The sequence below is a fragment of the Xyrauchen texanus genome, chromosome 33 (assembly GCF_025860055.1).
Source record: "Xyrauchen texanus isolate HMW12.3.18 chromosome 33, RBS_HiC_50CHRs, whole genome shotgun sequence".
NCBI classification, from domain to species: Eukaryota; Metazoa; Chordata; class Actinopteri; order Cypriniformes; family Catostomidae; genus Xyrauchen; species Xyrauchen texanus.
Window position 1 is genome coordinate 24,376,702 of NC_068308.1, and position 106,097 is coordinate 24,482,798.

The 106,097-nt window shown below is 37.6% G+C and overlaps 2 protein-coding genes across 10 annotated transcripts; one reads left to right on the forward strand and one right to left on the reverse strand.

The window, feature by feature from the left end:
• Positions 1-978: 978 nt before the first annotated feature.
• On the reverse strand, positions 979-5,950 carry hexdc (hexosaminidase (glycosyl hydrolase family 20, catalytic domain) containing). 3 transcript variants are annotated; one of them, XM_052103005.1, is made up of 13 exons: positions 5,874-5,945; positions 5,541-5,636; positions 5,342-5,457; positions 5,176-5,263; positions 4,797-4,961; positions 4,479-4,662; positions 2,678-2,749; positions 2,363-2,561; positions 2,202-2,284; positions 1,969-2,041; positions 1,729-1,839; positions 1,540-1,629; positions 979-1,357 (listed from the first exon to the last, which is right to left on the reverse strand). In XM_052103005.1, exons 2-13 carry the CDS (start codon positions 5,622-5,624, stop codon positions 1,180-1,182), a joined length of 1,443 nt encoding a protein of 480 aa, XP_051958965.1. In that variant the 5' UTR covers positions 5,625-5,636; positions 5,874-5,945; the 3' UTR covers positions 979-1,179. The 3 variants fall into 3 exon arrangements, with proteins under 3 accessions (XP_051958965.1, XP_051958964.1, XP_051958963.1); XM_052103004.1 differs by having other exon boundaries at positions 5,787-5,935; XM_052103003.1 differs by having other exon boundaries at positions 981-1,357; positions 5,541-5,950.
• A 1,743-nt stretch (positions 5,951-7,693) lies between these two features.
• On the forward strand, positions 7,694-105,221 carry arhgap12b (Rho GTPase activating protein 12b). Of its 7 annotated transcripts, XM_052103314.1 has the most exons (20): positions 7,694-7,848; positions 9,836-9,871; positions 22,745-23,504; positions 83,795-84,055; positions 86,738-86,878; positions 86,965-87,045; positions 87,737-87,862; positions 90,744-90,815; positions 91,006-91,067; positions 91,522-91,603; positions 92,794-92,919; positions 94,945-95,046; positions 96,606-96,704; positions 96,798-96,897; positions 97,000-97,119; positions 97,431-97,529; positions 97,663-97,740; positions 98,011-98,145; positions 99,524-99,629; positions 103,001-105,221. In XM_052103314.1, the coding sequence occupies exons 3-20, from the start codon at positions 22,821-22,823 to the stop codon at positions 103,173-103,175; spliced, it is 2,649 nt and encodes an 882-aa protein (XP_051959274.1). In that variant the 5' UTR covers positions 7,694-7,848; positions 9,836-9,871; positions 22,745-22,820; the 3' UTR covers positions 103,176-105,221. The 7 variants fall into 7 exon arrangements, with proteins under 7 accessions (XP_051959274.1, XP_051959273.1, XP_051959277.1 ...); XM_052103313.1 differs by lacking the exon at positions 9,836-9,871; XM_052103315.1 differs by lacking the exons at positions 7,694-7,848; positions 9,836-9,871 and adding an exon at positions 21,999-22,017.
• Positions 105,222-106,097: the final 876 nt, after the last annotated feature.

Genomic DNA, 106,097 nt, shown 5'->3' on the forward strand with positions numbered 1-106,097 from the left:
ATGGTTGGGATGGTGTTCTTCAGCTTGCAACCCTCACCCTCTTACCTCCAAACAAAAAGATGTTCATAATGGCCAAGCAGTTCAATATTTGTTTCATTAGACCAGAGGACAAAAAGTACTTTATTTCTTCAAAAAGTAAGATCTTTATCTGCACGTGCACTTGCAAAAAGTAGTCTGGCTTATTTATGGCAGTTTTGGAGCAGTGGCTTCTTCATTGCTGAGCAGCCTTTCAGGTTATGTCGATGTAGGGCTTGTTTTACTGTGGATATAGATACTTGTCAACCCGTTTCCTCTAGGATCTTCACAAGGTCCTTTGCTGTTGTTTTGGGTTTGATTTTCACTTTTCGCACCAAACTACATTAATCTCTAGGAGACAGAATGCGTCTCCTTCCTGAGCTGTATGATGGCTGCGTGGTCCCATGGTGTTTATACTTGCGTACTATTGTTTGTACAGATGAACATAGTAGCTTCAGGCATTTGGACCAGATTGTGGAGTTCCAAAATTTGTCTTGTCTGATTTCTTTTTATTTTCCCATTATGTCAAGCAAAGAGTCACTGAGTTTGAAGGACGGCCTTAAAATATATCCACAGGTACAACTATAATTCAGTACACTTCCTATCAGAAGCTAATTAGATAATTGTCTAAAGGTTTGACATCATTTTCTGGAATTTTCCTGAAAATGTCTGACCCACTAGAATTGTGATATGGTAAATTAAAAGTGAATTATTCAGTCTGTAGACAATTGTTGGAAAAAGTACTCATGTAATGCACAAAGTAGATGTCCTAAATTACTTTTTCAAAACTATAGTTTCCCAATATGAAATCTGTGGAGTTAAAAAATGAATTTTAATGACTTCAACCCAAGTGTATGTCAAATTCTGACTTCAAATGCATATGTTGAAATTAACATTAACCAAGATTAATGAGTCCTTAAAAAGTATTTTTTATTGTTAGTTCATGTTAACTAATGTAGTTTACGGTTATTGAATGCAACCTTTTTGTAAATTGTTAATTTTGATGTTTCTTTGTTTCAGAAGAACCTATTAGTGGTTCACAACATCAAGCTGTTTTTGTTAGTTGTTTATTTCGGTTTATCATCTTACAGTGCAAAATCCATCTTGACCAACTTTCTTTGGTGTCATTCAAATGAAGCTTATTAACCAACTTTAAGATGTGTTTTAAGTGCAAAGTCCCATTTCATTTAAAACGGATTCCATATCTCTCAGTAGGTTCTGCAGAGGCTCCAGTACTGGGGTGACGTGTTGGTCCATCCATTCCTGAACTGTAGAGTCTGGATACAATAAACACATTTCTTGCCTCACGTCTTGTACATTGCACTCCACGACATCAAGAATCCTGTTGGATGAGAGGAAAAAACATGGATATTTCTTACTCTTGTATCTGGACTGGACTGCTGACAGAACGAGATCTTGAATTCAGGCTTGGTTAGTGGTCCTAAAAATACATTAGAGGATTTAGTATAAAAGGGAGTATAATAGGGATTTAGTATAATTATTTTTTTTTTTAAAAAGACTTACATTTTTGCTTGTGTCTTAATTTGTTGTGCAATAAGTGGGCTAATTATCCTCTTTTGTCTGTGGTAGGGTGTGAACCAGCCCCTTACAAACCTATTATGCAAAAATAAATTTGAGAGTTTAGTGAAAATCTAGTTAGAAGTTTGGTTTTACTATCTTTTAAATGCAATACTTAAATGGCTCTAAACTCACATATTGTTCTGAAAATGCCTCAGTTCTCCAGACTCCACATCAGACATCAGATTCACTATAAGTTTAGCAAGTTTTGCACCAGTGAAGGAGGAAGACGTTCTGGAAGACAATCTGGGACACAAAGGCCAAAAAATATGCTTTAAATGAGTCTATTTTAAAGTTACTCTTGGGTGTTTCTTTGTGCTACACTCACTCAATCCTTTTTTTTTTTCTTTTAGGACACAAGATTGAATAAAGTACCTCTCTGTGTCTCCTATTTCCACAGTGCCAAATGTCTCAACCACCTTCATTTGAGCCTCGTCAGTAAAGCCTCCTGTAATCAAAGAATGATTGTAGTGCATTTATCATCATTAATAATTATGAAACATTTAGCAACATATTCTGCAGGTTTATGGAATATGTTTCAAGTGGAATTACCCAATTTTTGACTAATTTAAAATAAATTATAAGGAGTTCAAATCAAAGAGACTGACCTTGCAGAAGAGTTTGTAAACATGATGCCAGAGAGGGCACACTCACAGGCATCAGCTCACACAAAACAGACAGGTGGTCATATCTTAAACAAAGAAACATACATGTTACATTGGCCAACAACCAGATTTACATTCTATTGATTTTCAGCATGTCACCTAACCTTTGCCATCCAGTAAGGGCAATTCCCTTTATCTCAATGCCAGCTGACAGGCTGGCTGCCACTTTGAACCATTGCAAATGGTTGTCCACATGTCTCTGAGTGTTGGTTATGCAGGTGTACACAGTGGTAGAGCCTTTAAAAGCGCTGGCGACCCACTGCTGTGACATACCAGCAGACTTATATTTTTCCATGAGCATAACTGGAAGAGGTAAATGTAAAAACTATATGTGGTTACTCATCTTAACCAAGCACTTGCATGACTGAATAATTCATAACATTTTCTAAATAACAGTATAGAACTGTGAGCCTACATACCAGTGTTACCTACATCCAGAGCAGGGCTGTAGTCCAACAACATTGGCTGCACTAATCCAACAAGACCACTCTCTAGAATAAGAGATATCATAAATAGGGATAGATATATATATATATATAAAAAATGAAACCAAAGTACAGTGGCAAGAAACAGTATGTGTACCCTTTGGAATTACCTGCTTTTATGTATAAATTGGTCTTAAAATCTGGTTTGATCTTGATCCAAGTTACAATAATGAACAAACACAATTTGTTTTAACTAATAACGCACAAACTATTTTATTGTTCTTGTACTTATTGAATGAATCATTGAAACACTCGAAACATAGGTTGGAATAATTAGGTGAAACCCTAGGCTATTGATGTCAACAAAAGCTAATTAGAGTCAGGAGTCACAAACCTGGCATCGAATTAATGAAACGCAATTGGAGGTGTGGGTTAGAGCTACTATGACTTAGAAAAAGCACTTAAACATTATGAGTTTGCACACTCACAAGAAGCATCTGCTGACATGGACCATGTTTTGCAATAAAGAGATCTCAAGACCCATGATCAAGAATTGTTGCTTTGTATTAATCTGGGAAGGGGTAAAAAAAAATTGTCTTGAACAGTTTAGATATTCATCTGTCCACATTGAGACACATTTTTCTATAAATGGAGATGATTTAGTACAGTGGCTACTCTCCTTAGAAGTGGCAGTCCAGCCAAGACTCAGAGGGCACAAAACAGAATGCTCAGTGTGGTAAAAAAAGAATCCTAGTTTGACAGCTGAAGACTTCAAGGAATGGTGTCTGTGAAAAAGGGCACTGCATACCAACATTATGAAAACATCATCACAACGGTGATGTACGGTGGAGGGAGCATCATGACTTGGGGCTGCTTTGGGGCTTGGACTGCTTGCCATCATCGAGGGAAAGTTAACTTCCAAGTTTATCAAGATATCCTACATGATAATGTCAGGTTGGCTGTGCACCAGCTGAAGCTCAGTAGAAGTTGGATGATGCAGCAGGACAATGACCATAAATATTGAAGTAAATTCACTACAGAATGGCCTCAAAAAAAGAAAATACACATTTAGAAGTGCCCAATCAGTGCCCAGAACTTAACCCCATAGAGAAGTTGTGAAATGACCTCAAGAGAGCCGTTCACACCAGACATCCTAAGAATGACCCAAAATTCCTTCCAAACATTGCGAAGGTCTAATCCACAGCTATCGGAAACGCTTGGATGAGGTTATTGCTTCCAAAGGAGGATGGACCAGTTATTAAATACAGGGTTCACTTACTTTTTCCATAGCACTGTGAATGTTTAATGGGATGTGTTCAATAAAGACATGAAAGATTATAATTGTTTGTGTGTCGTTAGATTAAACACATTGTGTTTGCCTATACCTATATATTATTAAACTTATAATAATATACCATTATTATATTAATATTTCTTATACATTTATAGTACTTAATATGGTATTAATACTTAGTATTTTACAAAAATGTGGGTCTATTTTCATTGTGCATGTGGGAAATTTAGTTAGACCTTTGTCCCACTGAAGATGACAAACGTAGACAGAGAAGTGGCAACAGAAAAAGTAGCAAGGGGAAGGAGGTGAAAGGTTCATTTAAGAAAGTAATATGGACAATGAAGACAAGTGCTTGTTGTCTTGTACCTTCTTTTAATTTCCAGGCCCCTCTGCAAAATAATCCTTTCTTCAAAAAATTAAGTGTGTAATTCAATCACTGTTGGGAATTATGCATGCATATTCATGTACCAAAAACTAGAAATGAATGTGTGAAGTGCTCACCTTTAATGGTCTCAGGGGTCATGGACCTGAGCATGTCATCCCACATGATCAATTTAAGGTTGACGAAACTCTCCTGAATGCCCTTTGCCACCTTAACAATATGACTGAGGAACAGCTGATGAACACTGTGACCTGGAGTGCTTAGACGATGTTTAGACTCCTCTCCAAGACCAAGCATGTACACCTATGTAAATGTAGTGTCAATTTATCATCAGACCTATTTAAAACAAGCACCACACTGTAGCAATGGCAGTTTAATATGTTTAGCTCTTTTCAGTAATTTATTGATGACTTCTTTTGTACAGGGATGAGCTGTACCTCATCTCCTCCTATGTGCAGACTGGTACTTTTAGGGTGGAGTTCCATGACTTGCCGTAGCATCTCTTGCACCAGCCAAACTCCTCGTTTGCGGTGTGGATTCAGTGTGCCCAGACAGTAGTCTACCTCCCGCAGCTCTCTAAAAGTCTTATGCTTTAGGACAAACTAATGGAGAATTATTAGATCTTTTTTAAAATATTAAAGAGCTTACATTTTTCCAATTCAATGGAGAATTTTAATTCGGTGGATAAATGGTTAATACCATCTTTTCATAATAAAGGAAATGTATGGTGATATTGAAAACATATGAATTGATATTAAACTTGCATATCTATGTACTTTTCTCAGTGTAAATTACAAATATCAATTCAATAGTTACTTCCAAATGTCCAAACGTCTGAACCAGTGGAATGATCTCCAGCCCTCGACTATTAGAAGCATCCTGAATAGATAGGATCTCTTCACGGCTGTATGGATAAGATGTATATTTATCAGTCAAACTTTCCAACAAAAATATATTTTTTTTTAACACCTCAATAACTAACCTGTATGGAGGTTGAGCCTTAGATTGAAGAACTTTCAGCTCTCCTTCATAGGGAAACATATCTTCATACTCAATGAGAATGCCATTGGCACCAAGATCAGCAAATAACTGGATCAACTGAGGGAACATAATCATAGTTACTTCCATAAAGCTTTACTTAGACTGTTATATTAAAATAACAAGAATATTAGAAGTTGTACCTCAAAAAGGTAGCTAATTCTAGGAGGTGCCCCTTTTAAGTCCAAATGGACTAACTTTGTTGTGTTGCTCAATGACATGTTCATAGCAGGTGCGGCCTAATAAGAAAAGCTAACAACGTCTTAGAGAAATTCGAATCCTTACCACATCTTTAAATGGCGAGGTTAACAACTGAGACCACATAATGTAGTAACACCCTGCAACATTTTATCTTTTGAGCAGTATTATTAATATAATTGACACATTACCCGTTATCTAATCTGATCGGCCTTTTTTCTTTTTACCAAAATACGCTCTTTCATTCAAACCCAACAAACAGTTTCATCATTAAAAACCTGTGTTTACGATCCTTTCCCGTACACTTCCACAAACCCGTTTAACTATCTCTGGAGAAGCACTTAGGGCAATGTAGTTTTTGGTCATTTTTATACCTACAGAAATCCTAACAAAGAACTACAAGAACATGTGTTTCCTCTCAGAACCGGAAGTTATGAAGGAATAGAAGTTCTCGGTGTTCTCTGCAGGGATGCTATTTTAGAATGAAATCGCATGTTTGTTAAATATATCAAATTAAACCATGCGTTGTTTAACCACCAGTTTAATAAAAACTATTAAACTATTTTGCAGAAGTTCTAATATATATACACTTTTTATTTTTCATATAATATTTTATTGAACCATTGTTGTCAATATCGCCAATTAAATTGTGTGCATTGAGGTTGACATATTACTGTTCAGATTAGACTGAAGCCAGCATATTAAATAAATATGCCCTTAAAAATGTCTTGTGTTATTTATATAAATATGGCGTATGACATTCTTCTTAATATTTATGCAAGATGGATTTTAATTTGGCAACATATTGACATACTGACAACAATGGTCCAATAAAATAGTATATGAAAAATAAAAAGTGTTGGAGTAAAATCATGGAAGATGTGAGTCATGAACTGTGGAATAAAATATTTAGAGGCTAATTATTTTCCACAGACTTGTTAACTTGTACAAGATTTGTTATTGATCACCATACATTTCAACCTGTCTATACAGTAAAATAACAATGTGGGCCAATGCTTGTAAGCCTGTGAAGTATCCAGTCAATGGACCAATCTGTTACGCACAGTTCAGTAGAATGTTTGATGGTTCACCCTAATGTAGTTATTGATATTAGTTTAGATGATCTTTTAGAGAAGGTCTGGAAGAAACTATTTCTATTTCACAATGTCTGTGGTCATAATAGCTTGTTAAATGTCTGATTCAAAGAGTTGAAATAATCCAGATAATATAATAATCGATTTACTGTAATTTATTATTTACTTTAAGTTATTCACTAAAATTAAAAGTAGTAAATAAAATAAATGTAGCTAATTAATGCACACTTAAAGGAATATTCATGGTTCAGTACAAGTGTAGCTCTGTCAACAGCATCAAAAAAATCAGAAATTGAGGTAACAGTTAGACACTTACAATAGAAGTAAATAGGGCCAATGCTTAAACGTTAAAATTTTAAATGTTTCAAGTGTATATCGACCAGACGTAAGCATTATGTGTGCTTGATTTTACTGTGATAAAATTGCTTAACATGAAGATGACCATGATGGATCATTGCCATGACGATGTAATGTCAAAAACCACAAAACAGCAAAATTATGATTTAAACAACTTTACAACTCAAATAATACAGAAGAGTTTTAACAGAAGAATTAATGTACCTAAGTGCTTTTGTAAAATTATATGCTTCACATTTCTGCCTTTAGCTGACCCTTTCAAAAAATTGTCCCATTCACTTCCATTGTAAGTGCCTCACTGTAACATCAATTTTTCCTTTTTTTTTTAAGAAAAGGAGGGACTAGTCGAAATAATTTTTATGGTAATTAATTGTATGACTCAAATGCTGTCGATTGATCTTAACTTGTATTCAACCCGGAATATTCTTTCAAAATGATATGTTTTGTTGACATGTTCATGCAGCAGTACGCAAACATCCCTGCACTGTTTTTTCTGAACAGCAGTGGAATCAAGAGCCTTGCAGTATCACAAGGGGGCCTGATGCAGCAACACAGGAGCATCAGTCCAAAAGAGGTGCACAAGGGGGCGGGAGCGCGCAGTGACGCGAGCGCGCACCCACAGACAGAGACCGATTGCGATTGGAAGCGAGGCGGTCAGATTATGTGTTGTGTTGTTAGTGCCGCGCAGTATCTTTTAACGCAAGTGCCGCGGACAGCAAGGACAGCACAGACCGGGAAAAGTTTATTTCAAAGATTCTCCAAGTAACGGGCATGGCCGCTCCCGGATCATCCTGAAACCTAGGTCAGTATGAGCTGATTTTGCGTTCATTTCTATGCTTCAGAGGCGCATTGTTGCAAATACAAAGAGTTGCATTGTTGGGACTTATTGTTGCACAGCGGTTTGGCTACACTGCGTCTAACCACTTCAACCACTTCAACCACGTAAGCCGCTTTTGGGATCTGTGGTTGGGGAAACCTGCTTTCGTGCTGCGGCAAAACACTCCCATTGGGCTTTTAAATTGCAGGCATGTGTGTTGCAACACGGAATTCCCTCGCATTGGGTCTCTAAGCACATTTTAATGAGTTGTGACATTATATATGTGGTTTAGACTTATACGTGTATGTATTTGTCTTTTCTAATTCGCTGTCATCAGTCAAAATAGAACGAACGGTTATTTATGAGGAGAATTTGTCTCGGCATGTTGTTCAATTTTCATTTCATTTTGCCAGTTTCCACTGCCACTTCATTTGATTCATCGAGCTGTAATGTACGTTTCTTGGGGAACAATGTGGTTGAATGATTCACAATAAGGTTGTATTTATTAACATAAACTACATTAGTTAACATGAACTGTCAATAATCTAACTGTACTTTTTAACCTATAAATAAACAAATACATCTATTATAAACTATTGTGTTTTGATAAGTTAATATTAACAAAAATTGATAAATGCTGTTAAAAATATTGTTCATTGTTAGTTCGGGATACCTAATGTATTTACTATCGTAAACTAATGAAGCCTTATTGTGTTAACAATAGAACAACACAAGTTGCATGGTCAGGGCACAGTTCCCCAGAAACCTCTGAGGCACTCCTCCAGTCCGAAAAAGAGCTGCCAGTTAGGTCACTTTGTGTTCACGGGCTGCTAAGTGGCTCAGTAGATTTGACAAACAACCTGTTTTCAAAGCACTACAGATTTATATCAGAGAGTCATTAAGATATTACAGCATGTGGTTTATTGTGGCAAAAGTTCTTTGTCAGTTTATCAATTCTGTGTTGATAACATTTTAATTGGATCTATTTTCAAACCAAAAATCAGTTCTTTGAAATGGGCAAAAGTCATGCCATAGCATGAGAGACATTGTCTCTTGCCTGATCTACTAGGTGAATGCTCAATCTGATAGATGCCATGGCATTTAGTGTGGCATTTAATGGCAAGTTCTTGTAGTGATCGGGTAACTGGACCCCATGTATTGTTTCTACAGCGATCAAATGATGCATAATCATTCTGGCGCTACATCTAAGCCATTCATTTTCTTTACACAGCATTAGCCAAACCTATTTTCTCTCATTTAACCAATTTAAAGAAGACAACTTGTTTTCACTACTTTCTTTACAAACCTCATGAAACTAGACTAGTCTTTCCAAAACAGATTTAATTTTGTGCAAACAAAGTAAAACCATTCTAACAGAAGATGACAATGTTTGTGAGTGTAATCCTGTCCAATCTCTGGATTCTCAAAAGCATGTGTGGGAATCAAAGTGTTTTCAGTCTGGGCCAGATGTTCTACTGTTACATTATTCAAATACTGTTTGGAAACCCCTGGATTATTTTCCCAGGTTTCAAATTTAGAATCAAAACAGGCAGGTGGCTGGTTTTTATGTGCAAACAAGATGTACCATAGATGCCCTGTAATGAACCCTGCCATTATGTTTTGCCCTTTTCTTGTAAACTTAGAACTGGCTGATTTGAAAGAAGGTCATGTTGGCCTTCAGTACTGCTAAATGTTATGTAATGTAAAAGGCCACCATGTAACAATGCTTAATTTGATCATGTCCAGAGTTCAAATGCCCCCAAGGAGCCTTATTTCTCTTGGGAAAAGTGAGATTTTATTTAACAGAGACATGTGTTTTCATACAAGGTCATGCTCCATAGCAGTGTTTGCGATATCACACAGAGTTCACTTTGATTAGCAGTTTATAACTGTTTTTTTCTATCTGGTAGCAAATCAAATTGATCTCTAGGCTTTTGGGAATTTATTTAGGTCTGGTGTGTTTACTTTACAGATGATAGGAGTATTGAACAGCTAGAGGTATGAAAAGGTAACTCAACGTGAGCTTGATCCATCAAAATGTAATCCATCTAATGCATTCCTGCTTTCTATAGTTCTTTTTTATACCTTCTATATTTTTTTAAATGGCTTTAGTGTCATATTTGTGGCTTATTAACTTTCAGTTTCAGTATGCTAACATAATCAGATTAACGGGTGCATATATGTTGGTCTGTTTTGTAATACCTTTTGAGACCAGACTGGGCTTCATTGTTAGTTGCTTGAATCCCAGGAAGTGAAACTTTAGCATTATACTTTCTCCTACTATGTATTAGCAATGGTTTAGTCAGATTGAATAGAAGTGACAACTACCCCTTCAAAGAGAAGTGGGATTTCTGTTGGCATGACATTCTCACTCATATTGCAGCATGTGTGCTTGGGAGCTAATAGTAAGTTCTTCAAGGTTTGGCCACAGTGACACCACGCTCGCACCCAGAGGAAACCTTCCATCTGCTCCTTGTTTATAGAAGCTCCACTTTAGTTAGCATTCAAGTCCCCGAATGGGAGACACATTTTAGACTAAAATCTTTCTGTGTACTACTTTTTTGACTGAATTAGTCTGTTTACTCATTTTAATTAAGACCTGCCTTACTCTTTAAAAAGAGTTGATAAGAGTTCCCTCATGCTGTTCTTTTGAGGTAATTTTGTTTTACTATCATAAGTGCAGGGTTGTAGTTTTGAATTAAGCATAGATTGTTAGTTTCGAGTTTGGGAGATGTCATAGGCGGAAATCTGAGGGTTGTCCCTACCTAAAATAACATTAAAATATGTGTATTGTAAATAATATAATGATATATTCTAAAAATAATTGTTTAAGAATTAAAATAATACAAATGCAAACGGGGCAACAACAAAAAACCCCTTGGTGTCCCCTTCAAAAATTGCTCTTGAGAATTGTTATGTTTATTGTCCCCCCCAACATTTTGATGAGCTTTTCACCCCTGGGAGATGTGCAAGCTTGAGGCAAGGATGTGACGGATACTGGTATAGAATGAGTCAGGGACAGTGAAAGTTGATTATTGGGAGTCCAGGATGCCCTAACTGGGGTGTGCTGTAAAATAAAATGTTTATGGTTCCTTATTATAAATGTTGTCTTCTCCTTTACTCATCACAAATCATTGAAGGGCTTAATTCCTCTAAAACACATGAAAAGAGACACTGATGTACTGTGATGTTACAGTGAGACAGATCCATTCTAACCATATTATCATTTGATAGAATCATCCTGTGTGTAAATATGAATGTAATTGGCAGAGGAGAGAGAGACTATGTTTAGCTCAGGGTTATGGCTCATGGTGTCTGGGGAGGATGGGGCATTTTAGGGGGAGAGATGCACAGGTTTGTTCCAAATGTTATTATTAGATTACAAATGAGAAAAAGTTTGTGCTCAGATATGTTTCAGTGCATACTGGGTTCTCTTGTTTTTGAATTATCTGTTGTAATTTATTAATAGCTGTTTCACAGCACACACAGTTTAGCCAGCCCTTCTTGTGGTTCCCTTATAGGACTTCCAGATGGGCTCTATTAGTTCAGTATGTTCTTAAGTTCCTTTTGACATGTGTCCCTATTTAACCTCCGTATTTTTCACATTATAATCTTCTCACTAGAATTGTAGTTACAGTAGCCTTTCAGTTTGAACCAGTCTGGCCATTCTGCATTGACCTCTCTCATCAACAAGGCATTTACGTCTGCCGCTCACTGGATGTTTTTGGTTTTTGGCATCAGTCTGAGTAAACTCTAGTGACTCTTGTGAAAATCCCAGGGGTTCAGCAGTTACAGGAATACTCAAACCTGCCTGTCTGGCACCAACAATCATGCCAGAGTCATAATATTTTTTTTTCCATTTCTGATGGTTAATGTGAACATTAACTGAAGCTCCTGACCTGTATCTGTGTGATTTTATGCATTGCACTGCTGCCACATGATTGGCTGATTACATTATTGCATGAACAAGTACACTGTAAACAATTTCAGTAATTTTAACAGTAAAATACTGTAAAATGCTACAGAAATAAAATGTTAATTGATTAACAAATATTAACTGTAACATATACAGTAAATGTTTTAATATATTGTAAATGACAATACAGTAGTTTTTACAATAAATTATGTAAAAATGTAATTATTTAAATGTAAAAAGTAAAATTTTCCTGTATAATTAATGGTTAAAAAGAACAAGAGAGTACATGTACTTTTTACAGTAAATTATTGTTAAAATTACAGTAAAAAACAGTAATCAGGCATTCCCACAATTCCCTGCATGACCCATTACGTTTCATTATAGTTTATGGGAATAGTTATGTTTCAGGATATCGACACACTTTTACTCAAACACATCTTTTAAAAAACAGTATATTTTAATGCTTTTATGACAGACTCACCTACATATATAAACTTATTCCAGCATGAATAGCTTGCACAGTAGCTCACCTGATAGTTCGTTGGATTTGGAGACGGAGGGCTGCTGTTCAAGTCCAGCCATGAACTCAAGGTCACACATGACATTACAGAGTCATAGAAGCTGCACGATATGAGGAGATGCTTTATTTCGCTTCTGCTATTTAAAACACATATGGTTAAATTTAGGCTTTGGGTTAGGCAAGGATTTATTTTTAACTTCTCATATATATTTTAAAATACTAATGGTAAAGTTTAGCCATGATTTTTTAAGGAAGTCTTTTTTTCAATGTCTCATTTATATTTTAAAACACTATTGAATGGGTTCAGGCATTATTAAAATCTCACACGTGTTACCATGATGGTGTTGAGTGTTTGTGTGAGTGATGCTGAGCACTGTCTCTTCATGTTTATTGGTCATTGATTCTGGAAGAGCCACTACTGATTAACTTCATATTATCATGTGCTCTTCTGTAGTTACTACAGTTATTAACAAATACCTTATAAAGTAAAAAACAGATTTTTACAGTTTCAGAAGGCATGTTTACAGATTTGTTTTTTACAGTGCCAGCATGTAAATTACAACCATTTTAAACTGTAAAATGTACAGGTTGTTCTGTAAAGTGGTTTACATTTTAACTGTATTTTTTCATAATTATTCTGGCAATCACTCCTGCCAGATTGTTTTTTTAAAAACAACAGGATTTGTTTTTACAGTGTAGGTTTACAGGTGTTCCTAATAAGGTGCTCAGTGAGTGTATATGCAATACAATATATTCAGTTTCCACACATTATATTTATTTAAAGAACACATGAAATGTGTGTGTGTGTGTGTGTGTATATATATATATATATATACACACAGGCACACTACTGGTCAAACTTTTGAAACACTTACTCAATTTCTTCATTTTAGAATAATTGTAAAGTTATCAAAACTATGAAATAACATAGTTATTTGTTATTTGAAACAGTGTTTGAAATGATGTGTGTTGTGAAAGGCGCTATACAAATAAAATTGACTTGACATGCATTGAGCTGGATTGATGCATTAATCAAATAACCAACGATGTGATGCCATCGATTCAACATGTAAACATAGATGTAAATTTTTTTTTAAGATTCAACTTTATTTTTACACACTCATGATATTCATCTATGTTTATAATCGTCAAATATGCTTCTCATGTTGGACATAGATGTGCACGGGGGTGATTGAAGCCTGAAGTAATGCTCTGCTCTATCCACGTGCGCTCATCAAACGGGCTTCCCTCTAAATGCGAGCTTCATGACAGGATAGCGCAGAGCGGCTTATATGTGCGATTCAATTAGGCTTTCCTCGATTTCGTGGTGCAAGCGACCCATTCGAATTATACATGAGAATTTTCTGTTTAAAAGTGTTACGGAGCAATTCAACCATGTCAAACAGCTAGACAGTCCCAACATTCTGAACAGCACTGATGGGGGAAAGAGAAAACGCCTGCCCTGCACCAGCATCAATTACATGACTAATCACATCTTCACATTAACACACTTACTAACATTTATCACAGTAAACTGTAACAGAATTTTTTAATTAATCTGTGGAAGTTGTTACCAAGAAAAATCACAGATAGCCCAACTCTCCTGTCAGAAACAAGTCGTGGGTATGTAAACATTTTGGATTCAAAGACTTGCTTGTCTGTTGTAGAGATGACAATTTGTCACTGTATTGTTTACCTCATTCCACAAGGCTATTTTTGTTCAACATCTGAAGTATTTTTTACTGTGGATGTCCCAATTATACTGAATTTGCACTTTTTAGAGTGCTCAATAAAATATTTCAATTATATTTTGGTTCCATTTGTGAGACAATAAACGTAATTGATTGGGTAAAAATAGATAATGGCGTAATATTGATTTCAGGCCTCTGAATGAAATCGCATTGCTGCAGACTCTGAGGTACCAGCAAAAATCGGATTGCTGGCTAAGAGAATCGATATAAGATCATTTCATGATGAAACTTGCAATTTACACCCCTAGGTGTCAGAGCGTCATATTTTTACACAGATTGAAACTAGCATTAAAAACAAAAAAGACATGGGAAAACAATGTAAAATTATGATTTTGCTATTGAGATGTATGACTAGCTCTGTCCGTGACTGTAGAACAGTGGAAGCTTTTCTTACAGGAGCGATCAGTCTAGTGTGTGTCTGGTTGCAGTATTTAGTTTCATACCGTTTTAGTAAACTCTATTGGCCCCTTCCACTCTGGCTATTTTGAGAGCTGCCTTATGTCACAACAAATCCACATCTAGAATTTGAGACTGCACTGCATGGCTTCACACTATCTGAGCAGATTGTTTAATATTTGTTGCTGTTTCTAAATGTTTAGTAGAACCTTTTGGCTTTTATCTTCTGATGATCGTTTGAGAAGATCATATGAATAAACTAGCTAAAATTAGGAAGAGTGTTGTGATTTAGGAAAGAGTATGAAAGGGACTTTCATGGTGTTTTGGGGTTAGACTCATTTAGTCACTCTTTTGACTATTGGCAAACCTGGGCTGCATTTTCCAAAAGCATTGTGAGCCTACAGTGGGTACGGAAAGTATTCAGACCCCCTTAAATTTTTCACTCTTTGTTATATTGCAGCCATTTGCTAAAATCATTTAAGTTCATTTTTTTTCCTCATTATTGTACACACAGCACCCCATATTGACAGAAAAACACAGAATTGTTGACATTTTTGCACATTTATTAAAAAAGAAAAACTGAAATATCACATGGTCCTAAGTATTCAGACCCTTTGTTCAGTATTTAGTAGAAGCACCCTTTTTCACATCTGGATTTGGGTATCCTCTGCCATTCCTCCTTGCAGATCCTCTCCAGTTCTGTCAGGTTGGATGGTAAACGTTGGTGGACAGCCATTTTCAGGTCTCTCCAGAGATGCTCAATTGGGTTTAAGTCAGGGCTCTGGCTGGGCCATTCAAGAACAGTCACGGAGTTGTTGTGAAGCCACTCCTTCGTTATTTTAGCGGTGTGCTTAGGGTCATTGTCTTGTTGGAAGGTGACCTTCGGTCCAGTCTGAGGTCCAGAGCACTCTGGAGAAGGTTTTCGTCCAGGATATCCCTGTACTTGGCCGCATTCATCTTTCCCTCGATTGCAACCAGTCGTCCTGTCCCTGCAGCTGAAAAAAAAACCCACAGCATGATGCTGCCTCCACCATGCTTCACTGTTGAGACTGTATTGGACAGGTGATGAGCAGTGCCTGGTTTTCTCCACACATACCGCTTAGAATTAAGGCCAAAAAGTTCTATCTTGGACTCATCAGACCAGAGAATCTTATTTATCACCATCTTGGAGTCCTTCAGGTGTTTTTTAGCAAACTCCATGCAGGCTTTCATGTGTCTTGCACTGAGGAGAGGCTTCCGTTGGACCACTCTGCCATAAAGCCCCGACTGGTGGATGGCTGCAGTTATGGTTGACTTACTACAACTTTCTCCCATCTCCCGACTGCATCTCTGGAGCTCAGCCACAGAGATCTTTGGGTTCTTCTTTACCTCTCTCACCAAGGCTCTTCTCCCCCGATAGCTCAGTTTGGCCGGACGGCCAGCTCTAGGAAGGGTTCTGGTCGTCCCAAACGTCTTCCATTTAAGGATTATGGAGGCCACTGTGCTCTTATGAACCTTAAGGGCAGCAGACATTTTTTTGTAACCTTGGCCAGATTTGTGCCTTGCCACAATTCTGTCTCTGAGCTCTTCAGGCAGTTCCTTTGACCTCATGATTCTCATTTGCTCTGACATGCACTGTGAGCTCTAAGGTCTTATATAGACAGGTGTGTGGCTTTCCTAATCAAGTCCAATCAGTATAATCAAACACAGCTGGACTCAATTGAAGGTGTAGAACCATCTCAAGGATGATCAGAAGAAATGGACAGCACCTGAGTTAAATATATGAGTGTCACAGCAAAGGGTCTGAATACTTAGGACCATGTGATATTTCAGTTTTTCTTTTTTAATAAATGTGCAAAAATGTCAACAATTCTGTGTTTTTCTGTCAATATGGGGTGCTGTGTGTACAATAATGAGGAAAAAAATGAACTTAAATGATTTTAGCAAATGGCTGCAATATAACAAAGAGTGAAAAATTTAAGGGGGTCTGAATAATTTCCGTACCCACTGTAAGTAGATCATAGACACCATTGGCGCCAGTGGTCTCTACGATCAACTTTAAACTTGTGATGTTTTTGGGAAACACTGGTCTCGTAGTGAAAACGTGACTATATACATTTTTGCAAAACTTGTTAAACGTGTCTCCAGGAACAATTCCCTGCAGTTTCCAGGAGGAATTAACACTAGAGGTGCTATATCAACTGTGTGTTTTATTCACTTTCACTCAAATCATGATTTAAATGGCTGATAATGACATTATAAATACTTATTTTTCTGTATTACTCAGACCATGCTATTTTAGGATATCGACACACTTTTACTCAAACACATCTTTTAAAAAACAATATATTTTAATGCTTTTATTACAGACTGACCTACATATATAAACTTATTCCATCATGAATAGCTTGCGCAGTAGCTCACCTGATAGTTCGTTGGATTTGGAGACGGAGGGCTGCTGTTCAAGTCCAGCCATGAACTCAAGGTCACACATGACATTACAGAGTCATAGAAGCTGCACGATATGAGGAGATGCTTTATTTCGCTTCTGCTCTTTAAAACACATATGGTTAAATTTAGGCTTTGGGTTAGGCAAGGATTTATTTTTAACTTCTCATATATATTTTGAAAATACTAATGGTAAAGTTTAGCCATGATTTGGTAAGGAAGTTTTTTTTCAATGTCTCATTTATATTTTAAAACACTATTGATAGGTTCAGGCAAAAGTGTTTGGTAAGGGAGGTATCTTTTCATTTATTTTTTTAATCTAAAATTCACATTAAAACCACATCTGAATATGACACAATTTTACTATCTTTTGGTGCACACAGCTGGACATTTAACTGAAAACCTGCAGCCAAACATGATATACAACAAGCTAGGGGTGTGCAATATTGACAAAAAATTATATCTCAATATTTTCTGGGATTTTGCTGATAACGATAAACAGACGATATTTTGCATCCTTCAAAAACATTTTTTTTGAAGAAGTCTTATATTGTACTAGTTCCCTCTCACAACATATTAATAGCATAACATGATAATATTGATTGTTAATTATTATTAATCGAAACAATATATTGAAGGAAAAGAGATCTTTTATTATTTTAAACTGAATCATTCAAGTAAGAACATTACAAAACACTGCTCTGCTGTAAGGTGAACTGTGCAGCATACAAGCAAGAAGCAAAAATATGACATTGTAATAAGTCACCAAATGCAAACTTCTATCAAACACAGCACAAGAACATTTTTGCATAAAGTCAAAGATGCCAAAAAAAAAAAAAAAAGCCCTGGCAGTGTGTATCTTGGTCTAAAGTCTTCAAAAGTTGTTTAAAACCATCACTCTCAACCACTTGAATTGGCACCATGTCCTTTGCGATGTAATTGGTGACAGCATTTATTATATCTTGCCATTTGTCGGTTTTTTTGTCGTAAGGAACTGTTTTGCTAAATGATTCTGCCAAAGTTTGTTGAGTGTGTTTTTTTGCTTTTACACTGTCAGCTGCAGGCGTGTTGTGTTCTGTTGACTGCACAAATTTTGCCATGTTCACATACATTTCAGGAGTCCAGGCTGCTATCGGCGTGAAGTCTTTTTTACTAGAGGTCAACCGATATAGGATTTTGCCGATACGATAAATAAGTTGCGAAGACAAGCCGATAACCAATTAATCGGCCAATATTTTTTTAAATTGATACTGAATGAAAAAACAACATTTAAAGTAGGGATGAGATGTTAGATGCAGACCTTTTTATTTACCACGGGAATTCACCACTGTTATTATAACCGGAGTTTACATTCCCCCCAGCACTAACGCTAAGGAAGCGCTCTGTAAAATGTATGGGGCTATGAGCGTACTGCAGAACGCTCACCCTGACGGACTGTTTATTGTCGCCGGAGATTTCAACCATGCAAATCTCAAGACAGTGCTCCCTAAATTCCATCAGTATGTGGACTTTGCAACGAGAGGGGTGAACAGGCTTGATCTTGTTTACACAAACATCCCAGGCGCGTACCAGGCGGAGCCCCGTCCCCACCTCGGCTACTCAGACCACATCTCTGTTATGCTAATTCCAGCATACAGACCGCTTGTCAGATGCACAAAACCGCTCCAGAACAGCAGCGACACGCGGCGCATGTGGCAGGGCATCCAGGCCATCACCAACTACAGGACAACATCAGTTGCCTGTGACAAAGATGCCTCCCTTCCAGATGGGCTGAACGAATTCTACGCTAGGTTTGAAGCACAGAACGACGTGGTGGCGAGGAAGACCACCCCTCCTCCCAACGACCAGGTGCTCTGTCTTACCACGGCTGATGTGAGGAAAACTCTATGTAGAGTCAACCCACGGAAGGCTGCTGGACCAGACAACATTCCTGGCAGAGTGCCCAGAGAATGTGTAGACCAGCTGGCAGATGTTCTTACCGACATCTTCAACATCTCTCTGAGCAGCGCCGTCATTCCAACGTGCTTCAAGGCCACCACCATCGTCCCCATGCCAAAGAAGTCTTCATTGTCCTGCCTCAACGACTACCGTCCCGGCGCACTCACACCCATCATCATGAAGTGCTTCGAGAGGCTCGTCATGAGGCACATTAAGACCCAGCTGCCCCCCTCACTAGAGCCACTGCAGAATGCGTATCGTCCAAATCGTTCAACAGACGACGCCATCGCCACCACCCTCCATCTGGCCTTCACCTACCTAGATAAAAAGGACTCATACGGTCGAATGCTGTTCATAGACTTCAGATCAGCATTCAACACAATCATTCCTCAGCACCTGATTTGAAAGCAGAACCTGTTGGGCCTGGTCACCTCCCTCTGCAACTGGATCCTGGACTTCCTGACTGGGAGACCTCAGTCAGTCTGGATCTGGAACAGCATCTTCACCACCACCACACTGAGCACTGGGGCCCCCCAGGGCTGTGTGGTCAGTCCACTGCCGTTCACTCTGCTGACTCAAGCTCGAACCACATCATTAAGTTCGCCGATGACATAACCGTGGTGGGTCTCATCAGCAAAAACGACGAGTCTGCATACAGAGAGTAGTTGCAGCGGCTAACGGACAGGTGTAGAGCCAACAACCTGTCTCTGAATGTGGACAAAACAAAAGAGATTGTTGTTGACTTTAGGAGATCACAGAGTGACCGCTCTCCGCTGAACATCGATGGCTGCTCTGTGGAGATCATCAAGAGCACCAAATTCCTTGGTGTTCACCTGGCGGAGAACCTCACCTGGTCCCTCAACACCAGCTCTATTACCAAGAAAGCCCAGCAGCGTCTCTACTTTCTTCGAAGGCTGAGGAATGCACATCTCCCACCCCCCGTCCTCACTAACATTCTATAGAGGGACTATTGAGAGCATCCTGGGCAGCTGCATCACTGCATGGTTTGGGACTTGCACCGTTTCGGACCGCAAAGCCCTGCAGAGGTTAGTGACGACAGCTGAGAAGATCATCGGGGTCTCTCTTCCCTCCATCAAAGACATTTACAAAAAACACTGCATCAGCAAAGCAACCAGCATTGTGGATGACCCCACACACCTCTCTAGGGTTGCAGCAGTATACCGGTTTCATGGTATACCACTGGCAGCGGGGGCGTGGTCAAGCGCCCGTCCGGGAGAGGAAAGCGGTAAGGGTGCTTACACCTGAGCTAAATTATGCCTAACACCTGTCTCTAATTCCAGTGAGCACGAGGAGAGCGGCATAAAAGCAGACACAGAGCCTCCAGTCGAGAGAGAACCCGACAAGCCAACCCAGTGTGCTTGTGTTGTATTGTGTGACATTTTGTAGACTGTTGTAAGAAAGACGGAAATTCAAGCCTTACCTTTGTGTTGAAGCCACAACGCAGCGGAGAAAATGTCTGAGAGAAGCTAGGCGAGGGGATCTGAGTGTGTGTATGTGTGTGTGTGTGTGTGTGTGTGTGTGTGTGTGTGTGTGTGTGTGTGTGTGTGTGTGTGTGTGTGTGAGTTAAAGCAGTGTTTCTCAACTGGTCTAGTCGGACTGGGTCGTGGACAGCAGGGAGAGAGCAATGCCATAGTCGTAGTCCATCAATAGACCGAGGTGATGCAGGCTGAGATCAGACATCTGGCTGGTAATTTCGGTGAGGTTTGGTTTGGTCCGGTCCATCCTAAATCCAAGGTTCAGACAATGTCATATAAAATTTCCCATGTCTTATGGTTGGAGTTGGCATCAGTTAATCCTCTGAAGAGACAACTTCAGAGGAGAGACAACTTCCTGTAGATTTTGTTGTTGACATCAACAACAAAAATAATGACACTTGATGCATGTCCTTGTACTGGAAAACCATGAACACAACTATTCAACATAAAAGGAAATGCAACCCAGGATACATTAAATACAGGTTATGTTTAATCTATGGCAGGTCGACACTTGATGTCCAATGTAAAATCTGTCCTGAAGCAAAACCAGTTGAGAACCACTGAGTTAAAGGTACAGACAAGAGCAGTCTGGTGCTGTCTTGCACCTACAGTATATGTTAACTGTTAATAATCATAGGACAATAATTTAAAAGCTCACACAGCTGATGTTATTTTTAATTTAGTAGTTCATTTAACATGCTATGCTAACATGGAAACTAACATGCTTTAGTTACCGTATACCGTGTGTAATACCGTATACCGTGATATTTTCTGAGACTGTTATCATACCGTGAAAATCTTGTACTGTTGCAACCCTACACCCCTCACACAAACTCTTCACCCTCCTGCCGTCTGGCAAGAGGTACTGAAGCATTCGGGCCCTCACGGCCAGACTGTGTAACAGCTTGTTCCCCCAAGCCCTCAGACTCCTCAATACTCAAAGACTGGACTGACACACACACATGTTCTGAGTTGCACTTTAATTATTGTCACTTTATACCTGGCTGCTATGTGCATAGAACACTGTCTCATAGTATGTTATGTTTACATTTGCCATTTTTAGAAACTGGTCGGCACTGCACTGTCTCTCACTGTGCCTATTGTCCTGTAAATGTTTTGGAATTTATTGTACTGTCCCATACTTTTTGCACACATTTGCACGTGCACTTTATATAGGTATGTTATTTAGTCTGTGTAGTCTCATGTGGTTCTGTGTTTGTCCTAAGTTGTTTTATGTATTACCATGGTCCTGGAGGAACGTTGTCTCATTTCATTGTGTAATGTATTAACTGTATATGGTGGAACGACAATAAAAACCACTTGACTTGACTCAAAACTCTGAATATGTTTAAAAGATTTTATGCCACAAACCTGGAAAATTTTGACAAATCAAGGGATTTGTTCTACTGCAAATGTCCTTATTGTAGCTGCCCCAGTACCTTGTAAACATGACTTTGTTTGCAGATTTATAAAAGCCTTTTTTGTTTTGCCTCTCGGAAGTTACATACAGTCAGCCAATCAGGTTAGAACATTGCCATTTTTGTGTGCAGTATTCATCAGGCACTTCGTAAACAGACTGTGGGCGTTGCCAGCTAAGGCTGAGACTAGAGACATGAGGGATTGTTGGCACTTTGCACCTTCTTGTACACAAGGGATGAAAGAACAAAGGAAGAGAGAGTGAATCAAGCCGTTCTTTGTATCTGACCCTAGGTTGTTTGTCATAATCCATCATTTCTAAGCTCCATTTGTGAGCATGACAGTGTATATTTAACCCAGGAATGCTTAAGGGGTATACGAAGGCAAAGAGATGTATGTTGACAGTGGAAGGCTTTGGCATCTGTTAGCAACACTCTGGAAAATGTCAGTCAGTTCAAGTTCTGTCATTGTCATTGTTTGTCTGTGTGTATGCGTTTGGAATGAGAAAGAGAGAGTGAGCACTGTTCCTTGAGACCTGTCATTGTAATTTGATCATTGGATTACTGATATGTTGGTTGCCATGGCATCCTCATGCATGATTGGGTTACCATGAGGCTGCCCTCAATGCTGGAATGGACAATAACACTTCTGCAGGAATATTTCACCCAAAAATGAAAATTCTGTTCATCATTTACTCACCCTCATATTGTTCCAATCCTGTCTGACTTTCTTTGTTCAGTGGAACTCAAAAGGATTTTTAGGCAGATGTTAGATATTAGGCAGATTGTTTGGGGGCGAGAGTCTTAACATCTTAGCTTAACATCTCCTTTTGATTTCCATGAAAGAAAGTAAGTTCTAGAAGTTAATGAGGGTGAGTTAATGATGACAGAGTTTTCAATTATGGGTGAACTATACCTTAATGTGCTTGTGTGTATGATAATGTTCTCATTTACTTTCCATCAGACCCTTTGTGTCTTTTCACACCCTGCTAACAATCACTCATTCTTCTCTCTTCCTGCAGAGTCATGTGGACACATAACGGCAAGAGATGTGGATCCAGACAGATTCAGTCTTCTGAATAACGCACAAACAAAGTCATGACGGAACGGGATGGGCGTTATGATCTGCCCATTGCTCCGGGGCAGGTTTATATTGAGGTGGAATATGATTATGAATACAAGGCTAAAGACAGACTCATCTCCATACGACAAGGAGAATGCTACATGTTGGTCCGTAAAACCAATGAGGACTGGTGGCAGGTTCGTCGGGAGGAGGGCACTAAGGCGTTTTACGTGCCTGCTCAGTATGTCCGGGAGGTCAGACGAGCCCTCATGCCACCGCCCAAACCTCACGCTAAACCTCCCAACGTCTTAGAAATCGGGCCGTGCCGATCATCAAACGAAAATCTCAACCAGCACGCTCCCTCGGAAAGGGCGAGCTTTGGGCGCCCACCTCCTTCGACAACTCCGTCCCCATTGCCAGGGCAACAGACTCCACCTTTGTTGTTGCGGGATACCAATCAGAACGCAGGGATGAAAAGCGTTGTTGCTGAGCTGGCTCTGCTTAACAACAATCATCATAACTTTCACCATGGCAACCCTTCACTGCCACAAGGACGGGCAGAATCTCCTCCAAGAGAGCAAGGTTGCCAGGGGAAACTCCCAGGAGGGTTGTTGGTGGACACGGATGGGAGCGTGTCACCAGGAAATGGGTTGGAAAAAATGAGAAATGACTCTGAATCTGGAGATGATCTCAGCAGCAGCTCTACCGAACACATGCAGGTAAGAATGAGTGACGTTCACCCTCTACTTCTTCCCCTCCCATGCTCTCAAGCATTTTTTCCTCTCCCTCTTAAACGTACTCGTGCTCTCTCATCATCATTTTCAGTGTTGTCATTCTACGCATTTCCAGCACTAATGTTTACAGAAATGTCTACATCCCTTGACCGCGGTTATCTCATTTTATAAAATACTGTTCCAACAATTACTACAAGGCTAATACAACCTTCCCTCAGTTTTAGCTCTGACATTTAAGGATCCTCTCCACTGTCAGATTAAATTGGAGGCTGTAGTGTTTTCACTCCTCCTTTTGGATCCATCGTTTTCTGTTATGTTACACTCATTTAGCAGGAGATTGTCTTTCCTCTTGTCTAGTGATGCACTGAAATGCAGGGTGCCAGAATGGTCTGAAATGGCCCTGAATGTGCTGTTATTCAAGAGAGCTATCGCTTCATTACTTTTGGGAATGTAGACTTTAATAGGCAACTAGGAAACGCAAATACCAACAGAATATTTTCATGCATTTTAAATTTCACCACAGTGTGCTTTCATAATCTCCTTTGAGTGTTTTTGTGCTGTTGTGATCTGTTGTGGAACACACATACAAACACTATACAGATATCAATTACATGTTTAATTACAGTCAATTTATATTTAAACATTAGCTACTGTTTACATCTTTTTGCATTAAATTCTGTATTTTCGTCATGTCAGTGTCTCTGTTACTTGATTTTAAAGCTAGGGTGTGTAATCCAGAGAGGCTTTGCAGTTAGCGAGCATAGAGCCCGCCCTCGCTTCATTTTTTTTACATTTTATGCATTTGGCAGACGCTTTTATCCAAAGCGACTTACAGTGCACTTATTACAGGGACAATCCCCCCGGAGCAACCTGTAGTTAAGCGCCTTGCTCAAGGACACAGTGGTGGTGACTGTGGGGATTGAACCAGCAACCTTCTGATTACCAGTTATGTGCTTTAGCCCACTACGCCACCACCACTCCTCTTCAGAGGTGCCTCCTCTTTCACACATGAACACACACACACACACACACAATTCTGCTTTTAGCACGCTCTTGATCCAGAAGTTTTTTCATTGTAGAAGTTTCTAACACGGTCTTTTCTTGTTTCCTTTTACTGGTGGTTCAGGAGGAACATAAGATAGCTGCGGTTCTCCTTCCATTCTCATGCTCGCTCTGTATAGCGTCAAGGAACCCGCGCTGATGACGTGTGATTGTCTGTGCGAACAAGTTGTGCGGTGGAATGCAAATATGGATTGACAGACAGGAAGGACATCCTATCATTACATTCGGACCGAATGAATGATTGGTCGATCATTTAAAAAATAAATAAAAATTATTTACATTTACACCAGCTAAATAATTGATTGCTATTAGGATGTGAAGAGACTTTCAACCAGTATAACAAAAACAATTTGCACACCCTAGCTTTAAAGTAACAGTTTTGTTCAAATGTTTGGCTTTTTTTCTCTTTTGGCAGAAAACTGAAAATGACATCCCTACTCTACTGTATTCTGCAATGGTCATAAGGTCTGATTAAGAAAGTGATTGAGGCCTTATTGAGATTACAACATGCACATTGGCCAAATTAATAGTTTAATGAAGAAATAAACCAAATGACACAAACACACACGGACAGCTGCCTGTAAACGTTCTCTGTGGCACCACCATCCACAGTCAGCCTTCATCCCTCTCGGAGGCTTGATTAGCCTGATAATGGACTGGGTGTGTAATATCATGATCCGCCCTCTGCCCTGTCACACTGTGCAACTATCTTCATCAAACAGAACTGCTTGAATGATAATTTTCAAACAGATCTCCTGAATACTCCCCCAAGGTGTCATTGGTTGGACAGTCAGATAGTCCCACCCCAGTGTCAGTGTTGCTGGGTCAGGCTGGCCGTAATGCTCAAACAAACAAAGCAATATTTTTGAGAGTGCTACAGAGTCAATGTGTTTACACTTTTTTGGGGGGAAAAAACAATGAATGTTTTACTTACAGTTGTCTCTGCATATTAAGCTGAGATAGGAGAAATAATTCTAATAATTCTTTTTGCATGCATTGTATTAAAGGGATGATCTGAGTTGCAAATTGATACATGAAATACATGAATTATGTTTATTCAGTGAATAAGAGGTATCAAGTGGCTCCTGGGGTTCATGAAAGTATGTACCAAGAAGTTTTTGTATGATTTAGATTGTTTTTTGGATCCTATGGTGCCTCGTGTGAAATTGGATGTTAAGTCTTTGTTGCTAGCCTCCTCCATCAGTTCCATCAATCCCCCATTTCTCTTGCCTCTGGGCAAAAAGAGGGTGCTGCTGGGGGAACAAAGGGGATTGTGGGAGAATAGAAAGTAGGTCGTATCTGACTGGATTGTGTTGTTGCCCCCTTTTTTATTTGTCTGAGTCAGTGCATTTGTGATTGAGATGGAAAGATGAACATTTGGTAATTTGGGTCCACTGGGTTGGACAGCCATCGGATTATCACCATGTGAAAGGACAATAGGCAAGTTTCTCTGTGGGAGTTTTAAACTTGTAGTTTATCATGTATGCTGATCTGATCTTAGGATGAGCTTTAATATGGGGGGATGAGGGGGTAACACTGGATTTGAGAAAATGTATAATTGATCAGCTAGATTCTAGAGTTCTAGCCACTTCCTGTTGCTTTCCAGTAATGAGAGAAATCACAATATTTCTCAAAATCAGGTTCCAGACTGTGGCTTAACCACTCACACATACACTTTTAAAGGAACATACAGTACATTGGGCCCTTGAGGGATTTGTCAGTGTCAAGCTCTGTCCATCAGGGTTAGCTGCTAATACTAAACCATGTGATTACTTAATCAGCCCTGTGACACCAACTATCCATTATATGACCCCTCAAAGCTATCATTTAGAAAGAATATTTGATTTACTTTGACTGTCTTTATAGTTTAAATGTATATTCTGTGTTAATTTTTAAGTTCTATCAACAGCATCTTTGGCATTCTGCCTGCCCACTTATTCAGCCATCTTGGTTCTGGAAGTATTTTTCCCATCATGTTTTCCATAGGGATTTATTAGACTACTTCATAAAAGAGTTCTAAGCCATGAACTAAACCAACCAGCTCTGAGGTGAATCACACTATTACAAACTTTGATTTCAAGCAAAAACATATAGTCAGGACCAGTGTTGGGCAGTAACGTGTTACTAGTAACGCATTACTGTAACACAGTTACTTTTGACAGTAACTAATACTGTAACGCATTACTTTTTAAATAAATTAACTCCGTTACCGTTACCATATGGTGCGTTGTCCGTTACTTTTTTAAATTAATTAATTTTGGCTGAAGTGTAGCCTACAGCCTAACATGTTTACAGCTGCGACTCATTGTAGGATTGGCGGATGCCAACCACTGTAAACACGCAGACGCACTGTGGGCGTGTTTCCGTTTATTCAAGTATGCGCGACAGTCATGGCGAGTCAAGGCGAGAGCAAGACGAGTTTTTCAAAGTGGAAATATGCTCATTATTTCACTTTAGTTGAGCATAAAGACAAAAATCTTTTAGTGAAATGTAAGCTGTGTCTTTCTGGTTCGAATGTCCTATCTACTGCTAAAAGTAGCAACTCCAATCTGTCGAAGCACCTCCAGAAACGACATGCCTCAACAAAGCTAGAAGCTAACCCGGTGTCAGTGGACACACTCAAAGTGAGTCAAGCCCCTCCAGCCAAACAACAGCGACTAGATTTTAACCGGACTGTTATTAGCCACAGCCAGGGACAGATCAACAAGGCTATTGCACGGTATGTTGTTGAAAACATGCAGCCTGTTTCTACTGTAAATATATGTCAATAATAGCAGTTTTTTGGTGCTGAGTTTCTCGAAATTGATTCTGAATAATTCAGATTGCTTTCATTTATTTATTTCAAAATGTTTTGTTATGTTGTACATTGTTAATAGTTTTCATACTTAAGCTGTGAAAGGAAAATTTTTAAGGGCTCAAAACAACAGCTATTATGATGCAGAAGCCACTTTAGTTTTTGATTCTGAACATATTATTCAGCTTGTTTTGTTATTTATTTCAGAAATCCTTGTGATATATTCAGTTTGTGCTGGTCTGACTGAAATAAAATAGTGTTTAAAAATTACTTTCTGTTTAAGTCAGTTTTGTGTTTGTATAGAGTAAGACCATAACGCATAAAAGGGTTAATTGGAACATTAATGAACGTTCTTTAAAAAAGTAACTAAAAAGTTACTTTTAACAGTAATGCATTACTTTTTGGTGTAAGTAATCAACAAAGTAATTGAGTTACTTTTTTAATGAAGTAACTAGTAACTGTAACTAGTTACTATTTCTTAGTAACTAGCACAACACTGGTCAGGACATTAATAATGTGAAAAATTACTATTACAATTTGAAAACAATTGTAATAGTAATGTCAATGTCAAAACTTAAAAGAGTTCTCATCAAAAAATCCTTCATGTGAAGCAATGACAGCTTTGCAGATTCTTGTCATTCTAGCTGTCAGTTTGTCCAGATACTCAGGTGACATTTCACCCCAGCCATAGATGTGGCTGTCTTGTTGGGCACTTCTCATGCACCTTACAGTCTAGCTGATCCCACAAAAGCTCATTGGAGTTAAGATAAGACAGCTGAGGACATGTGAGGCATCAATTTCTCAAACTAGAGACTCTGATGTACTTATCCTCTTGTTTAGTTGTACATCTGGCCTTCCACCTCTCTTTCTGTCCTTGTTAGAGCCAGTTGTCCTTTGTCTTTGAAGACTGTTGTGTAGACATTTATATGAAATCTTCAGTTCTCTGGCAATTTCAAGCATTGTATAGCTTCATTCCTCAAAACAATGATTGACTGATGAGTTTCTTGAGAATGCCATTTTTGACCTAATATTGACCATAAGACATGTTCTATTGCATACTGTGGCAACTCAAAAATAAACACAAAGACAATGTGAAGCTTCATTTAATGAACCAAATTAGCTTTCAACTGTGTTTGATATGATAGCAAGTGATTTTCAAGTACCAAATTAGCAATTTAGCATGATTTCTCAAGGATAAGGTGTTGGAGTGATGGCTACTGGAAATGGGGCCTGTCTAGATTTGATAAAAAAATACTTTCAAATAGTGATGGTGCTGTTTTACATAAGTAATGTCCTGACTATACTTTGTGATAAGCTGAAGGCCACTTTAGTGAGTAAAAGTACTAATTTCCTTCTGAAACAGCAAAATCTGTACATGAATCCAAACATTTGGCAGCCAGTGTGTGTGGAAAACATGTCTTGAGTGTTATACATTTGCATATTGCCTACCTTGTTTTACTGATAACAATGTTAAGGCCATGCTGAATGTGTTCCCCTGCTTGTGTAAGTAAGAGTCTGTGATACATTATTTATTTTGAGATTGTGTGGGTTTGTTTTTGTATGGGGATATGTTATGAATGTTAAAGGTCTTCAGAAGTCTTACATTTTATTGTAGAAACTCTGCAGCAACCCTGAACCCTGTTAAAGGTTTATAAGTTACAAATAATTTCCCTTATGGGAAAAATGTATGAGAAGTCAGGGCTCCGGACTGCAACTAAAATGGTCACAAATGCGACCAAAAATAATTGATTGAGACAATAATTTAACATCTAGTCACCATTGGCAACAATCGGGTTTTGTGTGATCATATGCGGTTTCTTCAGATATCATCTTGTGAGTTATTGAATACATTTTTAGAGGGTGCACCACTAGTATGTCTTGTGCTGCTTTTCATCTGCTCTGTTGTGATGAGCTCGCTGGTCACTCACTGCACACAACAACAAACCCAGCATGAGAGTGTTGTGAACAAATTACTCTTTTGAACCGGGTCTTTTTCATGAATCACCCAAACTCAGGAGCTCAGGTTAGCAGTTTGAATCAGATTCACTTCTAGGACTGCAGACATTACAAAAGAAGAGTCCCACGTGTTTTATTTATTTATTTATTTATTTATTTATGTATTCTTTATTTAACCAGGAATGTCCCATTGAGATACGGGCCCTCTTCTTCCAGGGAGTCCTGATCAAGATGGCTGCACCAACAATTTCACATAAAAAACACAATTATACATTTTAAACAACAATAAATAGTAAAAAAAATCATACAAGCCATACCATTCAAAAATTATGAAAAACAGCAGCATGATTCCTTCAGTACACATTTTAAAATACTTTTAAAACATGTAAAGATGTAAGTGATTCTAGACCAGGAGTCGGCAACCTTTTTGACATGGAGTGCCAATTTTTATTTTCCTGGTCAATTGCTGCTTATCATAAATGGCTTATTTTTCATTTCAAATAATATTATCAGCATAACAGTTTAACAGAAAATTTGTGCAAAATGATTATGATATGCTCATGATCCTCCATGTGAATTTTCACAAACCTGTCCTTTTGTACAAAATGAGTTAACACAGTTAATGTCACAAATGTGATTATTTGATAATTGATCATGAAATTGTGTGGAATCTTAAATATTTCTTATGTTATGAATGTATATTTTTCAAAATCACACCGAGTTAATCATAGCACGCAAGCAACAGTGAGAGATGACCAGGCTATTTTATTTATATTAAGTTTTTGCACCTGCATTCAAATCTACATCTTGATGTAATCCATCATCCATAGGTTTTTTTTATGTTTACTAGACTTTGGATGATGTTAATTTAAATTAATTATGGCACTATTTTTAAAAACTTACTCACCATGCAATATTTTTTCATATTTTATATATATATATATATATATATATATATATATACACTCACCTAAAGGATTATTAGGAACACCATACTAATACTGTGTTTGACCCCATTTCGCATTCAGAACTGCCTTAATTCTACATGGCATTGATTCAACAAGGTGCTGAAAGCATTCTTTAGAAATGTTGGCCCATATTAATAGGATAGCATCTTGCAGTTGATGGAGATTTGTGGGATGCACATCCAGGGCACGAAGCTCCCGTTCCACCATATCCCAAAGATGCTCTACTGGGTTGAGATCTGGTGACTCTGGGGGCCATTTTAGTACAGTGAACTCATTGTCATGTTCAAGAAACCAATTTGAAATGATTTGAGCTTTGTGACATGGTGCATTATCCTGCTGGAAGTAGCCATCAGATGATGGGTACATGGTGGCCATAAAGGGATGGACATGGTCAGAAACAATGCTCAGGTAGGCCGTGGCATTTAAATGATCCCAATTGGCACTAAGGGGCCTAAAGTGTGCCAAGAAAACATCCCCCACACCATTCCACCACCACCACCAGCCTGCACAGTGGTAACAAGGCATGATGGATCCATGTTCTCATTCTGTTTACGCCAAATTCTGACTCTACCATCTGAATTTCTCAACAGAAATCGAGACTCATCAGACCAGGCAACATTTTTCCAGTCTTCAACTGTTCAATTTTGGTGAGCTCTTGCAAATTGTAGCCTCTTTTTCCTATTTGTAGTGGAGATGAGTGGTACCCGGTGGGGTCTTCTACTGTTGTAGCCCATCCGCCTCAAGGTTGTGCATGTTGTGGCTTCACAAATGCTTTGCTGCATACCTCGATTGTAACGAGTGGTTATTTCAGGCAAAGTTGCTCTTCTATCAGCTTGAATCAGTCGGCCCATTCTCCTCTGACCTCTAGCATCAACAAGGCATTTTCGCCCACAGGACTGCCGCATACTGGATGTTTTTCCCTTTTCACACCATTCTTTGTAAACCCTAGAAATGGTTGTGCGTGAAAATCCCAGTAACTGAGCAGATTGTGAAATACTCAGACCGGCCCGTCTGGCACCAACAACCATGCCATGCTCAAAATTGCTTAAATCACCTTTCTTTCCCATTCTGACATTCAGTTTGGAGTTCAGGAGATTGTCTTGACCAGGACCACACCCCTAAATGCATTGAAGCAACTGCCATGTGATTGGTTGATTAGATAATTGCATTAATGAGAAATTGAACAGGTGTTCCTAATAATCCTTTAGGTGAGTGTATATATATATATATATATATGAGATGAAGCTTTTGACACTTAGGAAAATTGAGGGACTTTGTGTACACAACTACCTTGTTTACACAACTGTTACACAAGGTACAAAAATCAAGAAGGCAACACACTACTATATGCATACTGTACTTTATGTAAATATCTGTAATATAGATTCTGAAGGGCTAAATAAAGAAAGCTTATCTCTTGTATTTGTATAAATTATGAAAGGGGTGTGAACATTTGAGACAAAGGAGAATGCTAATGTGTCTTCTCCACTATATATACTGTTATTAAACCTCCGATTAATTGGCTATCAGCTGTCTTCCTTTTCTTAGGATTTCATTTCATGCCTCCCCTTTAAACAATCCAAGTGAATGTATTGACAGTTCAAAATGCATATTTTTGTGGATCAAAATAATCCACAAGACTCAAGTTGGCAAATAAAGTTAATCTGAACCCAAACGATTTGTATTTTCTGAAACAAAAAGCGTAAGCTCTTTGGTAAGGTCACGCATCGCGTGAAGAAAGCAGGAAGCACGTCATTGTTTACAAGAGAAACTTGCACAGACCAAGCAAAGTTCACAAACCAAAACAGTCCAAAACTATTTCAAAACAATATAAAATAAAAATAAATCATTTCCAAATAATAAAAAAAAACATTACTGCAGTAAATAACCATCCTTTATTTCAGTGCAATGCATTTGCATTATCTACTTGTGCTTTTTCTTTAGCAGAAATATATAGGCTATATGACTGTCACGAATTCAAGCCACACTAAGTGCGAGAGCGTTTACTGAGATTCACTGAGGTCAGTGGTACAGGTGATATCACAAAGCTTCACAAACTTATTTATGCAGGCAGTGATGAGCGAGTGAATTGAGTGCAGGTGCAATGAATTAGAAATCGGGTTATGAGGAGGAGCACTGAGGGAGGTCCAGAGCCTGAGGGAGGCGTGACAATGACAACGTTTTCACACATACATGAGTTCTTTGGAAAACAGCATGGGCACAGCCGATGAACTCCGATATCGACCCTTTGTTTCTTTCGATGGTCTGAAATCCTCAGGGGTAAAATGTTCACTGCACACCCTCCAATATTTGAGAGAATGTAGGGGTGTACTGATATCCAGGTTCAGCACGATAAGCCAGAGCTTCAATCGCTCATGATCATGTATAGGCTATTGATGAAACGTTTATATTTTTCCCTCCGTGGAAAAAATGTAGGAAATTAAATCCTAAAAATCTTAAATGTTTTTATTTTTGGGCGAACTATTCCTATAAAATTTCTGTTAAGGAGCCAATTGCTCCGAAGTAATTTTTTAGTCTGGAGCCCCGAATTAGATTTAAAAAAATAATAATTCTACCCCACTGTGACATTCTCCATCCTGACTTGGATGCCCCCTCGCCATTTTTGAACGATCCTGTGCTCTCAAAGGGTTGGGTTCCAAATTTATTTCCAGAATGGCCTAGAAGGTGGATTTAGAACTCCAATTTCTCACCTTTTTCTATGCCCCATCTTTATCTTTACCCCCCAAAAGCAGATTTGCACAAAAACACATACTTTCCTTCTCTCAATCTTTTTCTGTCCTCCCCCACCCCTTTTGCTGTTGTGGGGTTTAATTTGTTAGAAGCGTTTCCTTATTTCATTTTATGATGGGTTACATTTTTTTTTAAATAAGCCAACATAAGACATACACGCACGCTTGACTAGGGGATTAGTACCATGTCACCTTTCTAATAAAATATTCTGAATAGCTTTTATAACAGACAGCTGTACAAAAATGAATTCAGCCCCCTCAGTTGGGTGTGTTCCTTTGTGAGCAGTCATTGTCTGCAGTCTAGATTATACTTCAGCTTGTATAATGTGTTTCTATCTCTGTGATTTTGTGTGTACATGACGTCATTGATTATTTGAATTTAGACTTCTGTCTGCAAACTTATGCAACTGTGGTTTTAGGTTGAAGACATGTTACTATTGTAGCCTTACACATATGTCCCTGTTTTTTTCTATTATTCCTAAAATACAGACATCCTTGAGGCCTCTCGGATTATACACGCATGTTCTCACTAATTTGCACGTGTTTTGAAGACGCTATTATATTCTTTCAGAAATTCTTTGTTGTTCTCAACTGCATAATGTATTGAATCATTGATGCTTTTGTTAAGCTTACATTGTGACAAGCTCTGTTTGAACCCAGAAGAGTGTTTGAAGTGTGTGTGTGTGTGTGTGTTCTGCGTCGGTCCAAATCCTGTAGCTCCTTCCCTGCATTGACAGTAAAGGAGGCCCTGAGCATTCTTCTCATTCCTGTCCCAGCACACACACACACACCAGTTTCAGTGGACTAACCCAATAAAGGCCTGCCAATCCTGATGGGCAGAAAACAGCACAGCTCACCCTAATCTAATATTTACTGAAGAATCAAAGATCTCTCTCTCCCTGTCCTGCTGTCTGATGTTTTTCCTGTCTGTCTGTCTCTTTCTTTGTCCAAATATGGACCTTTGGCTGAAAGATTGCAGTGAACATGGTGTAAAATCGATGTGTGTGTTTGTGTGTGTGCGTGTTATGTGTGTGTGTGTGTGTGTGTGTGTGTGTGCGTGTTTTTGTGATTTACGAGGACAATTTTGTAAGTTACAAACTGGTAATTACAAGGTTATTATGCTATAAATGTGATTTTATGAGGACATTTCTAGTGTCCCCATAATTCAAATCGCTTAAAAATCATACTAAACAATGTTTTATTGAAAATGTAAAAATGCAGAAGGTTTTCTGTAAGGGTTAGGTTTAGGGGTTGTGTTAGGTTTAGAGGATAGAATCTATAGTTTATACAGTATAAAAGTCATTATGTCTATGGAAAGTCCTCATAATGATAGGTAGACCAACATGTGTGTGTGTGTGTGCGTGTGTGTGTTGGGGCGGGATAGGATCTCTATAAAGGTTCGGTACTCATACACTGTGTCTATGCATCTCTCTTACACATTCTTTCTCTCTGCTGTCCATGAGCACAGCTGAGATGCTGTTGGGACAGAATGTGTCCAGTGGGTGAGGTAAGTTTACAATCACACTCACGCAAGCACACTTTTACTATGTAAATGGGGACATTCCGTTGTAGACTTCTAGTGCTTTTATATTAAGCTAATTATAATGAATGTTAATTAGACTAACCCTAAAAGAAAACCGTTTTTATTATAAAACCATATAAACTTTATTTATTAATCATTTTTCAAAATTAGGGAGATTTGGTCAAATTTAGCTCACTTTTGGTGAAAATGTTGTCCTTAAACTATAGATAAGTATGTACACACACAGATGATTTAACTGGTTTCCTTGTAATCTGTCTTTGTCCTGCAGTAATGTATCTTCATGAGCATGTTTAGGATGTTAATTCACCATGTTAATTTGATTTTTACATGTCTGTATATTTGGCCTTAATTATTAAGGCCAAGACTTATTAATCCGTTATTAAATATTATATTGATTATTATATCCTTATTATCCAAGATTAATTATTAAATCAATTATTTTATCCTTATTCAGTTAAGGATAATCTACATGGAAGAATGGCACTCATATTTAAAACACAAATACTTCTTTCCATTTTGCATTTGATTGAAGTGTATTGGTTTGTGCGTGTGGTGTTTTGCTGGTGTAGTGAAATCATGGCAGTTGACTGCGGCGGTTTTCATTCGTTACTCATAAACAAATTCCAAATGTTTGGAATGGAATACTTGCATATTGCTGTACAGTAAACTACTGCCTGCTTTAAAAAAAATACATAGAAGAGCAAGTTAAAAGTTTTAAAAATGTTCATCATGTTATAAAGGCACAATTTTCCCCTCTTTACTATCTTTGCCACCCACTTTTTATCTCCCTAACTCATTTAAACCAATTCAGAGCAATTGCAAGACCTCCTGTAACATTTTGCTGTGAGAAAGACCAAATCGAACGCATGAAAGAAAGAGAGAGAGAGAGAGAAAAACAAAACAAAACTGTATGCCACTGACTGAACCTGTCCCTCACATGGCTTTATGACCTTTTGATGATGTAGGACATTATCATAGCACTGATAATGAGGAATGGCAAATTGAGGAATGGAAAAATCCCTCTGACAAAAGCACTCATGGTCTACGGGGCGTAGACCATGAGTGCTTTTGTCAGAGGGATTTTTCCATTCCTCAATTTTCTGAGCCAAATTTGCATCAGAAACAATAGTTAACCAATGGTGTAGAATGATCCAGAGTGATCTACCCACTGTCCACACACAAACAATCAACCTTCCCACAAATCAAAGTTTTACAGTGCTCTCGGTATAACTTACACATGGGTATGTAAACCGATAAACAGACTAAAAATTTACACATACTGTGTGGTCAGCAAAGGGGAATTCCCTGCAAGTACATTGATAAAAATTATTCACAATAGTATGAGGCACCGATTTCTTACCAAGTCGGATGAGTTATTAACCCACCAATGAGAGACGCTTCCCTCATGTCCTTGTAGTAGATCATGATGTGCCGTTTGTTCTGTTATTCCAAAACTGTATTTTTGGAGCTTTAACTCCTAACCCAAACCTCATGCCTAAATCTAACGATAAAGAGTAACCTTAACTTACCCAGAGCATAAACATTTACATTATTAATGTTAAAAGGTCTGATGTGTAATAGTGAAGCATATGCGATTGGTTTATGTATAAATCGTACATTTCCATATTAATTGGTATGAATTCGCTACCTTGTAGTATTGAGACTAAGGTGACAAATCTTAGCGAAGGAGTAGTTAAATGAATCTCACAAAACCTGTCAAGGACATGTTCAAGTCACATTTCACCCAAACATCAAAAGAAATATGAAATCATATTTTGCTTAATGAAAAAGAAAACGGTTTTAGGAATATTAAGACTTTTTGCATTGTGACTTTTATGAGAGTTAAACATTCTCCCCACCCCCAATTTCTCATTGCTGTAATGCAAAAAACTAAACAAAAAAAACTAAATCAAATCACTCATTAACTTAATTTGAGGAGAATATTGATACTCTGTATTATCTCAATTGTAAAGGTTTTTTTTTTTTTTTTTATGTATGATGGTTTTTATGTATGATGGTAGTATTTCTTGTGCTGCCTCAAAATCTAAAAGCTTAATGAAAGGAAGCCAATTTTTTTGCATCAAGTCTTTTGCATTTATTAAGCAAAATGGCCCCCAAAATTTGTATTATTAAATATTATTATCTACCAACAATCATGCCACAGTCCAAATATCTGAGATCACATTTACTGAATTTTCTGATCCATATCTACGTTATTTTATGCACTTCACTGCTGCGACACGATTGGCTGATGAGATAATCACATGGATGATTGTTGGTGCCAGATGGGCTGGTTTGAGTATTTCTGTAACTACTGATCTTCTGGGATTTTCACACACAACAGTCTCTAGAATTTACTCAGAATGGTGCCAAAAACAAAAAACACTGAGCGGCAGTTCTGTGTACAGAAATGCCTTGTTGATGAGAGAGGTCAACAGAGTATGGCCAAACTGGTTCAAACTGACAAAGTGTACGGTAACTCGGATGACCGCACTGTATGAATGCTATTCTGAGATGCGGGTTGGTGCTGTTTTGATGGCACAAGGGGGACCTACACAATATTAGGCAGGTGGTTTTAATGTTGTGGCTGATGTTATGTATATGAGAGAGTAACACTACAAGGAAAATAACTTCACTGCTTTCTGGATATTGCATTTGGCCAGTGATTTTGTTAGTGTACATTATTTTCTGTCTTCTGTAGCCAGAGCTTTTACTTACAAATGCATTCACTTTCTAACAGCTTTTGTTACTGTGACTCAGTCAAGGCTGAAGGACACAGGAAGTAACTACTGAAGAACCTTTGTCTGCAGAACTTCCTCTGACCACTGTCTGTTTGCATTTTCAGTATTGCTGCTTGTGTTTATATTTGGGTGACAGTTTGTGTCTGTGTGTGAGAGACCTTTGACCTTTCAATGTACTTCCTTTAATACACAGATAACTAGGGTATTATAGATAATATTGGCAGTGAGATACATTGTGTGTTTTGCAAAGTTTGCTGCTTCAGTATTTGTAGATAATTTTTTCACATGTTTCTATGATATACTGTAAAACAATGATAAGCATTTCATGAGTTTTAAAGGATTTTATTAGCAAAAACATTCAATATAGGCAAAGAATAAATATTTTCAGTGTTGGCCCTTGTTCTTCATAACCTCTGCAATTCACTCTGGCGTGCTGGATATGATTTTTGAGCAGAATTGTGAGAGAGCCCACTTCCTTGGATGAAAAGCAACCCCACACATAGATGGTCTCAGGATGCTTCACTGTTGGCATTACACAGGACTCATGGTAGCGTTCACCTTTTCTTCTCCGGACTATTGATTTTCCAGATGTCCCAATCAGTCAGAAGGGGACTTCATCAGAGAAAATATCTTTGCTCCAGTCTTTTTCTGTTCAATCCTTGTACTTCCTGCAAAATTTCAGTCTGTCCTTAATGTTTTTCTTGGAGAGAAGTGGCTTCTTTGCTGCCCTTCTTGACACCAGGCCATTGTCCAAAAGTCTTCGCCTCACCTCACTCCTTGAAGTTCTTGATGATCTGGTAAATGGTTCTTTCAGGTGCAATATTCTATGCAGCAATTTCCTTGCATGAGAGGCCATTTGGATGCAAAGCAATGATGTGTGCATGTCTTTCTATTGCGGTATCCATTGCTAACTAGAACACAATGATTGTAAGCACTTCGTCCCTCCTTTTATAGCAATCAGTCTTCTCTTATAATCCAATCAGAATGATAGAGTGATTTCACCTGACTAGTTCTCGTAAACACTTTCCCAGGTGCTGCTGATATGATTAGTGAAATGATGTTAGCTGGTCATTTTGTGCCAGGGCCAAAAAACAGTGAAATTTGGGTTTTTGTGAAAGTTAATTTGTTTTGGCCTGTGAAGCTTTTTGCAATTATTTAAAATATATCTGATCACTCTGCACAATAATCTAGAAACAATGTGAATCAACACCACAACAACTGAAGCAGAAAACTTTTCAAAACATAACATTTATGTCACATCCAGTACTTTTGGCCACGGCTGTACATCTGATATGTTGTTCGTGAGTAGCTCTCAAATATTGCGCACAGCGTGAAGGCTTAAAATAGCCGCGAGTGTGTGTGTAAACAGAGCAGCACCATTCACTGATGCGCTGGAGCTGCTCGTGCATTTTATATATTTACTTATAAAACATGTCCTTTTGTGATTCAAAGAGCTATCGCACATCTTCAAGTGGCTTTGAATAAAATGCAAGAGTCGTTTGAACTACTTTAATTGTGTTTTTATGGTTCTTTTATGTAATTGTTTGAGCTTGATCGTATCAGATTTGGATTGGGCTCGTCGGACCGATACCCGATCCGTCTAAAAGCTTCAGTATCGGTGCTGGTACATCCTACAGATAACCCAGTTTTAACCCCTACCCTCTTGCATCAAATCCCTGTTTTCCCAAAAGCATCTCTGTTTTTGTGATTGTTTGATGTTCAATGGTTGACACTTGTTGCCCTCAATTGTTTACCGTAAGCTGTGGTTTATAAATGTGCTAATCTCACTATTACACAAAGAAGCTTTTGAAATAACCCAATATCAATAGCATACAGACCTGATGTCTGATCAGTTGGTCACATACTGTAGTGCAGATCTGGATTGTGTTTACATTTTTGTGAGAGACAATTTAATACAGGTTATGGTAATGTAGATCAAGGGTTCTCACCTGGTGGATCACAGGACAGCGGGGAAGAAACAAAGCTAAAAGCAAATAAAATTAAACTAAACATATAAACCTGCATATTAAGGATAGCAACATAAACAGACTTAACATCTTTTAAAAAGAAAATGCTTCCCATATATTTTATAGTTGACATCAAAGTCAGTATGCCTTTCTCCTCTTGGGGCCACTTAACTTGTTTAATCACGAAGGCCGTTGATGGCCTTGTGTTTTCAATTGTTTACATTTAGCACATGTGTACAGTATCGTTGTATGAAGTAACCTGGTCAACCAATACACCATTTAAAAGATCTAAGGCTGCAGATTCCTTCCATTTAAAGTATTGATCAATCTTAATGACTTTCTTTTGATTTCTTATTTTGTGTAAAGAGCGCACAATAGACAACACAACAACAAAGCAGGCAGTCCTTACCTTGTTTGTGTTATATCAATGTAAAGTTTGATCTAACAATGATGCCTTCTGTTAGTCCGTAACACGATATCCATTGTAAATCTTTGCCCAAATACACGCGAACATGTATAAAAATCCATAGAACTTCCATTGTTTACATCATGAAATCCAGAAAACACAATGTAGTCTTCCATTTTAATGGACAAACTATATGTGTCATACATGCCCTTCAATAAAACAAACCATATAAATGAGTTTAGTAGAGTGTCTGGAACAGCGTGTGTTACACCACTGATGTTTTCTGAATAAAACATAGTTTTAGAAAATAGCTCATGAGAAAAGCCAATTCTGATGACGTCTGTTCATGCGTAGGCAAATTTGTTCAGTTAAAAAGATCTGCAAATAGCACTCTAGAAGGTTGTAATTTATAAGGACATGATAGTTCGCATAAAGTATTTAGTCATTTCATAAGTGAGAACACTTCTCTTAGGAAGATTAGAATGTGCACGCTCGCTGTGATACCTGCAGTCTCCTTGACAATGCTGGCCTTTTCAGAAAGGCACAGACAAGCACTTATAGATAAAGGCTTACAGAAAGCTAAATTTTGCTAGTATCACCTTCAAATTTCAAACATAGATTGGTAAGACTTAGGACTTTAGCTTGTTATGTTTTTAGGTGTCTATACCACAGCATTGTTTATTTTTTTTAATAAGTGTAAAATATGAATTTCTTATTTTTTTTTCCTTTTGTGTTTACATTTCTTTATCTCTGTATTATTAACAGATTGAGTAATTTTTAAGATTTTATAGTAAAATCTCAAGTGTTAGCTTTCTAAAAATACCTTGATTATGTGTGTAGTCAGAGGGACTCATGAGCAGTAAACCTTTTTATTTTGGATATGTCATTTACCCCGTTCTTCACCAAAGTGGGGGTGCCTAAAACACAGACAGCAACTTTGAAAACCTGTAAACTTTCATCTGTGTGATGAGAAACAAGAGAGAGTAATCCTGAAAAAATCTGCTTGTCTGATCCTGTTTTATCTTTCTTCCTAGTCAGTTGGTTTTGAGACCCCAGTCAAAGATTACTCTCACTGTCCTCCCCGTTGCCCCTGGTTCGTTTAGTGTTGAGTGGTTCCAGGTGTTGGATTTAACTTTTACCTTTTTTAACTTTACCATTCTGAACAGCATTGTGGCTGAAGTGGAGTCATTCAGGTACCTTGGCACTACCATCTCACAGGACCTAAAGAGGGAGACCCACATAGACTCAATTTTGAAAAAGGCCCAGCAGAGGGTGTACTTACTTCACCACAGGCGCTGCTGATACAGTTCTACTCAGCAGTCATTGAGTCTGTCCTCGGCACTTCTATAACTGTCTGGTTTGGTTCAGCGACCAAGTCAGACATCAGAAGACTTCAAAGGATTGTTTGGACTGTTGAGAGTAGGGCTGGGTATTGTTTAAAAAATTCCGATACAGATATCGTGACTTCGATACGGTTCCTAAACGATGCTTTTTTTTATACCAATTTTATAAAATCGGTTTTAACAAGATTACAAACATTACCTAAAAAAAAACTTTCATTTCATTTTTTCAGTTTGTTGACTTTTTTTACAGACTCATCTCCTGAGCCTTCTGGTCTCTTCATGCCAGGGTCGACGGGGGCAGAGGCTATAACATTAATGTGAAGAGGAAAAAAACAAAACAAGAAAGCTAAACTGTTAATTCAGCCAGCCTTAAGGATATCAACGGTTTAACAAGATAACTAGTTTAATGAGAGTTAAACTCAATCAGTTACTGTCAACCTTTTTTAGCATCGATTTAGCTAGCTATCTATAGCCATACATCCAAAGAATATCTAACGTTACGTAGGTCCCAGTTTATAGGACTATGTCACTGCGCACAGAAACATTAATTTAACAAGTACGCAAGCATGTACCACTACAAGTTTTTGTTTGTTGGTTTGTTTGCTAAACGTTAACCTACCTGTTGGAGTCCCAGTCATAGCGCTGCTGCATTCATCAGTAGTTTGAGAAGGACTTGTGGTGGGCATGCTGAAGGAAGCTCTGTGGCAGGATGCTGAGAGGATGACTGCACCGGCTCGGTCTTCTTGCAGTCGAAGACTGACCCCTTAGGTATTGAAATTTGGTACCGAACGACAATATTTTTTTTTATACTCCGATAGTTTAGAGGCAATTCGGTCGGTGCCTAAAATGTATCAAACTCGATACCCAGCTCTGGCTGAGAGGATTTTTGGCGCTCCCCTACCCACCCTGCTAGAACTGTACACATCCAGAGTGATGAAAAGGGCTGGTAAAATCACTCTTGACCCCATTCATCCTGCACACTTCCTTTTCAAACTGTTGCCCTCTGGCCGGCGCTATAGAGCACTGAGCGCCAGAACTGTCAGGCACAGGAACAGTTTTTTTCCTTCAGGTTATCCATCTCATGAACAGTTAAAACTGCCCCCAAATACTTTCCCTTTTTGCCAATATAACCATGTGCAATATTCTATCGTTCCATTACTACTTTATATATATACTATTTCCACTCACATCCTTTTTTGCTCCAAACACAACCCACCCCCCATTTTAAAGCCTCTTATGGTACCTCCGTAAATGCGAGGGGGTTGGGGGCAGATAAAAAAAAAAAGAACTGGATTAAGGGGAGTGGGACACACATACACATACACATACACATACAATCACTCTCTGTACAAGTAAGCAACAAGATTTCATTAAACTCTTAGCATTTCTGGCTGTGTGTTTAGATTTGGGCTGAACTTGGTCCTCTTTGCTTCAGTCGATTTAGTTTACACCAGGTACCTGCCCAAAAATGGTTCATGTTAGATCTATTTGATCTCCTTTTACTCCTCTTTTACACTTTATTGTTCTTTATGGAGAGGTTAATAATATATCTTTCTTCCTCTGTGCACTGTGTGAAGCAGTGCTGTCTGGTTGTTCTATTGGAAAGAAAGAGATGGGTAGATGTTTGTGCCAGTAAGCAGTGGGTGCCCCAAAATGCCCCTTTATTCTTGCACAGAGAGAGTCTATAGAGCTGAAGCAAACACTCAAAGAGCCGCTTGTTTTGTGGTCTGTCCCTCTTACAGGATGTAGTACATTTGCCCATTTTTCCGTAAGTCTTGATATGAGACTGAGAGGTGCTTTGACCATGTGAATGTATAAAAGGTAACTACCAAGAGACCTCATGAAATCAAAATTATTTTATAGCTTTTTGTCCATGTCTATTAGCTTTGACAGGAAAGAGAACTATGCTAGTCAAGCCATTTCATGGGGTCTTTTATTAGGCCTACATATGCAGCATGATCATATGGGAAGTTGGCATGTCTTTTCCAAGAGTTCCAGAACTCTAGTATGGGCCACATTATGCCGAATTACCGATAAGTAATAATGTTTGCATAATCGATTCAGAGTTTGCATTTCTCGCTCTAACATGATGATTGTGATGATTATGTTTGGGTTGGGGGTACGGTTTATATAATATGCCTTTCTTTCTTTTCACTGTATTACATCCTGTACAGCTGGCTTTACAACTTGTTTTCAGTGCTCCTTCAAGGACATTACACCCGGAAAAGGGAGCTCACATGTTCCCATATGCCCAAGAATTTTGGTAAGCACAGACTGATTTTACCTATATAAAAAGTCAACCCACTGTTTCCGACTTCAATGTGAGATTAGTCTGGTGTATGTGCTTGGAATTTCATGCTGTGTCATTGTAATCAATTAAGCACCAACGTATTAATACTGAAGCCCATACACATGCTCAGAGGGACCAAAAGCTCATTCATTTTCTGTGACAGTTTTAGATGTACCTACAAAAGAATTGCCAGCAGAAACATTCAGTTTAATTGGAATTGATCGTCTGCTTTAAGCCTCAGGTCCTGGAGCTGCTCATTGAATCCAAGTCCACTGCAGGGAAAGTGCCTATAGACAGAGAGAATGAGACCGCAGTGGTCTTCTCTTCAAAGGACTGAATGACTGACAAAAGCCACATTATCAGAGATTTGACAAGGGGGTAAAGAGTCTCCATGCCTTTTTACCATTCAGTTACATCTAAAATACTCCCGGCCAAAGGGCAACAGAAAGAGAATGTTAAAGCAAGAATTTGAGACAGCAAAATGTGTGGGTGGGACAAGGAGTGAGACCAAACAAGAGAGGAAGAGGATGTTTTAAAACACCACATGAGACTCAACAAATTCCTTGTCTTATTAGAAAACATTGCAGAAAGCAGTAATGTTGTGATGTTTTATCTTTACTGCATTGTATTTTGATCTGATTTAAGGGATAGTTCACCCAGAAATTTTAATTAAAACTAATTTCATAATTCAGTCACTTACTAGGCAGAGATGTTAGATTGAATGTCACTATTCATTTTCATTGTATTAAAGGAAAAACAAAACATCCAATGAAGGTGAAGATTGACTGAGGCTAACATCTCCACATTCAACGTAAGACGGAATGTCAAATGGGTTTGGAACAAAATGAGGAGGAGTGAATAATGACAGAATTTTAATTTTTGAGTGAACTATAAACCTCTGATGCCTCTATTGTTGCAGTCACAGCAAAGTCCCTTTCAAGGCAAGTCAGTGCTCTCGGTTGCCGACCGTCATCTTGGGAACGCTCTCGGTCAGCACTCTCTACAAACGGTGTACAGAAAAAACAAAACAAAAATAAATAATTTGAAATTTTTTATGGGTGGGACGATATGTTTATCTCAATATACATTTCGATGTACAAAATTAGGTTAACAATTCAATATAATCTCGATAGGATAGAACAACACTTAAATTAAAAACTATGACAGAAAATGTAGCTTGTTTTTTTATTAAAATGTTTGGGTGAAATGATAATGATAATTTCTCAGCAGAACACACATAAAAGTTCTTGAATACACATTATAAATGCTAAAATTTCAAATACTAAGGGCTTCTCCTATACCTTTCTCTATATAAAAAAAGATTACAAACAAATGAACCTTAAAAAACAATGGTGACATTCAGGCTGATCAGGTACAAAATGAGCAAAATAACTGAACAGAACCTGTCCTGAAAAATATGACAGGTTGCTATTAAAACTCCTCTATAACATGTGACAGCTGTACTAGTTTCTACTCCTAGCCTAGCTCAGGGACATATTTTTGTACCGCATCCATGCTATATGTTTATTTGTACTTTTTGATCAACAACTGAAAAGAACAAAGAGTATATTAAAAGACACATTATTCAATGAAAGTGGATTGTCTGGATCTCATCTTTGTTGTTTTAATCTCAAGCACTATTTAACTAAACAAGGTGATTTTTCAGGTATTCCAGTACTTAAATATCTAAAAGCTAATTTCAAGTAATTCATGGACCTTGTGCAAACCCTATATATTGTGTAGATTTTGATGTTTGACGGGTCATTTTATTTTTGATCGCATGGACTGATACAAATGTTGCAGATTTCGAAATATCGAATTCTACGTCTATATTGTTGTCATTTAATTTGCTTTGCAATATTTCTAAATACAATATATTGTGTATCTCTAAAAGTTTGCATAGACTTGCATAGACATCAATCCAGAAGTAATAATTACTGAAATAACTACAGATTAGTTAATGGACAAAAGTTTTGGGTCACTTGCCTGAAAAGTTTCTCATGATCTTAAAAAATCTTTTAATCTGAATTTGTATGCTTAAATGCTTAAATGTTGAAATTAGTTTTTTAGACAAAAATATAATTGTGCCAAGATATTAATATATTTATTTACAAAACAAAAATTATATTTAAAAAAAAAAAAAAACATGTTTTTGAAATTGATAACTTGGACCGAATATTTAAGAAAAGTAGCCACTAAGTGCCCAACATATAGATGGGAACTACTTCAATACTGTTTAAAATGCATCCCTGGGTGATACCTCAAGAAGTTGGATGAGAAAATGTCAATGTCTGCAAATTCTAGGCAAAGTGTGACTACTTTGAAGATGCTAAAATATAACATAGTTTTTATTTATTTTGGATTTATTATAGTCACAACATAATTCCCATAGTTCCATTTCTATTATTCTATATTTTTGATGACTTGGCTATTATTCTAAAATGTGAGAAAAAAAAATGTATTTAGAATAAGTGACCCTAAACTTTTAAATGGTAGTGTAACTTTTGTGTTTTGAGGATATTTCATTCACTTGCAACCAACTGCCTCAAATAAAGTGTTCAGGAAACCTGACGCAAGTGGTGCTGAAATTAATTCACCTTTAAAATATCTGTCTGGCTTTTCAAACATAAGAGCTAGATGGTGTACCATCCATCTGTAGGGTGAACATAAGCTACATGACAGCTAATGCGGAAGCTTTTAGTGAATGCCTCTCTCTCTTCCGCATTTAGTCACTCTATCTTCCTCCGATAATTGAATTTTCAGGTCTAGGGTGGAGACGCCTGGTTGCTCTGCAGAGACCTGTCTTATCTGTCTGTGCCAAAAATCAGATGTGCTACTGAACACACTGTCACAACCAACTGTCCTTTACCCCTCATTTCCCCACCATCTCTCACTGAGGCACCTAGATGGGAAAGCTGTTCCCACCATGCTAGAATATTCATTCAGTGCTGTACTGCTCTACAAAGCCAAAATGCAGCAACTATAATTTCAATGTTTTTGCATGGTCCAGCCAAATGTGGATTATAAAACAGTTTCACTTTGTTTTGTGCACAGTTAAACCAAACCTGTCTCTCACAGAACAGATTTCGGTCACAACTTTGGTCATACTTTTGACACAATATGTAGTTACTGCATATGTTTTGCCTTTTGCATGTCAGTTACATTCTAAGAACACTGTTACATGGCATCATGTTCCAAAAATGGAGTGTCTGAATATGTTTATTGCAGAGTTTGTCCTGTAACTTGAGATTCAGCACTTTTGTATGTTTTTAGGCATTTTTTACACACGTTGTTTACTGGAGCTGCCTTCTCTCAGACAACATTTCAGTTTGACTTCATTTCCTGTCTTTATCTTCATTTTTGTTCCTCACAGTGGTATTATTTCCTCTCAGTTTGTCACAAAGTAATTGTTTCTGCATTTTGCAGCTTGTCTCGTTTTTTCCTCGTGTCTTGTTTGCAGCTTGATGCTTTCACTATTTCTGTCTGTCTGTTTGCATTTCTGTACCTCTGTAGTGCTGCAAACAACGCATCTCAAACCACTGGAATCAGTCAGCCTAGCTAGTTTCAACATGTTCAACTAGTACTTTATGGCCCTTTCCAAAATGGCACAGTCGGCCCTTGCGGTATTCCTCTAAGTGCAGACTTTGGTGACATAAGTGAGCGCAGACCGATGGGGCGCTAGTCAGCAAGTCCATAAGGTGGCATGAGTGTTAAAAGTGTACATTTGGAACTGACTTCAATTTGATGACACTTTGTTTTTATATACACTGGCGGCCAGAAGTATGGAATATTGTACAGATTTTGCTCTTATGGAAAGAAATTGGTACTTTTATTTAGGGCCTTTCACAGATATATCATATTGGTGTATATGTTAATTTGGTGTCATAATGTAGTTTGTCCATTGTTTAAAGAGATGAATTGACAGTGGCTCTGCAGACAGGGTGGAGTTAAGTGGTGTCTTCTCGGTAAGTTGTTAACTAGTTTACAGAAATACATACTGGAAAGTTAATAAACAATGACCCCATAATTTCCTCTTTTCAATATAAGTAATATAACATTAACCCTGTCCCTGACATCCATGTCACTCGTTTATCACATCTCTTTGCTTGTCACACCACGGTCTGTCCAGCAGAGGAGAACCTAGAGCACAAGTCCTTTCACAACTTCCTCCTAATTTCCTGTTCATTATTAGCTTAATGATATCACCTGTGCCTGGCTTGTTAGTGTGAGTGTGTATGTGTATATATAAGCCCTGCTTTTGATTGTATCTTTGCTCAGTCTTGAAGTTCTTTTGTTTGGGCAGAGCTTATGTAAATGCCTGTTCCTGTTTGACCTAATTTTGATTACATTGCCAGTCCTTCTCCAATATCTTTTTGACCTTCTTGTTTGGGAAGTTTGTTCTATGCTTTTGGACATGTTTTGCCAGCATCAAGCTATTGAGGATCTGTACTTTCTTCAGCCCTGCCTTTTTGATGATTGATCTATTGTGTTTGTTCAAGAAGAACATCAAGTAAAGTCAGCTTTGTTTTCCCTAAAGTCCTGCCTCTTGTGATTCTCTGCAGTTTGGGTCCACACAGCTCCATAGCATAGCGATTAGTGCTCTGGGTTGCCAACAGCACACACTGGGTTCTAGCCCCGGTCCTGACATTGCTAGGTTTGTCAGGGCATCTTTTTGCAGCGCAGCAGACAACGTTGCGGTCGTGGATTTTGTATGTAGAGTGTTGATTTCATGCTATGTTGTTACGCTGTTTCTCTCTTGACTCGGCAGGTGTAAATGCCTCTTGTTTTACAACCTGCCCCTAATTGACTGGCAGTATTAAAATAGTCAACATTTGACATGTTTATTTAGCCATTTATTTATTTTTATTTATTCTTTGTTTAAATGGTCAGCAACTGACTGATACTGAACATACCGTACTGATGTTTATTTAGCTATTTATTTAATTTGTATTTATTGAAATGGTCAGCAACTGATTGATACTAAACATACAGAACTGATTTTTATTTAGCTGTTTATTTTAGTTTTATTTATTCTTTATTTTCTCAGTGTTCATTTCTACACTTTGCTGACAATGTATAATAATAATGTAAAATATACTTCGATAAAAATATTTGTTGAAGAAAGCAGCATTCTGAGTACCTTTTATATGCCAAATTGGTGCACAATCCACAAAGAAAAGGTCTGTTTTCATTCCAGCTCAAAAATGAACTATATCGGCCACCAATTGGTGACCCCCACCCCCTCTCTAAAATCGGCATCGGTCTCCAAAATCTTATATCGGTTGGGCTCTACTTTTATTTACCAAAGTGGCATTCAACTGATCACAATGTATAGTCAGAACATTAATAACATAAAAAATTACTATTACAATTTGAAAAAAAAATTCTGAACTACTTCAAAGAGTTCCACATGCAGCAATGGCAGCTTTGCAGATCCTTGGCATTCTAGCAGTCAGTTTGTCCAGATACTCAGGTGATGTTTCACCCCACACTTCCTGTAGCACTTGCCATAGATGTGGCTGTCTTGTTGGGCACTTCTCACACACCTTACAGTCTAGCTGATCCCACATAAGCTCAATGGGGTTAAGATCCACACTGTAATAAAAATCCTGGTTACCAGGATAATTATGTAAAAATACCAATGAACGTGTAGAGACACTCACACAAATACTAAACACCATCAGGTTAACGCATGTGAAATTTAAATAATGCAGTAAACATTAACTAAACTACATCAACTGTAACACAAAACACCCCAATGTACATTACTGATATGTTAGGGAATTTTGGAAATGTCCGATTATTATTATTTTTAATAATTATTTTATTTTATAACAATAATTTACTGTAATAAGTACATTTACTTTCTTGTTAAACAATGTACAATGGGTTTTTTAGTTAAATTCATTAATTATACTGCGAAATCATACTTTTTACATCTAAAAATATAATTTTTTACAATCATTTATTGTAAAAACTACTGCATTGTCTTTTAAAAAATATAAAAAATTGTACTGTATATTTTACAGTTAATATTCATTAATCAATTAACATTTTATTTCTGTAGCATTTTTACAGTCTTTTACGTTCAAAATTACAGACATTTTTTACAGTGCATAACACTTATTTCACAATTATCTGTTGTCCAATGTCTGTGTTTCTTTGCCCACTCCAACCTTTTCTTTTTGATTTTCTGTTTAAAAAGTGTCTTTTCCTTTGCAATTCTTCCCATAAGGAGGATGTGCAAATCTTCACTGGCCTCACTATTTGATTTGATTACGGTTCAAAGGGTAACGATTCGATTATAAAATGATTCTCATTGCATCATGTTGCATCTTGTCCTTCAATATATTTCTTTTTTCAGTTTATTCAAAATGTTTTTTTTACTCTCTATATTTTCCCTTTCTGCTTTTTATTTAACAGCTGTTTTAAAAAATCAGAATGAGTCACATTACATAAACTGGCCTTTTACATTCAGTATGAGCCGTGAACAAAACATGGAACATCCACAAGATTAAATAAATTGATCTAAAGTTTAAAAAAAGTATCTCAGCTTTTCAGTTTTAGAACCTTATTTAGCACAAACAAAATATTTTCTCTCCATCAAAACACACTGAATGCTATTACTTGAACTGATTATATTATTATTGTTATTTTTGTTAAAGCATTGTAAATCATTTAATAGTATTTATTATTATTTAAAATTAATCTATGCCATGCTATTCATTTTCATTTTTTAAGCACAAATGGAAGTTGCTGGTCCAGGATGAGAGATATATCTGCTTCTATGAGAGTGCATCTGTCAGCTTCCCCTCTCCGCACCTGCACAGGTGATAGTAAAGCGTGGTATGATGAAACTGAAAGTCCGGGAAAGTGTTTTGGTGCCTCTTTGTTTTGGTACGACAAGGCGACGTTCCTTAGCCGACCGCAGGCTTCTGGTGGGAACGTAGCTCTGCATAAATGTTTTTAGGTATGCTGGAGCAGACCCAGTGACTGTTTTATATGCCAGCATCAGGGCCTTGAATTGAATACATGCATGAACTGGAGAGAGACAAACAGTGGTGTAACGTGCTCTCTTAGGCTCATTAAAGACCAGACGTGCTGCTGCATTCTGGATCATTTGCAGGGGTCTAATAGCACATGCAGGAAGGCCTGCAATGAGAGTGTTACCTGCAATGAGAGCTGTTAGACCGAAAGTTGCTATATCCAAAAAAAAAAAGTCTTATGAGCTGCAGCCATGTGCATTAAATATTTCTCTCCTGTCTTGATATTTTAGAGACTCAAAATAGTTCCAAAATACTCTTTGAAACAAAAATAGCAAAGTTTTAATGTTAGGTTACTTTATAAACATAAAACTTCCCCAATAAAAACTATTCAATAAACTGATTAGGAGTATTTGACTGAATTGGAGTAATAACATATCTCTGGAAAATTTAATTAAACGCTTTTGAAATGTTTTGACCCAATTCTACATATCAGACTTAAAAGTGATTTTATATACACATGATAAGCAAGTGATTTGCCGTTGACAATCAGTAAAAAAAACAATTATTAAAATACATTTTCAATCTGCGATTGACATCGCCTCATCCACCATGTTTTTTCCTCTGGCACAGAAACTCCAGTCTGCTGTGATTGGTCGAGAGGAACAGTTGTGGTGACTGTTGTGTAATAGTCCACTGTGGAGCCCACACTCATTTGGGCTTAGCTGAAGGGCGCATTGATGGTGCAAAGGGGGCACTTGAGAGCACCCCTTGGAGTGCAAAAATTCCAAATGGGACACCCTATGGAACGTGTAAATGAAGGCCACGAGACCGCAAATCACATGTGCTAGTACTCTAGCCAGTCCTGATGATGTTCAGACATAAACATTGAAAATGCATCATCTCATATTTCTAATGAATAATTTCCTGCATCGTTTCCTCTACAGAAAACTATTTGTCCTAGATTGAAAATTATGCGTGTGTGTTGCTGATCAAGTTCTCCATCTGGGTCAAATGAGTATGATTGACCTACAAGAGGCGCCTCTGAAGTGCTCCCATTTATGTAGAGCTGAATGATTGAATTAGGATTTTAAATTAGCCTTGTGGCGCTTTCCTCCAGAATTCCATCAAGGTAAACTGTACGGAGGCTAAATGTATCTGTCCTGTGACTGATAGGTTTTGCTCAGCTATGCTCAGATTCAGAGAACACATGAACATGTACATTCTTTTGTTAAGTCATACAAGGATTGTCATATTCTTGTATGACAGTTCGTAGGTCATGCTGTAACCTCGCTTCCTTATCTCACTTTATAGAAATGAAAGTGGTTTGATAAAAGCACAAGCTTTCAAAGTCTCTAAATGAACCTAAACCACCCTTAAATTAATTTCTTTAAGCTCCATATTGTTACCCTTTCTGCACATGGGAGTATTGGGAATTATTGGGCACATGGGAATTACTTTTTAAGAGGTATTATGGTTTATACCAGAGACAGTATAGGAAGGACGAGGAGATGGGCCACTTTTTGAAAAAATAACTGGTGAATCCTAGGGTAAGGTGGTACCCCCTAGGGTGTTGCTGCCTTACGCAAACTGCGTAATATGCGTGTAGGGAGTGACGGTACTGGGCGACAACCAGTGTGTGACAGGGTTTTGACGGGCAAGGAGGATGCGAGAACCGGCTTGACAATATAAATAATAGTTGAATGCAAAACTTAAACATAAGACATAAACGATCTCTCTCTCATCGCACCACCTTCAGCAGTCAGCCTTTATCCCTCTCAGAGGCATAATTAGCCTGATAAGGGACCAGGTGAGTATAATCATGACCCGGCCCTGCCCTCCGCCCTTTCACACAGTGCTTTAATCACTTTCAGTGTAAATATCCCTAACACTTTTAGACCCTGGAACACAAAGACTCATGAACAGCAACCTTGGTGAGTGAAATCCCACCCTTTCTCTGTGGAGCGTGTGAACTCGACCACTAGTACCATGACCTTTGGGCCCCAATGAACTTCTGGCAGGACTTGATCATACAGGGCCACCTGTCCTGCTTTCTCTCACCCATTGCTTTGCTCTCTCTCTCTCTCTCTCTCATCGCTCATTCTCTCTACAATGGCAAAGGACATTGTCGTAATGAGTTAGCCTATATAAAGAGAACTCTGCTGCTGCTATATTTAACTCGTTAAGATGCTTTCTCTCTTTAAGCACCTAGTTCCTGCCTCTGTGGCTTTGGGTTAGAAAGCAGTGACTGCCCTGTCTTTGATTGCTTGTCTTGTCTATATCGCTCCCTTTCCCACTCGCTACAAGAAGGACTGCCCTCACTTTCTCAGCTTGGGCCAGTTTTGAGCCCACATCCGCAAGAAACATGTTCTCTTACCTTCGATCGCCGCACTACCTGGTGAGCACCTGAGCAATGAAGGGGAAAATGGGAATTCTGAGATTAATGACGCAGAATAGGAAGCCTTTTAAAATGGGGAGGTTTCTCGCTTATGAGTGTGAATTGGTGTGATTGTGGTTGTGGACTGAAGACATGTTATATGGTAGAAAAGTCTGTTGATATTTTTTTTATGGTGTTTAATGGAAGCATAAATTTTTCTTTTGCTCATACATACAAGGATAGTTCTCCCAAAAATGAACATTCTTTCATCATTTACTCACACTTACGTCATCCCAGACGTGTGTGACTCATTCTTCTGCTGAACACTAACAAAGATTTTTAGAAGAAAATCTCGGCTCTGTAGTACCATAAAATGCAAGTGAATGGTGGTCAGAACTTTGAAGGTCCAAAAAAATTATGGCAGCATAAAAGCAATCCATTTGAGTCTAAATGGTTAAATCGATATCTTCATATGATAGGTGTGGGTGAGAAACCCACACATATTAGTTATTTGTGTATATCACCACCTACTGGGCAGGGAGGAGAATTTATAGTAAAATAAGTACTTTAATATTGATCTGTTTCTAATCCACATCTATCAAATTGCTTCTGAAGATATGCATTCAACCACCGGAGCCTTGATTCATTTTATGCTTCCTTTATATGCTTTTTGAACCCAAACATTTCTGGCCATCATTCACCTACAAAAATCTTTGTATTTTGCAGAAGAAAGAAAGTCATACACATCTGGGATGGCATGTGGGTGAGCAAATGATGAGAGAATTTAAATTTTTTGGGTGAGCTATTCCTTTAAGGGTTGAACAAATGAACAAACCCCTAACCATAAGTATTAAACTTTTGTCTGTAACTTAGACAAATACATGCATAACTTGACCTCTAAGACATGGACAGTGAATGAAGATGTGTAAGAAGTAAAAGGATGATGCCAGTTGTTTTCTGAAAGGAGAGAAGGGCTGAGATTACATTGGCAGGGTGGCAACAACAGGTTGCGTCATTGTTGCCATTGACGTAATTTTGCTGATTAACTCATGTCATTTGTATAGTGTCCTCACACTTAAGCTTTGTTCTGTCAGTACACTAGTTTTGCCTATGTGGGCATTGTGAGAAAGACACATTGTTCTGTGTCTATTTCTGCAGCCAAAGGTCTTGCCCAGGGCAAGCATGGGTGTTCTCCACCAGTAACATAAGGCATCATATTGCTCAATTGAGAGTTGAGAATGCCTTTGCCTTTTTTCTTAAAGTTTTGCATAATTGGAATTCCCCTCCCACAAACCATGTATCTCAAATGCATTTTTTTTTATCTTGCCATGAAAAGTTCAGAATTGTCTTTCTTTAATTTACAAAGCCCGATATTCAAAGCAAATCATTTTATTGTATACACTTTAAAATATAAATTTTACAAGCGCACGCACAAAGCGAGCCACAGCAACATCGGCAAAAGCGGTAATGATTCTGAATTTGTCGGAAAAACCAGCAAGGATACTGTCTGAACATTTTGTTAATTTATAGAGAGAAATGCACATTAGGGTTGTGCCAACAGATGATGATCTCGGGGATCAACGATGGTCAGAGTGATCTACAATAGCCGATGCCTTTGATGTCAAGACGATATATGGCTCGTTTTCCCATGAATGTATTAAATTATTATTATTATTAGGCTATTATTATTATCAAGTTAATATTACAAATAATTTGCCATAGAAACACAGACATGCAGCTTTATACATCTGTGATTAAAACATAAAATAATACAAAAACATGTTCACCTCGTACCATCATTTATATTTCAGTAATTATTATTTTTACATTTATAATTGTTTGTATTATGGCTGTTAATTGATTCCAATTTTTAATCAAATTAATTACACGGTGTCCAGATTAATTAATCGCATTTACATATATTTGCTGAGAAAGCCCCTCATATAACAATAACTCTATATAATGATTATACATATTTATATCAATATATAATTATACATAGTTAACTTTAAAATATTAAAAAAATTATATATATATATATTTATTCAAATAATTAAAATGCTTTACATTCTTGTAGTAGAAGAGTTAATAATTGATAAGACAATTCAAAAAGCGGCTTTAGAATACAATGTATTGTTTACCACCATATTATTGATTGTAAGTCAATCATTGGCATACAGTTCACAGCAATCCATTTCACAAGTGAATTTGTCAATCAATTGGAGATTTATTATGAGGGCTTGTTTAAGGGCCCATCAATTTACACCTGCGTCAGACGTCTCTGATGCGTTGCGTTATAAACATAAAATGTTTAGGTCACTGTGTCAAGTTAAATATAGTTTAATACTCAATCTTTAAACACATCTTGAGATCCCTTAGATCTCATTTGCACTCCTTCGAGTGGTTTGAACGCAAGCACGTGATGCATGTTTGTGTTGTTCTGCCTACTGAAATGTTTTCTTCACTGTATAAACTGCGTGTTGCTCATACAGCTGAAATTTCACTTACTGCCCTCTGGAGTAAACCGGTGGTACTACAAGCTTGCATTTCTCAGGAATCTTCCTTATTATGGTCCGTGGGCATGCGATTAATTGCGTTAAATCGACAGCCCTAGTTATTTTGTCTTCATTTGTGTAAGTAATTTTCCACCTACATTTATAGACGGAGACTTGTGACCAACCAACCAATCAAAACGTGGTCAACCAAGAATATTCTCATGGACTAACATTTGGTAGATTATAAGGGGGCACCCCTACTATTAAAAAATATGCTGCTCTTCAGTGATTCTTTTAATGAACCCTTGTGCGTCAGTAAAAAAATTATACTCAGAGGTACTTCGAGGACAAAAATTCCTTGTCAAAAAACTGCCATAATAATATTATATATTAGTATTCTTTTCTATTTTCACTGGCTTACATTTTTTTAACCAACATCAGTCCAGGTCATAACTACCAAATATTAATACAGTTTCAGGACTTTAACCCTTTAAATGCCAGTTTGTTTAAATAATGCAACTGTTTTTTTTTAAACACAGAGACACACACATACACCTTTATAAATACACACATACCAAAAACCCTCTGATATCCATACCAACACACCCACACAATTTTAGCTGCATCATTTATTTATCAATGGGCCTCCAGTGCTCTATAATATATCAGACAGCTATCTGGTGGAAAATATTACAAAATACAATTTTGGGGGGGTTTGGAGTCACAAGTTCGAATCCAGGGCGTGCTAAGTGACGCCAGTCAGGCTTCCTAACAAACAATTGGCCCGGTTGCTAGGTTTTGTGGAGTCACGTTGGGGTAACCTCCTCATGGTCGCTATAATGTGGTTCTTGCTCACGGTGGGGCGCGTGGTGAGTTGTGCGTGGATGCTGTGCTACGTCTCCATGGTAACGCGCTCAACAAACCATGTGATAAGATGTGTGGATTGACAGTCTCAGATGCGGAGGCGACCGAGTTTTGTCTTCTGCCACCCGGATTGAGTCACTACACCACCACGAGGACTTAGAGGGCATTGGGAGTTGGACATTCCAAATTGGGGAGAAAACAATTCTAATAAATAAAAAATATTAAAAAATCACATTTTTAAACCAGGTCTCTGGAATGAAATCGTAATATCATAGAATTCATGATTTTATGGTTTAATGGCACTAGGATGAAAAATTGCAGTTTTAAAGGGTTGCAATTGGGACATTTTTGTCCTGAAGATCCTGAGTGTAACTTTTTTGTGTACACAGTGATGTATTTTGTATGATAGATGTATTTTAGGAACTGAGGTGGAAATATGAAAAATCCACAAAAGAATCCACACCTTTGGCAAAATGTTTGCTGTTGGCATTAACACGGCTAAAATGAAAAAGACAAAAATGTCAAGAAGGTCGCTACCAAGGGAGATCTATAAATTGAAATAATATTTTTAAAAAATCACATTATGGTAATAAGCATATCTTAAAAAGCATCATTTTTGCATTACGGTAATGAGAATAACTGTTATGAAAATGTCATAATGTTAAAAATCTTAATGGTCCTAAAATTGATTTTTTTTCTACATGCAAAATATTACTTGTTTCTTTTGTTTTTGGAATATAATAGGACCTAGTGCTGTCATGATAACAAAATTCCGTAGTCAGTCACATCAAAAATATGCTAATATGGTAATGTGCTATTGAACACACTCCTTTAGCCTATTTAAAGTTAAATTTCAATGTATATAATGCATTAAAGGAAATGCATGTTTCTTTCAAGTGTTTCTCAATTAAGTATGCATTGCTTACAGTAAGTTTTTTTTTTAAGTAGGGCCCTACTGAAATCAGTTTTATTTTTTCCCAAATCCTTTTTTAATTTTTTTATTAATTTTCTAGAATTCCATGGTTTTAAAGTTTAATTTCATTTAATCATCCAAATAGTATTTAATCAAATTCTTCAATCTTTTCAAAACAAAATATTGTTTAATTGTTGTGATTATGATTAATATTACTATTATTTATTATTAATGTTACTACTGTGAATATTACATTTTACTATACAGTTGTAATACAGTATATTTCTGTTGCAGTTTCTTCAATTTCAGGCAATCCCAGCTTTTATTTTAAATCGTGTTTTTATTTTGGCGTGTGGTTTGACGAAAACTTCACTTTCTTCTTCTGACAGATAAACAGTTCGCTACAAGCAAATTTTGATTTTCAATTATAACTTTAAACCTTTAAACTTCAATTCAGTTGCCAACTTGTTTAAAAATCGTGTTTGATAGTGGAATTCATGGTAAACAACTACATCACCGAAAACTGTGAAACGTGCCTCAGTGAGAACGTGCACTCCCATGACACACTGTAAATGATGTAATTGAGTCGGTATCCCTTCAAACTTAAACTACTTATATAATTGTTAATATCGGGATATTATGCAATAAAAATAAAATATATTGTTTCTATACTTATAAACTACAACCTAAGATCAATAGTTTTCTATAGTTCCATAGTTTTATATTCAATTACACAATTTGCAGTGCTTCGTGGGATAGTAGTTTGTGCCTTAATGAAAGACAGTCAATACAATTCTTTGTCCATTGTCCATATTTCAAATATTGTTTTGCCTCAAAACAAAGTTTGTGATGTTGTGCTTCTCCTCTGAGCTGGTTTATTTGTTTCATGGCTTACAACTCTTTTATGAAAGATTTTATAAAAAGACTATGGAAGAAATGAATGGGGAAAACACTACTGAACCCAGACAGCTGAAAAAGTGGGCAGTCACTGTTATATAATTGCTCTATTATATAATTATAGATTCTACATCTTGTCCACAGTGGTTTAGTGCTCTGCTTTATCATCTCATACAACGTGAATAATTCTCAATGTCTGTGGAATATCTTGTGTATGAGCGGTCTGCTTTACACATTCATTTAAAGCTCATACAGACCAAGATTGCAGCCTTTCGTGGGTTAATAATATTGTGGACATTTTGAAATAATAGTCTCCGAAGCAGAGGATTGTCTTTCTGTAAGTTTAATTTCTTGCAAGAAATGTTTCAGTCACCGTTTGGAATGCCAAAGCTTCCTCTTGGTCAGTGAACCCAGAACCTTCCAATTTAATGGTTATTTATCAGTATCTGTGGAGTGCAGCCCCAACTTCGCAAACTCCACCTGTTCCTGCTTTCATCTCTGAGTTTCTCCTGCCCCATCTCTGAGTTTCGGCTGTTAATTGTCTCAAGTTGTTAAACTTGCCCTGTTATCTTAACACCCACACTAGAGTTGGAACAGCATCTTCTTCAACACTCACACAGAACAATGTGTTCAAATATAGGACAGCATAGTTAAACAGAGGACAGCATTAAAAGTAATGAGGAACACAGAAAAATAAACTGTACAATTATAAGACACGTGGAATGAGCATAAATTCCCATAACACTCCCTCATTTGAGTATGAAACTCTCACTAAACAAATAAATCAACAGAAATCATGAGGTATTACTATTGATTATATATCATTCAGAGTAATACAAATATGATTATAAAACATTCCAAAGGGCTGTTTCTGTGTTGAGCAAGCTTTTTAAGGAAAGAGAGAAAATTAAATCGCATTACTACACAAGTTCATTATTATAATCATGATAGGGTAGGACCAGTTCTGGAATTGGGTTCATGTCAGGTTGTGCATCAGGATCATAAGGATCATAAACTGGTGTACTGGCATTTGATTTAAGTTGTACATATTGATACATTGATAAACTAATCATTTTACTGATACTTCCTTTAGCCAGAGGTATTAAACAAAATGTAAACAATGCTAGCAGTGTCAATAATGTTAACACAGGTAAAAAATTCATTAATGTTTGTTGTCATCCTGCAAAAATATTTAATCAGTCACAACTTGTAACTTCTCTTTTTGCCAGTTCATCTCTAATTCTTGTCATATTTTCAGTTCCTTGTTGAATCTAATGTCCATCTGTATCATTTTCAAGTATGTAAGTACAACAAGCTTCTCCCACCATAACACATACTCCATGCGATTTTGCATAGTCACCAACCTCAATGCAGTAAGTTTGTTTCTCACTGACTCAATTGTGTCTTTTGTGGTGTTTATGAAAGTCATTAACTTGTATCTTGTTATCTCTACTTCCTTAATCACTTCATTTATTCCTACCATGGGGAACAGGGCCTGGAAAAACGTATTTGCTCCGTTCCACAGACGATGTTCGTATGGCGTGATGTTGGGTGAGGAAACTGACCATTTTTGAGACCTTGCTAGTCGGTTTGGGGATGATATAGGTGTGGTCATCCAGTCCTATCAGGGCACACAACCCTCCCCAGTTCCGCATTATCTTATGGTTTGTTCTTGAGATCTGGCCTGGGGGAACAAGTAGAAATTATAATTTCACATGGCTCCTCATCCTCTGCTGTAGGGAGGAGAGTTGCAGGATTTAAAACATTGCAGTATTTAGTAGTTGTATTGGGGATCTCTAAAAGCACAGCATTGTACCTCAGCCACCTTGCTTCAGAAAAATTTGTTGTTTTTTTGTTTCAGCAAAATCATAGACACAGAATGTAGAAGCTAGAAGATTTAAATCTTGATATCCAACCAAGTCCCTTGAGCCCAACGCTGCTTTTCCTGCTGCTGCCACTGCCCTGAAACATTTTGGCAACCCTGCAGCTACTGTTTTCAAGTTTTGATGAAAAGTATGTAAAATGAGTATGCCTCATATGCCTCTTGTAAAAGCACTGAAGTCATATACGCTTCTTTTTCATCCAGTGTCTGATTGAATGTTTTCATCATATCTAGCAACCCCAGCATTGGAGTGCATTGCAGAGCCAATTGTAACTACATAAATGCTTCCTCTGCCTCCTCTGTCCAGCTAACTTTATCTTTTGCAGCTAAAACTTTCCCATATAGCATTCTGTACTGAGGGCCCTCCTTTTCTGCATAATTTGCAATTCTTTGTCTACAATATGATGCCATGCCCAGAAAACTCATTACTTGTTTTTAGTAATTGGTTGAGGAATTCTCGTTATTGCTTCAATATGTAACCCAAAAATGTAACTTCACTTTTAACCCACTGCAGTTTTTCTTAGCTAGCTTTTATGGCCATTTTCTGCTAGATCTTTTGCCAGAGCTATAGTATCTTGTTTGTGGGCATCCTCTGAGGGAGAACAATTCATTAAATCATCAACAGGTTGCAATGAGAGGCTCTTAAGGTTTTCTTTCAATGCTGCATTATAGATAGCCAGGCTTTCGCAATACCCTTGAGCCAATTGGGTTCTTGCGTATGTTTTGCCCTCACATGAAAAAGCAAACCAGTATAGTGAACCTTTATCAACTGGAATGCTGAAAAAAGCATTTGACAAATCAACAATGGAAAACCATCTGCTGGTAGCAAGCACTTGTGACAATATAGTGTGTGGGTTTTGCACATTTGGAGCTCGAGTATGCACAGCTGCATTCACAGCTTATAGATCTTTAACTAATCTCCATTCTACTGGTTGGCCAACATCACAAATCTTTTAACCGGAACAATTGGAGTGTGCACTGGAGATGTTGGGCAGGGCACAATAATGCCTGCGCACAACAACTATTTAACATCTGGGCTAATATCATGCTTTGCTTTCAATTTCAGAGGATAGTGCTCTTTACACGGTGTGGACGAAGATTTTGGAGTGATCACAACTGGTTCAACATTCTTTATCAGACATACATCATATTTGCTTTGAGCCTATAAATCATTTGGCACTTCAGCCAATTCAGGGGGCAGTTCCCCCAGTGTGACGAATGCTGGGGAAACCGGTCCACAATTTTCCTGAACTATCTGAATGGCACTTGAGTTTTCGATGGTATGTCAACACTATTCTAAAACTCTGCATCTGAGCGCTATGCCACACTTCACAATTTTGCATCATTACCCAATCGCCTGCGAATGTACATGGTTTTACCCAAGGACCTACATTTTCCCATTCTTCTTTTCCCCGTTTTGCCAATGAAATATGTGGTCTGGCATTGGGTACCCAATATTGTGTATCTTCTGCGATACTGGGCAGCTGCACTCCAATTGCACATTCATCTTAATTCCAAAGCAACCAATATGTTTTCAGCCAATGGTTTCATACAGGTTTTTCAAACCAACCCTTCTCTTACTGCTTATCTGGTCCTTCTGACACAAATGCAGTAGTGTAATCAATCACCTTCTATAACATCAGTTCATTCCTGCCTCATATGTGTGTGTGCGCCAATTCCAAAACCTCACTGTCTACTGTGCATTTTTCACTTTCAGTCAGTTGCCATTCATAAGCATATAACAGGGTGTTCAAATTATATTTTATCATTGTGTTTTCCGGTGGGCCCTCTGTTCCCTTCCTGGCCACTACAACCCCTGAAGCTCCTGCTATTAAACTGATGCCCAAAGCACACATTCACACCGCAAATTCACTGGGCAGCAATCAGACATCAAGAAAGAATGTTTGATATTGCCCTTGAAATTGTCAGTCACAAACAAAGGTGTGGTGTAATATTCCTTTGCTACATTCCCTGTATCCCAATAGTTTTCACAAACCTGCCACTTAATTTTGGCTTAGTTTGAAATTCCTTTGTCATTATTACTGACTCTGTGGCACCAGAATCTACCAAAAATGTTATTAGGGTGTTTCCTACTGTCAATGTTAACTTTGGCATTGCCCTAAAGGCCCCATCAGAAAACATTGTGTATTTTGTTCTCTGTGTGTCATGCGTATGTGTTTTGATTTTGCTCACATGTTGATGTATGTTGCTGTTGTCCTTCAGATGTCACCTAATCCGTTCCCAGTCCCCCAGCCAGTCAATCAGAATCCTCTTTGTGCTCTATTGGTCCCTTAAATGCTGGTTTTGGACATTCTTCTGCCCAATGTTCAAGTGCACCACAAATGAAACAACCTACCTCTTTTTTCTTCTTAGGGCATTCTCTCATCCAGTGCTCCATGGACCCGCATGTGAAACATTTACCATTGTTTGTAGTTCCGCGCCCTCTGGATCCGCCCTTCATTCGTGCTCCTCTTCCCCTAACTTTCTCTCTGCCCCTCCCTGCATGGGATCCCTGTGCTTAAAAGGCATGCAGCTGAGACATTTGCAGGCATGCTGCCATATTATTTTCTTTTTCATTGTTTTCTCAATCAGAGCTTTCTCAGTATGTACAGCAAATTTTCAACATCAGCCAGTCTGCCAGTATCACAGTTTTTATGTACATGTGCTCTCATATCAGTTCTCAGTCCTTCAACACAACAGTCACGCAAATGCGCTTCCCTAGATGACATCATTTTAGTGTCCAGTGGCTTTTCAATACCACTGTGAATGGTGTGCATTTCAGTGAGGTGAGCCAGATAATCGTACACATTTTCATTTGGGCCTTGTATATTTTACGGAGATCCATGCACATCGGAATGTATTTCTAATGCAGTTCATCAGGTTGTTCACTGAATGTGTGTACCCCGAGACATGTTCTTCATCATATGGGAGATCCTGGTTTGAGCTTCATTTGAGTACCCAGTAATCAACATATTTCTCCAGTGGATGGTTGAAACTGTGAGATTAACTCTTTCTGTCGCACATACTCTGCCCACCCCCACTTCCTCCACATCATGTAATGTTTGGGCCACTTCTTTGATAACAGTAAGTCCATGGACGATATACATTCTGAACCTCACCATTTCCAACTGCCATCTTAATCTGCAGCATTTGGACTGTTGCTGCATGGGGAGAGAGTTCAACTGTCAATTTGGACACCCCTTGTTTGCTACCTAGGTGTGTTGTTACAGGCAATCCGGGGTCCCCATTATAGGGAGGGGTTGGTTTTGCTGGAAGTATTGGGGCAGATGGTGACACTGATCCACTGTGCTGCGCCTCTTGTAAACTGTATTCCTCTGGGCAACGTCATGGAGGAACTGAGTTCAAATCATGATCATCTAGATATTTCAAACACTGAGACAATTTGTTCGTTTTTCCTGTTCCTGCCTGCATATTCCTTTCCTTCAAATTTGCTTCTGTCAGCCAATCTGCATATGCTTCCCAGTCTGCTTGAAAAATGATATGCTTCTTTTGTTTCCTTTTTGACATATTAAGTTCCTCCCTACTTCTTTTTCCTTCTAGCTTCTCTCCAAGTTGTTTGAGCTGTCTCATACTGAAACTCCCTATTTTAGGAAAGTCACACTCCACTACTCAGACTCGCAGTTAATCACAACATCCATTGCCATAATTATTTATTATGTACTTACAATTTTGAGATCCCAAATCAGGTTCATCTACAATCTAATTATCCCAAATTTTGCTTTTGTTCGAACCCATACCATCCAACTAGCGGTGCTGCAGCAATAGCCCTAGTTATAAAATGTATAACTAGTGGAGCATCCTGGCCCTAGTGACCGGTGTACCCGATTGATTCTCTAGTGGTCTCCCTTGACCTGCCTTTAGTGTCCCATCAGCCAAAACAATTCTCAGAATTATTTAGATCACTGCCCTTTACCCAAAATGTCTTTATAAGATGCTTCCTCTTACCAGAAAGAGAAGTCTTGCCTGAGTCAATCTTAATAAATCACCTCGGGGCCGTGCAGTGATCCAACCCTGTTCTCAGCCGTCTGGGAGCCACGTTTCACCCACTTTTTCTGGGGAGGTTTGGCCACAGGGGACTCCAACCACTGCCTTGCACACTTTTTTCCTTCAGCACTGGTTATTGGATCAGCCGACGGCCCACCCAGGTACACCAAAATTGTCGTGGACATTCTGAAATAATAGACTCCGAAACAGAGGACTGTCTTTCTGTAAGTTAAATTTTTTTGCAAGAAAAGTTTTAGTCACCGTTTGGAATGCCAAAGCTTCCTCTTGGTCAGTGAACCCAGAACCTTCCAATTTCATGGTTATTTACAAGTATCTGTAGAGTGCAGCTCCACCATCTCTGAGATTCAATTTATAATTGTCTCAAGATGTTAACCTTGTTCTGTTATCTTAACACCCACACTAGAGTTGGAACAGCATCTTCTTCAGCACACACACACACACACACACACACACACACAGAACATTAGCTCATTAGAACGAATTGAGGACAGCATAGTTCAACAGAGGACAGGATTAAAAGCAATGAGTAAAACTGTAAAATTAGACACATTAATTAGAAAATAATCACACTAGTACATATCATGACTTTAAATATGGATTTCAGTGTAAAAGGAGTAACAGAGCACACACTCAAATAAGTGTGCAAACATTTAAAAGCAGCCGTCTGTGAACATATTAAAACAGCCGTGTGTCAGTCTGACAGCGTGCTGGGACCGAATCAAGTTGGTGCTTGGTACTCCCAGTACTGCAGAAACGCTGGTATCTTGATGTCTTTTTTATTTCAGTACAGACTTGTTACTGAAGTACAGGTACTTACATTTATGCATTTGGCAGACGCTTTTATCCAAAGCGACTTACAGAGCCCTTATTACAGGGACAATCCCCCTGGAGCAACCTGGAGTTAAGTGCCTTGCTCAAGGACACAATGGTGGTGGCTGTGGGGATCGAACCATCGTCCTTCTGATTACCAGATTACCAGTTATGTGCTTAGACCACTACACCGCCAACACTCCTTTGACAACACTAATAGGACTAGGACATTTACTTGAGAATCACCCATATAAACAATATGCACACAATAATACACTTAATACACAGTACTCTACAAGATGTACAAGTACTTGAACAGTTGCGGAATGCTTTTTTTCTCAATATTACTGTGCGCACTCCTAAATCTTTCTGAAACTTTTTCTCCTTGCTTAACCCTGCCTCTGTGTTCAGCAACTGACACTTTTGAAAATCCTTTCTGTCTCTCTGTCTCTCCTGAATCACTTCTCTCTGTCTATTCATCTTTCTGTTCTTCTTTGTTGAGTCATTGTGAGGGCAACCCTTGCTGAATAGCTATTGTGTTCTCTGTACCAAGAGCAGTTGTCTCCTTTAGTCCATTTGGCAGACATTTGGCGAGAGCCTAGGACATTTCGTTAACCCTGCTGTGCTTGTGTGTACAGAGGCGATGAACCAACACCTGGAACCGGCACATGGTTAAATCACCCACGGTGAAGATGCACAGCAAGTGCACCACAATGTCTTGACACCTTTGTTAATGGGCTGTGTGCTAAGTGTGATCAGTCTAGCATGCACAATTGGGATTTATTTTATTGGATTTTGCTAAGACTAACAACAAGTGATAGCATCATTCCATATAATTTGTGAGTTGTCTGGTTGTTTGGCTGATGTTACTGTTGGACCTGGCACTAATTTGATTCACCTTGATAAGATTATCTGCTTCAGTGTCAGTTCAGATAAATCGACTCTGTCTGAATCGTCAGTCTGGGATTATGTATGTGTGTGTGAGAGAGAAAGGGGAAGAGTGAAATATCTGTCTAGAAGGATTTGCTTTTATGCTAACAGATAAAATCAAAACATGTTATGTAATCTTACTTGTTAGTGGTGCTTGCAAAGCATCACTATTGTAATCTCACATACTTATTATTATACTTTTTATTTTTATTTTTATTTTTATTTTTATATCTCTTAACAAAACTTCGGCACCTAACTCGTCCCGCACCGTTTAGCGTAGACCCACGAATGAGGTGTCAAATCGAACGGCCTATTGAGGACACATGTGCTATGACTTTTATAAGCGATCGGGGTACGGTATTTGCCCCAGGGGCAAAAAAGCGGCCGAAAAATCCCATAGACTTAACATTGACACAAACTTTGACGCGTCACAGCTCCAAGCGAGGATTTCAGTAGAAACGTGTGATTTGCCACATTTGAAGAGGCTGGCAGGCTCTGTAAGAGCATACCTCAATATGGGGTAAAAGTTGCACCCTGGGGGCAGGAGCTGCCCAAAAATGCCCCAATTGACTTATAATGGTGTAGGACGGCCCATGAAATGAAAAGGCATAGGGATTTGTATTGAACATAGCTCTGGATCACAGTGTCATAGAGACGAGGGGTGGGCTCATTTTACTCAGACAACCAATCAGTCTCTCTGGATCATTGTGAAGCTATCAAGCCACGCCCTAGCAACCATTAAGAGCACCTTAGCAACAAGTCCCATAGACTTCTATTGAAAAAGATCAAAGGGATATCTCCGGATAGAAGTGTCATAGAAACACAAGGGTGGTCTCGTTTGACTCGGGACAGCAAACAGCCAATCATGCATCACTTCAACACTTCCTAGCCCCTCCCTAGCAACCATTGTCCAGCACCTTAACAACCAAAATCCATAGAGGGATATCTTCCATTCTGAATGTCACAGAGGCATGGGAGTTCGTTTATATCATTCATACTGACAAGCAGCCTTTGGAGATTCATGATTGGCAGCTGCCAAGCCACTCCCTAGCAACTACACAGAGTACCCTAGCAACCGTTTAGCAGTAACTATATCTCTCCACCAGAAAATCAGAGAGACTTCTGGGTTGATTTCTTTCAATCAGGATGGCAAGGAGACTTCATAAGTATCACTATGTTAACTGCCTAGCAACCAGATGGGGTTACCCTAGCAACCGAGTAACAAATCACATATCTCTGCATCAGAAAAACGTAGAGACTTCCGGGTTGACTTATTTCAATCAGGATGGCAAGGACACTTCATTAGTATCACTATGGTAACTGCCTAGCAACCAGATGGGCTTACCCTAGCAACCGAGTAACAAATCACATATCTCTGCATCACAAAAACATAGAGACTTCCGGGTTGACTTATTTCAATCACGATGGCAAGGACACTTGATAAGTATCACTATGTTAACTGCCTAGCAACCAGATGGGGTTACCCTAGCAACCGAGTAACAAATGACATATCTCTGCATCAGAAAAGCGTAGAGACTTCCGGGTTGACTTATTTCAATCAGGATGGCAAGGACACTTCATTAGTATCACTATGGTAACTGCCTAGCAACCACATGAGCTTACCCTAGCAACCGAGTAACAAATCACATATCTCTGCATCAGAAAAACGTAGAGACTTCCGGGTTGACTTATTTCAATCAGGATGGCAAGGACACTTGATTAGTATCACTATGATTACTGCCTAGCAACCAGATGGGGTTACCCTAGCAACCGAGTAACAAATCACATATCTCTGCACCAGAAAATACTACTGACTTCCGGGTTGATTTATTTCACTCAGGATGGCAAGGACACTTCATTACTATCACTATGGTAACTGCCTAGCAACCAGATGGGGTTACCCTAGCAACCGAGAAACAAATCACATATCTCGGCACCAGAAAAGAGTACAGACTTCCAGGTTGATTTATTTCAACCAGGATGGCAAGGACACTTCATTAGTATCAATATGGTAACTGCCTAGCAACCACATGGGGTTACCCTAGCAACCGAGTAACAAATCACATATCTCTGCATCAGAAAAGCGTAGATACTTCTGGGTTGACTTATTTCAATCAGGATGGCAAGGACACTTGATTACTATCACTATGGTAACTGCCTAGCAACCAGATGGGGTTACCCTAGCAACCGAGTAACAAATCACATATCTCTGCACCAGAAAATAGTACTGACTTCCGGGTTGATTTATTTCGCTCAGGATCGCAAGGACACTTGATTACTATCACTATGGTAACTGCCTAGCAACCAGATGGGGTTACCCTAGCAACCGAGAAACAAATCACATATCTCGGCACCAGAAAAGAGTACAGACTTCGGGTTGATTTATTTCACTCAGGATCGCAAGGACACTTGATTACTATCACTATGGTAACTGCCTAGCAACCAGATGGGGTTACCCTAGCAACCGAGAAACAAATCACATATCTCGGCACCAGAAAAGAGTACAGACTTCGGGTTGATTTATTTCAACCAGGATGGCAAGGACACTTCATTAGTATCAATATGGTAACTGCCTAGCAACCAGATGGGGTTACCCTAGCAACCGAGTAACAAATCACATATCTCTGCACCACAAAACACTACAGACTTCGGGTTGACTTATTTCACTCAGGATGGAAAGGAGCCATGTATTGTATTACCTTGGTAACTGCATAGCAACCACATGGGCTTACCCTACCAACCGAGTAAAAAATCACATATTTCTGCACCAGAAAATCGTACAGACTTCTGGGCTGATTTATTTATGACCATAATTTTTTATCTTTTCAAGTTACAACATGCTGTTTGACGAGTTTTGCCACGGCAAGCACCACTCACATTTTCTTCAGGAAATGTACCTATCTAGTTTCTTTCTATAATGCATGATAACTGAATAATGACTTCACATCTAGTCCTGTAGTGTAATCTGTTAGTAATACCACACTGGGTAAACAGTGATTTGGTGCATAAGAGAGCTACTGTATTGGCACACATTTACACACAAGACAAAATAGCTCACTAAATTGCACTAAATTATCTTCAACAACACCCTAGTCATTGCACCTCCTAGTTGTGAAGCATAGTAGTAGGTAGTGAATATTTGCATCGACACTACTAATTTTCCTACAATTCCAGGATTTAAGTTACCAGGTTGATTTTCCTACTGAATATAAACATAGAAATAAATAGAGGTGAATTTGTAAAGCAAAATATTATGGACCGAATATTACCTGTCAAATAATCAAGATGACATTTTTATTTTATATAATTGTTTTTTGTTTTTTGTTTTGGAACTGAATTTTTTTTAAATGTATTATTGAATTTTTAATGATGACATTTTGTGAAAAAATTTTTAATTTGAAATGTTAACATCTTAAATATACAACCATTTAAAATTGCATCCCCCATAAAAATGCAAGCACTGTTAATGTAATGCGTTTATTTTTCAGTTCAGCATGCTTTTTTATCCCCCAAAGACATTTGTCATTAATATACTTCCATACATCTGTAATGTTGGGAGTGTATTAGTACTAGTTTTCTTTTATCATTTATTGATAAGGAGCAACATTGTTTTCTCTCACAGAAAATAGAGCCTTTCGGAAATTCTCCTAATACCGCCTACTTTGGAAAATGTTGATATTAGGAAACATTTGTCAACTGAAAGCATATTTTTGTGGATATGGGCTGTGTTTCTTAGTGTGTACCGAAAGGAGACTACAGTAATCCTCATAAAAACCATCCCAGGTTTGTTGTCTCAAAGCCTTGGCTGTTTCTGTCTGTTGTGCTTTGGTAATAACAGTTAGCCATTTCAAAACACACATCCTATAATGAATCGGAATCTAAAGTTTCAAAGCAAAACACAATTTACTGCTAAAAGTACACTGGGAAATACTATGATTTATTTGATGGAAAGCCATGCTATTAATTTAGGCAGCAATGAATATCATACTATGTGTTATTAGAATGTAGTACTATTATTGAACTGTATTTTCTGCTTTTGCCCTCATCCCACCCCAGGCATAGATCAATCTGTCTCTGCACGGCTGGGTGCCAGCAAGCCCATGACCTCCAGAGAGCAGTCTGTTCAAAAGGGACAAATCATGAAGAATCAACTTTCTGTGATTTTTAATATATGAGATCATTGTGCTATGACAACATACTGTAACTTTCAAAACCAAAAATGTCCACCTCAGTCCAAAAAGACCATTTATTGGAACTAAACTACAAATACAGCTTCCATACTTCCACAACTTGCGAAAATTATGTTTAGATATGAGCAGGGGCATAGGAACGATTTGAAATGAGAGGACACATTATAAATCAGCTTGGTTCATTTAGGTTATGCAATGTTCTGGAACTTTTTCCCCCAGGAATTTTCTTAAAGTGGGTTGGGGTGGGTTGAAGTGCCATTTAGGGTCAGCGTGAATGTGGAAAATGGACTTTTAGAGTGATAAAGAACTAAATTATGTCTGTTTTATGGCAAAACAAGAACAACAAACTTTACTGGATCTCAGGGAAAATAAAACTGACATGCTAGCTCTCCCACTGTCATATAAGCCTTGTGCTAGTGGACATGCCACTAATAACTCAGCCTCCTAACACCACCAAGATCTATATTATCCCAATTCAGCCTTGTAACCTACTATATAATAAGAAAGAGCCAATAAAGAATTAACGGGAATTAACGAGGAATTTTCTCATTAGTGAGGGGGCTTAGATTCCCAAGAGGTGTCTGTTAAGACAGGAGAATGGGATTGGCACATATTACATGAATGATATATTGTGCTGTGTGGTTCTAATAAAAAATTATCGATTATTGATTTGCTGTGAAACAGTGTAGTAGGTTGATTGCATTGACAGGTGTACTCCATGTTGGGAAAGGTACTTTAAAACTGTAGATTTCTAAGCTACATTCTAATCATCATTTAAAGAAACATTCTGGGTTCATTACAAGTTAAGCTCAATTGAAAGCATTTGTGGCATAATGTTGATTTACTCAAAAATTATTTCAACTCGTCCCTCCTTTTCTTGAAAGAAAGCCAAAATCAAGGATACATTGAGGCACTTACAATGGAAGTGAATGGGGCCTTTTTTGAAGAGTTTAAAGGCAGAAATGTGAAGTTTATAATTTTGTAAAAGCACTTACATTAATTCTGTTAAAACTCATGTATTATTTGAGCTGTAAAATTGTTTAAATCTTAATTTTTACAGTTGTTTTAGGATTTTGGTGTTTGTTGACATGGTAATGAAGTTGTAAAATTGATTATAACTTTATACAGAAAAGGTTAGTCAGTGATTTTATCACACTAATGCATGTTGTTTATGTCTTGTGTCTATACTTTTGAAACAGTATTTCAGTGTTTATGGATTGGCCCCATTCTCTTCCATAGTAAGTGTAACTGTAACTGGACAATGCTGTGGATTGAGGTTAACTTGTATTGAAACCAGAATATTCCTTTAAAGTAGTTTGATTACAGTAGAGGTCAACTGATATGATACAATAACAGAGATGATGGAAAAGGCCAATAACCTTTAATTGGATGTCTTTCCTTATGGTGACAAGAGTCCAAAATTAGTATTTTTAACTATAAGCAAACCTGAAATACTTATAGACATTTATTTTGAAATTTCTGTGCTTCCATCTCATAAAAACACACAAGAGTGTCTAGAAGGTAAAACTTCCGCAGCCGAAGTCTCACGAAAGTCTCATTCGCTGTTAATAAATTTGGGTTTAGGATAAGATTTCGTTTAGGTGTAAAGTAAGGGTTAGGTTTACGTTTAGGGGTTGGGGTAGGTGTAGGTTTTATGTGGGACTCAAAATAAACACAGTGTGAACCTCGAATGCGGCTCTTGCTAGACTTTAACCGGGAGTTTACCTTGTAGACACGATCGAAACAAAACATGCACTCTGACAATCATCCACAATGTATTACATTAGAAACACTATAAAGTAAACATTATCATATGGGCCAATAAATACTGTATAAGCAGTAATTCCTCAACCATAGAGCATCATTCATCAAAAGTAGATCATCAGTGATCACTTATCAATTGACTGGTATTCCTGTATTAAAAAACAGACTTTTTCCTTTTCTTGTGGGACATTCATTCAAGTTTATATAAATAATCCTTCAATAATCTCTATGCTTCATTTGTGTCTTTTCAGTTAACATTTTGTATTAATAATCATGAATATGTCCATAAACGGTGATGGTGTGGAGACGTGGTTCTCTAACAGTGCTCTAAATGTGAATATTTACTAAATTAGGCTTTTTATATAGGGCTGGGCGATACAGATAAAAAATTCATCATGGTATAATGTTTCATATCATTCTATATCGATAATTATTGATACATTTTAATAAACTTTTTTAATCAAACACCAGTAGAAAAAAGGTTTGAATTTAACCACTGTATTTGTAATGTATCCACTCTATTAATGCAAACAAAATTCTTTTTCTGTTTTAACAGTCAAAAACAAAGTAAAATGTAAACAAATATCCTCTTTATTATATGAAGATTAAATACACAAGTGTTAAAGAAACTATTGAACTTAATAAATAAAATGTTACAAATATCGTTTGGAGGATTTCTCATAAGGCATTGTTGCCGAGTAAACTTGGCAAGTTAAACTTGGAGGAAGACAAATCGCAGAGCGTATCAGTGCAATTAAGCGTTTCAGCGGTGCAGTTTTCAAAGCACATAGAGAGAACACAAAGAAAGAACAACAGAAAGAAGGATGAGGGGGATGGGAGGAAGAGCTAAAGAAAGAGTCATCCATCCTGACCTTCTGTCCAGGAGCATCATCACTACAACTCATGTCACACACAAAACATACAACATTCTAGTATTTCTTAAAGAGATATTTATTGAATTATTTAATTACTCTGATGTTGTTCCAAACCCATTTGACTTTCTTTCCTCTGTGGAACAAATGGATACTTCAGCCTTAGTCACCTTTCACTTTCATTGTATTTTTTGTCCTTCACATTGAATAAATTTTAGGTGAACTACCTTTAATTCATTACAAACTATTGAACAAAATTGATTATTTCAAATGATCTCATTGCCATTTGGCATTAAATTACTATGACATTAACCCTAAATATTGTCCATAATGGTAGTTTAATTTGAAGTAAGTTCTCAAATAGACATGTTTTAGATTCACAATGAGAGTCAGGTGCAGATAAACTGTAAAATGAATATATGGAAAACATGCTCACTCTCACATGCAGTGGTTTGAGGCACAGAAATTTTAGAACAGAGTGTTGCTCACTAGGAGTGCTCTCTGACATTTCTGAATAATTAATGAGGGTTTTTGGGGAAATGAGGGGAACCAATAAGAAAAGAGAGATTTGCAACCATTGCAGGATGCACCGTCTGCCATAGAGGATTTGGGACTGCATCAAAGCACACTGCCTCCAGGTCTTTTAACAAACACACTTCTACACATTCATCGTTCAGCTTCTCTTACTCAGAAACACACATATTCACTGTAGAGATTGATTGGGATAGTCGATAGTTTTTGATATTTTATCGGTATAATTGACTCATCCACATATTGTTCTACACCTGTATGACATACTTAAGTGAAATACAAATTAGAATGTTAGGCTGAATATTAGCCTCAATCGGCATTTACTTTCATTAAATGGAAAACGGTGACTAACATACTGCACAACATCTCCATTCATGTTTCATAGAAGAAAGTCATATGGGTTTTGAACAACAACTCTTACTAGGATAGCTCACCCAAAAATGAAAACTCTGTCATTATTTACTCACCCTTGTTGTTGAACAACAACAACAATAAGGGTGAGTAAATAATGACAGAGTTTTCATTTTTGGGTGAGCTATCCTAGTAAGGGTTTTGCACAGTTAAAAACTCTCTGAGAAGTTGTGTCTTTAAATTCATCCCATTTAAAGCACTGCTGCTACAGTCATACAGATGCAGACTGGTGTCTTTGGCCATTGCATCGTAATTCACATGTTTTTCCACATTGTTTTTCCTGAGAAACCTATCTGATCAGGGTCGGGTCAGCCTAAAGCAGCCTCAGATCAAATCAAATCAACTCCATTAAAGAGCACAAATCAAATATTGTCACATGTAAATAACATCAAACCTCATTGGTTCCTTGGTCATGAAACTGATTCACTAGTCGATTTTTTTTAAATATGTAGCTTAGCACATCGCTAATTCACTGGACCATTTCCTCATTATGACTACACGTAGTAATTTTTTCCTCATTAAAAAGTTGTACTCCTTAAGAAATGAGTAGTCATTTTAAAACATATGCATAAAATCATGTGCACATGTGAGATCTCCAGTCAGTAACCTTATAGAGCTTCTTAAAGGGATAGTTCACCCCAAAATGAACTTTTTCTCATCATTTACTTATCATTGCTTTTGAAGATATAGATTTAACCATTGGAGACTTATGGATTACTTTTATGCTGCATTTATGTGCATTTTGGAGCTCCAAAAATGTGGTATCCTTTCACTTGTATAGACCTACAGAGCTGAACATTTGTTTATGTTCTGCTGAAGAAAGTAAGTCATGCACATCTGGGATAGCATGAGTGTGAGTAAATTATTTTTGTGTGAACTATACCTTTAAAGGAACTGTCAGCATCAGCAATCGTGTGTGTGTGTGTGTGTGTGTGTGAGATATCACGTAGCATTAAGCTGTGTGGTTCATTGGTTGTCTCTCTGTCAGAGTCTGAGCATTGCTGAACTCACTGAGGTGTGAAATAAACCTATAATTGAAGTCAGAAGTATACATACACCTTAGCCAAATACATTTAAACTCAGTTTTTCACAATTCCTGACTTTTAAATGGGGAAAACTTTCCCTGTCTTAGGTAAGTTAGGATCACTACTTTATAATAAGAATGTGATTTATTTCAGCTTTTATATCTTTCATTACATTCCCAGTGGGTCAGAAGTTTACATACTGTACACTTTGTTAGTATTTGGTAGCATTGCCTTTAAATTGTTTAATTTGGGTCAAAAGTTTTGGGTAGCCTTCCACAAGCTTCTCACAGAAAGTTGCTGGAATTGTGGCCCTTTCCCACAGACAGAACTGGTGTAACTGAGTCAGGTTTGTAGGCCTCCTTGTACCCACACGCTTTTTCAGTTCTGCCCACAAATGTTCTATCAGATTGAGGTCAGGGCTTTGTGATGGTCACTCCAATACCTTGACTTTGTTGTCCTTAAGCCATTTTGCCACAACTTTGGAGGTATGCTTGGGTCATTGTCCATTTGGAAGACTCATTTGTGACTGAGCTTTAACTTCCTGGCTATTGTCTTGAGATGTTGCTTCAATATATCCACATAATTTTCCTTCCCTTATGATGCCATCTATTTTATGAAGTGCACCAGTCCCTCCTGCAGCAAAACACCCCCACAACTTTATGCTGCCACTCCTATGCTTCACGGCTGGTATGGTGTTCTACGTCTTGCAAGCCTCACTTTTTTCCTCCAAACATAGCGATGATCATTATGGCCAAACAGTTACATTGTTGTTTCATCAGACCAGAGGACATTTCTCCAAAAAGTAAGATCTTTGTAGACCGATAAGTACGATTAAGCAGACACATTGCACACACATTGATGTGGCTTCAAGGGCGAGATGACTGTGTGACTGTGCCAGCATGGGTCTGCATATGTCACAGATGTGCTAATGTGTTACTAGCAGATGCATCCTGACTGTAGGCACTCAGCTGGAAATGTAGGTTAAGCTGGTCATCCATACTTTGTTATTGAGGAAGACAGAGATATACAGAGATGGCCTGTTTGTCTTTGTGTAAGAGGCAGGTCTTGAGTGAGAAAATAAAAGATGGAAGAGGGTTTTCAAGAAATAGAAAAGAGAGAAAAATTATTAATTGAAGATATAAGCATAAAGGTATGTCCCAAATACTGGATCTGTGGGCACACACATGCATACACACTTTGATAAAAGTTCACGACAAGGTCAAGTTTTCCTCAGTTTGATTCTGTCACTTTCCTTTCTCTCTCCCTCTCTTATTACACTTATACTGTTATGCAACTATCTTAAGGGTATGTTACAACTTAGCACACACACAGGCCTTTAAGTAAACGTGTGCATACATAACCTTAAAGGATCCTCTCTGGAATACTTGATTCTGATTGGACAGTCATTGCATTTTGCAGCAAACATTTTTCCATAATGACAGCTAAACTGTATAATTGGCCATTGGTCTAGGCAATGTTTCTGAAAAGCTAATCAATTTATTTCAAATCAATATTTTATTTAATCATGCGTGCATTTATTTGGTAATTACAGTATCTCACAATAGTAAGTACACACCTGCCAAATTTAACACACCTGCTCCCCATTCACACCTGAGACCTAGTAACACTATCGAGTCACATGACACCGGGGAGGGAAAATGGCTAATTGGGCCCAATTTGGACATTTTCACTTAGGGGTGTACTCACTTTTGTTGCCAGCGGTTTAGACATTAATGGCTGTGTGTTGAGTTATTTTGAGGAGACAGCAAATTTACACAGTTATACAAGCTGTACACTCACTACTTTACGTTGTAGCAAAGTGTCATTTCTTCAGTGTTGTCACATGAAAAGATATAATCAAATATTTACAAAAATGTCAGGGGTGTACTCACTTTTGTGTGAGTGTAATAAGCTGGATAATGTGAGGTCAGCTGGTCTGACTGTACATGATCACTTACATGTACGCCGACAGTTTTGTGGAGATCGCCGACGAAAGCCTGAAATCATAGGTAAATCAGAACATCATTGGACCGAAGAAATGGAGAAAAATTTGTGGAACTTAGGCAGGAGCACCAGTGCCTATTTGATGTTTCCTCCGAACTGTACCACAACCGGGTGGAGAAAGAGAAGTGTTGGAGAGGAAATGCCAATTCTCATGGGCAGTCCGATTTTTCAGTAGGAGGTACTTTTTCGTATAATAACCAATAAAATATATGATTCCTTTAGGCAATTAAAAACATACACATCATATTCTGAAATGCATATGCATTTGTTTTCGTATCTCGTATCACTTCTCGCGTGTAGTCTGTTGTGAAATGTAATTTTTAGTCGAGGCAGAGTCATCGGGGATTCATCAATAGTGAAATGTCTTGTAATGTGTTCACCCCTGTCACTGATTCGTTGTGTAATTTGAAAATGCCACAACTTCCATGACAAGACAGACAGTTGTGTAATATGAACAGTACCACAATCCAACGTCTTTGAAAGTTGTGTAGTGTTTAGAAGGCATAAAGTGAATAAATAAATCATCCAGTACTCAGAAAATTGTCACTGAAAGAGGGCTGATATATCATGGAGGACCTAACTTGTCTTTTTTTTCTCTCTTTTAATTGGACTGTACACACACAAACACCCCCCCCCCACACACACACACACACTTGCACTGACCATAAGTTATGAGGTGCTGAGGAGGCAAAGGAATGCTGGTTGCCATGTTTCCACATAATAATTTTATTTGACGCAGCACATGAGATAATAGACTGATGTAGACCTCTAGTGGCCAAACAGAAAAATGGAATGACAGAGCATCTGATGCAGAATTTACAGATGAAGTGTGCATTTTTATGTTAAAATATAATTGCTCCTATTCCAGTTCTGTAAAATTAGTTTAGCATATCCCAGTTTAATGTGCACAGATAAATAGCTTGATTTTCCATAGAGTATAAACACTGTGCCACTTCAAATCCTTTTTTCTCTTTGTTTGAGCAGCTCAACATGTCAACTTCTGGCTCAGTCAATGGCATGAGTTTGGGCTTAAAACTACATGTTTTTTCAAACCATGTTAGAGGGCAGGCAGAACAGTTTGAAGGAGTGCTTGGGAAACCTTTAGTATGGGTAGCATGCCATTTTAAACATGGCCATTGTCTGTAGCTCTTTTCTTGTGGAGTTTTAAAGCGGCTCCCTGAAGTGAATCATGGGAATTCATATACAAAATGGATAGCCACAGCAGGAAGGGGGTTTAAGAGATTTAATGATCATTGCAATGAATATGCAACCTATGAGACTACGTAGTTATTTAAATTAGTCAAACTCCCACTTAGACTTTGGGAAATATTTAATGGTACTTGAATTTATGCTATTTTAGTGCATTTCTATCTTTATACTATAGAAGGCTTGTTACATATTGTTTTCTTTCCTAAAAAGGAAATAAATGCATATTGAAAGGAACCATCAAAGTATGTGATTAATCGAGATGAACTGTGAATAATATTTGGAAAATAAAGTCAAGGTATTGGAGTGGCATTCACAAAGCCCTGACCTCAATACGATATAATAAATATATATATAACATTAGCAACATTAAAACCACCTGCCTAATATTTTGAAGGTCCCCCTCATGCTGCCAAAACAGTGCCAGCACCGCATCTCAGAATAGCATTCCTGTGGCTATGTACACATTCATAAAAACACACACTCACATTCAGAGTTTATAACCTGTCTTGATTGAATATCATTGAATCATGAATCTCATATTTTGAAATGGGGGCTGTAGTTGTTCATGTGCTCATGGGCTACATCATTCTCAGTTGCGCAGTGGGGTTTTTTTTTTTTGTGCTTGCTGTGTGTTTCCTCTTGGATGTTCTCTACAGATTTCCATGTGGTGATGTGTGGTTTAGCATGGATTTGAATGCATTCCTCTTTGATGATTTGTGTGCATGTAACATTCCAAGTACACAAAGTATTGAACTCATGATTTATATTGGTCACTGCTGTTTGGGCTCATTTCGGGTATTTACCTTTCTTGAAATAATAATTCAGTGCAAGCTGGGCTTTCTATATTCAGAGTGCTGTTCATTTATGGATATACAGTGGATTTAAAAAGTCTACACACCCCTGTTAAAACAGCAGGTTTTTGTGACGTAAAAAATTAAACAAAGATAAATTGTGTCAGAATTGTTGCACCTTTAATGTAAAAATGACAACCTATGCAATGCCACTGAAAACCAAAGTGACACATTTCAGAGAAAAGAAATACAAAACATATAATAACCTAACTGTGTAAGTGTGAACATCCCTGAACTAATACTTAGTTGAAGCACCCTTTGATTTTATTACAGCACTCAGTCTGTTTGAATAAGTGTCTATTAGCTTGGAACATCTTGACTTGGGAATATTTTCTCACTCTTATTTGCAAAAACGTTCCATATCTGTCAAATTGTAGGACATCTCCGGTGTACAGCTCTTTTCAGGTCCCCCCCTCAGATTCAGATCTGAGCTCTGGCTGGGCCATTCCAAAACATTCATCTTTTTTTGCTGAAGCCATTCTTTTGTTGATTTGGATGTGTGCTTTGGATCATTGTCATGGTGAAAGGTAAAAGATGCCAGAATGTTCTGTGATAAAATTGACTGGTACTTGGAGCTATTCATGAGTCCCTCCACTTTCAATAAAGCCCCAGTTCCAGCTGAAGAAAAGCAGCCCCGAAGCATGATGCTGCCACCACCATGCTTCCCCGTGGGTATGGTGTTCGTTTGTTGATGGGCAAAAATTTCAATCTTGGTCTCATCAGATCATAACACCATTTTTCACATAGTTTTGGGAGACTGGATATAGGTTTTGCAAAGTTTAGCCTGGCTTGAATTTTTTTTTCCCCATCAGAAATGGCTTGTGCCTTGCCACCCTGCCCCATAGGCCAGACAGATGAAGAATACAGGAGATAGTTGTCACATGTAGGGAGCAACCAGTACTTGCCAGAAAGCTCATTTAATGTTCACTGTGTTCCATGGTATATCTAATGCCTTGGCCTTGGACAAAAAATGTTAGCCCTCACCTGAGCAATCAATACCTTTCAACAATGAGATCCTGTTGATGCTTTTTATGGTTCATGACTCTTATAGTAGCATGCAACCAAGATTATGTCAGAAACATCCTACAAGAACAGCTGAGATTTATCAGGAGTTAATCAGAGTCACTTCAGGTAAAGACAGGTGTGTGTACTATTTCACATGAGCTTGATGATTGTTTGATTCTGAACACAGCCACATACCCAATTATAAAAGGGTGTGCACACTTATGCAGTTATTCAAAGTTTGAGGGGGACAGAGAGGGACAGATATGCAAAAAGGGATTGAGGAGTGTATGCAGATACAGCTGGAGAGTTTGAGTTTGATCTCCATGTGATTGAAGAGCACAACACAGAGAAAAATTCAAACCTACAGCTCAGGAGACAAGTAGGAGTTAATATTATATATAATAGTTATATTTAAATATTTAGCTTGTTTGTTTGTTTTTGTTTTTTAATGTAATTAATATTTCTCTGCATCTATAGTGTGTTTAGAAGTGCTTTATTTTAAAAGAGACCAGTAAACTTTGACTATTGAATCGTGTGTTGCTGCCATTTATAAATTGCTGAGGCTTACTTTGCTGTTGTTATTCTTAAATTAAGAATGTAGCCATTGATGTTAGTTATTCTAGTATTTATAATAATACATTTACTCATTTGGTTTTCATTTCCAGATGAAAAAATGTATTTGGACAAAAGGAATAAAATGTTTGGATTCTCTTTTGGAACATTTTGCCCAATACTACGCTGTCACAATTTTGGTGTAGCTTTGAGTCTATTATCAAGGTTAATATTATTATTTCAGCATGACAGGAAGGCCTATATGTTTCCATGCATGACAGGATAGATTAGGCAGAAGTATCCCAACTATTTCAGGTCTGTGCTAACCATTAAAAAACAGGAATTCTGTTAGACTTTTTTAAAACATAATTTATTTTTTGCAATGTCCACAGCTTTTTGTATTTTGCCTAAGGTTGTCTTATAGAACAGTGATTTCCTGCCTGGTGTACGTGTATCTTTAACTCTATGCAAAGTTTGGTACCGAGATCTTTTCACTGTTTGTTGAGAGTAAAAAAAAAGTTTGGTTTGCCTCGCCCCTTGTAATGTGTGTCCAAAGAAGAGATCCACGCAATCCATCAAAAACACCCTTAATACCCTTTCTGTTCTTTACAGGTTTTTTGATCAAAAACAAACAACAAAGAAGAAACATTAATTCTTATCAAACATTCTTTCCTGCACTCACTGGCTGAGCAACCACCAGTAGTTTTAAAGAGACAAGCTCTTTTTTAATTATTATTTTTAATTATTGTAGCTTCTGTTCTATCCAAGACATGTGATGTCCTTCACCTATTATGTATAATAATGGTGTGGGGAATATAATCCTAATTTCAAATGTCATGTCTGTTTAGATTTCATCAGTAAATCAGTATTATTATTCAATATGTATAATTAACAGCATTAGATTAGATACAATTTATTTCATATGTAAGCAAAATTGACATTATAACAAAATATTAGAAATATGCATATACCAGAAATATAATTGATTGTTATCAATAATAGTAATCAGTATTTATGATAATGTTAAATGATAGTTTTTGGTACACATCTTTGGGTTTGTGTTGATGAAGGGGTACATCAGCCTTACTAATGGGTCTGTGGGGGTACTTATGACAAAATAGGTTGCGAAATACTATTTTAGTACTTAGATCTGAGCCCTCTAACTTTGGCTCCATTTTTGGCTAACTTTACAAATCAATAGTTGTGATATTAGAATTTGTTTCCCCATCACCAAATTGCTGATCTAGCAATATGCTGAGAAGGGGTTTGTGGTGGCTTTGCTAATGTGCTGGAAACAGTTACTGTATCGGTCTCAGGTGAGAGAATGGCTTTTATTTCTGTCCTTCCTGAGGATGTGAGTTTGCAGTTACTTGATTCAACTCTTGTGTGTGTTTGTATTGTGTGGTTTGTTTTCATTACGATGCAGCTCACAATGAGTTACACCAAAATAACAATGCATTCAGTGAGGATAAGGTCTCTTTTACACAGCAGAGAGGTAGAGACACTTTCTAAAAGAAACGTGTTTCTAAACTACTGGACTGTTTCATTATAATTGCATTTACAGTAATTAATTTAGCTGACAGTTTTTTCCAAATTGACATAAATGGCATATCAGTCATGCATTATATGACTGTGGGACACATTCAGATAATTTGCCATTGGCATTGATTTAAAATATTTAATGATGTCAGAACTTGTTTAGGATGAATTAATGCTGATTTGTAGTAATGGAAGAATATACTAGAGGTCGCCTGACACTGGATTTTGCTGATACCGATAACTAAGGTGGTGGAAAAGGCTATATATATATATATAGGTATATATATATATATATATATATATATATATATATATATATATTGAATAAAACAGATGCAGTTTATTGTTCAACCAAAATCCCAATAATAGCCAGAAAAAGAAATAAGATTTGGTGCATAACAGTACTTTTAACTTTAAAGTAGCCCAAAACACAAGGTGCTCTTATTTTGAAATGACAGAGACTTGGCTTTGTACAGTTTTTGAAGTATCTGCCAAATTATGTTTATTTCTTTTTTATTGCCTATATATTCATCAGAGGAAGGAATATAAAGGATATATATATACATAGAATTTGCAGACATGTACTCTTGACCTTTTCTCAACCAACTCCTTGAGGAATCACCCTGGGATGATTTTTAAACTGTCTAAACCGTTTAAAAGTTCCCATCTATATGTTGGGGTCTTATTGGCTGCTTTTCTTAAATATTATAAGTCATTCATTTCAAAAACTTTTTTTTTTTTTTAAATATTATTTTAGATTTGTAAAGAAATAAATTAATATGTTGGCACAATTATATTTTTGTCTACAAACTAATTTCAAACATTTAAGAATACACCTTCAGATCAAAAGATTTTTAAGATCATGAGAAACTTTTCAGGCAAGTGACCCCAAACTTTTGAACGGTAGTGTATATATTTCACCAGATTATGTTTAAAGAGGTATTAGGTTTATAATTATTCACAAGATTTAAAGTTAGAGACATGATTTGCTGACAGGACATGTTTTCTTTGTCAAAATCGAATCAAACAAAATATGCATTGAAGTGAGGATAAAAATATGGATGAATATTGTCAATTATGAATGATGTAGATACAGCAAATCCCAATGTGATTGTTAAAAAAAAAAACTATCAGCAACTACCGTTTAAAAGCTATATTTTTTGCCAATAACCGTTAGTTCCATAAAGCAGATATCGGCACCGAATAATTAGTCAAACCGAGATATTGGTCTACCTCTAGCATATACACAATGATACAATTATTAAGCTTTAGTGACCCAATTTACAAGTTGTCCCACTTTACCTGTATTTCACCCTAATTTTTGTTCCATGGCAATAGAACCTACGACCTTGGTGTCAATGATCATTAAATTACCACATTTCCTTTGAAATGATGATGTCATCTCTTTTCCTCTTGATCTATATTTGTTATTCTTTTCTAATCTAATATTATCTAGTATCTAGTATGTTTTATTCTATAATCAGGTCTTTCTGAGGGTTAACCTATAGGATTCAAATAAAGGCAATTTGGGAAATTTCAGGAATGTTGTGATCTGTACAAGGCTTTCCAGATAGAAAAACAAAAACAAAACATTATTGACAGATCTGTCAGTGCTGATAAGTATATTCAAATCAGGGATGACTCTTAGATTTAGCGGAGTACAGATGGTCATTGTATATTGCAACTGTGCCAGGTGATGTCTGGAACTTGCAAAGACTGCATTATGATTGGCCACTCCTTGTTCTCTCCAGGAAAAACCTATGCAAATATTTCCATGCTTTATTTTCAGTTTATTGAATATTTATTTAATCTTCATTCTTTCCTCTCATTTAAAACATGACTGGTTTTAAATGAACATTTTGAGAGTTCAGCCAGCTGTTCGTACGAACGCATCAACAAAATTTTGGCAGTCATTTCGGAGGATATGACTTTTGGATCCCTCTCAGGGTTTGTTCAGTGCTTGGCAGAATCAATCACAGTTTTATTAGCTGCTTTTGTTTCTCTTGGCCCTTTACACCATTTACACTATATCAGTGTTGCTAAATAAAATGTTTATGTAGAAGCAGAGAGACTTTTTTTTTTTTTTTTTTTTTTTGGTATTCAAGAGAAATCTTGAACAGTTATAAACGGGGCTCCCTCACATTGCAAAACCTGGAAGGAATTTTAAAAATTTTGTTTCCAGACCTGGAACAGTCATGGAAATGTCTATATAAAATGTAAATATTTATAGCTATGCTCTTCTGTAAAATATCTCACTGGCGAGAAGTTAGTCTTTGTGAGTGCAATCTCTTTTAAATGATAAAAAAAAATCTCTTTTACCCACAGGGCACATCTCCCAGCGGGCAGGGCCGATCAGAGTCCCCCGTGTACACGAACCTCCAGGAGCTGAAGATCTCACAGTCCTCTCTCCCACCTGTGCCCTCATCCTCCCCTCTGCACATCCTGGGTAACTGGGAGACGCACAAAGACTCGAGTGGAAGAAACTTCTACTACAACCGCACAAGTCAGGAGAGGACCTGGAAACCGCCCCGCTCACGAGACAACGGGGTCAGCCGCGGGAACACATCCAACTCTGGGGACATGGAGGTAACAAACACACATGTACATGTACACTGCAGTGTGTTTACATCATATTGAAAACAAACAGTATATTCATCAACAGGTCATGTGAAGAACGTGTTTATTATATTAAAGGGGTCATGACGTACTCTTTTTATATAATTTTATTATATTCCCTGAGGTCCACTTATAATGTTAGTAAAGTTTTTTTTCACCTAACATTCATAATTTAGTTATATGTAATAAATTTCCACCTTGTCTCTGGCCCTCTGACTGAAATGCTTTGTTTTAAGCCGTGCACCTTTATGTAGAAAAACATTTAAATCCAGATAGACACATGGCATCCTGTGTAAGTCCACTTTGCATGAATTTCCCATGACAGGCCCATCTCTCTCCTCTTCACCTGTGTAACTGACTGAGCACCCGTGGGCGGGGCCAAGGGTGCAATGATGACAAATAGGTGTTGATGTCTTGCTAAAGAGGCTGTCATATGCAGATGTATTTGGCCCTTGTGACATCACAAATTCCAAATGAGACATTTTTGCAGCTTGGTTTAAATAAATGCTCTTTTTCCATTAAGGGGGAAGTTTTAGTTCTGAATCTTACTGTATGTTTTTATACTACAAAGATTTATTATGTCAAAAGATCAAGGAAAATTGTATTTCTCATGTCATGACCCCTTTAATAGAAAACGTGCAAATAGAGTATCATGTTGCATATGTTTAACAAGTTGGATTTGTATTTGTGCTTGTGTGAGTGTAGGTGATCACGTGTTTGTGCATGTGAAAGTTTAAACTAGGCCAGAGTTGAAGTAGGTCTTCAGTCTATATTTAAGCCTTTGAAATATGCTGTTTGGATATTTAAGCTTCAACAGACAGCTGACCTAACATTAAGCAGAACTGAGTGGCACAATAACTTTTCATGAAATACTTGTGCGCATATTAGTTGACATGATAAAAAAAAATTGTGTACAGATCTAGGATTATATGGGTTGATATGGAACATTTCTGTCTAAGAGGGTAAAATGTTTGCCTTGCATATTCAGGGACAAACACATGCAAAGTTCTAAGTTCTTATTGTTCATTGCTACCATCTAGTGGTGAGATATGTATTAATTTGGTCTAAATGACTGTAAAATCTTATGTTAAAGGTGCATTATAGGGATAGTTCCCCTAAAATAGTTCATTCATTTACTTATCTTCATGTTGTTACAAAACTGTATGACTTCCTTTCCTCTGTGGAACACAAAAGCAGATGTTAACATTCTACAAAATTTCTCCTCTTGTGTTCCACTGAAGAAAAAAGTCATACTCATTTGTAGTGACATCAAGGTGAGTAAATTATGACAGAATTTTCATTTTCGGGTGAACTAACCCTTTAAGTATTTAATTTGGAGGAAAAAATAATGTACACCTAAAGACTTTTGACAAAAATGATTCAAATTAACACTCACAGGAGATGAAGACTCCAGTGTATCAATGGCTTAGAAAAGTTATTTTGTTCTGCATTGCGGACTTACTTAATCAAGGCTGACACATATGCCTGTGAATAGTTTTTTTGAAATGGCATCAGTAACCAAGTTTTTTTAGTGATTCATAATTGATGCCAATTGGTCAGTATTGTCTAAGAGCAGACATATTGGCCAGTTAAACATAAACAAAAAATTATGTAGTGCTTCTTTAAATACAAAATTATGGTGTATTACTTAATATGAAAAATGAAAATTATCTCATCATTTATTCACCCTAATGCCATCCCAGATGTGTATTTTAGAAGAATATCTCAGCTCTGTAGGTCCATACAATGCAAATGAATGGTGATCAGACCTTTCAAGCTCCAAAAATCACATATAGGCAGCATAAAAGTAATCCATATGACCCCAGTGGTTAAATCTATGTCTTTGGAACTTATATAATAGGTGTGATTAAGAAACAATACTGACATTTTAAACTGTTTCTCACCCAAAGTGACTTCAGAAGATTTCAAAGTGACTGCATCACTTCAGAAGACATACACTGATCATCCACAACATTAAAAACACCTGCCTAATATCGTGTACTGTGCTGCCAAAACAGTGCCAACCCGCATCTCTGAATAATCTTTGTTTTTGGCACCATTCTGAGTAAATTCTAGAGACTGTTGTGTGTGAAAATCCCAGGAGATCAGCAGTTACAGAAACACTCAAACCAGCCCGTCTGGCACCAACAATCATGCCACGTTCCAAATCATTGAGATCAATTTTATCCGAATTCAGATGATTGATGTGAAGATTAACTGAAGCTCCTGACCTGTATCTGCATGATTTTATGCACTGCACTGCTGCCACTTTATTGGCTGATTAGATAATCGCATGGATGATTGCTGGTGCCAGATGGGCTGGTTTGAGTATTTCTGATACTGCTGATGTCCTGGGATTTTCACAGAAAAAAATGTCTCTAGAATTTATCCAGAATGGTGCCAAAAATAAAAAACATCCAGTGAGCGGCAGTTCTGTGGATGGAAACACCTTGTTGATGAGAGAGGTCAACAGAGAATGGCCAGACTGATTTGAACTGACAAAGTCTATGGTAACTCAGATAACCACTCTGTACAATTGTGGTGAGAAGAATATCATGCGGGTTGGCGCTGTTTTGGCAGGTGGTTTTAATTTATATTTTTTGTTTCATGACTTGCTTTGTCTTCCCTCTTTTCTCTCTCCTCTGTTCTTAGCATTTGTCATCTGAGGAGAACTGTCTCAGCACTCACTCCAGTCAGTCAGACAGTCAGTATGGATCGCCCCCTAGAGGCTGGTCTGAGGAAATGGATGAACATGGACACACTCTCTATGTTTCTGAGTACACCAATGAGAAGGTGCTGGAAAGAGGTCCTTGCACACAGAAATCCCTCTATGTTATGGATGATGCACAATGTAATGGATGTTTTTCTTTTTTCTGTAGTGGATTAAACATGTGGATGAGCAAGGAAGGCTGTATTACTACAGTGCTGATGGATCTCGCTCAGAATGGGAGTTACCCAAAGTAAGCTTCACAGTTCACAGAGGGTAAACTGTTTTCACAGGTATAGCCAGACTGTCTGTAGATTACATGGTGTTCATTGCCTGCTTTCCATGCCGTTTTGACCCGGGCAGTAAGATGTTTACAAAGAAAATTTAAAAATAACCCTGACTCTGTAATCTAGTTAGTCGACAGCAGTGTCTCAAGTGCAATTTGTCTGGCCACACTTTTCTCCTTTACACACATACTCTTACTCCCATTCACTCTAACACCTACACACATGGTGTACTCTGGGGCGCTGTGTGGGTTTGGGTGGTCTTATGTTTGGAGGAGGGGATCAGACCACACATGGTGCTGTGGATGGGGAGGAGAAAGGTAACTGAGTGGCTTGTCTCTTAGCTTTACTGTATTTTTGCCATTCACAGTATTCATATGTACATTATTAACTTTCTTTTTTATGTTTGCAAAGCTTTTTTGAGTCTTGTTTTTTGTATTTTTTTTACTTTGCTACTTTCTCTCTAGTCACTATGAATCTGTTTCCCTTTATAGCACCAGTTAATACATGTGGAATTATGTACATTCTTTTATGCCCTTTAATTAGTTGTGTTGGCTGATTTTGTGTTTGTTTCCCCACATTATCACATCACTAATCTCTGTATCTTCTATGATCTCTCTCTCTCTCTCTCTCTCTCTCTCTCTTTCTCTCTCTCTCCAGTATAATCTCTCTCCTCCAATCTCTAGAGAAGCTCCTAAAAGTCACAGTTTGGAGAGGAAACCGCATGAGCCCATTCTCTTGACCAAGTGGAGACACAGCACATATGTGCTGGACAATAGTGACAAGGTACACGTCCATACACATACACACCTATAGGACTAGAGTTGTACAGATGCAATCATATATTAATATATCAGAACTCTTTTTCTTACAATATTGCATATATTACTTTAGATCCTTCAGTATCGATGAATATTGATATTCACAAGTATAATAATGAGATGCATTGCATGCATTGAATCATGTCTTGCAATGTGTATAATTTTGTGAGGTTTTTGGACACCCAGCTCTATTGAGCAATAAGCATACGTGAACCTGAGGTCTTAATATTATAGTAATGTAGCCTCTTCTGAGTAGTATCTTTTGCTTTATGAGTTTGTGTATGTAAGCACATGCAATTGCAACAGGTTTGATGTTTATTATTAATCACCTGGGTAGTGCTTTTTATTATCTTTGACATACATGTAAATCTTTAGCCCTCCCAAGTATTTAACTGTGAAAGTCAGCATGTAGCCTAAAAGCCAATTAGGACACTTCCTCTCCTGTCAAAGTCATTTATTCCTCCACCCAGATGCCAGTGCAGATTAAAATACATTTCCTCAAGGAGAGTGCATGGCTTTAAACAATCCTAGATCTCTTACATTTCATTTTTGGTGCATTGGTTCTGTATTTACCTGTTTTGTTTTAGATTTTGAGGGTTAGTGTACAGACACTAAATTAAACAATTAAGCCTAAAATATTATAATGTCACACAATGGTTTTCATTCCAGCTGCCATTCAAAAACAGATGGTTCAGTGTTAACCGCCTCCCCAGGGGATTCAACCTATCACTGTACAGAGAAGTTAGTTGCCTCATTTTGCTGTAACCAATCAGATGTGATTACAGACTTCTTGATTTCTTGGCTTCACAAATTGATTTCCAGCTAATCAAGGAAATAAATCATCATTTGGCGTAAAGACGGGCTTGTTTGAGTATTTCTGTAACTGCTGATCTCCTGGGATTTTCACACACAACAGTCTCCAGAATTTACTCAGAATGGTGCCAAAAACAAAAAACATCCAGTGAGCGGCAGTTCTGAGGACAGAAACGCCTTGTTGAAGAGAGGTCAACAGAGAATGGCCAGACTGGTTCGAACTTACAAATTCTACAGTAACTCTGATAGCATTAAAACCACCTGCCTAATATTGTGTAAGTCCCCCTCGTGCCACCAAAACAGCACCAACACGCATCTCAGAATAGCATTCTGAGATGATGTTCTTCTCACCACAATTGTACAGAGTGGTTATCTGAGTTATCATAGACTTTTTCAGTTCGAACCAGTCTGGCCATTCTCTGTTGACCTCTCTCATCAACAAGAAATTTCTGTTCACAGATCTGTTCTACGGCCAGTTTATTTATATATATATATATGTTGAGTATATAGTACATAAAACAATGGAGTTGCATACAATTAAACTGAAAATGAACATAGGACAATGTTGAGTTCATAACACCCAGACTATGTCATGATTGTAACACATTATAGTACACAAAACAAAAAAGCACTATAATATCAATTTACAGTATATTTTTGATGTGAATACACTAATGTCATCCAATAAATAACACATATAGTAAGATTACCCTCGGTTGCCTCAATTGCTTTCGTGTTTTTTTTGTGTTGTTTATGAGTTAAAATGTAGGTATCATTATTAAACTACATTATTTCTTCGAGGCCTGTTGTAATGAATTCTCAAAATATTTTCAAATATTTAAAATTAACAGCAACATTTTTCGATAACATCAAATTACACTCTTTTTCAAAATCATGAATTCTGAGGTTTTTCAAATTCAAGTACTGGTGATATAAAAATTACGGCATACAAAAATTTAAAATGTTTAAAATTAAAAAAAATCTTTATTTCCAGATGTGTATGACTTTCTTCTGTAGAAAACAAAGATTTTTAGAAGATTATCTAATCTCTGTAGGCGCATTCAATGCAAGTGAAGAGTGGCCAGAACTTTGAAGGTCCAAAAAAGCATATAAATTATCAAAGTAATCCATATGACTCCAGTGGTTTAATCCATGTCTTCTAAAATGATATGATAGGTGTGTGTAAGAAACAGACCAATATGTAAGTCCTTTTTCACTATAAATCTCACATTCTTCTTTTGTTTTTAGCAATTTGCATGATTCTTGCATCTAGCCACCTTCTGGGCAGGGATTTAATATTGATTTGTTTCTCACAACACCAATCCTATCACTTCAGTAGACATGGATTAAACAACTGGAGTTGTGTGGATTACTTTTATACTGCCTTTGTTCTTTTTAGAGCTTCAAAGTTTTGGCCACCATTCACTTTTATTGTATGGACCTACAGAGCTGAGTTTATTTTTGTGATCAGCAGAAGAAAGAAACTCATACATATCTGGGATGTCATGAGGGTGAGTACATTTTCAGAGAAATTTTCATTTTTGGCTAAACTATCTCTTTAACCTAGCCATAATGAAAGCATGCAAAATACATTTAAAATCTGAATTTAATATAAAAATAATGTGATTTTAACCTCCAGCACTGTTGGCATATTTTGAAACACAAAAAGCGACTGGCTGCCACCGTTTGTTTTAGCCTCTCATTTGCATGAAGTTTAGCATTTCTCAGCTTTTTGACAGTCATTTACTAATTGATTTGCTCCACTGGCAATCCCTCAATCCGTTGCTCTGCTCTCATAGAGAATTAAATCACAACACGCCTGCTCAATCTGTGCAAGTTGACATGTACAGTTTGAGTGATATTACAATTCTGACCGTTATCTGTCCCATCGTGGGAACACTGATGTGCTTGCTTTTTTGTATCAGGAGACTCTGAACTGCCTTCAGACTTGAACTAATATCTTTTCATCCATCCTCTAACCTCTTCTAATCAGAGGGTTTACCTCAATGCTTTTTCTGCTTTTTAACTTGCAGGAGTCTGTAAATGCCAAACAGAGTTCTCCTGAATCAGACTCCTGCCCCTCTTCCCCAAAACACCTGTACACTGTTAGTATACACACTAACCTATATGCTTGTGTGCATGCTACTTAATATGTATTAACATATCAGTCTCTGATCACTTTTTAATTTCCAAAAAGATCCCAATCAATATCCAGAACGAATCATGCAAAATTAGTGAAAAGGTTTTCTGTATTATTTTATTCATTGAAGTGTCATTTCTTTTTAATCTTCATAGCCCTCAGAGAAGTGTGGTGTGCTCAATGTCACCAAGATCACTGAACATGGCAAGAAACTCAGGTAAAGATTACATCTCTGAATATTGCATATTAATGTCTTGTATTGGCCATGGATAAATGGATGTATTAAAGTATTTAATAAGATAGTAATAATAATCTTACACATTACTGTTATTAATATATACAATGGGGTTTGAATAGTCTGAGGACATGTTGAAAAATTAAATATTATGATGTAAAAAATAATAAGAAACATTTAAGATTTTTTAAAATAATTTAAAACATTTAACATTCAGAAGTGTTCTCAGACTTTTAGACCCCATTGTGAATAGTTTTTGGGGTTTTCAAAAGAACTTGCATGGCTGTAAAGTTAGTTGATACCAAGAAGAATTCCCATATTGTATGTGACTAAATATCACAATAATATTACTTTGCGACTGCCATTCCTCCTTTTCTTAGTTGTTTTTTAGAACGGTGACACGGTTGTGCTCTTTCATCTTTATTGTGTCCTGCAGAAAGAATTGGGCCTCCACCTGGACAGTCCTGCAGGGATCCTCATTGCTCTTTGCAAAGGGTCAGGGCAGCGGCACCAGCTGGGTATGTGTTCCTGTCAGGCTCTGCTACAAGGATGCCTTCCCTGGGGCAGCAGTGGAATTATTATCTTCAAAATGTTTAGTGTTTGTCTTCGTAATGATGGCTGGCAGCATCATTTCAGCTTTTATCATAGAGAACACCATACAAACTGCATCCATATTTAGTGTTAAGACCATGTTCCAACAACAACAGGCCTAGATGACTTTGTGGTTTACAGTATTTTACTGTATGTCATCCTGTAACTGTAGTAGTTTTGTCTTGTGAATTGTTGCATTTAGAATTTAAATAATTAAAGGTGCATTCAGTAATTTTTTCCTTGTTAAAATGTTTTACATACACTGATCAGCCACAACATTAAAACCACCTGCATAATATTGTGTAGGTCCCCCTCGTGCCGCCAAAACGGCGGTAACCTGCATCTCAGAATAGCCTTCTGAGATGATATTCTTCTCACCACAATTGTACAGAGCAGTTATCCGAGTTACCATAGACTTTGTCAGTTCAAACCATTCTGGCCATTCTCTGTTGATCTCTCTCATCAACAAGGTGTTTCCATCCACAGAACTGCCGCTCACTGGATGTTTTTTGTTTTGGCACCATTCTGAGTAAATTCTAGAGACTGTTTTGTGTGAACATCCCAGGAGATCAGAAGTTACAGAAATACTCAAACCAGCCCATCTGGCACCAACAATCATCCATTGTCTAATCAGCCAATCATGTAGCAGCAGTGCAGTGCATAAAATCATGCAGATATGGGTCAGGAGCTTCAGTTAATGTTCACATAAACCATTAGAATTGGGAAAAAATTTGATCTCATGGGGGCTAACATGTTGAGATCACTGGACCAACCAAATACTGCTCATTTTGTTTTTGTAAACAAACCCCCCCCCCCCCCGTTAATGGACCCTTTTGCTCACTGAATAAAAGAATCATGGCTGACTGTGCACGCTTTTGTGTAATGCTGCATCCAAGCCACATGGTGTCAGTATAAGTCCAAGACTGCCATATTGGCTAGGCGCAACATAAACACAAAATTACTGAGTGCACCTTTAATAATGTTAGCTCTCTTGCTATGTTTTTCCTATCTCCTTCATTTATATCTCCCATATGTGTTGTGAGTCTGTTGTCATGCATCATCACTCTTTTTTTATTCTATTCCATTTATTCTTTCCATCTCTTCTGTCTCTTCAAAGTCGTACTGCCACAATGGTTCCTTCCCTGAACTCCTCCTTTCGTTGCTAAGTACCTGGAAGCGTTCGATTAAGCCCCGCCCTGCAGTGTCTTATAAGACGCACTGTAGGCGTGTCCAAGCTCCCCCTGTATGTGTCAATTTCTCTGGACAGAATGTGCCCTCTAAGCTGATCTAGGAACAGTTTTGCATCGTTTAAAGATGAAAGCAATTCAAAATTTGATAGAACAGTTCAGCAAATGATTTTAAAAATATATATATTTTGAAAATTGTGTAAATTCATTCCAAATTTATGTCAGCGACTCAACTAGCAAAAGTCATTCAAACCGAAAGCTTTACAGCACATATGAGAGTTGTAATGTGGAACTGTTTTTTCAGATCAGCTGAAAAGTGTAGCTTGTCTGTAATTTAACTGCACGTCCTTTTGTTCTCCAACGGCACGTCTGCCTGTTTTCCCCACTCTTTGTGCCCTTGTTACAGTTGAAGTCAGAAGTTTACAAACACCTTAGACAAATACATTTAAACTCAGTTTTTCACAATTCCTGACATTTAATTGTAGAAAACATTCCCTGTCTTAGGTCAGTTAGGATCTCTACTTTATTTTAAGAATAAAATATCAGAATAATAGTAGAGAGAATTATTTATTTCAGCTTTTATTTCTTCCATCACATTCCCAGTGGGTCAGAAGTTTACATACACTTTGGTATTTGGTAGCATTGCCTTTAAATTGTTTAACTTGGGTCAAATGTTTTAGGTAGCCTTCCACAAGCTTCTCACAATAAGTTGCTGGAATTTTGGCCAATTCCTCAAGACAGAACTGGTGTAACTGAGTCAGATTTTTAAGCCTCCTTGCTCCCACATGCTTTTTCAGCTTTTTCATTCGGATTGAGGTCAGGGCTTTGTGATGACTACTCCGATACTTTAACTTTGTTGTCCTTCAGTCATTTTATCACAAATTTGGAGGTATGCTTGGGGTCATTGTACATTTGGAAGACCCATCTGTGGTCCTTTGCTGTTGTTTTGGGTTTGATTTGCACTTTTCGCACCAAACTACATTCATCTCTAGGAGACAGAATGCGTCTCCATCCTGAGCAGTATGATGGCTGTGTGGTTCCATGGTGTTTATACTTGCATACTATTGTTTGTACAGATGAACGTGGTACCTTCAGGCATTTGGAAATTGCTCCCAAGTATGAACCAGACTTGTGGAGATCCACAATTTTTGTCTTGGCTGTTTTTTTTTCTTTTGTCCCATGATGTCAAGCAAAGAGTCAGAGTTTGATGGTAGTCCTTAAAATACGTCCACAGGTACACCTCCAATTCAGTACACTTCCTATCAGAAGCTAATTGACTAAAGGCTTGACATAATTTTCTGGAATTTTCCAAGCTGCTTAAAGGCACAGTTATCTTATGTAAACTTCTGACCCACTGGAATTGTGATATAGTCAATTAAAGGTTAAACAATCTGTCTGTAAACAATTGTTGGAAAAATGTCTCGTGTCATGTACGAAGTAGATGTCCTAAACGACTTGCCAATACAATAGTTTGCTAATATTATATCTGTGGAGTTTGTGAGAGTTTTAATGACTTCAACCTAAGTGTATGTAAACTTCTGACTTCAACTGTATGTGCTTGAAGTTGGTTCCACTAGCAAGAGAAGGTGTTTTTTAAACTTTTACCAACTCTAGAAATGGTTATTTGAAATACTAAAAGAAAGTGGATGCACTGAGAACCCATTATTTACTGGCATGCATTTCTGCATATTTTTTATTTTTTTATTTGGATTATAATTATAGATATTAACAGATACTGGAGCTTAGCATTATGCAAGGTATATACAGAATACTATTTGCAAGTCTGGGCCATAAATTATGAAACATAATTTTTGTGCATTTACATTTTGAGTGTAACCTATTATTAATTTTATTTTCTTCTAATATTATCTGACATGTCCTAGTACCACCCATTACTAATTGACACCTAAAATGCAGTGTGCTTCATAACTCACTTTTGAAACAGGAATTCCAATATAGCTGATGTTTAACATGTTTAACATCACTGAAAAGTGAATCTTGAATAACTCCTAAAATATGATTTATTGAGAGTGACAGGATTCAGATTGTATACATATGTAAACTGTCTTATTCAATTATAGTTTGGAGGGAACCAGTCCAAACCAGAATTCACAGTGGATCTTCGAGGAGGTTCAATTGACTGGGCTTCCAAAGAGAAATCTAGCAAGAAGCATGTTATTGAGGTGAGAGTCAGATTAATTTCTCAGACCTTTTTGGAAACATTTTCCGTTTTAACATTTATGGTTCATTTGCGGTATTTAACCCTTAAATGCATGACAATTTCACCAAACACTCTTATATATTAAAGTTTTTACAAAACCTTCATGTACAGTATATCAAACACAAATGGATCTACAAAATGCCCAGATGGTGTCAAATTTTCCAAATATTTTCAAAACTATTAGAAAATAATAGAATTAAATATTTTTTTTATCTATCAAAAAGATAATGTAACAAATTAGAACAAATCTAAAACAGTTTTCATTACTTTCACACTGAACTTTTATGAGACGTAACTGGCTGTCAAACATATATTGAGCTACACATAAGATACACATATGCACTTCTTGAGTCTTAATAGATGGAAAACTTGGATAATTTCAGTAGTAAACCCAAATAGTAGTACAATAGTCATATCATACAGTTCACTTGCTATAGTTTACTTCCACATTTCTTCTTCATCAAATAGCAATGTCAGATGTAAATCTAGTCAATCACTGACACAACAGCATCACCTTGAGTAAGAAAAAGCATTTATAATATGTATAACATGCATATGAAATACTGATAAATCACCATTGTTGTTAATTCATTGTTGCACAGAAAATCAACATGATACAGTATTTATTTCCCATTGCTCATTTCTCTTGAAATAAAGAAATCATAAAAATATAATTTTATGATTTCGACTCCATTTTATATATATATATATGGGGTCTTAAATGACGCTATATACACTTTAGTGGCAATTTGTGTGTGTGTGCTACACTATCTATAAGAGAGAGATTGAGGAATAGTAAAGAGGTGTAGGCACAACTTCATGAAATGTGCTTTGTGGTCGTTGGTTCGATCCCCACAGCCACCACCATTGTGTCCTTGAGCAAGACACTTAACTCCAGGTTGCTCCGGGGGGATTGTCCCTGTAATAAGTGCACTGTAAGTCGCTTTGGATAAAAGCGTCTGCCAAATGCATAAATGTAAAATGTAAATGTAAAATGGATGAGGTCCTGGGTCACTAAAGACCTGAGGTATGCATTTAAGGGGTACATTTTTTGTTGCTGTAAATTAGCAGAAGATAATGTCCAGGGTTCCCATTGAAACCCTGGAAATATCAGGGCATGGAAAAGTAATGGAAATTTCTACAGTATTACTTTATACAATTTTTTTTTCTCTGCTCTAAAATATTTAATCAGCTATATATTGCTCTTGTAAAGAAAAAACATGCTCATAAGCCATAGTGACATCATGTTTTTAGGTGAATTGTTCTTTTGAGTATTAACCGTCTCAATGGTTCACAAATCTGTCTAAATGATCCGTTAACAAATCAAATGATTTTTAAAAATCTTTATTCAGTAATCACAAACACCTGCAGGGAATGGTCATAGAAAATTCATGAAAATGTATTTGGGGTACCCTGAATGTCAGTTTTCTATATTTATTTTTTGGTAACTGAATCTGTTCTGACTCCTGCCTCTGCCTAATATGATCTGATTAACTTGAGTCTGAACTTTGACCCCTCCAGTTGAAGACACGAGTGGGCACAGAGCTGCTGATCCAGTCAGAGATAGACAGTGTGATTAATGACTGGTACAAAGCCCTGGCTGAGACCATCAACACACATGTGGGTGAAATACACACTCTACTAGTGCAACCGTTTGTTTACAATAGACAAATAAATAACATGCACAATGTATTAATAATGTGCATACTGTAGGCATGGGAGTCTGATGAGGCAATTGAAGAGGACATGCCTGAATCTCCAGGAACTGAGAAGCAAGACAAAGAGAAAGAACATAGAGACTCAAAGAAAAGAGGTACAAAATACACACAGAAATAAACGCATCATAACTTTAAAATAAGGTTTGCGTAACCTGACTCAAACTTGGAGCTGCTCATGTAAGCGTGCGTTTGTGCAGCAGTGAAGAACACCTCCAGTTTGGAGTCCTCTGAACAGAAGAAGACAAGAGTCAAGCTAAAAAAGTTTCTCACACGGAGACCCACCTTACAGGCTGTCCGAGACAAGGGCTACATCAAAGGTAACGCCCACCATTATGTGCACATTCATCTAGAGCTGTTCAAGTAATTGTTCATTTAAAAATAAAAATTCTGTCTAAATGTACTTTTAACTAATATGACTTTCTTCTGTGGAACACAAAAGAGGGATTTTGCTGATTTCAATACAATAGCAGTTGATAATGACTCACTTTAAAGCTTAAAAAAGAACACAAAAGTGTCATAAAAGTTGTCCATGTGGCTCATATGTCATATTCCAGGTCTTCTGAAGGCATACAATAGTTTTTGGTGAAAAACAAGTTGAATTTGAAGTCATTTGACTTTTTGTTTTCAGATCAGGTGTTTGGCTGCAGTTTGACTGCCCTGTGTCAGAGAGAGGGAACCTCTGTACCCAACTTTGTCAAGATGTGCATTGAGCATGTGGAGAGTACAGGTACTAATCTGCATTTATTTTATAAATTCATTGATTAATACAAATACATAAAAATGTATTAGGTGTAACATTATGTTCAGGCTATTAAACCAAGACAATGGCTTCTTCTCCCATTTCTCTTTCTTCTGCTCAGGCTTGAATGTTGATGGCTTGTACAGAGTCAGTGGAAACCTGGCAGTCATCCAGAAACTGCGCTTTGCAGTCAATCACGGTAAGGACTCTTGTGTCTGTCTGCATGCATGTAGTTGTATAAAATGGTACAATCTCTCAAATAGGTGTCACTCACATGTCATTCTCTAGAAGATAAAGTTTAAAAATGTAGATGAGCTCCAACAATAGAAAAATATTTTTTTATGATCATGTTTTATTCAGTAGTACAATAGCTTAATCTCCTTGGGTAAGTTTCGTCTTGAATGGCAGACTGATTTGCTATGTCATCCTTTGATCTGAATTGGTGTAAATTATGTGTTTACATCTGCAGATGAAAAAGTGAATCTGGAAGACAATAAATGGGAAGACATCCATGTGACTACAGGTGCTCTGAAGATGTTTTTCCGGGAGCTTCCAGAGCCCCTCTTCACTTACGCATCATTTAGTGATTTCATTGAAGCCATCAGTGAGTTCCTTTATGTGCCTGTCTGGGCAAAGCTTTTAATCTTAAGAAAAAAATCTGATTGGTATGCAAGCAGACATAATTGGGTTTAATATGAACTACATAGGTGTTAGCAGCTATGTCTCAGAAATGGTTGGTTGTAGCAGGTGTGTGTGTGTGTGTGTGTGTGTGTGTGTGTGTGTGTGTGTGTGTGTGTGTGTGTGTGTGTGTGTGTGTGTGTGTGTGTCTTTTTGTGTTTTGCTGTTTGTAAATGCCATGTACACCTTGTTTCAGCGGTTAATAGCAAGGCTACAATATGTAGGGTTCCCACAGTCATGGAAAACCTGTAAATATCAGAGAGTTTTATCTTAAAAAGTCATGGACATTTTATAGTAAATATAAACATTTCTTTTTAAAGGGATAGGTAACCCAAAAATACAAATTCTCTCATCATTTACTCACCCTTTCTTCTGCTGAACACAAACAAAGATTGAATGGTGGCCAGAACTTTGAAGGGCCAAAAAAGCATATAAAGGCAGCATAAATGTAATCCAAATGACTCCAGATTTTAAATCTATATCTTCAGAAGCGTGGGTGAGAAACATAAATATTTAAGTCATTTCTGCTATAAATCTCCACTTTCACTTTCACATTCTTTTGTTTTTGGCTAAACACATTTTTTTTGCATATCGCCACCTACTGGGCAGGTATGGGAATTATTGTTTAAAAGGCTTAAATATTGGTCTGTTTCTTACCCACACCTACCATATCACTTCTGAAGAAAAGGATTTAACCACTGAACTCATTGAAGCTTTTTATAGCTTAAAAACACTTGCTTGTTGAGATTGACACTTGCATTGTATGGGCCTACAGAGTAGAGATATTCTTTTAAAAATCTTTGTGTTCAGCAGAATGTAAGTCATACACCTCTGGGATGGCATTAGTGTGAGTAAATAATGAGAGAATTTTCATTATTGGGTAAATTATCCATTTTACCTCTGCTAAACCTCTGCTAACTTCATTGGCTACAAATTGCTCTTCGTCAGTACGGTCTCTCACTCTCTCTGTTAAATGATTTACAAAAATCCTTATCCAGTAATCCAAACAACTGGAATGGAAACGTCATGGAAATATCTTAGAAATTAATAGTTCCAAAAAAGGTTCATAAAACTAGAATGTGCAGAAATGTAGAAATTTGTTCTGCTTGTGTTTTGTGAATGGGCCCAATGTTTTTTTTTTTTTTTTTTTTTTTTTACACACCCAGTATAGCGTTATGTAGCATCAGCCACAAGATGGAGCAGTGTGACATGGGAATAGTTCTTCATCTCATTTCCAGCACTGGCTCATCCACAGCATCTTTAGTACCCTAATCCTTCTGTTTTACATTTTGCTTCATTTTCAGAAAACTCTGATTACAAGCAGCGAGTCCAATCCATAAAAGACTTGATCAAACAGTTGCCAAACCCGAATCAGGAAACAATGAAAGTTTTATTCAAACACCTAAAAAGGTAAGGGCTCCTGACAATGTTTTTAATGGACGTGTGTGTGTGTGTGTATTATTCACCCGGCTGTTACATGAGAGAGTAGTTTACTTATTTATTTTAGCTAGGATGGATTTGCTGTTTTGAGTTAATTAGCCTTCCGTTCCAAACCATCAACATTCATTATTGATTCAGGGCAGTGCTGTATAGTGTGTGTGATTGTTTGAGGAGAGGAGGGTGTGGTTGGTGATCTGCACAAGCCTCAATCAAGTTATCTCACTGTATCCATTACTGGGACAGACCTGGAGACTGGCCAACTACATCATTATGAGAGAGGCAGACATGTGGAGCAGAGAGGCCCAGAAAGAGAGAGGAAGAGACTACGCCACATCCTCATAATGCATTGCCATTGGAACTAGGGTGTGATGCTTGAGCCACAAAGAGCGGGAGAAAGAGATTGTCTTGACAAATAGAGAGTGAGAGAGAGAGAGAGAGAGAGTGGAAGACAAAGTGATAGAGACAGTGGGAGAACATGAAGTGCTATTATTAAAAGGATAGTTCACTCAGAAATGAAAATTGTGTAATCATTTATTCACTTTTACTCATGCTGTTATACAGGAAAGTTGGAGTGTGATATAGGTCATCAGATTGTTAATCCAGAGGTTGCTGTCTGTAATCATATGCTAATTGCAGTATTATTATTATCTTTTACTAGGTGTCATCTAGTCTTCCAAAACCAGGTTTTGATCAGCATAAAGTCTGGTCCACTTTGCTGATTATTCTGGTAATGATCTGCCCACTTTAAGAAGAAAATACAGTCTGATTGTCATGTAAAACCTCCAAAAACAGTTTGTTTATTCTTATGTGACATTTATAGAACATTTATCTGAAATCAGTGTTATCACAATAATAAATGGCACTGCAATCTCTGTGAGCAGTTGTTTAGAAAACACTGAAGAAATTAGTGGGAAAATGTGTGTTCTGAATTGCAGTCCATCCAAAATTAGAAATGCCTCTTTTGTTGCAGATAGAATTCGGATAAAAAAGTTGAATGTACAGTTCTGCACATGCGTACAGTACCTAGTTAAATTTCTACTAGGCCCCTAAAATTAAATGTTAAATATCTTATAAAGATTTATAGGTGTGAGTCATTAACCTTCGTAAGTCTAGTCATTAGACTGAGATAACAGACATAAATAATAAGATGGTTATCGAGAGTGGGAAATGTAACTTAGCCTCATGAAATCTAATATACATGAGGAGGTTTTGCATGCCTGTTACTGCATGGTTAACTTGCATCAACTCATTAAAAGTCCTTTATTGTAAAAGCTTGTGTTGATAAACAGGTTTATAGTGCATTTTCAAAAGGTTTTCCGCTGAGTTCAGCTTGTGCTGCGTGGTTAAATTTATCTCATCTCTCTTCTCACTGCGCCACCACTGGGGCAGTGCTGCATCTCTGTAGCCGCAGTGAGAGGAGAGATGAGACCATAACCTGAAGACACAGTTACATTTTATAAGAATATTTCAGCTCTGTAGGTCCATACAATGCTAATGAATGGTGGCCAGAACTTTGAAAGCCCAAAAAGCACATAAAAGCAGCGTAAAAGTAATCCACATTTCTCCAGTGGTTAAATCAATGTCTTCAGAAGCAATAGGATAGGTGTGGGGGAAAAACATAAATATTTAAGTCCTTTTTTTTACAAAAAATTCTCCTTCTGTCCAGTAGGTGGTGATATGCTGGAAAAATTTGAATTGCCAAAACCAAAAGAAAATTTGAAAGTGGAGCTTCAAAGTTAAAAATGACTTAAATATTGGTTTGTTTCTCACAGACACATATCACTTCTGAAGACATTGATTTAACCATTGGAGTCAAACAGATTACATTTATGCTGCCTTTATGTGCTATTTGGACCTTCAAAGATCTGGCCACTATTCACTTGCACTGAATGCATGTACAGAGCCGAGATATTCTCCTAAAAATCTCTGTGTTCAGCAGAAGAAAGAAGGCTTATACACATCTTGGATGGCATGAGGGAGAGTAAATAATACGATTTTTGGGTGAACTATCCCTTTAATAGCTCTTATCTAGAAAGTTCAAGTGGGAAGTACCAGAACTGTATGCAGGAAAGGGGCTATGGTAGCAGCCTGGTACCTCGTAAGCAAAGCTTTGTTTCCTGGCAGTCTGATTAAAACCTGCATTCCCATTCTCACAAAAGTTGCATAAAGCCAGGCAATCAGATTGGAACGTAGCCATTTTTGTGTGCGATATGCTTTAGATGGTCAGTAAACGGACTGTGGACTTTACTGATCTGAACAACTGATTGTCTATGTCTAAAATAATTAAATAAATGAAAGAAAAACCTCTGCTTGAAGATAATGATTTTAGATAACACCTTTTACTGAAGTATTTTTTTAGAGCATTCAGATTGGTCTAAAGGCAATAACTGTCAAAAAAACAATTTGTGATTTGCCCGTGATTTGGTCTGTTCTGGTCTCAAACTTAATTTTGCACTCAGCATTGTAAAAGACAGTGGTCAAAGTGTCCCTTGCTCGCTCTGTAGTAATTGGCCATATAGGAGTGAGAATGATCTTAATGAAACAGAGTTTTCAAGTTTCGCAAAACAAGCTTTCTTATTTCTAAAATGGGAACACTATATTTAGTGTCTGTGCATGTGCGTAAGTTTAAGATAAATTCAAGTTATGTGTTTTAGGAGGCCATCATTTTCAATACATGTAGTTTTGGCTTCTTTGAGTTGGCAAGTTAAAATTAAGTGGGAAATAAATGAAGATGAACTCCATTTTCACTCTACATATAGAGTGAATCATTTCCCCTACATTGCCTTACTGTGTAATGCTGAATGTATCTCGAGACGGGTATTGAGTCACGATCGTAATTGCTATATCAAACATGCACAATGACATTTGCCTTTGCCTCCATTTGCATTTAAATGGCTCTCTGTTCACTGTAACTCAAGATGGAGGACGGAGGCACAATGTTCCAGAAAAATTACGGGCTGACATTTAGCCATTGTCGGGACAAGGGATCTGTATTTGTTTAATTTTAGCACAATACCCCAAACATTTTTTTTCTTAATGTAAAATAAGTGGCATTGGGAACACTGCATTTTAATGTGGAGTAGATTTGTTTGTTGCAGCTAAACGAATTTTGATTTACCTACCACATATTCACCTTGCATAATTTCTTTGTCAGACAAATGGAAACTCTGTATTCACAAAAGACGAAGCTGTGCCATTTATAATGGTCACATTTGAACAAATTTATAGGAAAGCAAAACAGTACCTTAGTGGTCAAATATTAAGTGCATATTCTTTCAATCTTTCTCTCTCTCTCTCTCTCTCTCTCTCTCTCTCTCTCGCTCTCTATCTCTGTTTTGCAGGGTGATAGATCATGGCGAGGTGAACAGGATGACTACCCAGAGTGTGGCTATCGTGTTCGGGCCAACCCTGCTGCGGCCGGAAATTGAGACGGGCAATATGGCGGTTTACATGGTCTATCAGAACCAGATTGTAGAACTCATCCTTCTAGAGTATGAGAACATTTTTGGCAGGTAGAACATCTCTGGAAGGTTACGCATCTCCAAGTGATGCCACCTGAAAATGTATTCTTTAAAACTTTAACATCTCATATGCATTGCACAAAATGAAAATCAAGACAGGCTTATCGTAACGTATAATGTGCCACTGCTGTGGACCAAGCTGAAAAGAGGATATAAACAGAAACACATGGATTAACTGTGACTGGAGATAAACAAATAAAATAAATACAAGAAGGTTCTTATGCACTTCATATTTTGAGGAGTTTTGAGGGTATACACATTACTTCCTTTCACTTTGACCCTTTGGATCATCATTCCTGAGGTGGAGGTATTTCAACTCTTGGCTTGGAATAAGCTGGATGGACTTTTGGACAATTATGGATGATCATTAGACCCCATGATGCACTCTTTTTGGAAGATGGGAATATTTCCTAAATTGGACACTGGAATGGACTGTATAGCCAGTATAGATCACTAGCATAAAAACTGTGGACTGAGTGGAAGCTTTAAAGTCTTTGCAGTGAATTATCTAAAGTGACCTAATTTTGCAGTGTCATTGATTTCAGACAAGTATGTGACTTGTATTCAGGCTATCGCAAGCTTGGAATTTACTACTTTTTTTGTTGTTTGTGTGTGTTTTGTTTTTCCTGTGGAATAAGCTGAAAGTCGACCGTATTAAGAAGGCAGTATTATTTGACAGTGACTACTGACCTATGGACAATGGGGTCATTTAAAATGGGCAATAGTTAATAATCAGTATTAGTGCAGGAATCGCCAGTTTCAAATGGGAAAGATTCAGAGAACCTTTCCTGTTGCCCGGAGTGTTTTCACCCAATTGTGCCATATTTTCCTTCCATCCACACCTCCCAAAAGGCCACGCCCTTTTGCTTCAGGACTTTACACTGTTGGATAAAATACATACTCATCTCACTCTGTCCATCATTTCATCCAATAGAAATCTCAGAGCTTGAAGAAACTCTGCCTTTTAAGGAAGTTACCATCCCTTTAATGAAATATCAGGACTTGTAATGTCGTGTTTGTGAGGCCTGTGGAGGTCAAACATGTGTTGTTTTCTTGGAGTAAATGGACTGTGTCGTGCTGAATTGTGTAACAGTATGAGAGAGCCAGCTTGTTTTCCAAATGTGTTATGTGTAGTTTAAAAGCAAGGCCTCTCTCACTCCCCTCATATCTCTTGAGGTTTACTGGAAAAAGAAAGGTGAGATGCTTAGTTTGGCATTTAGGCCTTACACGGTTTCAAATCAATACACAGTTTTCATCTCCTCTTTCCTGCTCGAGCACTGGATGGAAAGGAACTTGCAACAAATTGACAGGATGTTACTGGAAATAGTACTGCAGTTAATTGAAGGTACGCATGGAAAATGCCTTCTCTGTTTCTTTCTTTTTTTTTCATTATAAAATTCAGAAAGCAAATGTACAGATTACTTAAAAAAGAACTTGAACTTGTACAAAAAAAAGATACCAATAATTGAAGTGTGATGGTTTGAAGTTGTGGGTCAATAACAAGTAAAAAGATTGTTCTAATTTTGTTGTATGGATGAAGAAAATGAGTATTAGATAGTTAAATGGGAAGAGCTAGGGGAAATTGTCTTCACGCGTAATAAACTGCACATTTTTAATGTAATTTTCAGACTAACTGCTGTTTCTGAAACTGACGTCTAATCCTTATTAAAAAGAAGAAAATAACTAATGGATAATATTAAAGTGATAATGACTATTGAGATATTGGTCTATTGTTTATTTTTATTGTTCCTGTGCCAAAACGTTGCAAAGTGAGGTTGCCTTCAAAAATAATGCCATAAATTGTTTTCATTTATCAGTTAATGTCATACAAAGTCCAGTGAACATAAAAAAAGCTAAATCAATATTTGATGTGACCACCTTTGCCTTCAAAACAGCAGCAGTTCTCACAGGTACACCTGGACACAGTTTTTCTTGGTTGTTGTCAGATAGGATTTTCCAAGCTTCCTGGAGAATTCACCACATTTCTTCTATCTATTTACGTCCTGATTGATTCTGTCTATTCATGTAATCCCAGACTCAATGTTCAGTGCACCCCACCTTTGGTTTAATTTCTCATTAAGGAGATTAAAGATAAAAAGGTGATTAAAATATATATATATATATATATATATATATATATATATATTAAACTGCTAATAGTGCACAAATTACTTAATGTTTAAGGATTAAATTTAAATAAAACAATTTTTTTTTTTTTGGTGTTTTACATTGAAACCCCTTGAAAGTGAGGCAGAACCACAACTGGGAGCCGATCTGTTCAAACACATGCTAGGAAAAAGAGCAGTGCAACCTGTAAAAATAAATAGCAAGAATTTCCAAATGAGAAAACAATTAGCTCATAACCATAATTTATAGCTCTGACCATAGTGTACAGCAGCCATGGCCCCAGAGGTGTCTGAACTGCACCATATGCTTCTGCATGTGTATGGGGTAGAGGTGCCAGGAAAGCCCCTGGTTTTGTGTGTCCATGGAGGCCAAAGTGTGGAGAGGAAATGTGAGCAAGCCATTATGACCCATAAAACATTCATGACTTTTTTCCTCTCTCTTTTTATGTCTACCATTCTCTGACATAGAAACACTGTGCTGCATCTTTCACACTTTTTCTTCACTTCTTCCGATCAATATGACGCCAATATTCTGGCCAAGAATGTGTTTATATATGTATATGACTGAAGACTTTCAATAAGAAATAAATGACTCCTCTGTATTCCTTCTTCATCAGATCAGTTGTATTCTCAAGCGTGGTTTCGGGATCTGTATTTTGGAGCCCCACCTAATCTGAGTAATTGCGTTCATTAGAATGCAATTGGAAACATTGTGTTCATTTGCAGCTCTGTATGATTGTACTGCTGTCACAGATTAAAAGTGTGCAAAAGCCAAACCCATCTTAACAAGA

Excerpts from the sequence above, each read along its gene's own strand:
- hexdc (XM_052103005.1), bottom strand. The coding sequence starts at position 5,624 with ATGAACATGTCATTGAGCAACACAACAAAGTTAGTCCATTTGGACTTA. Across the intron at positions 4,663-4,796 it reads TGCACATAGGAGGAGATGAG|GTGTACATGCTTGGTCTTGG; the intron begins GTACAGCTCATC and ends ACATTTACATAG. Across the intron at positions 2,042-2,201 it reads TTTACAAACTCTTCTGCAAG|GAGGCTTTACTGACGAGGCT; the intron begins GTCAGTCTCTTT and ends CTTTGATTACAG.
- arhgap12b (XM_052103314.1), top strand. The coding sequence starts at position 22,821 with ATGACGGAACGGGATGGGCGTTATGATCTGCCCATTGCTCCGGGGCAG. Across the intron at positions 95,047-96,605 it reads GCAAGAAGCATGTTATTGAG|TTGAAGACACGAGTGGGCAC; the intron begins GTGAGAGTCAGA and ends TGACCCCTCCAG. Across the intron at positions 99,630-103,000 it reads TTATTCAAACACCTAAAAAG|GGTGATAGATCATGGCGAGG; the intron begins GTAAGGGCTCCT and ends TCTGTTTTGCAG.